The sequence below is a fragment of the Electrona antarctica genome (assembly GCF_951216825.1).
Source record: "Electrona antarctica genome assembly, chromosome: 2".
Taxonomy (NCBI): Eukaryota; Metazoa; Chordata; class Actinopteri; order Myctophiformes; family Myctophidae; genus Electrona; species Electrona antarctica.
Window position 1 is genome coordinate 49,152,334 of NC_136807.1, and position 144,179 is coordinate 49,296,512.

The 144,179-nt window shown below is 42.7% G+C and overlaps 4 protein-coding genes and 2 long non-coding RNA genes across 8 annotated transcripts in view; 1 reads left to right on the forward strand and 5 right to left on the reverse strand.

Annotated features, from left to right (window-relative positions):
• Window positions 1-25,603: 25,603 nt before the first annotated feature.
• On the reverse strand, window positions 25,604-31,488 carry LOC306933889 (uncharacterized protein; the record flags this gene model as incomplete). The annotated part of the gene is made up of 4 exons (XM_079516255.1): window positions 25,604-25,824; window positions 27,122-27,466; window positions 28,245-28,331; window positions 31,437-31,488. 4 exons carry the CDS (start codon window positions 31,486-31,488, stop codon window positions 25,604-25,606), a joined length of 705 nt encoding a protein of 234 aa, XP_079372381.1.
• A 4,764-nt stretch (window positions 31,489-36,252) lies between these two features.
• LOC306939731 lies at window positions 36,253-38,970 on the forward strand. The gene is made up of 2 exons (XR_013791916.1): window positions 36,253-36,421; window positions 38,624-38,970. It is a non-coding gene; the product is annotated as an uncharacterized lncRNA (long non-coding RNA).
• Window positions 38,971-41,391: 2,421 nt separating this feature from the next.
• Window positions 41,392-63,895, reverse strand: wdr6 (WD repeat domain 6). 2 transcript variants are annotated; one of them, XM_079527009.1, is made up of 7 exons: window positions 63,658-63,895; window positions 62,982-63,106; window positions 60,266-60,412; window positions 50,207-53,126; window positions 48,242-48,319; window positions 46,789-46,905; window positions 41,392-43,388 (listed from the first exon to the last, which is right to left on the reverse strand). In XM_079527009.1, exons 2-7 carry the CDS (start codon window positions 63,049-63,051, stop codon window positions 42,149-42,151), a joined length of 4,572 nt encoding a protein of 1,523 aa, XP_079383135.1. In that variant the 5' UTR covers window positions 63,052-63,106; window positions 63,658-63,895; the 3' UTR covers window positions 41,392-42,148. The 2 variants fall into 2 exon arrangements, with proteins under 2 accessions (XP_079383135.1, XP_079383134.1); XM_079527008.1 differs by having other exon boundaries at window positions 63,654-63,895.
• A 5,644-nt stretch (window positions 63,896-69,539) lies between these two features.
• LOC306943036 (type-2 ice-structuring protein-like) lies at window positions 69,540-75,664 on the reverse strand. Of its 2 annotated transcripts, none has more exons than XM_079529242.1 (6): window positions 75,399-75,664; window positions 71,760-71,867; window positions 71,370-71,435; window positions 70,941-71,083; window positions 70,707-70,813; window positions 69,540-70,602 (listed from the first exon to the last, which is right to left on the reverse strand). In XM_079529242.1, the coding sequence occupies exons 1-6, from the start codon at window positions 75,622-75,624 to the stop codon at window positions 70,470-70,472; spliced, it is 783 nt and encodes a 260-aa protein (XP_079385368.1). In that variant the 5' UTR covers window positions 75,625-75,664; the 3' UTR covers window positions 69,540-70,469. The 2 variants fall into 2 exon arrangements, with proteins under 2 accessions (XP_079385368.1, XP_079385367.1); XM_079529241.1 differs by having other exon boundaries at window positions 71,760-71,885.
• A 7,891-nt stretch (window positions 75,665-83,555) lies between these two features.
• Window positions 83,556-84,141, reverse strand: LOC306918421. The gene is made up of 4 exons (XR_013789334.1): window positions 84,026-84,141; window positions 83,921-83,944; window positions 83,798-83,839; window positions 83,556-83,619 (listed from the first exon to the last, which is right to left on the reverse strand). It is a non-coding gene; the product is annotated as an uncharacterized lncRNA (long non-coding RNA).
• Window positions 84,142-106,173: 22,032 nt separating this feature from the next.
• Window positions 106,174-144,179, reverse strand: part of celsr3 (cadherin, EGF LAG seven-pass G-type receptor 3) — a gene marked incomplete at its 5' end in the record, with an annotated part of 178,442 nt that continues 140,436 nt past the window's right edge. Inside the window, 9 exon segments of the mRNA XM_079516266.1 lie at window positions 106,174-107,807; window positions 109,524-110,661; window positions 111,485-111,682; window positions 115,599-115,772; window positions 116,082-116,173; window positions 132,360-132,457; window positions 136,317-136,436; window positions 136,769-136,895; window positions 143,994-144,073. Coding sequence (XP_079372392.1) covers window positions 107,780-107,807; window positions 109,524-110,661; window positions 111,485-111,682; window positions 115,599-115,772; window positions 116,082-116,173; window positions 132,360-132,457; window positions 136,317-136,436; window positions 136,769-136,895; window positions 143,994-144,073 — 2,055 coding nt within the window. The 3' untranslated portion in view covers window positions 106,174-107,779.

Sequence of the window (144,179 nt, forward strand, 5' to 3'; positions counted from 1 at the left end):
AAACATGTAGCTAGGTGTAATGTTAGAGACCACAGAAGTGAACCTTTCAAGCCTGTTTTCTGCAAAACATTACTCTATAAACCATATCTCCAAAACTGGTGGTCCAAACTGAACAGCAATATAATATGTCAATTTGAAGCTATATGATTCCCTGCCTTCACATGACATGAAAAAAACCCAACAATGTCTCTATCTCTATTGATTCAATAAATAAATGGATGGAGATGTTCAACAGATGAGCGATCACATAGCCACACCCAGCCATCCTGGCTCCGCAGCTAACATGATTGACAGTTACAGTTGGAACCACAATGGGCCCTTACGGATCAGTAGCTCTGAGAGTGTACAAATGGAACCCAACCGGTCCATTTGGTTGCATGTGTATACGCTCTCAGAGTTATGGGCCGGGGTCCCTGAAATAAAAAACCTTTGAGAGGCATGAGGCGCTGTAAACTCAATTCACGCACTGAGACCTATATAGTTTCAACCATGAGCATCACAACAAAACAAACAATTTCCATGGTGTTCATGATGATGACAATATGAACCGTATACATACGTAGCTCTCACAGTGAGCATAATTCAATACACTATTGCATGTATGGCGTACACACACCTGTCTGCCATGCCGGGCATGATGGTTCAATGTAACTATATTAACCCTAATAAATTAAATAATGACTACATTATATAAATTCATGTTTTATATATGTGTAACCACATGCATTAATACAATAATGTCAATTAATTAATAGCACTAATAGCACACAATATTTGTAGCTTGCCCTATAGCACCTTTCATGATATGAAATGCAGCTCAAAGCACACGCACGCACGCACACACACACACACACGCGCACACGGGCACGCACACGCACACACACACACACGCACATACACACAGGCCTGAGCTGCAGGCTGCATGCGTATAGTGCGTCATTTTGCCAAATGAATGGAGCTGACCAACATCATAAAGTGATCAGCATTGATCATAATATCACAGAGAGCCAAGGTATCATCTTCTGTAGGCTACTCATCATCACAGCTCAAAGGTTACAACAGGTCACGGAAGGACACACAGATTCATTGAGTTGTTACAATCATCAAAACGGGCCATTGAACTTTGCACACAGCAACACAAGACGTGACTGCTGGTGACCACACATGCATGTCCTTGATTACAAAGTACACAATGTTTAAAACAAACAAACAAACAAACAGAAACACGCACGCACGCACGCACGCACGCACGCACGCACGCACGCACGCACCTACGCACGCACGCACGCACGCTACACACACACATTGTAATGTTGAACAGAGAAAAGAGGAACCGCTGCATGGCTCCGTGACTGAAAACAGGTGCTCATTGGAGAGGGTTCAACAGTATACTGTAGGTATAACACATTCAAAGTGTTGCTTCAGATTTCTGGACTTAAAGCTGTAGGAAATACTTGCCTCACTAATATAGTGGTTGCAAAGGTATTAATTGATTCCATGAGCTGAGTCGGAGTTCTGCTCTGGTTTTGGTGAATATTAAAGGATAATTTCATACTAGAAGGCTTTCTTACCTTTATTTGTAGTTGTTACGTTCCCACCAAAGAGGTCCAGGTGTTATTTTGTGCAAAGCGCATTATTGGCTATTTCCCCTAATGAATATGCCCTCAATGAATTGAATTGAATTGAATTGAATTGAATTGAATTGAATTGAATTGAATTGAATTGAATTGAATTGAATTGAATTGAATTGAATTGAATTGAATTGAATTGGGGTGTTGTGCTAATTCGCTTATTTCCATCGCTCAAAAATCATTTTTTTAAATATATCCTCTCTTCGTAAATAGTATCCCAAGCGGCACACTTTACTACTTATTTTGATGGAAATTAATGCAAATTAGCAAAAAAAACCAACGCCCCGTTGAGGGGAAATAGCCAATAATGTACTTTTGCACAAAATAACACCTGCGGACCTCTTTGGTGGGGACGTAACAACTACAAATAAAGGTAAGAAAGCCTTCTAGCATGGTATTCTCCTATAAGTAGTTCCAGTCAGTGGGTCTGGCGGTCACGCATCAAAAATAAATTAATCCACAAAACTAGCACAACACCCCAATTCAATTCAATTCAATTCAATTCTGTCACATACATGGAACTATGGTTTTGTGCTGCTGCTGGCGTGGTGATAATGGACAAAAAAGTTATTTCCACGTGACAGAGGATTCCAAGTTGAATGAAATGTGCGCTATATGGTAGAAATTGGTCAACAATACAAATGATGCTACTGTAGTTTTGTGGATTCATTTATACTTTACCTTTGCAAACCACTACATTAATGGCATGTATTTCCTATACAGCTTTTCGTCCAAAAATCTGAACTAACCCTTTAAGTTCCTTCCCCTGCACACTGTCATCCAAGTATGAGAAGACAGGTGAACTTAAAGGACCACTTCACCACTTTTCAACCTATCTTCATATAATAGGTCTTCACTAATAATCATGATAAAATGGCACAATTTTTTCCACTCAGGGAGGCAATAGGAGGCAATTCAGAAACCCGTCCACCAGTGACATCATCGTTAGGCAGATTTTTTTTAAACAATATTTCTTTACAAAAATGTTCAGATTTGTATTATCATGAGAACGATGGCTTCCATTTTTGCATTGCAACTTTTCAGGACTAGAAAGCCTGCAGTTTCTATTAGCTTGGATTCCCCATTGATGATGTCACTGGTGGACGGGTTTCAGAACTGCCCACAGCCCTCCTATGAGACACAGACCGAGTAGGAAAAAATGGTGCCATTTTATCATAATTATTAGTGAAGACCTATATTATATGAAGATAGGTTGAAAAGTGGTGAAGTGGTCCTTTAAGAAACATTTCAACTAAGGTTGAGTATTTAAAAGCCTTTATTTGATTCATGGCTTTTAACTTGGCAAAGTTAAAAAAACAAAACAAAAAAAACAAACAAGGCTCAAGAGCCTTCATCAGGGTCCAATGCGTCCCCATAATAAATAAAGGTCAATAAAAAATGTGTTGGTCATTTTTGTCGCGTTACCAAGGAGCGGAGTGCCTTGGAATGTTTTCTCATACTTGGAAGTCAGCCTAGTATACTACTACAAGGGAAGGAACTCATGTCTTTACACACATGTTAATTCTTTAACCCACAAATTAATATTAATTTACAGGGAAACAAATGTAACAGGGTTAGACATGCCATGGGCATGTCAAGGATATACATTATAGAACCTTCTCCTCCGCACAGACAAACTGCCTATAACATCTTAGACAGAGCAATAGTTGTTATAGGCCTTTCTCTTGTAGTCAGACCACTCGTGGTCAGTTTAGCACATTTTGGGCGGGAACCCCTTTTGGTGTCAGCATTATGCTATGCTTTAGCTATTGAAAAATTGCAGATCTACAAGCTCATGGCGCGCCACCGAGTGGCGCGCTACGAGCTTGTAGGTCTGCTATTTTTGAAAAATCGAAGAACGACTGACATAGAAACATAGCTTTTTCAGAAAACTGTCAGGATGTATAGAAGACATTTTTAGAATCTGATCTCAGGTCAAAATGGGCTAGGGAACCTCCGTTGAGACTGAGAGGCCAGCTTATATTTTCAGAACCCAACACAACAGCTGTCGTACGATGGAGTATATATAAATCACCTGTTTGTGTCTCAACCCCACCGCCACCCACAGAAAACTAATCAGCAGCTTGCACCAACCCACCCACCCTCCCCCTCCCTCTGCCCACTATACCTCCCCCTCCACCCGCTCCACCACAAGCCAAATTAGACCAAATGGAGCACTAAAAAGGAGACCATTTTGGTGCGTTTTGAAGCAAAATAATTGGGGGTGCAAACTCTGCAAAGCTCACGACCTATAACTTCAATTATATCACAAATGATACCAGCACAAATTATGAAATTTACGGCACAATTCAGCACAAATGCAGCACTGAAGAATGACACCATTCTTCTTTTTTTTTTCGTCATATGGAAAATCACGGGGTGCCAACTTCACGGACCTCCACAAGCCTCAGACTCATGTGTGTGTGTGTGTGTGTGTGTGCGTGCGTGTGTGACGTGAGCCGTACACACCACTATAGAGAAATGGATGGATTCAATAAATAAGATGTTCAATATGGTATATGTAACAATATCCTACTATAAATGCACCACGTCTCTGTACGTGTGCACGTACAGTACATTACGTGACTGTGTGTGTGCACGTGTGTACATGTGTGTACATCTCTAATCCACGTAACGCGAGGACCGTTTGCCCCACCGACTTCAAATTTGACACACGTTCCACACCCCCACAGGGGGCCACTTCCTCCCTGGGATACACTGTTGTCCAGAAACGCCACAAAAGGCTCTGGTCAGCAGTGTTGATTTCGTCGACTAAAGCCAAGACGAAAAATGTTCGTCGGCTACCTTTTTTCACTGACGAAAACTAAATGGAAACTAAATGAAAACTAAGCAATGATGACTAAAACTGAGACTAAATATACTGACAATTTCGTTGACAAATGAAAACTAGACTAAAATGTTAGGAAGGGACTATAGTGGACAAGAGATCCAGTATAAGTCATTTTACACTTGGTTGCATGCTGAAAATAGCAGATCTATACAAGCTCACAACACGTCGCAGCGTGACGCGTTGTGAGTCTTTACGACGGCATAAAGGCCCGCCAAAATACATTTTAATCGACTAAATCAACTGTAGATTTAGTCGACTAAAATCTTATGATATTTAGTCGACTAAAACTAGACTAACACTAAAACATTCCAGGTGACTAAAATGTGACTGAAACTAAATGAAAACTATTGAAGAGACTATGACTATAAAACTAAAATCTAAATTTGCTACCAAAAACCACACTGCTGGTCGGGCTCTGCCAGTGGACCTAATGAGCCTAAGTCCCCTCAGCTGTAGAACTCCCAGCCTCTGCCTCAGCCAATTGATTGCCATGGCAACCACACACATGTCATTTGGTTACTTAACCAGTCCACTTTTCACAGTCAGTTTGCCTCTACATTTGTTTTAACTTAAGCTGTATGAAATACTTTCCATTAATATAGTGGTTGCAACTGTATTAATTGATTGCCCGAGTCCCGTGGTGGGAGTTCTGCTCTGGTTTTGGTCAATATTAAGTAGTTCCGGTCATTTTGTGGGGGGCACTGCATGGGGCCACGCAGTAAAAGTATATTAATTCATAAAACTAGCATCAATTATATTGTTGACCTATTTCTAAAATATTAGCGCAACTTTCGTTCAACTTTGACCCCTCTTTCACATGGAACTATTTTTTGGGGGGTATATGGACACAAAAAACATAGTTCCGTGTGATAGAGGGGCCAAACATTAACGAAAGTTGCACTAATATTTTAGAAATAGGTCAACAATGCAAATTACGTTAGTTTTGTGGATTAATTTACATTTAATGCGTGGCCCTCTGTGCCCCCCACAAAATTACTGGAACTACTTAATATTTCACCAAAACCAGAGCAGAACTCCCACCATGGGACTCGGGCAATCAATTAATACAGTTGCAACCACTATATTAATGGCAAGTATTTCATACAGCTTAAGTTAAAAAAAATCGGAAGTATCCCGTTAAGCAAATCTGGAAATCAAATCAATAGAGCACCAAAACAAAACTCCGGATCTACCAAAGCTGCGTATACACTATCAACACTACTACTGTATACGGTCCAGAATGCTGGAAATTAACCACAGAAAAAAACATCCATAAATGATGCACTTTCCACACATCATGCCTGTGCAAAATCCTGCGTATATTCTGTCCCAAGACCATCTCAAACAATGACCTCCTCAACATCATCACCCAACAAGACAACATGCACAGTATAATCAATAAACAGGTGGACCTGGATTGGCCATACATGTGCTCAGAATGAAGAAAGAGTATTGGTGTACCATGTGCTCTATGCCTGGCATTGAGTCCCCGGTTCCATTCCCCAGCCTGGAGAACCTTTGCTGCATGTCACTCTGACTCTGTTTCCTGTCTCTCTGCATCAGTGGTTCCACAAACATTTTAGCTCGTGACCCAAAAAAGAAATTAGTTGTTTGCCCGGGACCCGAACTAGTGAAAATAGAAGATCTACAAGCTCACAACTCATCGCTTCTCGCCACGTTGTGAGCTTGTAGATCGGCTATTGTCACTACTTTTGAAAAACATCTTTGAATTTGTTTTTAATTCATGGAAATGTGTGAATTATGGGGGATTATTTTGTGGGAAAGTTGTTTTGGAATAATAATTAAAAAAAAAAAATTAGGAAACAAAACATTATATTTACTCGTGTCTGCGACCCATAAATGGGCCCCGACTGAGTGCTCTCTCTACACTGTGGACTATCAATACAAGCAGAAAAACCTCCAAAATAGGATACGGCACAACATCACGCCATGTCTCACACACACACACACACACACACACACACACACACACACACACACACACACACACACACACACACACACACACACACACACACACACACACACACACACACACACACACACACACACACACACAGTGCATGTAAAGCAAACAGCAGTACTAAATGTGTTTAAGCGTCATGGTTCTCTTATAGCCGTACTAATAGGTCATGGTTCTCATAGCTGTACTAATAGTAATACATCATGGTTTTCAGTGTCATTTCACATCCACATCAAGCAACAAGTGTCATTCTAACAGAGTGTTTACCTGAGCTCCAAAGCAGGAGGAACACTATCACTGTCTCATCCATGTCTGGATTCTCTCACACTGGATTCTCAACTGGAACTTCACCGATCTGCACCGACTGGTCCTGGCTGGGATTCTGGTCAACACTCTCTGAACTTCACCGATCTGCACCGACTGGTCCTGGCTGGGATTCTGGTCAACACTCTCTGAACTTCACCGATCTGCACCGACTGGTCCTGGCTGGGATTCTGGTCAACACTCTCTGAACTTCACCGATCTGCACCGACTGGTCCTGGCTGGGATTCTGGTCAACACTCTCTGAACTTCACCGATCTGCACCGACTGGTCCTGGCTGGGATTCTGGTCAACACTCTCTGAACTTCACCGATCTGCACCGACTGGTCCTGGCTGGGATTCTGGTCAACACTCTCTGAACTTCACCGATCTGCACCGACTGGTCCTGGCTGGGATTCTGGTCAACACTCTCTGAACTTCACCGATCTGCACCGACTGGTCCTGGCTGGGATTCTGGTCAACACTCTCTGAACTTCACCGATCTGCACCGACTGGTCCTGGCTGGGATTCTGGTCAACACTCTCTGAACTTCACCGATCTGCACCGACTGGTCCTGGCTGGGATTCTGGTCAACACTCTCTGAACTTCACCGATCTGCACCGACTGGTCCTGGCTGGGATTCTGGTCAACACTCTCTGTCGTCTGTGTGTTTTATTAGTGACACATGTCAGCTCGTCATATCTCTTCATCAGCATGTGGTGTAAATTCACACCTCTCTTGTTTACTGCTGAAGCTCCTCCTGCCCTACATAGTGAGTGTGAACTCTGCATGCTTCACATACTGTACATTAGAATAGGCCTACATTCATTTAAACAATATACAGAAACACAAACTGCACAATATAACTCAGACATATACAAGAAAGAAAGTCAAGGACAGGCTAATGCATGTCTGAACAGTATAGTGTTAAATGCCCCCTGACGCTGTCAGGAGACCTGTGGCAGGGATTCCACAGTCTGCGACAGGGAGCCAATGCAAGGAGGCTCCCTATAAACTGGGGTAATGTGACACCTTCGGCTGGGCCTGGTTAATAGCCCGGGAGTAGCATTTGGGATAAATTGGAGGCGGTCTAAGGATGCTTTACTGAGGCAGGTGAAAAGTGCATCACAGTTGTCCAGATGAGAGGATACAAAAGCATGAATTATGATTTATAATTTGTTGTGTGAGACAATAGACCTGAGCTTAGGAATGTTCCTGAGTTGGAAAAAGCATGTGCGGGTTCCTGAGGTTGGAGCTGTTCTAGAATCTTTTATGTGCACTTTTCATGCACTTAAGACATACAGTACACGATCAGGTCTCTGGCTCATGATACCACAAAACTAACTTTTGCCTTACTTGAGACTCTAGAGAAACCTGGTATTTTACTTCACTAATTGCTTTCGGCCAGGTCAGTCTCCTACAGGTCAATAAACCACCATCTGGAGTGGCCACCTATACTTACAATAACTGGCATAATTTTAACATTACAAATAACAAATGACAGTTACAAAATGTATCTTGGGAAGTAACCCTTTACATTCTTAATAGGGAACACAGATGTTCCTTCATCCAAAAATACCCTGTTTACAACTAATAGCTTTGGTCAATTTCTGTCCATCTCAAGCCAACCCTGCCACATGCTGTGGTTCACTGTTCTCCTCTCCTGCCTGTAATAAACTCATTACAACAGGGGTGGTAATTATCTCACAAAACAGCTTGACCCACCCCCGGGTTAACTGATAACCAAGGGTTAAGAATAGTTTAACAAACACAGCTGGTTTTAGCTGGCTTAGGGCTCATAAATAAATACTGAAACCAGATATAATCATTAGGGAAGGTGTATGCATGTACTATGTGTAGGCCTACTATGTAAACTCTTAATTTCCATTGTCCAGCCATTCAGTTGCGAAAAAAAGAAAATATAATATTTATTTTTAATAATTTGGAGACCCCCCAAAATAATGTGTCGACCCCCCGAGGGGTCGCGACCCACGGGTTGAGAACCCCTGTAATGTAGTGTATTGTGCGGGGGTCCCCGGAACATCCAGACCCCCAGGAACGCGTCCAGGGTGCCGGGCCGGTTCTGGCGGGCCGCCGGAAAAATAAGTCGCTCTCGCCACTTCAACCTATAGCGTTAAAATCAATTAAAAGCTGTTGTGGACTTCCACATGTGCTCCACACTCTGCATCTGAAGTGACGAATGTCCTCATTTAGCCATGGAGAAGTATTTAAAGTGCGAACAGTGCGCGATGATAGAGGAGAAATTACATCTAAAATGGCTGAACAATGGAGATTAAAAGAGTGAAGTGAACTATATCAATGTCGGATTGTTGGCATTTGTGAGCAGAGGCTGCACCTGCACCAATGAACTGCTATCAAAAGTAGGGGGGAATCTTTCTGCCGAGGGGCCATTTAGCATGAGCTTAAAAGCTAGAGCTGTACCTGCCCGTCGGCCTATACTTGGGAGCGATACAATGTCCGTTGTCATAGCACCCGTTTTAACTATCTGTCTGTGTCCCTTTTGTGCCCATACTGAACAGTATATGGAGATCTCTGTAGTATGCAATACCCATTGTCATAGCACCCATTTTAACTGTCTGTCTGTGTCCCACATAGTCCAGTAATAATGTAATTTGACCTCAATCTAATTGCAAAAAAACCAAACTCAGCTGATTTTGCATCTTCAATATATCCTGAATAATAGAAAAAAAGTTGCCTGGAATTGTCTGAGGGGAAAGGGTTGAAAAGGGCCTGTACAGTATGGCCACCATTGACATCCAATTATAAGGCAATATTTTCTAAATTTCCTTTTGCTTTAAGTAGCATGTGACATGTCAAACTAGGGGGTTTTCATGATGCTGAATCCATTCCAAGCATTAGTTTTGCACAAAAACACTCATTGGGCTAAATGTGGCCATAGCAACTTGCCCAAATGTGCTGACATCATCACATTTGGGCAAGTTGCTATGGCCAAATTTAGCCCAAAAAGCAATACCATAAGATATGCCTCATTATATAGGCAAAATCTGTGAAAAATGTGGGAATTGTTAACACAATTCCAATAATGCCAATTCTCCTGCACCAAAGACGTAACACACCAAAAGGCAGACACAAGCCAGCCAGCTACTGGTGGCCTTGCACAGCACCATATTAATCCGCCAGCAGTCAGGTGTCTGCACGGCTGTACTGAATGAGGGTGATTAGGGGGGCGTCGTGTCACATAACTAGGGATACACAGGGGGGGAAATAAGCTCAATCCACTAATATACAATAACTATCATCAATAAAGGCAGAGAAGCCCAACAGATATCTGAAAAGTTTTGCATTTGTTCACCAGATTATAAGTAGCAACATGGTGACATAATATACGGCATCTACAGTTATTGACATATAGAAAACACAACATTATGTTTGTACAGAGATCGGCAGAGAAGCAGGTGTTCTTAGCAAGGCTCCGGCTTGTGGTCGGCTTGAAGGTTTCGCGAATTCACGCGTGTCATTTCTGGTCAATAAGCATGATGTACATCCTGCTCTGTCTGTGACCACATCCTCTGCTCTAGTGCTGCTGTCGTCTATGTGTTGATTAGTGACATGTCAGCTCTTCATATCTCTAAGTTCATCATCATGTGGTTTGGATGTATTCACACCTTTCTTGTTGACAAGAAGCTAAAGTTCCTTGTGAGTGTTAACTCTGACGGTCTGCAAGCAAGTGCACACACACGCACGCACCGTGCACGTCGCACGCACGCACGCACGCACGCACGCACGCACGCACGCACACACGCACACACGCACACACACACACACACACACACACACTATATGTGAAAATAAATACAAAATAAGTATTAAATGTGTGTGTGTGTGTGTGTGTGTGTGTGTGTGTGTGTGTGTGTGTGTGTGTGTGTGTGTGTGTGTGTGTGTGTGTGTGTGTGTGTGTGTGTGTCTAATTGTCCAATTACATCTAAAATGGCTGAACAATGCAGATTAAAAGAGTGAACTATATCAATGTCGGCATTTGGCTGCACCTGCACCAATAAACTGCTATCAAAAGCAATGGAGAATTTCTGCAGAGAGGCCATTTAGCATGCGTGAGCACTTCATTTGTTCACAAGCCATACAATCAGTCTTAAAAGCTACTGCTGTACCTGCCCATCGGCCTGCTTGGAAACGATACAATGTCCGTTGTCATAGCACCCGTTTTAACTATCTGTCTGTGTCCCTTTTGTGCCCATACTGTATATGGAGATCTCTGTAGTATGCAATACCCATTGTCATAGCACCCATTTTAACTGTCTGTCTGTGTCCCACATGGAGATCTCTGTATTTGTCTGTCTGCCTGTGCCTGAAGAGTGCAAACTGACTGTGAAAAGTGGACTGGTTAAGTAATCAATTGGCAGGTGTGGGGTTGCCATGGCAATCAATTGGCTGAGGCAGAGGCTGGAAATTGCACAGGTGAGGGGAGTTGGGCTCATTAGGTCCACTGGCAGAGCCTTTTGTGGTGGTTCTGGATAACGCTGCATGCCACCGACTCAAGGCCGGGCACTGCACTCCCTGTGGGGGTGTGGAACGCGTGTGTCAAATTTGAAGTCGTACACATGTCGTACACACACACACACACACACACACACACACACACACACACACACACACACACACACACACACACACACACACACACACACACACAACCTCAGCAAAGAAAGAAATGAAGGACAAAAACTGCAGGGGCACTGATATCTTTGTAATAATATAAAGATAATATTTAAAACAAACATACAGGCCTATAGGAAGCAATGCTTTCTAAACTAGAAAACATGAATATTATCACACAATCACCAACATATTTGACCTAATAGTCCATTAAAATATTTCTGAATGAGGGTGATTAGGGGGGCGTTATATTCTTGACATATAGAAAACAACATTGTGCGTGTTCAGCGAATGTTTGTGCAGAGATCTGCGGAGATGGTTGTTGCAGAGAGGCAGGTGCTTTTTGCAAGATTCAGGCTTGTGGTCAGGTTGAAGTTGTCACACCGATGTACAGCCTGCTCTGTGGTATGCAGCTGTATGGCATATTCATCACCTCAAATGTAGTGATCTTTTATAGACAAGCTGCCAGAAATGAGCACCGGATCTCTGTGTTAGTTGTTTGTCACCCCCCCAGCCTGTCAGTCAGCTGCTTTGCCTAGCACTAGCAGTGCCTACCGGCCACGGCTGCTGCTGTGAAGGTGTCTCAGTGACTGATAGGAGTGCACAGCCAGACCATCAGCTCAGAGGAGTAGCTCTGTATATTTGTGTACATTCCACAGGCCACATCTATCAGAAGTAAATTTATCATACTATCATACTATTTGCTATTCTTTTATAAGCACTCAGTTTGACCAGAAAAATGTTAAAAAAAAGAAAAATAATGTTGTGCCTGTTTCTTCAAAGGACCGTAGTGTGTATGTGAGCCGGTGGAAATGTAGATGTGTTTGGTTTATTGTGATATTTGTGCTTTTGCTGTGTTATCCTTTTGCATGTTTGTTTGAAATGTTTTCTTTAAGTTGCTGTAGAGTGAGATTATTGTCGAGTGATTTTACTTTATTGTTTTGCTTATTTATTTGTGTTTTGAGTTGCATGATTTGAGTTGCATGATTTATATAACCTATGTTTCCACTGACTGCCACTAACCCATGAACTAATCAAGGACCTGCAGCTTTAAGGACCTGCACCTGGGTTGGGTGTGGTCAACCAGGAGCCCTATAGAAGAAGAAGAAGAAGAAGAAGAAGAAAGGGAAGAGAAAACAGAGGAAGGAGAAGGCTGTGTTGGGAGAAGGAGGGATGGGGGGCAGCTCCATGGGCTAGGGCCAGGACACCCCAGCTGGGGGCCAGCGGTAGCCATGTTCGTCGACCACAGATGGGTTGTAAGTGCCATGAGAGCCATGCCTTTGACACTGTAAGCGCCACGACCGCGGCCCCTGGCTGGTGTGTGCCCGGCTTGGCCTTGCCCATGGGGGGGCTGTCCGGAGAACATGAGAGAGACCCACAGAATGCAGCAGGGGACGGAAAGAGTGACTGATCGAGGGGACCGAGAGAGATGACACAGACGGACGAGGCTGGAGAGAGGGAGCGAGTGCTGCTTATGTGTCAGCGTAGGTGGCCGGTTCTGATGCCGGCCGCCGCTGTAAGTAACCTTCTGATGCAGTACTCGCTCACATACCTGTCTACCAGAGCCGTTTGCTTAATAGGAGATGTTGGAACCGTTGTACTGGCCTACCTGTGTATGTGATTGCAGGAGCTGTTTGTGAAGAGGACCAGGATATTCCAGGCTACTCTTCCAGAGAACCTCCCCTGCACCAATCCCTACCTCTGAGCTAATGTTGCACATGTTGAAGGACTAGATTGTTAAGAGTTTTTAGCATTTGTCTTGTCTTTAATTGGTGTTTTAGGTACCCATGTAATTAGGCCTAATTTTATAATAAATATTGTAATTTGGTATCTTCCTTATAGCTGGTTTCCGTTTCAGTCCTTCCCTGTGTTTTTAGCTATTTTTATGCTCTTTTACCTGGTTTTAAACTCGAACCTGTGTTGCCTTGTTTTTATATTTTGTATTATTTAATAGAGGACCAGACCTCTCAAAGGTGGCGTAGTTCGGCTACAGAGTTTTTATAGAGTATCACAGTGAATATGCACCCGCACTTTAAAACGGTGCACTTTATTAATAGTTTCTTGTGACTTAATCGGCCACACGTCACATGTACACTACCTAAGGCCTGATGGCAGACTGTTTGTGTCAGGCTGTCATTATGTAACTGTAGACGTCCTATAGACACTGACTGGTTGTTGAAGACCCTGCACGTCCTCTTTGCACCGTAGATGAAAAGCTCTTTTAGCCCTGTTGACTCTCAACCCTTTTCATTGCAAGGACCTCCGGTTTGATATCCCCCATTTACTAAACACCAAAATATCACAGCATTGGAGCACAAAGCTCTAGAAGAACTTAGTAAAAATGATAAAATCATTATTAAGTCTGCTGATAAGGTCCATTGTTGTCCAATATACCAAAGATTATATTGATTTTTGAAAGAACTTATGTGGATGACTGCTCTGGCTGAACCTTTTACCACTGATCACAGTGGTATAGAGGGCTTCAACCCTGTATGAATTCCCTGGTGATGTTTGAGGCGTCTATTTCTTCTGTAGATATGTTTGGGTTGGGCAGGATCATCTGGGATGGAGAATAAGGAGAGAAACATCATAAGATGTTTTAAAATAACATGCAAGCTGCATGTGTTGTATTATCAACTGACAATGTTCAAATTGTAGTCATGACAGCAGCAACTGCAGAGATTGGCCATTGGAACAGTCCTGGCCTGCCTGATGACTTCAGCTGTCTCTGTCTGTCTGTCTGTCTGTCGCACACACACACACACACACACACACACACACCACACACACACACACACACACACACACACACACACAGCTTATCAACAGTTGATTTAGTGGTGGGAGGACGCGTTACTCCACCGAGTAAACTGACAACATTTCTGTACATCTGCTTTCTGTTGAAGTCAGATGAAATAAAAGTGTACAGTTGTCATAACAACATGCACTTACCTATTCTGTGTAACTTTAACACAGGCTGCTTCAGCATGGCTTCCTGGTAGATCTGTTCCTTCTCTATTCTGTGTAACTTTATCACAGGCTGCTTCAGCATGGCTTCCTGGTAGATCTGTTCCTTCTCTATTCTGTGTAACTTTATCACAGGCTGCTTCAGCATGGCTGCCTGGTAGATCTGTTCCTTCTCTATTCTGTGTAACTTTATCACAGGCTGCTTCAGCATGGCTGCCTGGTAGATCTCTGGCTGTCCCTTTTTTTTTTTTTTTTTTTTTATTGATTACTTTATTGAAAAATACATTTCAAAAGGAAAGGAAAGGTCCACATTTGAGGCCTGCGTTTACCGTTTGGGATGTGACTTTACTTGTAGACATTTCGTGCTCTTGACCGAGTGCTCTGCTCCGCTTCCCAGATCAACACCGGACAGAACAGTGCTTACATAACCAGGACCAACCCACTCTCCTCCCACTAGTCTCCAAGTAGAAAGTACTCGTTATGTCTAAAATGTATTAACAAAAACATTTGTAAATAGCAGATCTACAAGTACACAAGCTTGTATAGCAGCTTGTATATCTGCTATTTTCATATAGGCCAAGTTTAAATAGGGCTCAATTGGTTAAATCTATACAAAGTAACTAGTAACTGAAGTTTTCAAATAATTGTAGTGCAGTAAAAGTACAACATTTTTGTCTCTGGAGTAGAAGTAAAAGTACAGAATATAGCTGCAAGCAGCTATAATGCAGCCCATTCAATTAACAAATTAGCATTTTAAATAGGTAGGCCTAAAGAAAGAAAAACAGGAGCGCTTCATGGAAACCGCCCTTGGTTGAGGCAGTGGGTTCTCATGTAACGCCCGGGATTCGAACTCGGGCCTCCTGCGTGAAAGTCCAACAACTCATAAACCAACTAAGTGGCACTCCAAAATAAAAAAAGGTGCACGACTGGCTCAGATGCAATTTCTCATGTTTATTTAAGAACACTGATACGTTTCGGCAGAGCCTTCTTCAGAGCAGACTACAAAGTGATACTGGGGATGTGGGTTCCTCTTTTAAAACCAACATTTTGATCATCCCCACCGGTGTAGAGGGGAGGTCCTTACTTATTATCAATGATCAATTTTAATCAATCAATTGTAATCAATTACAAAGCATCACAGTTAGAAGTTCACAATATAATCAGTACAAACATCACAGATCATGTAAAAGTCAGACATTTTATTTTTTATACATTGCATATTAAATACAAAATAGGCATATACAAATATAAATGTCTAGGGGCACAGAAAACCACATCAGGGACTAAGAACACACAGAAACCTTAAATACATTAGGCAGATTAAACATCAGGAACTCCAAGAACAACAAAAAATATTACAAAAAGGGTTTGTAGGAAAAGTCATCTGTGGTTGCATAGTGCTGAGCTAATACATCCAGAACATTTCTCTCTGAGATAACAACTTGGGAAGTTTACCCCCCTCTGGTGGTGGTAACTTGTTCAACCCCTACAAAGCGCAGAGATGAGGGTGAACCATGACTAGCCTCAAGATATTGTTTAGCCATGGGCCTTATTCAATGTTGCCTGTGCGTATAGCAGTTTTGTGTTCAGATAATCTTGTTGTTTAGGCATCTTTTTGTTTGGCCAATGTAAGCTTTTTACCACAAGGACAGCTTAGCATGTAAACCACATTTGTTAAATTACAGTTTGATGAGTCTCTTTTGTGTATACTTTTGACCTGTCAAAGGATGTGAGAAGAATTTGCAATTTGTGGTATTGTTGCATTGTGCACATCGTCCACATCTTTAGTTGCCCCTGAGGGACAGCCTAGGTGGAACGTCAGGGCCAGATGATGATGAGTGAACCAATTTGTCTCTATATGCTGCATTCACATGGAATCAGGCAAGCGGTAGACCGTCTACCGCTTAAAAATGTAATCTTTTTACCGCTCCGTGCTGCCCAGCAGTTTTTGCCGTTTGCCGTCTACCGTAGACGGCAAAACGTCAACCTGCTGGATGGCACGGAACGGTAAAAAGATTAAATATTTTAACATTGACGCCGTCTGCCGTTACCGCCGCCGGTTCTGGCTGCCATGCCGTCCTGCTCCCGTCCACTAAAATGAAGTCCGGATTGCCGTCTACCGCTTGCCTGATGGGGGCTACACTTACGTCAGGGCTCCACCGGACGCGTTGCGTCTCCGTCGCGTGCGTCAAAAAAAGCACCGGTTCAATTTTAATGCACGCGTCGCGTCTCCGTCAACGCAACGCGGGCAGTGGAGCCACCCTTCATTGATTAAAAAGGGAACATTCCCCGGGACGCTGACGCACCCGGTGGAGCCCTGGTGACTGTGGGGGCTACACTGGAAGGGGTTAATATGCATTAATTAATAATGCATTAATCATAAATCTAATTCATTGTGCATATCCACATTCATAAACACTGTAGAAAGTGATGATGCATTTAGACCAAGTATTTTGCATTAAAAACTATAGAACTATATTTTTGGGTGGATTTCCAGTGTTTCGGGCATCAAGGGGTTAATAACAAAATATACTCAAGGAATATCACTGGGCAACCTCTTGAATTCTTAAGAGGTGACCCCAAACTACAAGAATCAGTTGAGAAAAAAACTGAACAACCCAGTTTTTTCACCCAGTGCCAATAATCTAATGTAATCCTGGGCTTCCTACACTTCCTCAGCGGACTGACCTCATGCCTCCTTCTATGCATGAGGAGTCCAAGCTGCTTCTTTTCACCTGACAGGGGGGAATTTCCCTGGCCGGATGTAGCGTGTGGAAGGAACACGTTATTCCGACGGTAACAAGACAACTCACCCTTTTTCCCCTCCAAGTGAGTTGTCCGGACATCTCACCCCGAACGTCCAGACAACTCACCAGGGGTGAGTTCACTTTCGGGATGAGTTGTCTGACTGAATATGTAGCCTTTGAGCTCTTTTATATACTTTACAGAATATTGCACAATAATACTTTACTGAACATTTCACAAGAATATAACACAAGAGTCAAATGTAGCCTACGGTCAAATGTAATGTAGTTTATTTAAATATAGAAACATTGTAAACAAAGCAGTGCAATGCACAGCCAATGAATTTCCTTCTCAGTTTGGCCAATCCGGTTATCATGCTTTTGACTTTGAAATCTTAACTGCCAGCAGTGCCAGCCAGCCGGATGAAAATCAGTTGACTCAGACTGACTTGAATGAAGCCAAGGTAAGCTAAGCTTCTAGCCTAGATCATGTATTTCTAAATTGTTAGTAGTATACAATATTGTGCTTGTTTTGTTTGTTTGTTTTTCCAAAGTAACTGATTATATAACTTGCATTTATCAATTACATGTCTGAGTTGTCTGATTATTCGTTTTTTTGAAAGAAAAACAAAAGCTCTGTACATGTATTAAGTTTATTTAAGCCCTTCTAGAAATCAACTATGCTTCTTCTCTTCAACAGTTTGTTCTTCACATCATTTTGCATTTATGACGGGTTCCAGAGCACGCACGCACACGCACGCACACACACACACACACACACACACACACACACACACACACACACACACACACACACACACACACACACACACACACACACACACACACACACACACACACACACACACACACACACACACACACACACACACACACACACACACACAACCTGTTGGAGGTCAGTGGGGGAGGTTTTCATGCGAGTTAAGAGACAATGGGATGCCAGGAAATGCTACTTCTAACTCCTCTTCTAACTTCTCAACAGTATCAACTCTCTCCCTGACATAGATGGTGTCATATTATAACAGGTAAGAAAATATATAGACTTTTGTTTCTTTTTTCCCCCCATAAGTGTCCTGTGTATTTAATTCATAAAGGCATTGAGGGGAGGGGAATTTCCGGTGATAAGATTAGACTTTTGAATTGTGTTTGTTTAAACAACTAAATAAATCCTAATGCGTTTCCTGAAATCAAACAAATATGCTTCTATCTTCTGCTCAACAGCATAGGAGCAGGTCGTCATGCATTGCTTCGGCCGACATAAACATTATAACAGGTAAGAAAATATATAGACTTTTGTTTTTTCCCCATTAATGCTCTAGCTGTGTATTCAATTCATCAAGGCATTCCGGTGATAAGCGTAGACTTAGTATTGAGCGGTTTTGAATAGACATTGAATTGTGTTTGTTTGTTTAGATAAACTAAATAAATCCTAATTGTGTTTCCTTTTTTTGTTTTTTTTTCCCTTTTTAGCCTTTAGACTTTCTGAGTCTTTGAAAAGAAGCCATCGTCTGGACCGTCTGGGGGCCACCCTGGACCACCCCCCCCCCCCCCACACACACACACACACACACACACACACACACACATACTCACACAAAATGGTGCATTTATATAGTGCCTTTATCCAAGGCACTTTACAGACATTGTGCATTACATTCACATTACATTCTTGTAGATCAGCTTTTCTTTCTTTTTTTTACCATTTATGTACAACTTATAAAGTTGCTTTTTTGTATTTTTAAAACATTTTAAAGTGCTTGTACAAGCTCAGGTTATATATAAGTTTTCACCCAAGGGCTGTTCATTTATATTGTTTATTTTGTATTCAGTGTTTTCTGCTTTAGTTCTACACTGAATCCCACTGAACCCCCCCCCCCATATACACACACTTCATGTAGAAAATGGGCAGATGTCATGAAATGAAGTTTATTTGTAACGAGTACTGGAAAACGCAAACAAGATTGACAAAAAGGGTTGTTATACAACAGGCTCCAAGTAGTGTCATTCAAGGAGAGCTTGATTATCTGCAAAGCAAAATATCACGCTTAAACAGTCTTTGTGATATCTACAGAGGACTGGATATCCCAGACCAGGGGGAGTTGGAGAGTTAGAAAGGAACTAGTCTACTATAAAAGTAACATTTCAATAAAATGCATTAGAAACTACTTTCAGAACATTATTATATTATTTTAGGGTGTGGAAGAGAGTTAAATATACACTAACTGGAAGAAAGCACAATTGCATTGGATTTCACACAATGACATGCAAATTAATTAACACCTAGCTTGTGTGTCAAATTAGCCCATCACATTTGGCAGCTACTTTTAAACACATCTTACATTTGAGTATTTTTTTTCTTTTGTATACTATTTTCATAGTTTTGAGGGAAGTTGCTGCTATTTGTCCCAACATTTGTTTCAAAAAGCTTTAGACCCTGTATAAAAATAATGAAAATGGCATGTCTACAAGCTCACAATACGCCAATATACAAGATGTGAACTGGTATATTGGCTAATTTCGTGGTATATTTCACTTTACGTTTTTATTCAAAGATTTGGCTTATATATGTAATATACTATGTTTTATTTAAAGCATTATAAACACATCTACTCATTAGGATACCCGAGTTAGATTCCACCAATAATACATTGTTTTCATTTGTCTAATGCTGTTAAATGTGATAAACACAGTTTTGTATAGCTTTTTTTTATTAGGCTATATTCGGTTTTATAAATATGAATTAAAATTAAAATGTTCTTGCATCCAAAGAGCTCAAAAAAATAAGAAAGCTGAAAAAAAAATCATGATCACTGATTAGTGTATACCACAATATAGATCAGTGGATCTCTCTCTCTCTCTCTCTCTCTCTTTCTGCCCCCACACAAAATGCCTTTGTGTGCCCATTAGTTAGAACATTAGCTCTCTGCTGCCATCTCCTGGTGACAGCATGGAACAAAGTGGTTCCACCAAAGACGTGGTGCCAGGGAGGTAAGCAAAGCAAAGTTCTTTGTTTACCCAGGGTGAATGGACTAAGCTCGAGATGCTTGTTTACAGCCAGACCCTGCTCATAGAACATTTCATGGTAGGGGTTCAATGCCTTGCTCAAGGGCACTTCAGCGGTCGTAATTTTAACGTGCCGGTCCGGGGATTCGAACTGGCGACCTTCCGATAACAAGACCGCTCCGCAAACCGTTCGGCCACCGCTGCCCTGATTTTATATCTGTAATAATCACAGAATCCTGATAACTGCTAACCCTAAAATGTACAACCAGGTGGAGACCATCCTGTTTCTGGGATTGAACTAAGGGCCAAACCGGAAACCGCACCAATGCAAAACAGTTTTAAGGTCAACCGCACCAATGCATCTCCCTGCAACTGCCATTGGGGTTAATGGTTGCAAGTATAGTTGCATGTTCCAAGGAGTTACGTGGTGAATCAGTGGTGTGGAGTGGTCTCAATCGACCATCCACGTTCATGAATATTTGAATAAAATGTTGCAAGGTTGATGTAAGATTTAAAGGAGCATTCAGTGATTTGGGTGATTTGGAAAAAACCCTCGTTCTGCCCCGGTGACAAGATGTGCACATGGACGCACTACAGTGGGGGGGACACGCAACAGGCCAACAGCATGCACACCAAGGCCCGCCCCCGCTCGATCCTGATTGGCGGAAGGCCCTCTCTATCCTGATTGGATGAAGGCTGGGCCACCTAGCCAAACAAGAAACCTAAGGATTTTTGACCCCAGGGGTTAACTGGGTACAGGGATATGGTCAGCACACTCTATAGTAGGGAGGATTATCACAACCAAACAAAAAAATAAGTGATCTTTGAATTAAGTGAAATCACTGAATATACCTTTAAGCTGAAATTAACTTTGTTGCATAATGACTGAATGGTTCTCTTATTAATTAATGACATTATTTATGAACCAGATGGTTAGCAGCTGATTTAGTCTAAGATAAAGACCAACGGTGATGAGGTTTTCACCTCCAGTCATTGGAACATTCTGACAAAATTACTTTTAATCTTTTAAATCACTCCTTACTTTGTTTTTAATCTATTTTGTGCTGTGTTGTATTCCGTTATTCTAGTTTGAATTCATAGCTGTGTGTTCATAGCGCACACGCACACACACGCACACCAAAGTGCTTTACATAGATTGTGCATTACATTCACCCATTCATCGATGGCGGAGGAAACCATGCAAGGCACCAACCGGCACATTGGGAGCAATTAGGGGTTCAGTGTCTTGTTCGAGGACACCTCGACACCAACTCTGGGGGAGCCCACAGGGATCGAACTGGGAGCCTCACGGTTCCCATCCGGCCACTCTACCCCTGATCCACTGCCACCGCACGAGCACGCAACACATGTGCAGAGCAACATCCCAGCAAGCAAGCACGGTCAGGACCTTGACGAATTAGTCACGTCTCGATTGTGGGTCAGATCAAGTGAAACCAAGACTGACTGGCCCAGAATATCACCTGATTTCAACCAACTTAAAATGTATCCACTAAGACGGACGTCCCTGGATGAATCAATTTAAGTCATATCATAACTAGTCAGATCTGGCCCAGAATAAGCTATATTATTTAATCTGGTGAAGACGTCCTGGAAATGACATAAAGATCATCCCCATATGGGCTGTGATCTGGCCTAGTCCTGAACGTCACCGGGGTCACTGGAGGACGTCATCATAACGTTATCATGACGTCATTTGGCTTGCTGGGATAGCAACCCTCCCTTTCACTCACATCTACACTGCTGGACAGGGCTTTGTATACCCATGACTGATCCCATTGTTAGATTGAACAATCAGACCACTACACAGCAGCCCCAGTGGCCTAATGGATAAGGCACTGGCCTCCTAAGCCAGGGATTGTGGGTTCGAGTCCCGTCTGGGGTGTCTGTCAGCAGAGTGGCGCAGCGGAAGCGTGCTGGGCCCATAACCCAGAGGTCGATGGATCGAAACCATCCTCTGCTATTTAACAGAATTTTGAAAATGGTGGGATGGGAAGGGATACCACAATAGAGAGCAAGATGCAGTCTGGAGTGAACCAAAGACACTGCATTGGCTGTCGCCCTGTTTTTTCTTCCCAACTATTCCGTTATTATCCATTTGCCAATTTGAAGCTGTTGGTCTATTTAAACATGATGTTTTTTTTAAAGAAGAAAAATGGGAAAGACATCCATATATAATGGCCTCTAAATCTGAGTCCTAGACCACTAATTCGATGTTTTCAACAACATTTAGCAAAAGAAAAACATTTTCCAATGAATTACAACATTTAGATTTAATTAAAATGTATATTTTAGAACACTTAACTCATAAGCAAACAACTCAATTAAAATAAACACAAATAACATGTGAGAGATTGGGTCAACTTCAAAGTCAAACAAGTAAAATACACATGAAATGAATGACGTTTTATTTCTTTGTTGTGTTTTGAGCTTGCAGATCGGCTAATTTGGAAAATGTTTGAAAGTTTCTGAGAACTTGTTGGATGCATAATTACAGTATGTCAAATAATGGGCGATACATACCATAGTTATCGGTCTGGCCCTATCTTTTATGCTCTAGTAAGGACAAGGTTCAACACAAAACATGGTGATAGGATATCACACACCTGCACATGACTATAGAGCGTCGCAGTCCCGCCCCCTACCATGGACCAGGAAATTAATCCCAATGCATTTTTCCCATAGACATTTCAAAAAGTATTTATTTAAAGACGGTTACGCCGCGGACAAAGCCAACTCGAGTCGTGACAACTCATGACAACACAAACAATATTTTGGACCAAACAAATAATTACAAAGAAGAAAAACCACAAAAAAAGTGTTGTAACCTGCCATTTTTCAAAAAATTGTTGTCATGATTTGTCACGACTCGAGTTGGCTTTGTCCGCGGCGTAAACGTCTTTAAATAAATACTTTCTGAAATGTCTATGAGGAAAATGAACGGATAATAATTTCCTGGTCCATGGTAGGGGGCGGGACTGCGACGCTCTATAGGAGGGAGGGAGGGAGGGAGAGAGAGAGACAGTGTTTCCACACCTGGGCAGACAGGCGCGGCGGTTTTCCGCTGTCTGCCGGAGTTTCTTCCGGGTTTTTAGACAGCTGGTGGATGGAAAAGAAGCTCCACCCATGCGGCTGAATGCCGCAACGCAAGATTCCCGGAAACGCTTGCCCCCGCGGCAAATGGAAGCCGCGTTCGAGCTTCATTTTCCATCCACCAGCTGTCTAAAAACCCCCGGCAGACTACGGAAAACGGCCGCGCCTGTCTGCCCAGGTCTGGCAACAGCTAGCCTCGGAAACCCAGACGTTTTTTTTTTCCAAAGAGAAAAAAAAAGTCTGGGTCCGAGTCCACTTCAATTCGGCATAGAGTAGTGCAAACATCTCTCACTCTCTGCTGATTTCTGATCGTCTGCACCTTTGTTAAATTGACGCACACACGCACACATGTACACACACACACACACTCCTCTCTCTCTCTCTGTCGCTCTAAGTAATTAGTCTCATGTCCAGCAGCTGCGCATAGTTTCTCCCGGCGGATCCTGCCGGGAGCTGCCTATGCCATAAAAAGCATAGGTGAGTTCCAGGCTAGGCAACAGCTAGAGAGAGAGAGAGAGAGGGGGGGGGAACCTATTTCACTCACATTCCCCCACACTCACACTAACATAGCATCCGCTTCACACAACATCAAAAGCAAATGTTGTGAGTGCTTGACACAGAATGTCACCTTGTCACCTCATTCGGTAAGGGGACAGGCTGACAAATTGTAAATTAGGCTGTGAATGCACACTTTACATCATGGTTAATTAAACACACCTTCGACAGAGAAGCAATTAATTAACTAAATCACTTACAGTAGTAGCTGCACTCAACTGGGATTGCATGAATGAAAACTCTTGGCCCTGCATGTGATGGCAACATCGCCTGGGAAAAAACTGATGGCACATCTCACCTGGGAAAAAAACGGAATCCATCCGTTTGGGTCAAATATCAACCATAGCAAGATTCCAGATTGGATTTGTGACAATTTAGTCACATGTAAGGATGTCACTTATTTGGGTTGCATTTGGCCAAAGGCTGCGCGCCTAGAGGGCCTCCGCAACTCCACTTCCTGGGCTGAATTATGGGCCCAGTACGTCCCTGACTCCCTGCCCCTGTTGGTGTTTGAAGCAATCCGTTATACTTTAGCTATTGAAAAATAGCCAAAACCATCTCAAACAAAAACCTCCTCAACATCACCCAACAAGACAACATGCACAGTATAGTCAATAAACGCAGATGGACCTGGATTGGCCATGTGCTCAGAATGGACATCAACGCAATACCAAGAGTCGCACTACACTGGACCCCAGAAGGAAAGAGAAAGAAAGGCAGGCCCAAAATGACATGGCGTAGGACGATCGAGAAGGAGCTCCAGCAACAACATCAGAGCTGGGGGACCATAGAGAAGATGGCCAAAGACAGATGCAAGTGGAGGAACTTTGTTGCTGCCCTATGCGCCAGCCGGCGTAATGGGGATAAGTACATTAAAAAATAGCAGATCTACAAGCTCATAGCGCGGCACCGAGTGCCGCAATACGAGCTTGTAGATCTGCTATTTTTGAAAAACCTGTGAAAATGTGGCGCAAATTTGGAATATATATTCTTTCAGCTGCTTCGGGGGGGGGGGGGGGGGGGGGGGGGGGGGGGGGGTCCCTGGAACAACATATTTTCAGATGGGGGTCGGCGGCCAATTACAGATAATTCTGGGGGTCCTTGACATGAAAATGTTTGAGCACCACTGACATAGAAACATTTTTTCAGAAAAAGACATTTCGTAGAATCATCCTCAGGTCGAAACGGGTTAACTGAATTGGCAACTATAGTTAATGTGTGCTTCAAAAAAATCCCCCACGGGCCTTTGGTTAGTACTGTATACCTGTCTTAGCAGGAAGCAAGAGGTTCATTGTTCATTGTGCTGTGTGTTGTTGTTGTGTTTCCATGCCTGGGGTCCAGCTCAGTGCTGAATCTGCCGTAACATCAGCATGAGGTCTCTGACGCGCTCCGCCCTGCAATGAGGCGCCTGACACACCGTCTCCACACCTTAGCGCAAAACGGTTTTAAGCTGCGCACTTCTTAAGCTGCGCGCAGCTTAAATTCTGAATTTTTAGACAGCTGGTGGATGGAAAAGAAGCTCCACCTCCGCGGACTTTTTGGGCGGAGGAGAGCGTTTCCGGGAATCTGGCCGTCGCGCAAGTATTCCGCGGAGGTGGAGCTTAATTTCCATCCACCAGCTGTCTAAAAACTCAAGCTTTAAGCTGCGCGCAGCCGAGAACGTGCGCAGCTCTTTTCATAGTGTGGCAGCACCTATACAGCGGCAGCATGAGGTCTCTGACGCGCTCCGCCCTGCAACGAGGCGTCTGGTACAACGGCAGCTCCATGCCTGGGTTCCAGCTCAGTGCTGAATCTGCCGTAACATCAGCATGAGGTCTCTGACGCGCTCCGCCCTGCAACGAGGCGTCTGGTACAGCGGCAGCTCGAAGAAGGAGAAGGTGAAGCTACGCGAGAAGCTGAGGTTGCTGACGGGGCGGAGTGGCGGCAGGCGGGGGGCGCGGGGCACCCTGCACTGGGGCACCACCCTCCGCCTCGGCCGCACCCCTCTGGCACCTCCTCTAGCTGTAGACAGAGATGAGAGGCATGGAGACAAGAGACACACAGTAGAGAACAATTTAGGCATTTTAGCAGACGCTCGTAACCCATTTAGACCTGAGCTCGATTCTACAAAAATCCTAAAAATCTAAATCCTGACAGTTTTCTGAAAAACCCCATGTTTCTATATGTCAGTGGTTCTCAAACTATTTCAGGTCAAGGAACCCCAAAAATATATGTAATTGGCCGCCGATCCCCATCTCAAAATGTTGTTCCAGGGACCCCCCCCCCCAGAAGCAAAGATTTGAGATAAAAACGTTCGCCGTGAAGGAATATATTCAAACATTTGCGCCACATTTTCACGAAAAATAGCAGACCTATAGATCTGCTATTAGATCTGCTATTAGATCTGCTATTTTTCAATAGCTAAAGTATAACATAACGCTTAAAACACCAAAAAGGGGTTCCCGCCCAAAATGGGTAAATCCAGAGCGATTTACAGTAAGCAAGAACACCACATGGTAATACATAACATACATAGAAATAGTCATCGAGAATCATATAAGCAAGCTAAGAACCTAATATCTGTCTAAAAGTAGATTATCTGTACAGCTAGGTTATGAGTATAACATTATAGAGTGCTACGTCTACATACCAGAACCAGAGGTTAAGAAATGAGGAGGGAGAGAGAGAGAGACACAAAACCAAATCAAACCCATCTGAACTTTGTCGGGCATTACTTTACCCCTGCACCACAGAGACACCCAGGAAAATATATACCGGCGGGTAGACTATATATTTTTTTTCCTAAGGTGGGTAGTATATTAACCCATCAGGCGGAGTCAGGTTAAGTATATATAGGCAAGGCCTGAAGAGGCATTTACACATGTCCTAGTAGTACACATAGTTTATAGGCCAGTCAATCTAAGATTTGACACTCCTTGGAATAAAAACGGTCATAGCCGTCATCACAAATGTGATGAGGTCAGCACATTTGGGCACATTAAGGGCAAGTGGCTATGGCCGTTTTTAGCCCAAGGGAGTGTTTTTCGTGCAAAACTAATGCTTGCAATGGATTCGGAATCATGAATAACCCCTAGTTTGACACGTTAAATGCTACTTAAAGCATAATTAAAATTAGACATTTTTGCCTCATATAGGATGTTAATGGTTAACTTTCAACCCCTGAATTTACCATGAAGCAACATTTATATAATTCACAAAAAAACCTTGAATGATTATTATTGCAATTTATTTTGGGTCACGCCCCTTTTTAGCTTATTATTACAGTCAACCAATCCCATCAGCCACCGACACACTGTACCTGTGTTCTCCTGGGGGGCTGGGACAGATGGAGACGGGTTGGGAGAGCCCAGATTTGAACCCACAACCTCCCCTCTGGCCACAGCCCGTTGAGGAGGGGAGGCAGGGGTGGGATGAGGCGCAGGGGGCGGCGGGATGGAGGTGAAGGAGGACTCGAACAGGGAGTGGCCTCCCCAGGGTGTCATGGAGGCATCAGGGTGGAAGGTGGAGGAGGGAGGAGGAGGAGCCTGGTGGGGGTAAGATGAAGACGGTTGCTGCTGGTGCTCATGCTGTTTCTGGACGCGCTTCCTACGAGTGGCCAGCAAGGGGTGCTGAAGGGCTGGGGAGGACAGAGGCGGCTTCTTGGCTTGGAGGGAGGGAAGGAAGATTGGAAAGAAGCTGTTTACTTTGCTACTCTTATGAAACTGGGCTAAAACCTAACTCTGGTCCATATAGCCCTAAAGCCCTTTGCTATAGAGCTATGGACCAGAGGTAGCTAAAACCTATTAGAGCTTGGAAATTTGGAATCTAGTAAAATGCAACAGAAGAAAATCATTCATTTTATTTAGCCCTGGGTCACAGCAGCGCAATTTAAAAACACATGAATGGAAAAGAAAGAAAGTCAATAAAAGCTAAGAATGAATCATATAAATCAGCTAGTTCTTTCTTCCACATTTGGATGCAATCCATCATAGTCAAAAACATAGAATTAGACCTAATACTGCATTAAAGACTAGTATCACGCTGCATAGTCACTATTACTATTATTACTTTAATCCATTTTGGCCTGACCTCGAAAATTAAAAAAACAAATCTTCTAAATCCTCCAGTTTTCTGAAATAAATATTTTCACGATCTTTCAAAAATAGCAGACCTACAAGCTCATAGCGCGCCACTCGGTGGCGCGCTATGAGCTTGTAGATCTGCTATTTTTCAATAGCTAAATTATAACAATGTTTAAAACACAAAAGGGTTCCGCCCAAAATGGGTTAAATGTCATGGTATGGCAAGTTTAAAAATGAAATGTTTTTTGGGGGGGTTTTTTACTTTCATGTTTTGCCAACGATGGATTTTGTCCATGGAACCAAATATACAAACACTGGCATTAAATATTTTAAAGACATGCCACACTCTAAACAGATTACCTGCTGGCTTTCTCCCAGACGAGCCAATCAGAGGCAGATGTTCCTGGGACATCAGGCCTCTGCAGACCTCTTCATCACCCGCTTCGACTGTTATCAATGGACAAGACCGCAGTTATCAGTTCGGATCAGTACGATTGTTTTCGACGAGTATGGGCATGCTCTGCCGACTGATTAAAAAAAACGACGGATTAAGGTTGGCGGTTGGCGAACATGCGTTAATATTAGGACAGCGCTGCGACATGCTTGCGGTTAAGTTTAGGGGAGGGTATGAGGAGGCTTGTCATTTTCAGTAGGCTCCCAGCATGTCCAGTAGACCTGAATAGACCGATAAGATCGGTTAACGTGTCGTCAACGCCAATCACAGCCAGTAGGCTCCAGACGAGCCGATCGGCTAGATAAGATCGGCGTAATAAGTAACCTACTGGGAATTATCGGTTGATTTTCGGTCGAAACGGCTGTCTTCATCCTTAAAACCATATACAGTATCATTAGAACTGATGTGCATTACACACGTGGTAAAAGTGCCCGCACAACCTCAGAGGGTTGTGGGTTTGAATCCACTGTGGTGCATCCGGGCTGTTTTTCGGGGGAGGGAAGCGGGGCGGAGAGGTGATAGTGTTCACTGCACACAATCCTACGGTCCTGGGGCAGCACCGGCTGTGAGCAGGGGGAGTGTTGGACAGGAGGAGTAGGACGAAGACTCTATGTCCTCCCGGTGGGGGCTCCTCATTGGTAGGTGAATCAGTAGGAAACAACAGCAGACTATAAAACACAAAAATGTGTGTTGGGAGGAATCAATTATATTGGTTAGAAAAATAGAAAACAGAAAAATTAAATAACTTGATGGATTTAGAGAGCACACAATAACAATGTGGCTTCATATGGTCTATGGCCTAAAGATAATCATTTGTATAATTACCACATATACTATATGCTGTGGCACAGAAATGACAATGAAAGTGAGATGATAGTTATATTACGTATACAAAACGTATGTAATGTATGTAACTGTACAGTATGGACAAACAAAAAGCTAAATGACAGTATACCAACTAAAAACGAACATTAGCTGAGACTCAAAAAGTCAGAAAGAACCAGTCTTTCCAATACAACTAATGCCGCTATGGGTAAAGCAATCAGGCTCAGTGGGGCTTTGAATGCTTCAAAAGACACATTTTAGTCCGTCTGATGACTAGACAGGGATTTGTGGATTGGCTGGTTAACACTGCAGCTACTTGCTGCCATGTTATCATGGAAGACAAAATGTATGTCCCTGACAGGATACGATTAGGACAGACTGAATGTCCCTGCAAATATACGAAGATTAGGGCAGAAAATAATGTCTCTGCCATTATGAGAAGATGAGGAGAAAACAAATGTCCCCGCAAGCATAAGATTAGGACAGAATTAATGTCCCCGCAAGTTTAAGAACAACAAATGTCTCTGCAAAGGATAAGATTAGGACAGAATGAATGTCCCCGCAAGTTTAAGAACAACAAATGTCTCTGCAAAGGATAAGATTAGGACAGAATGAATGTCCCCGCAAGTTTAAGAACTACAAATGTCTCTGCAAGGATAAGATTAGGACAGAATGAATGTCCCCGCAAGTTTAAGAACTACAAATGTCTCTGCAAAGGATAAGATTAGGACAGAATGAATGTCCCCGCAAGTTTAAGAACTACAAATGTCTCTGCAAAGGATAAGATTAGGACAGAATGAATGTCCCCGCAAGTTTAAGAACTACAAATGTCTCTTCAAGGATAAGATTAGGACAGAATGAATGTCCCCGCAAGTTTAAGAACTACAAATGTCTCTGCAAAGGATAAGATTAGGACAGAATACATGTCCCCGCAAGTTTAAGAACAACAAATGTCTCTGCAAAGGATAAGATTAGGACAGAATGAATGTCCCCGCAAGTTTAAGAACAACAAATGTCTCTGCAAAGGATAAGATTAGGACAGAATGAATGTCCCCGCAAGTTTAAGAACAACAAATGTCTCTGCAAAGGATAAGATTAGGACAGAATGAATGTCCCCGCAAGTTTAAGAACTACAAATGTCTCTGCAAAGGATAAGATTAGGACAGAATGAATGTCCCCGCAAGTTTAAGAACAACAAATGTCTCTGCAAAGGATAAGATTAGGACAGAATGAATGTCCCCGCAAGTTTAAGAACAACAAATGTCTCTGCAAGGATAAGATTAGGACAGAATTAATGTCCTTGCCAGGCTTAGACCATAAAGGACAAAATGAATGTACCCGCAAGTTTAAGAACTAATGTCCTATTGTCCCTGCAAGGAAATGAACCGTGTGAGGAAAAGAAAACAAGGAAATAATGCATGTACCCTTTAGTATAAGAGGAAAATAATGTCCCTGCAAGTATAAGATGAGGACTGAATTCATGTTCCCAGAAGTTGATGACGACGACAGGCCTCAATGTCTATACAAGTACAGATATACAAGGCTGTGTACCAGTGTTGTTTTCGTCGACTAAAACTAAGACGAAAAATGTTCGTCGACTACCTTTTTTCACCGACAAAAACTAATGGAAACTAAATGAAAACTAAGCTACGATGACTAAAACTAAGACTAAATATACTGACAATTTCGTCGACAAATAAAAACTAGACTAAAATGTTAGGAAGGGACTAGTGGACAAGAGATCCAGTACAAGTCATTTTACACTTGGTTGCATGCTGAAAATAGCCGATCTACAAGCTCACAACGCGTCGCGTTGCGACGCGTTGTGAGCTTGTAGATCGGCTATTTTCAGCAAGTGTAATAACACTCATTACGACGGCATCAAGGCCTGCCAAAATACATTTTAGTCGACTAAATCAACTGTAGATTTAGTCGACTAAAATCTTATGACATTTAGTCGACTAAAACTAGACTAACACTAAGACATTCCAGGTGACTAAAATGTGACTACAACTAAATTAAGTTTCAGTCCAAAGACTATGACTAAACTAAAATTGAAATTTGCTGCCAAAAACAACACTGCTGTGTACGAAGTGTGCATCAAGTTCAAAAGGCTATAGTGAAGCGTAGGCGTACAGTGTGAAACAAAACGTGCGTACCTTGGCTGGTTGTGAAAACAAATCCGTTTTGCTTAAAAAAAAAGAAAAGAAAATCAGCAGCTCATCTTGCTTGTTCTCCTGTGCCCCACAATGCATTTCCCAGCGCGCGCACACCTGTTGCGTTCCTCTCCTTAATGTCTTCCCTCTGTAACGAGGCCTGCCTCATATCAGCTCAGTGGCCTCTCCACAAGCTACTGCCCCTCGACACTCATTTTGTCTTCTCTGAACGACTCTCTCCTCTCACATCCCGTCTCTCTCTCTCTCTCCCCCCTTTCGCGCAATTTCCAACTCATGAAATTGTGAAGAGCTATAGTACGGTCCTCTACATGCATTCTTAATGTCATGCCAGACCCAGATGTACCATAGTTGTTGAACCAGACGCCGGCCTTTAGATATACAGTTGGAGGCCATCGATATTGTCCTTTTCTTTTTGTTGAGGTTTGCGTGATCTGCGCAAAAGGACAGTTAACCCATTTTGGGCGGGAACCCCTTCTGGTGTTTTAAACATTATGTTATAATTTAGCTATTGAAAAATAGCAGATCTACAAGCTCATAGCGCGCCACCGAGTGGCGCGCTACGAGCTTGTAGGTCTGCTATTTTTTGAAAAATCGTGAAAATATTTATTTCAGAAAACTGGAGGATTTAGAAGGATTTTAAAAAATGTTGAGGTCAGGCCTAAATGGGTCAAATGATAAGGGACAATATCGGTGGCACCCAACTGTATATATAATCGCTCCCTCCTCAACCTGCCCCCTTTCTCTCCGTCATATATCACTCCACCCGCTCTCCACTGACACACTGATTTATTTATTCCTTCCTTCGCTTTGGTCATTTCTCATTCTCCTCGGCTCCCCTGCTCTCCCCTGAGCACCTCCGTTTACAGAGTCTTCCTCACCTTCAAAACCGCTCTCAAAGGGCACCTACGGATGGCTGCAATTCGAAACTGGCCCCCGTAAAATCTGAATCCCCCCCCCCCCTTTTCCCCTCACTGTATATGTTTCTTTTCCCTTTTTACCTCCATTATGATGAATTCCTGTTCTGTTCTTTGTCTATATAGAAGTGTCTATTTGTACGTCTCTAAATGTTTTGATGAATTGAACATGGTGGACCCTGTTGTAAACAAGTGTAATGCTTAATTGGGTCGTCCACTCACAGTTAACAGCCTTTGTATTGAGTTTGTGCTTGAAATGTACTGTAATTCTGCAAACTGTTAATACAATTTTCAATCAATCAATCAAAACAGACCTCACTTTCCTCCTTGTCTCTCGCATCAGTGACATAAACTCGTCTCTCTGCCCTCACTCACACCTTCACCCCTCTCTGTGTGAACGGCGGTGAAAATGGGTACCCTCTCTTTCACCCCTCTCTGTGTGAACGGCGGTGAAAATGGGGTACCCTCCCTTTCCCTCCCTCTTCCGTTCTCCTTCTCTCCCGACAGTGAAACACACTTTGTTCACTATATGGTTTTTACAGCTAGTTCTTTCTTCCACATTTGGATGCAATCCATCATAGTCAAAAACATAGAATTAGACATAATACTGCATTAAAGACATACTTTCATATTTTCAGACTAGTATCACGCTGCATATTCACTATTACACCTTTAATCCATTTAGGCCTGACCTCGAAATTAACAAAAAAAATCTTCTAAATCCTCCAGTTTTCTGAAATAAATATTTTCACGATTTTTCAAAAATAGCAGACCTACAAGCTCGTAGCGCGCCACTCGGTGGCGCGCTACGAGCTTGTAGATCTGCTATTTTCCAATAGCTAAATTATAACAATGGGTAACGAGTGCTTTCAACCTCTCCCCTCTATTCTCTCTCCATCTCCTATAACTGAAACTGACCATGTGTGAGGTTTATTTCTTCCTTTTTCTTTCAATAGAGGCAGTCAACATCTCATATGCTCACTAACTCCGTATTCTTGCGACCTACCGGAGTGAGATGAGCATTTTGCCTCGTCTCACTTCTCTCTTCATCCTCTTGCCATCTCTCTCTCTACTCTCAATTTCTTGCTCTCCCTTTTTCTTGTCAGGCCTTCATTTCCGCCCAACCTTTCTTTCAGTACCTGTACAATGGATGCTTTCCTCTCGATATGTTGGCTCTCTATTTTGGCATCTCAAGAATGCGTCGTCTCTCGCTCTGTTTCTACTTTAACCCATTTTGGGTTAGCAGATCTACAAGCAGATCTACAAGCTCATAGCGTGCCACCGAGTGGCGCGCTACGAGCTTGTAGGTCTGCTATTTTTGAAAAATCGAAGAACCACTGACATAAACATAGCTTTTTCAGAAAACTGTCAGGATGTAGAAGACATTTTTAGAATCTGATCTCAGGTCAAAATGGGTTAATGCTTGTGTCCTCATCACCACCTCTATTTCCCCCATTACTCTCTCTCTCTCTCTCTTATCATGCCTTTCCCCCATTGCTGCGCCTGCATCGGAGTTGAGTGACAGGGGGAGCGATGCAAGGCAGGACAAAAGGCAATGTGAGCCCTGGTTAAAATATTCATGCTCACCTGTAGCAGCAGGTGATAGACAGGCATCATAACGAGCTCATGTGAACTGCTCTGACCTCTAGCCTGCATGCACACACATACTTATTTCAGACAGAATGCATTATTATTAGTGACTAATTATACAATCTGCCTGCTGTTTTTGTCTCCACCAGGCCGAAGGCATGGGGAGAGAGTATGTTTTGCACTCCGTCCGTGTGTCCGTCCTTCCGTCCTTCCTTCCTTCCGTCCTTCCGTCCGTCTGTGAACAGCTAATCTCCGGCACCGTTAACCCGGGCGATGCCAAACTTTGCACACACACTCCCTGGATGCCAACGATGAACCTCTGCCCCACATTTTCCAGAACGGCCTGTTATAGCGCCACCATGAGGCAGCTTTTCACATTTTGTACCTAAAACTGCACTGATCTGCGTGAAATGTTGCATGCACACTCCCTAGAGGCCAAGGACAAACCTTTTACCTGCATTTTCCGCATCTGCCTTTTATAGCGCCACCAGGAGGCCGACTTTTGTAAAACACATTTTTTGATATTACTCCTCCAGATTCTGTCCAAAAATCTCACAAATCGTTACACAGTATCTCTATGGTCATGTGCTCAAGTCGGATCTGTCTGATATTTCATATTCCATCCTAATTGGCTATAATTGGCTTTCACAGTTTGCAAGATTGCCCCGTTTTGAACAATAGCCTCAAATCATGAACGCAGCATGCAATTTACGTGAAATCTTTCACACATTTTCTTACTAGGCTGAGGAATATATCCCACCCTTTTCACATTGGCCTGTTATAGCGCCACCAACAGGTTGATTTTTGCAAAACACATTTTTGGAACAAAATGCCTCAAATCGGTACACATGATCTCTGTAGTCATGTGATCAAGACGAGTCTGTTGGATTTCTCAGATTGTACACTGATTGCCTAAGATTGCCTTCCAAAGTTTTCAGGAGTGGCCCGTTTTGTACAAAATGCTGCACATGTCCTGCTCATCCAGAATTCTATCCTCAGAGATGCTATGAGTGATCTGGCTCTGCATTTCCTCAACAAAATGAAGGAAAAAAAATCCTCCTAAACATTTTGCCAAACATCACACACACTCCTATCCTCCTGGTGGAGACCTGTGCCCGGAAGGGCACTTTTTCTAGTTTATATTGTTTTTATTTCCACAATCTGCTGCCAACATACTGTGCCATGGACAGTTTTGAAGAAAGGTAGGCTGAGTAGGAGGTACAAACCTATATCTACAGTATTTGTGCGGGACTGCAAACACAACCAGATGGAAATTCATGGACATCCAGGTGTCACAATGACCATTGAAGCACTGTATTACAAAGGGCAATACCACCTGCGTACTGGAGGTTTAATTTCAAACCTTTATTTTTTTGCCTTGGTTTTTAATTATATTGTTTATAGACCAGGTGTACGGCTGTTTTTGTATAAGGTGACAACAAAAAGACAGTTAGTTCAGGGACAAATCTTTTAATTTCATTTTCACCGTTGACTCCAAGCTTGCACCTTTTTAATACAATGATTAAGGATATAAAGTCCTATCCTTCCTAACTACAAGGACTTTGCTTAAGTACTATAGACGAATAACTATTTAAGTCCAAATTTTATTCTGACCCCTCCACGAAAAGGCCTAGTTGTCCTGACCCCTTATCCATCATTTATTGTCTCCACCAGGCCGAATGCATGGGGAGAGAGTATGTTTTGCACTCCGTCCGTGTGTGTGTGTGTGTGTCCGTCCTTCCGTCCTTCTGTGAACAGCTAATCTCCGGCACCGTTAACCTGGTCGATGCCAAACTTTGCACACACACTCCCTGGATGCCAACGATGAACCTCTGCCCCACATTTTCCAGAACGGCCTGTTATAGCGCCACCATGAGGCAGCTTTTCACATTTTGTACCTAAAACTGCACCGATCTGCGTGAAACGTTCCATGCACACTCCCTAGAGGCCAAGGATAAACCTTTGACCTGCATTTTCCGCATCTGCCTTTTATAGCACCACCAGGAGGCCGACTTTTGTAAAACACATTTTTTGATATTTGCACATAAAAACGACTCCAGGGTGTCTAATGAAGTACTGTCACCTCATACACATGAAAATCTGGACAAATTAGAACTACTAAACTACTAAAAATAGAACTACTCCATTACAAGTAAAAGTACGGAATTTAAAATGTACTTGAGTAAAAGTACAAAAGTATCGGTATCAAAATGTACTTAAAGTACTAAAAGTAAAAGTACTCATATAGGCGGAACCAGGGCGGGATAAGTCAGAAAGAGCCTGCTGGTTAGTCAGTCAGGGACTAATCAGAAGTCTGACACAGGGTGTCCAAACGTTCCCATCCAATGACAGACAGTCATGTGAGGTGAGCAACTCTTCCACTCATTAGTGCTGATCATGAACAGCTGTGTGGGACCAGCAGCAAGCCTCAAAACCTCTGCTGAGGGCCAGTCAGACACTCACTTCTTCCTCAGAACCTCTGCTGAGGGCCAGTCAGACACTCACTTCTTCCTCAGACAGTGGCAGCCATGTTAGGCACTTGTGTTCTTGCTGGTCTTCTTGGTCTTCTTGCCCCAGGTAAAGAGCTTTAAATTGGTTTGTTTCCAATGTGCATTTTAATACTAAATTGTTTTAGAAAGTAAAAGATGAGTGTTATTTTTTTTCCATGTGCTGCTTTCTTTCATTTTAGCAATTTTAGCTATTTTTGTGGTGGAGGCATTCAAACATGGGGCTAAATACATGTTTATTTTTACAAAAGTTTTACAGCGATTTCAGTATTATTTACTATAGTCCTACTAGACCCCAGGAAATTATCTGGCCACATAAGATCATGGGATCTACTAAATGTGACATTCAATAGATCATGTGATCTTTTGTGGCCAGGTGTAATTTTATGGGGTCTAGTAGGACTATAGTAAATATTTAAAAAATAAATTGCAAACATTTTGTAAAAAAAGAATACATATTTAGCCCCATGTTCGATTGCCCCTGCCCCCCTGTCAAAAGGCTAAAATCGCTAAAACAAAATGAAGCAGCAAATTAAAATAAATATACGCTCTTTACTAACAACCTAGCCGCAATTTGCAATGCTAGATTTTTTTTATGATTGGATGAATCTAGAGTTGCAATACCCTCCATTGACTCCCCACTCATCCAATTTGGTTTGTGATCTGCTTGTGTTAAACAACATTAACCTCATCCAACATTGCAGCTGTAGTCCAAGCTTGAATTATCCTCTTTCAATCTGCCGAGCTTGTTTTTCATAAAAATCCACCGTAGAGATGTTATGAGCTACTTTCTGTCAAGACATCCTCTGCAGGTGTTGCAGTTTGGAAGCACTCGTTTTTGTTAACGGGCCGTGCTGCTGCCTTCAAATTTGACCGCAGGGCCGTTCAGTGACATACGACGAGTGCTTCCAAACTCCAGCACTTAGAAAAATAATCACCTGCACAGAATTTCTTGACAGAAAGTAGCTCATAACATGTCTACGGTGGATTTTTATGAAAAACAAGCTCGGCAGATTGAAAGAGGATAATTCAAGCTTGGACTACAGCTGCAATGTTGGTGAGGTTAACGTTGTTTAAGACAAGCAGATCGCAAACCAAATTGGATGAGTGGGGAGTCAATGGAGGGTATTGCAACTCTAGATTCATCCCATTATAAAAAAAATCTAGAGTTGCAAATTGCGGCTACTAACAACCTAAAATAAGAACCTTGGTTGAAAAAACTAAAGTTGTCCTAAGCTTTAATTCTAAGAATGGGCAAAGCAGCCATAATTAAATTGCTTCTCTTCCTTCACATGTCTGGCCAAAGTTGCCAATTATAGAGTCTCTGTTCCATTCTGGTCAGAGTCAGGCCTCATTCACACATATCAAACAAATGTTTGGTCTTTTTTTTGTTTTTTTTAGGCCACCTCAATGCTGGTCAAAACATGGGACTCTCATTGGAAACGCATTGTGGTGGCCTAAAAAAAACAGACCAAACGTTTGATCGGTATTTGATATGTGTGACTGAGGCCTCAGGGTGCTGATATGGTGCATGTTTTCTCACTCCAGGTACCCTGATGGTTCTTTGAGGGGGTTCCAAATGGACCCATATGTTAATTTCGGTTTATTGGTCTATTTGTACATTTTGGGGTCCTTGGTAGTTTTTGCACCTCTGTGCTACACACTAAATTAACAGAGCCTTAAAGCTGCTACGCTATGTATGCACTTTCCTCTTGTACCCCAGATTTGAACCCTGTTGCTTGTGCAGTAGCCGCATTGCAACACTTCGTTTTTTTTGTTTAAATAATGGGATGAGTCTAGAGTTTCAATACCCATTGATCCAAATTGCATTTCCCATCTGCTTGTGTTAAACAACGTTAACCTCACCAACATTGCAGCTGTAGGCAAAGCTTGAATGTTCCAAACTGCAAATCCACCGTAGACATGTTATCAGCTTCTTTCTGTCAAGAAATTATGTGCAGGTGATTCTTTTTCTAAGTGTTGGGTTTTGGAAAAGCTTGTCTAATAAGTAATTGGAAATTAAAACAAACCAGTGTTGTACCCTGCCCTGTGTTTGTCAAGATAAACCAGCTGAGTTGTTGTGTCTGAGGCTTAAAGGTTTTTAAATACTTTTTTGAAATGTCTACGGAAAAATGAATGGGAAATTATCTCCTGGACCGGTGCCCTCGAAGGGGGCAAATATTGGATGGCTCTAACTTAATTTGTCTATTCCCCTGTTTTTTTTTTTTTTAAAGTCATTAGCTGTATTAAAAACTCCATCTTGTGCCAACAGGATTCTACACGATTCCATTCAACAAGACTATGGTTGATGACGTGAGTGCTGTCATCCACCATGACACCTGGAATAAAGACCAGGAGGAGATCGTGAATGCGGCGACGGCTGAGAATTCGGCGGCCTGGAAAGAGGCCTGGATTGAGGCCTGGCTGGAGGTCCCAAATGGGGTCGAGAAGGCGTTCTGGCTGGAGCTCTCGCATGGGGCCTTGATTGAGGCAGAGAAGGCCTTGAGAAGTGAATGAAATCATGATGAGCGGCCGGCAACATCTGACTTCCTCATCACTTTATCATGATGTTCAGCAATAATCATGTCTATTGACTGCAATTAAACGTTTTTAAACTTATCATTGTGTCCTCCTTCTTTCCCCATGTTTAACGTGAGACAATTTACTAAAATGTGGGTTCAAGCTGTAACATTTGAATATTCGAGGTTGAGTAAATCCCATCTTAAAACGTCCAGTTAACCACTTAGACCAGGGGTGGGCAACTTTGACAATGGAGGGCCACTATATTTCCACACTCCCTGCATATCAGTTTAGTTTATTTTGGTCATAGAATGAACATTGACTTCATTCATTTCATTTGATCATCATAACTTTGCATTTAGGATAGGCATAATCCTACACCTAGAGACTTGTAAGGGAAGAAATTATAGATTACTGTTGTAGCAAAAATAGCTGATCTACAAGCTCAATGTGCTATTTTTGAATTGGAATCCTGAATAATCTTTTGCTATTTTTGAATTGGAATCCTGACATTTTTTATTTCATTTCAAATGCATTTAGTTAACTTTATGAACTACTGGTAAATACATTGGACAAAAACAATACTAACATTTTAATACTAGTAAGCTGAAATCATCATATCAATGTTCGGATATTAACCTGAGGGCCACATGTGGCCCCCGGGCCGCCAGTTGCCCTGGACCCTCAATACTTAGTGAAATGGTTAGCACTATATACTTAATGCATTTGTTGTCTCCACCAGGCCGAAGGCATGGGGAGAGAGTATGTTGTGTGCGTCCGTCTGTTACCAGCTAATCTCCGGCACCGTTGGCCCGATCCATGCCAAACTTTGCACACACTCCCTGAATGCCAACGACGAACCTCTGCCCCAAATATTCCTCAACGGCCTGTTATTGCGCCACCATGAGGCCGATTTAGGCAAAACACATTTCTGTAGATTACTCGTACACATTTTATCCATACATCACACAATTCGGTATACACTATCTCCATAGTCATGTGATCAACACGGATCTGCACCATTTCCCATCTTCCTTCCTGATTGGCTTCCAATTCGCTTCCAAAGCTCACATGATTGGTCCGTTTCGAACAAAATGCCACAAATCACAAACGGTGTGCAATTTCCGTGAAATTATACACGCATATTTCCACTAGGCTGAGGACGATTTTCCAAACCAGACTCATGGTGGCGCTATAACAGGGCAATTCCTGTTTTTACCTATAACTGCATCGTTCTGTGTACAACTTTGTATGCGCACTCCCTAGACGCACATTTTCCCTGCATCCCTCCACATCTGCCGGTTATAGCGCCACCATGAGGCCGATTTCTGCAAAACACATTGTTTATATTAGTCGCACAGATTTCATCCAAATCTCAATCGAAAATCGGTATACATGATCTCTGTAGTCATGTGATCAGGACGAGTCTGTTTGATTTCTCAGATTCTACACTGATTGGCTAAGATTGCCTTCCAAAGTCTTCAGGAGTGGCCCGTTTTGTACAAAATGCTGCACATGTCCTGCTCATCCAGAATTCTATCCTCAGAGATGCTATGAGTGATCTGACTCTGCATTTCCTCAACATAATGAAGAAAATTGTTGCAAAAAACAAACAAACATGTTTATATTTACTCCTAAACATTTTGCCAAACATCACACACACTCCTATCCTCCTGGTGGAGACCTGTGCCCAGAAGGGCACTTTTTCTAGTTTCCTTTGATTTTGCCTCTGGAAATACTATGTGCATAACAGGATATTGGCCCATATTGGTCCGCCGTTCTGAATGCCCCCCCCCCTGCCGACAGATTCAGTAGCGCAGCTCGGAATCTGTTCTTGAGAGATGTAGAACATGGTGAATATGAACATGTATGAACAACATTACGGGTGAAGGCACAACTTGACAAAATATGAAAACATTTGACATCATCATGGATTTGTTTTTTTACCTTTTTAACTGTTCCAACTTCCAACAATAAAGAGATGTGTGCGACTTAGATGTACTGGAGAAAATGTCATTTAATTCACTGTGCCAAACAAAAGCTACAGGAAATTTGACCTGAGATTTGACCTGAGATCAGATTCTAAAAATGTCTTCTACATCCTGACAGTTTTCTGAAAAAGCTATGTTTCTATGTCAGTCGTTCTTCGATTTTTCAAAAATAGCAGACCTACAAGCTCGTAGCGCGCCACTCGGTGGCGCGCTATGAGCTTGTAGGTCTGCTATTTTTCAATAGCTAAAGCATAACATAATGCTAACACCAAAAGGGTTTCCCGCCCAAAATGGGTTAAGATGGAATATTTTCCTGTTTCCCTCGTGAATCAGTCAACACAACTTAACCCATTTTGGGTGGGAACCCCTTTTGGTGTTAGCTCATAGCACAGCACCGAGTGCCGTGCTATGAGCGTGTAGGTCTGCTATTTTTGAAAAATCGCGAAAATGTGGCACAAATCTTTGTATATATATTCTTTCAGAGCGAACATTTTGAACTCAAATCTTTGTTTGTTTGTTTTTTTGGGGGGGGGGGGGGGGTCCCTGGAACAACATATTTTCAGATGGGGGTCGGCGGCCAAATACATATAATCTTTGGGTTGAGAACCACTGACATAGAAACATTGTTTTTTCAGAAAACTGTCAGGATTTAGAAGACATGTTTTAGAAGGGGTGCATACTTGTCCTCAGGTCTAAATGGGTTAAATGGCAGCAATATGACAACATTCACCATTTCCATTTGGTTTTTATTGTCTCTCTTACATAATGTTTTGGTGCTCATTGGACCTTCAAGCATTAAACATACATATTGGTTGGGCACTTGTTCAGTGTATATGAAGGCATATCACATTCCTCCACACTACTGTACACTACCCACTGAAACTTCTATCGGGTGAAAAGAAGCGACTGGTGACTTGTGTATCGGAGAAGACATGTGGCTGCTACACCCTCCCCAGACCAATAGAGAGTATGCGCGTGACATCATCATCAAACCAGGAAGTTATGCAGGAATGCCTACTGAGTGGCAAAAAACTACTTTCTGGCCTTGACAGCCCATACATCCAAACAGAAAAGTCCTATCTGATTGCATTAAACAACATTAAACAATGTTAAACTCACTTTGCCTGTTGCTTTGCCACTCGATTTGCCACTCGATGGGCCATTCACTTTAAGCATGCGCATACCCTCTATAGTAGGCGTTGGCAGTGACAGAGAGACTATAAACATGGCCTTAACAAAATGAAGTCGATTGGTTCATCCTTTTTTTTTTCCCCTGGTGATTCGTCTTACGATTTGTCTTTCCAAGTTCTGTTTTCCTCAAAAGTCACTGTAACGCGTTGCTCCGTCAGCCCTCTTTTTCTTTGCTCCTCCTCCGACTCCATCCCTCCCTCGGTCTCTACATCTGAAACTCGTATCAGCTGGAGGCCCTGGCCACAGGCCAGCACCCACCCTGCTCTGGGCGTCGTAACACCGCCAGCCACGTCGCTGCTGCGTTTACCTGCAGCAGCAGCCTCCCTCTCCATTACCGCCCTGGCTTCAGAACCCGTCTCGCTGCCTGGTGTATCGCCCCCCGCCGCCACAGCAACACCTGCCTCGCTCTTTGTCTTACCGTCCATCCTGACCAATGTCTCCCCTCCGTCACCGGCCTCTTCCAACCCGCTCTCAGACCCGTCTGTCTCGCTCTCTCTCCCCGTCTCCGTCTCCGTCCCAACACCACCTCTTTCAGCCCTTCTCCCGTTCTCCTCCACCATCACCCCTCCTTTCCAGACGGCCATTCCAGCGGCGTCGGCCACGTGCGAGTAGAGCGTCCCGCTGTGTACGATTCCAGCACTGCGGACCCTCCAGAGGCAGATTCTCTGGTCTGGGGACGTCGAGACTAAAAGCCCGGGCGAGAGGAGTCTCAAGGCAGTCAGGGGGGCTGCGTGGGCCAGGGGGATGCGGGACTGGGACTGGAGGTGGAGATGTAAGTGACTGGGGGGGTGGAGTGAGTCAGGATAAGGTGGAGGAGGGGTACTGGGTGAGGACTCGGGGTGAGTATGTGGGTGAGAAAGCAGAGGGGACCGAGAGTGGCAGGGTTTGAACTGAGAATGGGTCTGGACTTGTGAGTGGTTTTCATTTTGTAACTGGGGCCTTGTTTGGGACACGGGGAGCCCAGTTTGAGGGGAAAGAGTGTGGTTGTGGAGAGGATAGCCTGGCTCCTCCAAAAGCTGCTCCTCCTCGGCCGGTGAAAGCACTCTGCTCCCCTCTATCGCATCCACAAGGTACTGCGCTCTGACCATCGACACTGTCAGCTGTCCATCATCTCCGCCACTTGCAACAGCTACCCGGCAACCGTCCTCTTGTCGTTCCGCGCTCTCTGCCCAGACGACCAATGAGTTGATGCCGTTGTGGTGGGCGGGGATGCTGAGGCCTGGGATTGGCGGAGCTGGAGTGTCAGTCTTACTACCGACCAGTGTGGAGGCGGCTGTGGTCACATCCCACACTGCAATATTCCCATCTGTAGCAGCACTGAAGAGGAGCACACGTCTGAGAAGAATAGATAAAAACCGAGGGAGGGGGAGAGAGAGAGAGGGAGAGAGAGGGGGGGGGGGGACAAATAGTAAGAGGGAGGGAGTGAGATAAATGCACTACAGACACATAAGACCCACTTTGAACTTTAAGCCTGTTTTTCAGCGATTTCAAATGCGCCATCTTTCTATATCCGGTCCGAAATGCTCACGGAAACGACTGCTACGGCCGGTCTTCACTCGGCAGAACCAGTAGAAACCCTAGAAACATAGTCTACCTATCATAAATAATTTACTAAACGCATATCATGATTATTAAAGAAAGACTTTACACTAAAGTTCGCCCAAATCCTTTGACTTGTTATTGAGTTTCTAACGTATTGTGACCAATAGAAGGTATAACAGCGATATCTGTTGTGTTTAACCCATTTTGGGGCGGGAACCCCTTTTGTTGTTTTAAACATTGTTATAATTTAGCTATTTAAAAATAGCAGATCTACAAGCTCATAGCGTGCCACCGAGTGGCGCGCTACGAGCTTGTAGTTCTGCTATTTTTGAAAAATCGTGAAAATATTTATTTCAGAAAACTGTAGGATTTAGAACCCGGAAGTGAGCTTCAATTTGGGCTATATGCATCCAGCACCTTCCATTTCAGCTTGGGCAGCCACTGCACTTCCGGTCACCAGCAGACTCATTCTAGCAACGGTCCGACATACGGTACAGACCAAGTGTATCTGATGTTTTAGACTCACGTATTTTGGTTGGCCCAAATCATGATTTAAAAACGTGGAAGGGTCAAGTGTTGTTTTTGGCAGCAACATTTGATTTTAGTTTTAGTCATAGTCTTTTGAATAGTTTTCATTTAGTTTTAGTCACATTTTAGTCACCTGGAATGTTTTACTGTTAGTCTAGTTTTAGTCAACTAAAATATCATACGATTTTAGTCGACTAAATCTACAGTTGATTTAGTCGAATGTATTTTAGTGGGCCTTGATGCCGTCGTAATGACTGATTTTACACTTGCTGGAGGAAAAAAACGTGTCGTGCATGCAAACAATATTGTAAAATTGTCCACTAGTCCTTAACATTTTAGTCTATTTTTTATTTGTTGAAGAGTATATTTAGTCTTAGTTTTAGTCATCATAGCTTAGTTTTTATTTAGTTTCCATTTCGTCAGTGGAAAAAGGTAGTCGACGAACATTTTTCGTCATAGATTCAGTCGACGAATACACCACTGGGTTGGATGCATATAGAGCATTCCAGTGCACAGGGTTCGAATACACCACTGGGTTGGATGCATATAGAGCAGGGGTTCTCAACGTTTTTGGCCGGGGACCCCCGGAAATGCTTTGGCAATGTCTCGGGACCCCCGCCCCGCCCCCTCCCGACCCCCAATATAAATACTGCTACAATAACCTTAAACCATTTTGGGCGGGAACCCCTTTTGGTGTTTTAAGCATTGTTATAATTTAGCTATTGAAAAATAGCAGATCTACAAGCTCGTAGCGCGCCACCGAGTGGCGCGCTACGAGCTTGTAGGTCTGCTATTTTTGAAAAATCGTGAAAATATTTTTTTTTGAAAAATAAAATAATTTGGGGACCCCCTAAAATAATTTGGTGACTTCCCGAGGGGTCGCGACCTACGGGTTGAGAACCCCTGATATAGAGCATTCCAGTGCACAGGGTTTGGCCCCTTGGCATATACTGTATAGTAGGGTGTTTCAAGGTCCAAAATCAAATCAGACGGCACATTTTAATACCATTCTTGAGTTTTAACCATTTGACCCCCAGGATTAATTAATCTATCTATGGCGCATTGCCAAGGTTTTATTGCACGCAACCCTTATTTTGAAGAGACAAATATCCGTAACCGGATGTTACAATGACAAAATGCCGTGTGTGGTGTCTTGACCGGGGGTTGTTCTCTCGGTCGGTGGTGGAAAACCCCCGACCGCGAGTATCACAGCGCCTGCTGTCGGCCGTTGAAAAAAAAACCTTGTTTTCACCAGAAACGACATTCATTGCGCCGATTTGGAGATACAGGCCATTGAAAGCATGGCCTGCATGAAGTGGATGCGCGCGCATCTTCAAAATGGCCGCGGCCACTGTCCCACTTTGACCGTTATGCTAACGAGCGGCAGCTAACGATTCGAACCGTTCAAGACATGGATCATTAAAGAATATAAACCCTGGAAAACGTAGGCTACGGTTTTGGCGGGCTGCACGACTAATTCAATCCTACGGTTACTACGGTTCTGGCAGGCTCCGTGAAGCTCAAGTCCCATTAGGTGTTGAGTCAAAACTCAGAAATGGACAAAATCTGGTCAGCATGACATCTCACACCTCAGAAACTACATCTCCCAGAATGCAGCAGCAAGATGGCTGCTCGTTACCTGATTAGGAGCACCTTAAAAGGAATGGAGCGTCAGTCATTCAAACAAACACCAGATGCAAACAGCAAAGACAACTCTTGGGTTCTACCTCCAAAGACGCCAATGGTCGGTGATATTGTTTTATTTATACTTATGTATGCACTGCAGTACTGTTTGATGTGGTTAAAATCTGGCTAATTGTGTTTAGTAGCTTCAACTGCTTCAGTCTGAAGTGGGGAAGGACACATTAACTTGCTTGAGAGTTGGATTTCATTTATGTTTAATAGTATCTCTTTACAAAATAAGTTAGAAATGTTAAAATGATTTAAGAATTTAAAAGACTACTAAAATATGGACAATTCATGTTAAAGGTTTAAAGGTTATTTTCTTTAACTGCTTATTCAATTTAAAATGCTAGATGCTTACTTAACTTGAATCCTTATTCCTTTATCCAAGCTTAAAGGGTAAAGTAATTTGAAATGTTTAATTTGTTTAAAATGTTGACTAAGGTGTTCATTGTTTAAACACTGTTTAAAAGACTTCATTATTTGAAAATACATGTAATGTTTAAAATCAAGTGGTTAAAAAGAGAACCTGGTTTGAAAGGATTATCATTTGTTGTTTGGCAATGTTGTTAATCTTTGTTTCCTTGTGTTCGAAGGTTTTCAACCTAACTGAAATGACCAGCCAATCACCAATGAAGCCAACACTGAGTGTAAAAGTTGGAAAATAAAAAACCATTGGATTGAGTTGGAAATTGGAGTTGCGTCCTTGTATGTCCTTTGGAGTGGAACTGAGTTGAACTTTACATTAGGCCATTTTGGGCGGGAACCCCTTTTGGTGTTTTAAACATCGTTATAATTTAGCTATTGAAAAATAGCAGATCTACAAGCTACGAGCTTGTAGGTCTGCTATTTTTGAAAAATCGTGAAAATATTTATTTCAGAAAACTGGATGATTTATTTTTAATGTCAGGCTTAAATGGGTTAGGCTACACATGGTTGGTAAAAGGCTGATGTGTGATATCTTCAGCCATGTATTAGTCACCTGTTGCCTTCTCCATCCTCCATCCAGCAGGTGGCGAGACTGAGCACACAGCGATGGTGGTAGAAACATTCCCACAACAACTCAAAGTGACCTTTGGCCTCACTGACTGAGAACAATCTGGGTGTAGAGAGCGAGGGGAAGACAGATATAGACATAAGACACATGAACCATATTAAAACTTGTATAACGCATTCAGGACGGAAACCCATTTTTGGTGTTTTAAGGATTATGTTATACTGAAAAAGTGGCGCAATTCTTTATATATATAATATATACTTTCAGAGTGAACGTTTTTTAACTCATAATCTTTGCTTCCGGGGGGTCCCTGGAACAACATATTTTCAGATGGGGGGGGGGGTCGGTAGCCAAATACAGATACCTTTTGGGGTCCTTGACATGAAATAGTTTGAGAACCACTGATATAGAAACATAGGTTTTTCAGAAAGCTGTCATGATAGACATTTTGTAGAATCTGGTCTCAGGTCTAAATGGGAGCATTTTCATTTCTCTAGGGAACATTTGTTTTTTTTTAACATTTGCTCTAGCGATGAGCTCATCAAATGATGATGAAATGTGTCAGGGCACTCTTTCTTCTTTTTCTCCTTCTGAAATGCCCCTGTTAAGTGTTGACTTGATGCCATATGTAGTCCTGAAGAAAGCAAGGATGTTACAGAGACACTGGAGATGGAGTCACTTGGAGGGGGGAGGGAGGGGTGAAAAAAAAAATCCTGGGAACTGCACTTGTGTCCTATGTATGCATAGAAATGCTGTTATTGTACTGCTTTTTCCAAATAAAATAAATATTATAAAAAAATAAAAAAATAAGAAATGTGTCAGGGATGTGCACACAGACATCAAAGGGGGCTTCAGCCCCTGCCTTTTTGCCGTTTTTCCCTTAATTTCCAGACCACGAATGCAGCTATTTACTATGGTGAAAGAAATGCAAACGCCCCTCCTTTCCTTCCATGCCATATCCGGAAAGGCAGCATTCAGGAGAATTGCTTTTCCCCCCCGAAGTCTCCTGAACTTGAACACAGTATTTTGCGTTGAACAAATCTGTTTAGAAATCCATGTCGTTGCACCGCATCTCCACTAGCTAAAGAGTGCTGGGTTGTGCCCCGAAAATAGTAGGTCTACAAGCTCTCGACGCGTCGCAGCGTGACACGTTGTGAGCTTGTAGATCTGCTATTTTCACTATTTTTGTCCAAAAGTGCCCTCTTACGGGATTTCAGCCCCCGCTTCTCTAAAGGCCAAGCTACACCAGGCTTTTCAGTGCGCGTTTACGCGAATACGCACGCACGCGCCAATTTAGGTCCAGTCCTATTTTAAGTGCGCGTACGCGGGGTTCGCGTTTCAGGGTAAACGCGCACAAAACGTGCACGAAAAGCCTGGTGTAGCCCGGCCGTAAGACTCTCTGCACGTCCCTGAAATGTGTAATAGAGTAGGTACCAACCTCACAGCTCCGTCACTGCAGGCCAAAGCCAGGTGAACACAATCCTTCCCCTCCGTCACCACAGCAATGGACATGTACCTGGTGGATAAACAAAACACACAGATGTTAACCCATTTTGACCTGAGATCAGATTCTAAAAATGTCTTCTACATCCTGACAGTTTTCTGAAAAAGCTATGTTTTCTATGTCAGTCGTTCTTCGATTTTTCAAAAATAGCAGACCTACAAGCTCGTAGCGCGCCACTCGGTGGCGCGCTACGAGCTTGTAGATCTGCTATTTTTCAATAGCTAAAGCATAACATAATGCTAACACCAAAAGGGGTTCCCGCCCAGAATGGGTGTTAATACAGACTTCACATCAGCTTCACACTACAAACCGTGGTTTAAATCTTCAGAAATATTAATGTTTGATCAATAATGCCAATTATAGCCAAATAAATGTCCAGTTCTACAGTACCTCAAACTTGCCTCTATTTTTTGCCTATTAATTGTGCCAATATGCCACGCCTGTGGAATATGCCTCACCAATATGCCTCACCCCCTGCTATCAATATGCTGAAATCCCCTCCCCCTTTTCACACAACTGTATCAATATGGAATTCTATGGAATCTCTTCTTTTTTTGGAAACTGCACAAAAAGGAATGTCACCCACTGTTTTACTTGTATAACTGTAGCCTCGGAAACCCAGACTTTTTTTCCAGGGAGAAAAAAAAAGTCTGGGTCCGAGTCCACTTCAATTCGGCATAGAGTAGCGCAAACATCTCTCACTCTCTGCTGATTTCTGATCGTCTGCACCTTTGTTAAATTGACGCACGCACACATGTACACACACACACACTCCTCTCTCTCTCTGTCGCTCTAAGTAATTAGTCTCATGTCACGCAGCTGCGCATAGTTTCTCCCGGCGGATTCCAGTTCCAGGCTAGTATAACTGTGATGTGACAAAAAAAAGGCTGATTCTGAATTGGAGCCAATTATACCTTATCAGTGCTCAACATTTGTAATATACTATATAAAGTGTATTATAATGTTATAAATGAATTGCAGTGTAAATACAGTAACAGACATTTGAACACAATGCAGGCAATGATAATAATAAAAGGTTGTGTTCATTGTCCACTGCACCTAGAGAGAAAACTGATCAAGGTTCAGCTTGGTTCATAGCTTACTTAATTCGTCGCAGCGATCCGGTCGACAAACCCACAACGTGTTGCACATGCAATGTGTTGTGGGCTTGTAGATCGTCGGTGTTTGCAGACCGAGTACATACAGTACTAAAAAAACAAAGAAATAAAACTGACGTGTTTCACCCCTGTATCTAAACCCTGTTTCACGCTCAAGGAAGTCTGTTTACTTCCGAGTCTGGCTTAACCTGACTCCGCCAGATGGGGCAGCAGAGAGTACACTGGGTTCCCCCTTCCTGCTCCCATCTGGGAACTCTCAGGCAGACTTGATGCTCCGGCCACAAAACGGCCTGGCCAATCAGCGGCAGCCAGAGGCGGGATCAAGGCATGCACAGTGCTGCCTTGATCCCGCCTCTAGCTGCCGCTGATTGGCCAGGCCATCAGCAGATGTCTTTGAAGAGGATTTGATACACACACACACACACACACACACACACACACACACACACACACACACAGACACACACACACACACACACACACACACTATAGTGCTGCCACACTATCTAAAGAGCCGCGCACGTTCTCGGCTGTGCGCAGCTCATTATCCGAGTTTTTAGACAGCTGGTGGATGGAAAAGAAGCTCCACCTCTGCGGAAGACTTGCGCGACGGCCAGATTCCCGGAAACGCTCTCCTCCGCGCAAGTCGTCCGCGGAGGTGGAGCTTAATTTCCATCCACCAGCTGTCTAAAAAATCGGAAAATAAGCTGCGCACAGCTTAAGACGTGCACGGCTGTCGACCGTTTTGCGCTTAGGTGTGGAAACAGTGACACACACACACCTGGTTTCTGGGTCCATTTTCACCATCTTGTGCCGATTCCGCCTCCTCTCCCATTGCTCATCCAATCGGTGACTGGCTACCTGGATCACCTGACAGGAAGGAAGCTGCCTCTGTCCATCCCAGCTAATCATCAGCCTGTAACACTGCAGCTGGGCCCGGCCTCCCGCGGAGACCAGCAGAGCAGAAATGGGCCGTTTTGATCCCTCCATTTCTATTCCTCCTCCACCTCCAGTTCCGATATGCCTTTGCCCAGAACATGTTATGGCAGCCACGGTGCGGACACTAGAGATGTGGTCTGTGATCACTGAAAGCACTTGGACCTCACCGGAATTAGGTTCGACAGCCAGGACAGACAAACTGGTGTCCTCTCCTCCAGTCACCAAAATCTCCCAATGTCCGTCGCTACTTTCCTCTGCTCCTGCTGCTGTCAAGACTTTGGCCCGTGTCTGAACCTCATTGCTCATTCCCTCCATTCTTCCCAACCTACACACACAACCAATGGCCCTCCCATGGACCCCCTCCCTCAGGTCCCAGGTCTTTCCTGCCTTGCCAGCCCGGCTCGACATCTCGCTGGGCGGTTGTGATGCCAGGACGGCCCCTTGCTTGATGAAGACCAGGGTACCATGTCCAGGCCATAGTGCTTTATGTGAGGGCCAGAGACCCCATGAGCGATGCCCCCCGCCACAGGGCACCGAGAGCAGCCTCTCCTGTCTCACTGGGTCCCACACCACAAAATGGTCCGCGTGGAACCCAGCAATAACGAACCGGGTTTCTCGTCCCTCGGTCTCTCTCTTCGTTTCTTCTTCGCCTCTTCCCTGGCTGCTGACACGTTCTTTCTGGATTTCTTCCGGATTTTTCAAAGCTGCTTGGACGTTTGTCTCTCGATCCTCCAAACAATTTTCCTCCTCTTCCCGAGAGCGTTCTGGAAGGTCCGTCAATGAGCGTTCCGGTTCTAGAATCAGGACCCTCTCCAGCCATTCCATGCCCTTGCAGGCCCGTTGGACTCTCAGAACCTCCAGTTGAAGGCCTTTAGGGCCACCTCTTTTCTCTTCACCGTCAGCTCCTGCATTTTCCTCCAGTCTTTCTGGTTTATCTGTAGTTTGCAATCTGAAGACCCTCACACAGCCGTCCCTGCCGGCGCTGTATAGAAGCCGCCGGTACTCGCAGACTGAAGTCACGCCCTGCTTTCCATGCACCCCGAAAAGACAGCTTTCTGGCTTCAGTGGCAGGTGGCATTCTTCCGTTCCCCTTTTCACCTCCACCAAGCCTCCATCTTTTTCTTCCATGCCGTCTCCATGTATTTGAACATCGCCTTTTTCATCTGCCTTACTGCTGTCGGTTCTCCCGATCAGCAAGTCTTGACATCGGCCTTCCTCTTCCTTCTCCCTTTGCTCACATGTTCTTCTCTCGAGGAACAGCAGCAGGGACCCTCTCCTGTCACCACACACCCACAGCACCCCTGCTGCTGTTCTGGAGTGGAGTCGGACTGCTGCGGTCAACCAGCGTTTGGCACAGACGGGCAGGAGGAAGGTGGGGAGGGTTGCCACCCTGAGAGCCATGTGAGACTCTTCATCCATATCGACCTCAACGTACCAGCGGTGGACGAGCCCCCCTGCCCCGGAGGCAAGCAAATATCCCCCGCCGTGTCTCCCGCTCTCTTGTGCGCCCCCGACCCAGATGAGGCTATGGATCTTCCCTTGACCTCCGCTGAGAAGCACCCCAGATTGGGGTTGGGAAAGTGGAAAGACCTGTACTCCTCCAATGAGGTTGCCCACGGCACACAGGTGGACTGTGGACGACGAGTCTTTGACCCTGATGGTTAGTGTTTCCATGACACAGTAGGACTGGAACTCAACGGGGCCCTGCCATAGAGGCTCCCACTGTCCGTCACGGTACCGGTAGACTATCCCTTGATCAGTGCAAACCACAATCTGAAATTCAGACAAGCCGCTAGTGCTGCTCTCTCTCCCAGTCACACACAACCCCTTGGGCATGCCCTGGCCGATGAATTTCATGTCCAATTCATTTACCGTCTCCCCCTTCATCACCCCACTTTTCTTCAAATCTTTTTCCTTATCCCCTTCCAGTCTCCATAGCCTCACCCCGCCGTCAGCACCGCCCGTTGCCACCCACGACGCCTCATGCACGTTTCCCCCACTCACGGCCAGGGCTCGGACCCCTCCGGCTCGATGTCCCTTTAATGTCCGGGCCACCTTCCCATCTGCAGCCCAGTCCCAAACCAAGCACGCCCCGTCTTCCCCGGCACTGTACACTTTCCCCGGGGAGAGACGCACAGAGAACACCCTAGCCTGGTGTCCATATAAGACCCTCAAACAGGTAGGGTTCAAATCTCCACATGTCCCACCGGGTCCCCCTAAAACCCCAACGCCCCAGACCCTCACACTGCGGTCATCGGAGGCTGAGGCCAGCCACCCTTTTTCCTGGAGGTAGGACAGGCTGAAGATGACCCCACTGTGGCCCAGCAGACGCCTCTCAACTGGGGCTTTGAGTTGAGCCTCGTTCCGCTCTGTGCCACCTGAGCCAGGCCTCCACAAAACTAGCTGGTTAAAGACAGTTCCCCCGACTAGGACTGAATCCGTCCACGACTTGTCCACTAGAAGTAGGGCAGAATAGAGGAGACACCCCTCTAAGCAGGAGCACTGAACCAAGGCTTTTCCTTTCTCTGCGTCCAGGAGGAAGGCCCCGTTATGGGCTAACGCCACGCCGAGGAGCGGTCGTCCTTCTCCAGAAAGCCAGTGGGCATCCAAGGCCCAGTCTTGCAGTTCCATGAGGGGACCTATGGTCTCGAGGTGCAGGTGGTCCCCACGGTGGAGCTCCGTGCGTAGCCTGACTAGCCTCACAGCCTTGCCTCCATACACTGCAAGATCATAGTGGCTGGACTCTGTGCTAGAGCTCCCTCCTGAGGACAGAGAAGATAGGGTGATGAAAGAAATATTCACACACAGAAATAGATGAAATAGAATAGAAACTCCTGATGTGGGAATTTGCGAGAATTCCAATACGTTCAAAATATGGGGGCAAACAGAATCGGGACCATTTTAAGCTACCATATTATCAATTGGTCTAAATTATTATCAATATTACTTGTGAGCAGAGCGGCGCAAGTGCTGTTTTCGGCTGCGTATGTCGGTGACACCCTCGGTGACACGCTCGCGATCGGCCAATCAGGGATTGTGAATTTTTGGTGACACCCTCGGCCCGTTCTGAAATTCCATATGTAGATCTGACCTCATCAAACCCTGTACACGTAAGACACGCTCCATATATGGCCAGTGCATGTGACCTTGCCCTTTAGGGCCTTTTAGGGCGAGGGTCGCTTCTCTCCCTCAGGCGTCTTACTGATATTTTTAAGGGCACAATGAGTTCTACCTGCTCCATCTGTTCACACCTAACAGTGTGATGTGTGTAAAGCGTTGTTACACATGCATGGCATCGGTTTGTGTTGCGTGACGTCAGACCAGACCTTTGTCAGCCTACAGTATATAAAGTGTTGCACACATCGATAGAGATCCAGAGAGGAGAATATCAAGCTATTTAGATATTGAGACGGAGACGTTTAAGGCGAGACCGGGAGAGAGACGGCAACAGTGAAGAGAACAAAGAGAAACACGAAGAGAGGGATTGGAGGATGTTGTACTGGTCATCGGTCAAAGAGTTCCAAGGACCGCCGTCAGACTTCTTCCTTGCTTGTGCCGCCGGGCCAGTGGGGGACAAGGTGTACTTGTTTGGAGGCTATTTTAACTACGGGACGAACACCAAAGACAGACTGATTGATGTGCATGTCTTCAACACAGTGTCTTTGAAGTTGTCTCTAGTCAAGCTGGAAAACATCTTTGACAATCCCCCCATGCGCTATGGCCACACAGCTATGCTGATGGAGGACATTGTCAATCCCCCCATGCGCTATGGCCACACAGCTGTGCTGATGGAGGACATTGTCTATGTATGGGGAGGGGTATTGAATTTCAATATGAGTTTTATTTACACAAGGGGGTCAGATAATGATCTTTATGCATTTGACATCGACACCCACAGATGGTCCAAGCCCAGGAGTTCTGGGACTGTTCCAGAGGAGAGGTACCACCACTCAGCCTGTGTCTTGGGGAAGGTCATGTATGTCCATGGAGGAAACACCTGGACTGGATGGGCTAATGACACGTACAAGTTGGACACCAGCACAATGGTCTGGTCTTTAATTAACACCAGCTCACCACCTCCTGCTTCATCGCGCCACTCTGCCACAATCATCGGGACAAAGATGTTTGTAATTGGGGGCAGAACGAATGGTTATGGGCCTCTGAGTGTGTTTGACACAAAGACCAGCTGTTGGCTGAGCATGCCTTCTGCACAGCTCCCAGAAGCATGCTGGTCTCACGCAGCCTTCGCCTACAATGGAGAGATGTACATTGTTGTAGGCTCCAAATATAATCTGTGGCACAACGACAATTATCTGTGGAAATTAAATCCTAAGACATTTTCCTGGAAGAAGGTCCAGCCCATGGGGAACGGCCTACAAAAGTCTGTGAGCTTTTGCCTGGTGGCAGATCATATTATCTTCTTTGGAAAACAACACGTACAGATCTTACACTTCCAGAGTCCAACTCTGAAGACGTTGTGCAAGTTAGCAGTTATCCGCCGCGGTCTGGAGCAGTCGGGACTCCCACACAACATCAGGTGGGAACTGGCAGCCATGACAACAACATAATACATTATGTATATGAGCGTTGGCTCACCGCCAGGCGAGCTCACTAAACGTGTTGAAGATGGTGTCTGACCTGTACGTCTTAGAGGTCAGGACTCTCACGCCACGTCAGCAACTGGCAGTCGTGACAACATTAACAGAACAAGAACATAAAACATTGAACCCACTAAAATAAATAGACACATAGAAATCACACTCTGTTTAAAGTGCTCTAAACAAACATTATAAAGTCCATAGATTTGGCTGCCATATGACATCACGTGGGGGTGCTGTTTTTTTTTTTAGGTGCTAGCCCCTCCTACTCCCAGCTTTGTGTGTACCCCATAGCGATGATTTGATTGGCTGAGCAATGTGTGTACCAGTGTACCCCATAGCAATAATTTGATTGGCTGAGCAATGTGTGTACCCCATAGCGATGATTTGATTGGCTGAGCAATGTGTGTACCCTATAGCGATGATTTGATTGGCTGAGCAATGTGTGTACCCTATAGCGATGATTTGATTGGCTGAGCAATGTGTGTACCCTATAGCGATGATTTGATTGGCTGAGCAATGTGTGTACCCTATAGCGATGATTTGATTGGCTGAGCAATGCGTGTACCCCATAGCGATGATTTGATTGGCTGTGCACGGAATGTGTTGTATGATTATGTATGGATAATGATGATGTGTGATTTTTTTTTTGTCATTAAAAGTCCATAGTCTAGGCTGCCATATGACATTTCCTAAAGCCAGGCGTGGGAGGGGCTAATGCATTGAGACGCTCGGTAGACATCCGTACCAGATACCTGCAGCTGGCCATTATAATAACTAGAATTTCGCGGGACTTTGGCCCACTCATCCTAGCGCCACGAGTCGCAAATAGGAAGAAGGCAATAGCAGGAGGGCGATATTGTTTTCTTTTCTTTTTTTACTTGGAAGTAAAAAAAAGTTTAAAAAAAAAAAGGCAACCCATGATGTTTTCATATACCCAGTTGCTTGGAAAGTGCAAATTTGGCAACCTGGCTGAGTGGCCCTATTTGTTAGTTTTGCTTGTTTTTATTTGCGTATAAAAGAAAGCATGGCAAGTGGCAATGTTTCTATATACTATATATTGTAGTTGCTTGGATGTGGCAAATGTGGCAACCTAGTGGGAACACTGTACTGTACTGTAGTCCTCTGCACTGTACTGTACTGTACTGTTCTCCACTGTACTGTACTGTTCTCCACTGTACTGTTCTGTACTGTGCTGTTCTCACTGTACTGTACTGTACTTACCTGTGCTCCTCTGTACTGTACTCTACTCCTCTGTACTGTACTGCACTCCTCTGTACTAGGGCATTCATTAAAACATTGATGCATCGATTTCATTAACACAAGTCGATTCAGATTAGGAGAAGTCAAAAGTTAAAAAATCAATCAATCAATCAATTGTTTCAATCATATTTTTTGCTCTATGTGTGCGTGTACACAGAATTCAAACTCGCCTATTAGTTTGCATTGCATTTAGAACGCGCCCTTAATTAAGAACCTAACTGCAGCTGTGTATGTGGCTCTCAGCGGTGTCCCACTATTGACTGGCTGAATTTGAACTGCGCTGTGTCAGAGAAGTAACAGATAGAAGTGCGCAAACTTTATCCCCAAACGATATCCCCCCCCCCCCCCCCCCCCCCCCACCTCCGTACTAGGAAATAAAACATCCGTGCTGAATGCTGATGCAATGACTGTCCTGTTTCTGGTTTAGCTTTACGCGCGGGAGCGGCGGGACGCATGAATCTCTCCGTCTCCGGTTAGTGCGGGTTGTTGTTTATTTGCATGGCTCAGAAAATAAGTAACAAACTAACATGAGAACGTTATCGAGTTGTTGGAGGAGGAGGAGGAAAAGGTTCACGTCGTGAACGTGGAAGGTGGAAGGCAGATTGTATTCTGATGATGTGCCAAACTGCTGCTGGCTGCTGTAATGTTAATATATAGACCTATGTCTTCTATAGCTGCTGCTGCGCTGTGTGGTAGGAGAAGGCGAACGGATAAACGGCCATGTGCTTGTGTACCCCCTTTCCATTAGGGTAGAAGGATAATAAAAATCACACTGAAATAATGAATGGTGTTTTTATACTAGCGCTTTTCCAAGTGCTCAAAGTACTTTACAATCATTCATACGTTGGGAGGTGAAGTGGCGAACAGTCGACGCCAGCTTCCTCACTTCCCACATTCACACACAGACACTAGGTGCGTTTCCATAAAGCCGTTTCTTTGCGCATTAAGGCTCTTGCGCAAAATCTCCTGGATGGAAACACATCAACATGCGAATAAGTCTCCATTTTTCGCAAAAACACTTTTTCGCTTGGAGGTTGCGGATTTAGGCTTTTTCGAAAAAAGGGAAATGCGCAAATAGTGTATGGAAACACTTGCGGAAAAGGTTTTTAATTAGAAAGCATTGAACTCGCATTATATCGCTTTTGAACAGTTGGAAAATAAAATAAAACAACGATGGGGAGGCAGTGGAGTGAACGGTGCATGGGATGGTGGACAGAGAGGGAGAGGGAGTGTCGGAGTGATGTTGTGGATACATATAAGGTCCCAATTTACTACTACCCGACCCGTCCGATTAATAATTGTGTAGCGTGTTCAAAGATCCCATATGAAGTCTGAATCCTCCCGAGTTGATCGGGGCGCTCCGATCATTTTGATATCTGGATCGCTACTGTATGGATGCAAGACACACACACACACACACACACACATGCACACACACACACACACACACACACACACACACACACACACGTGGACTACGAGTAGTGTAGTAGACTAAACTTTTATACAACCTAGCTGCCTGGGTCCCTACTCCCTGCAGGCTATTCGATTTCGCTCCATGCATATGCTTCATCTATTCTTATTTATTTAATATTTATATTCATTGCATAAGATAAGCAACCTAAACGTGTAGGCTATAGGCTATATAGCCGATGAAACAAGTTATTCACAACTGTTTGCAGCTGCAATCAATCAATTTACAGTATAAACGACCAGTATGCTCCAATCGAGTCCCGTGACATATAGGCTACATGTGCCCCGAATATATTAAGACAAGCATTACACAACAAATCGTTCTTTGTACGTTCTTTGACTGTAGGTGTCGTCAATACTGTGAAAGCAGCAGACGGTCGGTCAGCCGCTGACCAGGGATCAGATTACAGCGCAGTATATGGGGTCCCGTCCATTAAACTGAGATACATACAGCATACATACAGCGCATCAAATCAATGGTGTGAACATCGATTAGGACTACTTTACATGAGCCTCACTTTACTGGCAAAACAGTGCAACCTACTGCACATTTCATGAACTTATTGCATATGCGCATTTTATCAGTTTAATGGAAACACCGACAATTTGCTTTTCTTTTTTCGACTTAATGAACATACGCTTCCTTTTTTCGCAAAGGCTTAATGGAACCGCACCTAGTGTCTTGCCCAAGGACACTTCGACATGTAGACAGGAGGAGGCGGGATTCGAACCACCGATGGTTCACCCATGGACATACCCCAGACCATAAACAAGCATTAAAGTTCCTACAACATGAAGAAAGAAAAATGCACTCCCCTATGTGTTTTCTATCCCCACAAATCCGCAATTTCGATCAATCAGGTTTTTCAACATAAACGCCTGGGCTTTTATGGAAATTTCTCTCGCTCAACTGATTTGTTGGTAGCTGTGGTCAACTTTGATTGATTGATTGATTGAATTATTTATTAACAGTTTGCAGAATTACAGTACATTCAAGCACAACTCAGTACATTACAAAAACTGTTAACTGTGAGTGGACAACATTTAGAGACGTACAAATATACACTTCTATGTAGCCAAAAACAGGAAATCATCATAAAGGAGGTAAAAAAGGGGGAAAAACATACAGTTAGGGGACAAAAGGGTGGGTGGGGGATTCAGATTTTACGGGGGGGGGCAGTTTCGAATTGCAGCCGTCCGTAGGTGCCCTTTGAGAGCGGTTTTGAAGGAGTCAAGGGATTCACATGTCTTAATGACAGTTGGTAGGGCGTTCCACATTTTTGTGGCATAGGAGCCATGCCTGAGGAAGGTCCCTAGTGACCGAAACGTTGCTTCATTAAATAAGACAATACTCTTGTGCCGAGCAGATACAGTGTGCGGGTGTACCTTATTGCTTTCTTTGATGTGGCATAGGAGCGAAATTAATTTAGTCCCTTGTTTGTGCCGAATCTGGGTTGCACATGGTTTGGAAGTATTTAGACAGGTACATGGGTATCTTGGTGGTGTATCGAATCTTGTGGACCAGACCCATTGTAAGATGCTGTACTCTGTCGTCAACCCTAAGCCATTCCAGCCTGTCAAAGTGGGCAGGGGTGAGGTGGGTTCGGGGGGTGAGGCCCAGTAGTAGCCTGACCAGGTGCATGCATAGTCGAAGAAACCTTGTACGAGGGCTCCTGTTAGGGTATTCAAGGTGTTTTTGTTGACCAGTGAGGAGATCCTGTATAGGAATCTTGTTATTGTTATGTTTTCATGTGTATTTGTAATACATATTGCTGTTGTTAGCCCTGATGAAGACAGCTTCTGGTGTTGTTGTATTAACTAAAGGCTGTTCCCTCTTTTAACCTTGGAGTGCCCGGATCTCCCTTTTTTGTTTTATCCCGTCAGATCCATGAGCAACTTTTACTATTTTAACTATTGACTATTTTAATTATTTGACTATTACGTCTCGGTGAGCACATGGTTGCCTCGTTCTCTCTGGTTAACAGAGTAGATCGTAAAAAGAAAATAAATTGAGAAAGGAAGAAGAACGGAGAGAAAGAAAGAGAGACCAAGGAACCGTCTGTCAGTGTTGTTTTCGTCGACTAAAACTAAGACGAAAAATGTTCGTCGACTACCTTTTTTCACTGACGGAAACTACATGGAAACTAAATGAAAACTAAAACTAATACTATATATACACTGACAATTTCGTCAACAAATAAAAACTAGACTAAATGTTAGGAAGGGACTAGTGGACAAGAGATCCAGTTTAAGTCATTTTACAAAATAGCAGATCTACAAGCTCACAACGCGTCGCAGCGCGACGCGTTGTGAGCTTGTAGATCCGCTATTTTCAGCAAGTGAAAAAAAACATCAAGGCCCGCCAAAATACATTTCAGCCGACTAAATCAACTGTAGATTTAGTAAACTAAAATCTTATGACATTTAGTCGACTGAAACTAGACTAACACTAAAACATTCCAGGTGACTAAAATATGACTAAAACTAAGCGAAAACTATTCAAGAGACTATGACTAAAATCAAAATGTGCTGCCAAAAACATCACTGCCGTCTGTCCACCTACGTACCTCTTTCTCCCTGGTGGTTCTCTGTGGTGGAGTTACGTCGTGGTCTGGGTCGGATGCCATGGATACGGTAATGTTGGAGCACACTCAGTGAGGCGCAGGCTTTAGGGCGGGGATGGAGGCCGTACACTGTCAGTATAGGACCCTCACCTGTCAGGAAATCAATTGTCAGACTAAAGAATGAGGGTCAGGTTATGCTGCACTGCAAAAAAAACAATAATCATTCGTGTACATGACCTTGAGACCTGACATGAGATTTGAGTGTTGGCTACCCTCACGTCAAATTTACGACAGGTTGATAAATGTGGACACTGGACAGTTGTCTTGACAATTTTTTGGTCTATGCAAGTTTCATAAATTTGAGGGCCACTGTGTGTCAGTCAGTGTGTATACGGTATATATATTTTTATTACAAAGCTTGGTTGAATGCTTGATTCTGATTGGTCAATCGCCAAATTCAGCGGTCTGTTATTTCTGGATAATGACCGCTCCGCTCTATAGCAGACCGATGCCTAATCAAACCCTCAGGAGCACCTGCTGGTCCCCCGCTGATTTACTGCCGTTTCCAACATGACATGCCATGTAAACACACACACAATGTCATTTACAGCTAAACATTGCTCTCAAAAGTGTTTTTGAAAACATTTGAGCGAGAAATAGACGAAGCAGTATACCGAAAATGGATTATATTTGATCAACTCACTTCCTTGTTTTCCGACTGTGCTGCAGCTGGGAAGACGCCGGCCAGCGTGACACTTATTGGGAATACTTTCATTACCAAGCAAGGAAATACCTCGTTTTGTTGTGTTTTGGGTAAATGTATTAATTTATGTATAAAAGTAGCCGTGTAATAAGCGGGATAATGTATGGCTGAGTAGTCGGTGGTTAATCAGCCCGTCGGTGATTTATCTTTAAACAATGACCACTCAGCCATTATTATCCCTCACATATTATATGCAGTATAAGTGTGTGTGTTGTGTATACAATACACATTACACACACGTCTTTCATTTATAATATATATATATATATATATATATAATATTATTAGTTATCTTCTAATCTGCATATGTATTAGTTAAATCATTGAAAGTCCTTTATCCGTATTTGTCATTTTTCTCATTCCATATATTAGTCTCTCTGGTCCATGTTGTACTCTGGGGCGCCCAGGAAGAATAGCTACTACCTCTTGCATAGGCAGAAGTTAATGGGAATCCAATAAACATTACATCATCATCATTGCATCAGTTGGGCGTTCCATCTCCATTCTCCGTTCGCCACAAGCAACTTAAAGGGGCATTCAGTGATTTGGGTGATTTGGAAAACCACCCAGTCAGCCCCGGTAACAAAATGTGCACATGCACGCACTACAGTGGGCGGAAGTGCAACAGGCCAACAGCATGTGCACCAAGGCCCGCCCCCACTCGATCATGATTGGAGGAAGGCCCCTCTCATCCTGATTGGATGAAGGCTTTGCCACCCGCCACCAAAACTGAAACTAGGGTTTTTTGACCCCAGGGGCTCACTGGGGACAGGGAGGAACTCCTTATATGGTCAGCACACTCTATAGTAGGGAGGATTATCGGGGGGAAAAAATAAAAAATAAGTGATATTTGAATGAAGTGAAATCACTGAATATACCTTTAAACGCTCTAATATTCCACTTGTACGGACACAGCTTGGGTTGCCATCTTAGTCTCTGTCAAGTTTATGTTTCATAAAAAAGCCACCATTGTCATGTCATGAGCAACTTTCTGTCAATAAAATCCCATGCAGGGATTATTGTTCTTGTTTGGAAGCTCTAGTTTTCATTAATAACTCAACGTCATGAGTTATTGAAAACTAGCACACTATTCGGTGGTGTATGCAGGACATGATTGGGCGACAACAAGCGCTTTCAAACTCATACACAGATAGTGGTTTTCAGTGTAAAATGAAACCAAATGGACCCGTTTCATTTTACGCTCTCAAGAGTTACATTATTGTTAAACATTTGCATTACTTAATTTACAAGATGTCTACACAAATAGAGAATCTAGAAGAATTGTTATTTTGTTCAACGTTTGCCTGTTATCTCTCCTAATGGTCAATACAGCATGGAATTGGACAAAATCTTATCCAACGACAACAGAATATTCAACGTTTTGGTTCTGAATCTCATCAAATGGTGGTCCGTGGCTCAAATGCCAAATACATAATGGTCCTTGATATGAAAAAGGTTGAAAGCCCCTGACAGAGATAATCACAACACGGAATTTATTGACAGAAATTATAGTCATAACATGTCGAGGGTTGATTTTTATGAAACTTGACAGAGACAGAGGATAACCCAAGCTTTCGATACAGATGCAATATTAGTAGTATTATATTAGTTACAATATTAGTTTATCGTCGTTTAATATTAATACAACCAGATAGGACTTTTCTGTTTCATGAATGGATTGTCATATCTAGGGAGGGTATTGAAACCTCGAGTGGAATAGTTAGTGAGTGAGTGGCGACACGCTTTGATCTCGCCGCAAAGCGGGTGCCTATATGGGCTATAGTTCCAAACATTGGAACTATCCCTTGAGATAGAATGAGCACTTCCGCAATCCATCGTTACAATGGGAGTCAGTGTCGCCACTCTCTTACTATTGCACTCGGTTGAAACCTAGACGCATGCAGAGAGCTTTTATAGCATAAGTTTCTTATTGCGGCTACATTCCACCATGTGTACCTTTTAGTAGATATTCCTCCTGGAGGAACTCCAGTGCGGTGACAGGCGCGACCAAGGCTGCTGTCTCCATCACTCTGAGCAGCTATATGGCCTCTGGGCAGGGGGCAGCAACAATACTGCACTGCCTGCAAGAATTTAAACACATGAAGAGATGGAAAAGAGACTGACAGAGATTAAACATATCATCATTGTGTTTTTCACAGGGCACTGAGAGCAGCCATGCACTATTAAATATCTCGCAATTAAGACTGATTTAGTTTTTATTCTTGCATGGTGAATTTACTGAATAATAGAGACAACAGACGTTCCGGCTATCCAGCCATCATCAGTGTGATGTGAGACACTGATGGAGGCTGGATAGCCGAAACATCTGTTGACGAAAATAAAAACTAAAGCAGTCTTGGTGTGTGCGACCCATCATCACCTTTATTTCTATGATATGATTTGAACGGGCAACGCACCTTAAAGTCACAAGGAAAGTTATCTATTAAATCTTTCAAACCAGATTCTGCTTCACAGCATAAAACAATTCTTAATGGTTGTAATGTAATGTGTGTTTAAAAAAAAAAAAAATAGAACGGAAAAGAGGTCAGGCCGACAGACAGACAACGGACGGACAGACAGACACACACGTATAGCTATAAAACACACAATTTATTGTCTCATACTCACTCACAACACACTCTTAATGATGAGGAACGACCGGCAGTATTGTTTTACACCACATCCAACTCAACACTGCCGTTATTATGAACAAGTCTGTTATCATAAATTACTTGAAATGCATGAAATTAAATGTTATTGTAAAATAACCATAGAGTTGGTAAATATCTCTCAAAGCCATGCAATGATGCATACATGACAGCCTCCATGTGTTTTTCCTGTTTCTTCCGGTGAAAACTGTAACCAATCACAAGAGGCTATGCTGCACATTGTCCCAAGTAAACTGTCCGCCGATTGGTTCTAAACGATTACGTCCATTAGTTGTCCAGAATGTGCAGCATTTAGCTGACGTTGCAGCTGGCTATCAGGCTGTTGTATTGTTGTAAAGGATTACACGTGACAATAATATAACTCCACACAAATGTATTCATAATTATGGAGTGTAAAAGCCTAACTCTATGGTAAATCCCCGTGTATTTAATACTGTAGTAATGTGTTGGGGGGCGGGGAATGGATGGGGAATGGGGATTGGTTGGTCTATATGGCCATGCCTTTTTGAACCACAAGGTGACACTGTACACTTGGTTTTATAATGAACCTTCCATACTCTGTCGCTCCCTTAGTCGCTCCTTCTTTATAATAAGTGCAGTTAAAGGGATAGTTCAGATATATTTTTTTAACTTAAACTGTATGAAATACAGAAGTGAAAAGAAAAGTGGGGAGGCCAAAACAGACCTGGAGAAGATCAGTGGAGAGTGAGGCAAAGACGACCGGATTATCGTGGGCCCAGCTGAAGAAAACTGCTCAAAACAGAGTCCGATGGGGGAGTGTGATTGCGGCCCTATGCTCCACCTAGGAGCCTACAGGAATAAGTCAAGTAAGTCAAGTATGAAATACTTGCCATTAATATAGTGGTTGCAAGTAACTGTATTAATTGATTGCCAGAGTCCCGTGGTGGGAGTTCTGTTCTGCAGGTTTTGGTGAAATATTAAGTAGTTCTGGACCCGGTCATTGTGGGCCGGGGGAACAGGGGGCCACGCATTAAAAGTAAATGAATCCACAAAACTTTATTGTTGACCTATTTCTAAAATATTCGTTCATTTTTGACCCCTCTATCAAACGGAACTATGTTTTTGAGGAGCGCCAGCCCCTCCTATACACAAATACTTGTCATAATATACCTCAATACATCATATTGTCTCTTTATTGTTAATGACGTTTAATGTTTGTGTTGGCACCGTTTGTTTTACATCAACATCACCTAATCAACATGAGTTAGACTCTAATATATTAGCCCCTCTCACTTCACACGGGTGTGATTTTTGTGTCCATATCACTACGCCCAAAAAAATTGTTCCATGTGATAGAGGGGTCAAAGTTGAACGAAAGTTGCGCTAATATTCTTTTTGTATAATAGGTCAACAATACAAATAATTTTGTGAATTAATTTACTTTTACTGCGTGGCCCCAATACCCCCCACAGAATGACCGGAACTACTTAATATTCACCAAAACCAGAGCAGAACTCCCACGGGACTCAGGCAATCAATTAATACAGTTGCGACCACTATATTAATGGCAAGTATTTCATACAGCTTAAGTAAAAAAAAATCTGAACTATTCCTTTAAAACCCATTCTCTATTGTTAAAACTGGTTAAATTCCGGCAGTTCCCTTTTGATTGTTCACTATTTTAGTATACATATGATATACGTATACTACATAATGATGTACACGTACACAGCATATATGATGCTGCGTACGTGTTTGGTCGTGTAAACTAATTTAAAAATGTTATTTTGTATGTTTTATTTGTCTTTGTTTATCTTGTCTATCCTTGTTACTTGCGCAAGCAGAGCGCGCAAGTATTGTGGTCGTGCTGGTACGAATGCACGTGTGTGCTTGGTAGGTAGTTGCATGGTTTGTGCATGTGTCCTGATCAGTGATCATGGTACGTTCTTCTTACACTCCACCCACTGAAATGTGAAAAAAGTTGTAACAACTGAGAATGGCAAGCTGGACATATATTTATTTACAAACAGAACTAAAAAATGATTTAAAAAATCTCACCCGTGTGAAGTGATATAATAATATATTAAAGTCTCGTGTCGTGTCGCTATATGATTAGGTGATGTAGGCATACATGTAATAAGTAGCCTTGCCGAGCCATGAGGACAAGATGATGTAAATGTTCCCTTCATTGTCAATGGCGTTTTTAAAACAAACATTGAACTAAAAAACATTAACTCTGGAACGCCCTACCCCAGAACCTGAGGGACGCACCCTCAGTGGCTGTCTTTAAAATACTTTTAAAAACCTTTCTTTTTACACAGGCTTTCCCATAGATAGCCTGTTTATTGTTGTCTCCACCAGGCCGAAGGCATGGGGAGAGAGTATGTTTTGCACTCCGTCCGTGTGTGTGTGTGTGTGTGTGTGTGTGTGTGTGTGTGTGTGTGTGTCCGTCCGTCTGTGTACAGCTAATCTCCGGCACCGTTAACCCGGTCGATGCCAAACTTTGCACACACACTCCCTGGATGCCAACGATGAACCTCTGCCCCGCATTTTCCAGAACGACCTGTTATAGCGCCACCAATAATCATTACATGTGGCTCTTATTTTTAAGAGGAGGTTTGTGCTTCTGGGAGAGGTCCCTGGAACTACATATTTTCAGATGGTGGTCTGTGGCCAAATACAGATAATTCTGGGGGTCGTTGACATGAAAAAGGCTGAGCACCACTGACATAGAAACATAGGTCTTTCTGAAAACCGTTAGGATTTAGAAGATATTTTTAGAATCGGGCTCAGGTTTAAATGGGTTAGAGAACACCCATCCTTGGTTCTGGTGACGGATATTGTCGTCCTCATGAGGGGCTGTGTTGTTCCGATAACCTTTGTTTCATTTCATTTTTAAGTTTGAAGTTGCAATGGGTTTGTATAGGAAGCTAAAATAAATATCAAATATCTAAACACTGAATCAAGCGACTTGTCTCGGGTGTTCCCAAAAGCCAGAGTGTAGACGATGAAAATACCCAAAAAAAAAATTGAAAGTGAAATAAATATCCCTTTTGTAAGTGCCGACCAAACTCAGGCTGTTTAAAACCCATTCTGGGCGGGAACCCCTTTTGGTGTTTTAACTAAGCATTATGTTATACTTTAGCTATTGAAAAATAGCAGATCTACAAGCTCATAGCGCGCCACCAAGTGGCGTGCTACGAGTTGGCGTGCTACGAGTTTGTAGGTCTGCTATTTTTGAAAAATCGTAAAAATGCGGCACAGATCTTTGAATATATATTCTTTAAACTTTTTGGTGTTTCTGGGTGTGCAGCTAATCCACAGCCCCGTACAGTTGTTGTCAGAGCCTGCAGGGCATTAACTTTGATTGCAATGGTGATGTTTGCTTTTAGCTGCTTATGTGAAAAGCCCATGCTTTCCTTGTTGTTCATAGAAGTGAGCTATAAAGCTTGTCAAAGCTATGTTTGAAATGCCCTAAACCGTCGACGTGTTCTCCCGCAACGTCTTTTCTGTTTGTCATTTACTAATTAATTATACAAACAAACAATTTGCTTTTATTGGTGTGCAAACAATTTTTGGGGTTGCATTTGAATTATTGTGTGTCTTTCAAACACTTTATCCTTGGATTTAGTAACAAAGGTCTATCTTATCATGGGTTTCAGGGAGCCATTGTTCTGCATATCTACTGTATGCCTCTTGAATCAGGTTTCAAAATGGGTTCTATTATGTATAATTACATGTGGTTACGCTACTCTTATGTTCCCAATGTGACAAGAGCAACTAGGGATGCTCCGAGCAGGTTTTTTGGGACCGATCACCAATTGTTTTTCTCATGATCGGCCCGATACCGATGGGTACCGATACCGATACTGATCTTGTGAAATGTTGCAAATTTTAATATTTCCAAAATTATTATATGTCAAAACCTATGTCAAAACTGTTCGTGTGTGTGTGTGTGTGTGGGGGGAGGAAGGGGAGAATGTTTAGGCCTGTCACAAAAATGCAAAATTATATTATCCCATTTTGGGCGGGAACCCCTTTTGGTGTTTTAAACATTATGTTATAATTTAGCTATTGAAAAATAGCAGATCTACAAGCTCATACGAGCTTGTAGGTCTGCTTTTTTTGAAAAATCATAAAAATGTGGCTGTATTGTGAATGTAAAGTGCATTATAAATACAAATCCATTATTATAATTATTGCGACCCGTAGGTCGCCTTTACTATGAAAACCTGCATCTCCCGTCCTTCAGTTCGTCACCCACGCCTCCATATATGGTCACGCCTCGTGATAACACCGTGACGTGGGATTACTGTGTAAATAGTTACAGCGGCGGATGAGGCGTATCACTGGGGCTACGTTAACATTGCAGAGTCGGGTGACTCCCCCATCAGAGGAGGAGGAGCCAAGCAGTGCTCGAGCACAGGAGAAACGGACCTTTTTCATGTCTAAATGAGGCCAGTTTGTTGTGTTTCCTCCTCCTGACACATAGCAGCAGGTTGTCATTGTTACAGAGACGCCCTGTGGTCTGGGTGTGAGAGACGTGAAGTCCATTCTTACGCCATCCGAGTTCCCCTCTCGCTTGCTGCAGAGAGAAGGGTTGATGTGGCTAGCACTTGCTGCACTTCACTCTCATGTCTCACTGTCATCACGCTAAAACACGTTGGGTTCCTTTAATAGGTTTTTAAATCAGCCAAATGTGCTACAGTATATACTGTCCTGAACTGAATATAACACGGGGAAAACAACAATATGCTGTAAAACATTTCATATGAGATATTTTGTCTAAAGAAAACTGAGGACATACTTATGCACATGATGACAGTATCTGAACCAGAGTCGGCCTTAGAGGCTCTAATGGAGTTCTTGAAAAAGCATATACTGGACACGCATGTCCTCCCAGTTCAGCCTTTTAATACCAGACATAATGTATACATAATAGACACTGCCATGCTTAATTTTATGAGCACTGTTTGAGTTAATTTAGAAAATTGGGGCTGCTGGCTATTTAGAGCAGGGGCTAATGAATTATGGTTTACATAGAAGTCAGTCAATTGGCTTTGTGGGGAGAAACACCATTCCCCCCCCCTGTTCCTGCCTATATATATATATATATATATATACACAATCAACCCACCTAAATATTACAATTTCTCATTTATATCTTTGTGAACCACAGTTGCTCTGTGCCCTGCACTCATAAAAAAAACGTCTTCCCTTTTCTGTCATTTAATATATAATTAATTGTAGTGTTCTTCTGATGTTCTCAACTCAAAAGTCTTCAGAGCATGATCGGAACATGAACAAAAAAGGACCCAACAATATCACATTAAGTCACTCACAAATGCATGTATACCACTTTAAATAACGTACAGAAGTCGAAGGAAACAAGCTTCCTCAGTGTCTCTGAGACATATAGGGGTGTGAAATCTGGTTTTAAAATGGCGAACACATGCACGTCACACTTAGTGTGTGAAGTGTGAACATGCTAGAATCTGTTAGGCTTTTTTTGGCTCATTAACCTATAAGCCAAAAATCAACAGGGTTTTATCTATATCTCTGATAGTAGGCTAATCATCACTTAGTCACTCACTATACTGTAGTTCTTTCACTATACAGTATAGAGTTTTTCTTCAGTAAAAGTCTCCCCGTCCCTCCACCTCTTAAATAAACAGAAAATACATGTTCGGGTGAGTTGCCATTTTTCAACCAATCAGGAGAGCGTAACAGCTTTTGCAGTTCCAATTTTGTCTCATTTCTTTGTGTCACCACTTTCACCAATTCCACATACGTAGTTTAATCAGTACAATTGTTAAATAAAGAGTTGAATAATGCTCTTGTCAAGTAAAGTTTTTATTAAAAGCTTTCATAAAAAACAGGGTTAAAATACAGCTATATAATATTGCACTACTTTCTCTCTACAGCGGCTAGACCAAAACCAGCTTCATCAAAAATAGCAGCTCTAGAAGCTCATCACCTTGTGACGCGTTGTGAACTTGTAGATTTGCTATTTTTGAAGAATGTCTGACTATTTTCTCAGAACGTTCACCTATTATGACTTGAATAATAATAATGAATAATAATGCAAGGTTCATGTGGTTAAAGACTAACAATACGAATATAAGAAGATCAAAAAGACATGATATGAGCAAACAAGCAAAAACAAATGGCATATATAACAAAATAGAATGACATATTGGGTCATTTAGATTTTTTTTTTTAGCATATAATCTTTTAATTTAATGAAGGGGATGCCAGGCTTTTTGGCCAGACCCGTCCGCGGAAGGCAAAAGAAAAAATTGCCACCGGCAGATTGGCGTCTGGCCACTGCAAGGCTTAACAGAAGGAAGACACAGAGGTCTAAAACCCAGTTCGTCACATGTCCGACACATGCAGTTGCAACTTGCAACCAGTTGTAACAAGTTGCAGTGGTCTGACTCTGAATTGACCCATAGCAGGTAGGCACAATTTTGGGATAATATTGTGGTTGCAAGTTGTGACTAGTTCAATTGCGAAGTGGACTGATCTACAAGCTCACAATGCATCGTGTTGTGACGCGATGTGGGCTTGTAGATCTACTATTTTCGCATAATGTTCGTCCCCAGAATAGGGTCACTAGGGTTCAAGTTGTGAAAGCCAAATGAATAACATGCTAAAGCATCATAGTTGGTGGTTTGTGTTAAAGTGGTTATAGGTACAACATGTAGTACTTCAAGATGTTTGTTTTTTTTGTTTTTAAAATGTTCCACTACTAATTACTGCTGTAGCAGAAGAACACTGAACTGCAGTTTCATCAATGAAGTGAACACAAACATCACTTAGTCTCACAGATTGAGGGCCCTGTATCTGAACATACCACATTAAACCATGTTTCAGGGTTAGTCCAGTGATAGTAGGATGCACAGCTCCTGTCTTCATCATTAAGAGGAGGTCCACTGTACCAGTACCTGCACAATAAACAATGTATTTATTTAACCACATCCACTCAGTCACTAGAATAAAGGGACTTTGATAGGCTTTGATTACAATGAAAACATGTCAAATGTCTCACTCTGTTGTCAGTGGTGTTCCATCCACCCACGTCCAGCTGCCCTCAGTCCTGGTCAGACCAATCCATGATGTATAAATCCCCCCAGTCCTCAATCCTCTGATGAATACCTGATTATTTGTACATGTTTGAATCATCATTAATTCTATTCAATACACTTCTTCACTATAATCATTGACGCACATATGGGCGCACGAACGCGCGCGCGCACACACACACACACACACACACACTAACCTGTTCTTCTCTACTGTTAATGACCACCAGATCAGCTCCTTGACGCAGACATTCGTCTCTACTTTGCTGCCATGTTTTCCTTTCAGTAGTTCTGTAGTAACAGCTGCATCCAAACTTCATCCATCCACTGGGACACGACTTGTCTAAAAACATCAAACAGGAGATTTACTGATGGATTTTCAATGTACTGACAATCAATTCTAAACACATAGTTGTAATAATAATAGTAGTCAGAGATGTATAGTGGAGTGAAGGGGAAGAACTATTCATCTACTTTATCAATGGTGTTTTCTACTCCATACATTTACTCAATTACACGTTTCTGGTATTTTTACTTCATATAACAATATTTCAATATTGTGATAGGCCTACTTCTACTCCACTACTTCTCAGAGGCAAATATTGTAGTTAGTTTTGACTAGTTTTTACATTTGTCAGACTTTAGCAGGTTGTTCTCCTGCATCAGGTTGGTCATGCTGTTACTGGCTGAACGATCTGCAAGGACAGAAATGGACGATAAAGACAGTTGTTGCTATACTGTTCATGATGAGGTTAAGCATCTGTGTGGAAATTTTGATTTGAGAAGAAGAAAAAACTCAATGTTGTTGTTATTATTTACGTGCATTAAATTGTCAACACCAGTTTATTCATCATGCTTTTCAGATGCATCCAATAATACACACAAAAAGACACTCAAATTAAAAAGAAAAAGAAAAGTTAATACTGTGGTGGCCTTAATACTTGTCGCATCTACAAAAATGTCAGGCAACAAACTCCCTGAGTGAGTGATGTGGTCGTTTAGTGACATGCAATACTCACAGTGTACAGCCTGGGCTATGTTCCCACCCAGGAGTATAAGACACAGCATCCCCAGCAGACACCCAGCAACCACTATGAGAGGCCTTGTCCCTGTTTTAGAGCGCTGTCCTGAAACAGAAAGTACAGCTAGGTGTGCAGCGAGAGAGAGAGAGAGAGAGGGAGAGAGAGAGAGAGAGAGAGAGAGGGAGAGAGAGGGAGGGAGGGAGAGGGAGAGAGAGAGAGAGAGAGAGAGAGGGAGGGAGAGAGAGAGAGAGAGAGAGAGAGAGATAGAGGGAGAGAGAGAGAGAGAGAGAGAGAGGGAGCGGGAGGGAGGGAGAGAGAGAGAGAGAGAGAGAGGGAGGGAGAGGGAGGGAGGGAGAGAGAGAGAGAATTAGGCCCTCATTTATCAATCGAGTGTAAAATCTGGCCCAAATTCGAGTGTAGGATTCGTAGTACACCCACGTCGGGTCGGCATTTACAAAGTGATCGCAGACAGCTGTTTCTTCCTTAATTTCGTTCGGACGTTTATAAATGTGACGGCTGAAATCTATCTGGCACGCCCTATGAAATCAAGCCTCGCCCTCGTTTTTGCGACATGAACAACTGCAGTACGACCTTGGTAACCATAGTTACATGACGAAAAAAGTCAATAAAAAAGTCACCCCCACTCTCATACACACACCAACACACACAGACGCACGCACGCACACGCAACTTGCAAGTCCAACTGGTTTGTTGTCGCCTATCTTAAATAAATAAAGAACGAACACCTGTATGAATTAAATAAAGCTGTAGCTGTAAAGTACCCTGTCTGTTTCTCCTCTCGCCTCGCTTGCCTTGCTGCCCCCCCCCCCCCCCCCCCCCCCCCCACACACACACACACACACACACACACACACACACACGCACATACGGGCCGTGGCCCAGTCAGTTTAGAGCTGGCCCAACTGAGCCTTGTGCATGCAACTTTCTGGTTAGTAAACCACAGCATGCAAGCCGCCTTTGTTTTAAAATGGTTCCCCAAACCGTTCACAGTTCACACTTCTCTATCGGCCGTGGATGCGCCCCCCCCCCCATGCTAATTTGCCCAGTCAATCATTTGATCCGCGCTACGCGCCTGCCGTGTGTTGTTAGTTGTAGCCTATATTAAATTATTAAAGTATTTATTCATTTAATATAGCCTACAACAATATATTACTGAACGAAAATCTGAACCTGCATGTGAACAATGAATTAAATAACAAATAGGCGCACACACACGCTGCTGTTTTCCTCCTCTCCTGTCCTGTCTGTCTCTATCACTGTGGTCCGTTCATGACACCGCGACCATGCACGTTCATGACAATCTATTTAGATTACCTCGCTAGTCGCAGTAGTCAACTGACAATTATATAAATGTGCAGCCTAAACCAGCCTCATGTGGCACACTGGCACTGGTGGGCTGGCAGCCTGGCTGGGTGGTTTAGCCTATACCTAACTCCGATGCGGTCAGCGGTCCCCAATTTTGCGCTGGCACGCCGGCACGGCACATTTTGGCATTCGAGCGACGCGTCGGGTTTATTAAACGAGGAGGAGATTGCACATAGGCTACTGTAACTCCAGAAAGACATCGGCCTGCTGTAGATTCGGCTACAGTAGGCTACCCATGTTGGGACTCTCCGCAGCTGCAGCGCTGCACTATAGCCTACTCTCCAACGTCCCGTCATGGAAATATCCTCAGCCCAAATCCTCGCATGTATGCGCTCATCATGCAAAACACTGTTTAAATGGCTTACGCATCTAACTTGCAACATTGTTTTTAAATGCGCGATTTTAATTGCTTGCTTGTAAAGTTGGAAATCTCCTACTAATTTCATATGACACAAAGACACATCGTTGATGTATTCCTTAACTTTTTTTTCTTTTTTACATTTAGCCCATATACATACAGTTCTATATAAACATTTTAGGAGTGAATACATATGTTTCGATGCCTGTGACAGCCTCTCAGCTGGTCAAACAATGCTGCTCCGCTGTTCTACGACAGAAAAACAGGTGAGGACAAAGCGTACGACAGCTCCCGACCAGACGTGGTTTTTGTCCTGGCTCAAGTTCAAAATCAAACGTTGGCGCAAATGGTAAATGCCGAAAATTGCGGTAATTTCGGCGTACACCCATATTTTGGCGTACGCACGGTTGATAAATGAGGGCCTATTAGAGTCTGAAAGCTCTGCTACACTATAACTGAACAGCTGTCTAAATCAGGGGTTCTCAACCCGTGGGTCGCGACCCCTTATTGTCTCCACCAGGCCGAAGGCATGGTGGAGACAATAAGTACACACTGTACACTGTACACTGTACACAATAATGTGTACAGTGTAGCCTAATTGCCTAAATATGCAATTGTTTCCCTGATTTGGTTGATGGGTATATCTGTGCCTCTGCGTATTGTGGTAATGTGTTCTTTCTATTGCCGCACCTGCATTGATTGCAAATGTTTAGCCTATAGGCTGTTATAATATTTTGATAATCGGAATTGTAACATGCTTTCCCCCCCCCCCCTAATGGGTGAATTCTGTGCCATAGCCTGCGTGAGGATTCTGTAATCTGTATTCATTTTATTTACATGTTCAAAACGTATTTCTGTTACTATAGGCCAGGCCTAATAAATATGCTGTATCACAGTATTGGCACCTTATCCTGGTTAATTGCCTGTGTCAGTTCGTTCATATAACTTGCGTGTGGAGAGGGAAAGTAAAGGCCACGTTTGCGCGTGAAAATGCGCAAAATGCGCGTGCATGATGCGCGTGCACTAGACCCCCTACTAGACGCTCAGCCCCTGCGAGTGTAAAGTACTTCCCGCGGGCCTGCACACACACACACACACACACACACACACACACACACACACACACACACACACACACACACACACACATTTATATTGCTCCTAAACATTTTGCCAAACATCACACACACACTCCTATCCTCCTAGTGGAGACCTGTGCCCAGAAGGGCACTTTTTCTAGTATTCAGGTCTGTTCTTTATGCAATTCATAATCTATGTATCTTTTATTTATAGGCTACTTTGATTAATATGCAAAGTAACTCAATCAACTATAGCAACAAAAGTGGAGTAAAAAGTACATTTGCCTCTGAGGTACAAGTGGAGTAGAAGTTTAATGTATCAATAGAAATGTACACTCCTGAGTGAGTTTTGCAGTTGGCCAGATTTCCAACACATACAAATATTAGAAAATATATTGTAACGTTTTTGTTTACTTGAATTTTATAGAAACACTGAATCATGTTTAAGGTATTTGTGGAAAGTAAATCTTTTTCAAGACTCATTTGTAGAAAAAGAACATTGAATGTCAAATAGTTTAGTCCCCGATTATAATACGACCACGTTTTTTAGGATATTTTCACTACTTCTGAAAAGTTGTCTTTATTCAAGGATTTCCCCATATATTTAATTATATGTAATTTTGAAAGATCTAATTTTGAATTATTAGGCCTATTTCAGATTTGTATTGTTTTGTTGTCCCGACCCTGCGACACATCTTCCTGAACTGGCTCACAGAAAGGCTACGCATCGCTTTGCTAAATGGAAGAAGTAAGATGATTGTTTAAAAGGTTAAAACGTTTTTTAGGGGGTATTTTTTGTCTCAGTAATCTTACCAGACTGCCGTATCTTCTTCGGTAGGCCTTTGTGCTTCCTGGTCTTGGTCCGTAGATCTTCATAGACTGCATCGTCTTTCTTTTGCAGATCAAGACGCTCATAATGTCCTTCTTCAGACATTTCTACAGTTCTTCTTGTAGTGACGGTGGTTTCATTCTCGTAGTTTGCATCGTCTTGGTCTTCATCTTGGACCTCAATGTTGTCAGAATGCCTCGCTACAGCCATTTGTACCTTATGACTTCATTCTTCCTGCAAGTATTTGACCTCTTCACAACAAACTGAATATATACTGTATCCTCACTACTACCCTAAATGTAGATGGCACTTCTTTCACATGTGACGGATCACTCTTTGTGCACCAATGAAAATAAACCACACAGACATACGTACACACACACACACACACACACACACACACACACACACACACACACACACACACACACACACACACACACACACACACATCACGTGCACGTGCGCACACACACCCATGCACGCACATGCACACACACACACACACACACACACACACACACACACACACACACACACACACACAGTGCCACACACACACACACACACACACACACTCCTTTGCTAGGCGGATATGTGATGACATTCTACCAAGCACAATGAGTAGGCTATACTAACGGAAGCTAGAGGTGACCACAGTCTTTCATGATCTCTCGAAAGTTACTCAATCCTCACGACTGTCCATTATGAAGAACCAACACCAAGTAAAAGTTAATGAAATGATATGATAATTATCAATACGATGTTTTAATCAAACAATGTGAATGCATGCATACGTGCATGCGCATGTGCACTTATTTGTGTGTTGATTCAACTAGTATTAATGTTACCTCAGTCCATTCACTTAAGCAATATTACACGAGAGAGTGCATGTGCTTTACCGTGACATTGGCACGTGACGACAGTGATGCTGTCAGGAACGAGACGTAGTCGAGGTCCCAAGCATCACTGAAGTGCCAATAATCATGGTAAAGCACACCCTTGTGAGGAATATTGCGATATACAATAGTTGCCTACAAAACAAAAAACATCAAAATGAATTCATATTGTGGGGCTGCTGGAACAATTCATTATCAAAATTAAAAAATAATATTTAGACCTGTTTCCCTGTAAATAGAAGAGGTCATTTGACTGAGACATTAACACAGTGTGCGTGTGTACACAGTGTGCGTGTGTGCGTGCACGCGCAGGGGGAGGGGGGAGGAGGAGTAGGGGGGTGGAAGTACATCAGGTCACTTCCCAAAACCTCTCTGCTGACCCTGAGGCTCTAACATTGTAACATCATGTTAGTTCTAGTGAACTTGTGGGTTTCGGGGGTTCCCCAACATATTGAAACTAAAATGAAACGGTCAAAATAGTTTTTAAATACTTTTTCAACACAAATCTTGTATGGGGGTCCCTCCCTATAGTACAAAATATTATCAGATGGGGGTCCACGGCCAAATACATATTAATGTGGGGGTCCTTGACATGAAAAAGAACGAGGTAGGCCTGTGTGTGTGGACACTTTTCTCCCATGGTAGGACTGGCCTTGCTTTCTATTAGAGAGAATTGCTGCCATCTGTTCGTATAACCATGTAGTTACAACTTAGACTGCATTTTCACAGTAGTAATGGTCTTATATTCAGGTCTGTTCTTTATGCAATTCATAATCTATATCTTTTATTTATAGGCTACTTTGATTAATATGCAAAGTAACTCAATCAATCAACTATAGCAACAAAAGTGGAGTAATACATTTGCCTCTGAGGTACAAGTGGGGTAGAGGTTTAATGTATCAATCGAAATGTACTCTCATGAGTGTGAGTTTTGCAGATGGCCAGATTTCCAACACACACAAATATTAGAAAATATACTGTTAACGTTTTTGTTTACTTGAATTTTATAGAAACACTGAATCATGTTTAAGGTATTTGTGGAAAGTAAATCAAGTCAAGTCAGACTCATTTGTAGAAAAAGAACATTGAATGTCAAATATTGACTACTCAACGCAGCGTCCGATTGTGGTGAAACTGTGCATGCATATTCCCACTAGGCTTTGGAAGAAATGCCACTTGACAGTTTTCAAATCAGCCTCATGGTGGCGCTACAACAGGCCAAGCCGCGTCACACACACACACACGTTTATATTGCTCCTAAACATTTTGCCAAACATCACACACACACTCCTATCCTCCTGGTGGAGACCTGTGCCCAGAAGGGCACTTTTTAGGGACCAAGAAGTCACGCAGTGAATTTGGTCACTTATTAGGGACCAAGAAGTCACGCAGTGACTTTGGTCACTCTTTGTTATTGTGTTTATTTTTCTTCTTCTCCTTCTCCTTCCGCCAAAAATAGCTGTTCTGACTGAATGGTGCAGTCGGTTTTCGCGAAACGCTGTAATCTGGTAGAGGGCCATGCCAAACGGTGAATATGCGAAGCCCAAGACGATTGGCCAAATGGTGGCGCTATAGCGCTCAATTTAAAATGCTAACTTTGAACGTGCATAGCTCATGAACCGTTTGACCGTTGGCAATGAAACTTTGATACTCATATGCGTCTCCTCGTGCTGAACAACTTTCGTGTTCTGACTTTTGACCTCTGACCTTTAGATCACCCGCCATTTTGAATTATATGATCAGTACTTTATTTTATTCTCCTTCCGCCAAAAATAGCTGTTCTGACTGAACCGTGCAGTCGGTTTGCGCAAAATTTGTCAACATGATAGAGGACCATGCCAAACAGTGACTATGCGAAGCCCATCATGATTGGCCAAATGGTGGCGCTATAGCACTCAATTGATGCAAAACTTGCAAACTTGCAAACTTTGAACGTGCATATCTCATGAACCGTTTGACCGTTGGCAATGACACTTTGATGCACATATGTGTCTCCTCATGCCGAACAACTTCCTTGTTCTGACTTTTGACCTCTGACCTTTAGATCACCCGCCATTTTGAATTATTTGAAAAACAGTTCAAATGTAACTCCTCCCAGAATCTTTGCTCAAAATGCACGAAAACTTCTACACGTGAACTTTGGACCTATACGGACAAATAATCGTAGCACATTTTTTCTAAGTGAAAAAATGAAGTTTTTATGAACCAATAAATATTGCTGTTTTGTGAAAATTATTCTTCTGCCTCTAATACACGCATATGCTTATGTCACTTTACTATGCGAAGCCCATCACGATTGGCCAAATGGTGGCGCTATAGCACTCAATTGATGCAAAACTTGCAAACTTGCAAACTTTGAACGTGCATATCTCATGAACCGTTTGACCGTTGGCAATGACACTTTGATACACATATGTGTCTCCTCATGCCGAACAACTTTCGTGTTCTGACTTTTGACCTCTGACCTTTAGATCACCCGCCATTTTGAATTATATGAAAAACAGTTCAAATGTAACTCCTCCCAGAATCTTTGCTCAAAATGCACGAAAACTTCTACACGTGAACTTTGGACCTATACGGACAAATAACCGTAGCACATTTTTTCTAAGTGAAAAAATGAAGTTTTTATGAGCCAATGAAAATTGCGCGCGCACGCACACAGACACACACACACACACACCAAAGTTTGAGTACTTATGCTGAACTAACACTGAATGATTTTCCTGTTAACAATGGAGTATCTGATCGTCTCCGTGTAGCTCAGTCAGTCGAGCTCTTGCCCTTGGACCGCAAGGTTGTGTGTTCAAATCCAGCTACTGACAACTCAGCTTGTCAGTCTTATTTGTACATATTGTTGAACGCCCTGTGGGCTATATCAGTGAGATCAATAACTTTAAAGACTGGTGTGATAATGGCCACCTTATGTTTAACACCACAAAAACTAAAGAGATGATCTTCAATCCAAATCCATGGTTATGAACGATTGTCTGCCTAACACACACACGCATGCAGCCACGCACGCACGCACGCACGCACGCACGCACGCACGCACGCACGCACGCACGCACGCACGCACGCACGCACGCAGGCAGGCAGGCAGGGGCAGGCAGGCAGGCAGGCATGCACGCACGCACGCACGCACGCACGCACGCACGCACGCACGCACGCAAGCACGCACGCACGCAAACACACACACACAAGACATGCCTAAAATGAGGACACACCTTCTTGTTACCAAATCACTGAATGGTTTTACTGTTTACAATATAGTCACTGATTGTCTCTGTGTAGGTCAGTCAGTAGAGCTCCCGCCTTCGGTCCACAAGGTTGCGAGTTCAAATCCCGGTACCGACAACTCGGCTCGTCAGTCTCATTTGTGCATGTTGTTCTTGTTGCGCATTGTTCTTCTTCTATCTTGGTCCCGCTTTATCGCTGCTTGCAGCTATATTTGTTTTTGTGTTTATTTTTCTTCTTCTCCTTCTTCTTCTCCTTCCGCCAAAAATAGCTGTTCTGACTGAATGGTGCAGTCGGTTTTCGCGAAACGCGGTAATCTGGTAGAGGGCCATGCCAAACGGTGAATATGCGAAGCCCAAGACGATTGGCCAAATGGTGGCGCTATAGCGCTAAATTGAAAATGCTAACTTTGAACGTGCATAGCTCATGAACCGTTTGACCGTTGGCAATGACACTTTGATACCCATATGCGTCTCCTCATGCTGAACAACTTTCGTGTTCTGACTTTTGACCTCTGACCTTTAGATCACCCGCCATTTTGAATTATATGATCAGTACTTCTTCTCCTTCTCCTTCCGCCAAAAATAGCTGTTCTGACTGAACCGTGCAGTCGGTTTTCGCAAAACTTGTCAACATGATAGAGGACCATGCCAAACGGTGACTATGCGAAGCCCATCATGATTGGCCAAATGGTGGCGCTATAGCACTCAATTGATGCAAAACTTGCAAACTTTGAACGTGCATATCTCATGAACCGTTTGACCGTTGGCAATGACACTTTGATACACATTTGATACACACTTTTCTTGATTTTTGTCATCGTCTTTTCTTCTTTTCTGCCCATTCTTTTTTCTTTTTCTCCCTCTGAAATGTACATTCTGAAGTGATGTTGCCCCATTGGTCCAGGGAACGAGGGGGGAGGGAGGGAAAAGGGGGGGGGAGGGAGGGAAAAGGGGGGGGGGGGAAACCTGGGAAATGCACTTATGTCCTTGTCTATGTCTAAGAGAAATGCTACTGTTCTGCTTTTTCCAAATAACATACATATATACTATATTAAAAAAAAAGAATGGTGGTCACATGCTTTGGTACATGTCTATCACAACAGCAGTTATGATAGACATTAGTTAGTAGCAGTACTTGCTCGCTCTGCTTGCGCACAAGTAGGCCATGTATGGCCTACTTGTGTGCAATGCGCAAGTTGGCACCTCGACAGAGTGCATTTCTAGTTGTCTCTATATTGACATTTCACATACAATTAAAAGCTTACTGCATTGCTTTCAACACTGTTTCTTTCTTAGTTCAACACTTATCAATAGATATGTCTGTTCCTCCTTTTTTACTTCCTTATTTATATTTATCTAGATTCAATAACAATCAACCCCAACGAAACAGAAACCTTCAATCAATCAATCAATCAATCAATCAATCAATCATCCATCATTCAATACATTTTCAAACTCATCATTAGCTTTGTGTGTCCTTTTGGGATTGTTGTAGTAAAGCACTTCAGACATAGCGGGAGTTGTGTGAACATCACAACTGTTGAACTGAACTGACTGATGATTACAGGAAATGCAATGTCATTGTTCCCCAAAACACGTCCCCTTCTCATTGCAAGTTATTTTTTTAATCACTTCCTTTTTTCAGACAAGCAACAAGTTCATATTCTGTACTTTATTTATTAAGAGCTGCCACTTAACTGTCAATCTACGTAGGAACCCATTTTAACACGCATACATAACCTTAGCACACATACAACCTGGAGTGTCCACAAACTGCATTTGTCCTATTACAGGACCTTTTGTCTGTGGTAGTTTTCTGGGCTAAAATTAAATATTCTGATGAATACATACTTTATTTTGAATGTGAACATTTCCATTTACTGTACATTGTATCTCTCAGTTCCTGTGGTACCAAATTGTTAAGGCTATTGGAGTTTAATCAAATTTGGGTTAAATGCAAAGCATGTTAATTGTGAACATGACGAGCTGCTCATAAAAAGTGGGTCCAATATTTTTCTACATTTACTCCCCATGGTGCCATTGAAGACGTTAGAGCATGATGGGTCATGATTTCAATGTTAATCATAAACACCTTTAGATGGTGATGAGTCATGAATGATTGGAATGTTAATCATAGACACCCTGTTAATTCCCTGAGTCTCTATATGTTGCATATTTGAACCCATGGTCTTGTTTCTGATAGTTAAACTTTGAAAATGTGTGGAAGTGCTACCCTCTAATGGTTCATTAAAGCTATGTATCTGTAGCCTACTGTATATCCTTCCTTCTGTTGTCAGAGACTCATGTTGTCAGAGTAGAATTTTGTAATGCATATGCTTTTTAAATAAAGAGAAAACCATCTTAAAATATACACTTTGTATTGTTTTCTGGGTGGGAACCCCTTTTGGTGTTATAAACCTTCTGGACAGGAACCCCTTTTGGGGTTTCTGTACAGTATGTAGGCCTACAGTATTCAAAAGTTTAAAATATTTGATGCTACTATATAAATAAAGTTTTTTTAGAAGATTTAGGCCAGGATTTACAAGGTGTTTTTAGAATCCGCCTCAGTTCAAAATAAGTTAAGACCACAATGTATCTATTTTTCCCACAGCAAATTTAGATATTTAGCTTTAATATTTTTGTTATAGAACTACTGTAAATGAACAACACAACTGCCCTCAGTAATCAATATGACCAAGATCATTTGTTATTTTGACATTCTTTAGAAATATATGTAAACAACTGAGGTACAAACGAAATGTTTATAATTTTTTTGTCTCGAGACAGACTGTTGAGGGTGCTGTTTCTCCTTTATTTGCTGATGGGTTTTCAGATTGGTACAATGTAACCAGTAAAAAGTAACATTTTACATGAACTAGAAAATACAAACATGGATGGACATGATACAAAACACAGCCATATGACAATGTAGGTAAAATTAAATTAAAAGAGTGAGTGTTCAGGCAGACTGAATACTGTAGCCTACTGTAAGCAAGCATGTATGAAGTTTCATGATGTTCTTCCAGGGAACTTCCTCTTTATTTATTTTTGAAGATACATTTTTGTGCTTTTATGAGAGGACAGTAGACTGACAGGAAATGGGGAGTGGCACGCAGGAGAGGTCGTCGCCGACAAAAAGAACAGTATGATATGACATAAGATTTATTTTAATATAGAAAATCCCAAATTATAATTTAGGCAAGATTTCAGCCTGATCTGACAAATAAATTGACTTCCATTATAATTACATCTCAAAATAAGTGCTTGAGATAAAGAATATACAGGAAAAAAAATAATCAAACATAAAGTGATATTTACTCCAATCCAGTACATGTCTTCAGCTTCAGCCATTTTTAGCATCAGTTTTCCTTGTAGGAATATGAATATAAAATTGTCATCTAAATTAGAATGCTGTAAATTCTATATTGAAACACCATTCCTTATTACTGTTAAAACCTCTAAAAGAATGAGGATGTAACATGTAGGACACAGGTATAATGTATCATAATTGATCCCATCTTATACCTGTTCGAATGTACTGTCTATTTTAACGAGGTCTGCTCCCTTATACAGTATGTGCAGTCAATCCTGCTCTGATCCCAAGTGTATTTGTCAGAGGAGAACCGGTAACACTTTCTTCCCCGAGACTCCTGGGGGAAGAAATCTTTCAAGAGATTTAGGGGGAAAGTTGAAAACCTGTAGATTATTCAGTGTATGTTTTTACAAAATACACAGAGATAATTGCACTTTATTGTGCAATCTCTGACCTCTAATCAAAATATCGGAGTTGTTCAGAATTTATTTGATCAAGCGCTCATATCATTGATTCTGTTATATTTTATAAAAGGGTTAGCAGCTTCTAGCAGCAGCTTCTAGCTTCAAGCTGCTGCTGATTGGCCAGGCCGTTTTGTGCCCGGGCATCAAGTCTGCCTGAGAGTTCCCAGATGGGAGCAGGAGGGGGGAACCCAATGTACTCTCTGCTGCCCCATCTGGCGGAGTCAGGTTAGGTTGAATACACTGTGGGCAAGAAAACTTTTCTGCTTGGCAGGATGTTAGTTTCTTAGTACTGTCTTTTAAAGCAAGAAAGAAAATCTTTAACCAACATTGACTGTCGCAACTCTCATATAGTTTAGCTGAAAGGTAATGTTCTTGACGAACATGATAATATAAATAAATTCTGCTGCTGGTGTAATTTCTTAAAATAAATTATTTAAATTAAATTAACTCAACATCATTATGCCCTCTTACCTGTGAGATTCTTTTGTAGTAGGATTTTTTGGTTTTGCATATCTGTATGTGTAAGTTCAAACATTTGTCAGATATTTAAAATGTCACAACATTAATACAGTACAAACTCATATCTGATCTTACCTGTGGGGTCTTTGGTTTGCATATCTGGAAAAAAAAATCAGATATTCTCTTAATTAAAATAAAATAGATGTGATGTGAGGCCAACAGTGTATCCTGTATACTCACACAGAACAGTTACGGCAATCAATGCAGCTAACAGGAGGGCACAGAGAAGTCCCAGTCCCACTTTCACTATATCACAGCTCCATGAGGCAACCTTTGACCCCACTGGCTGAGACGCAGGATTACCTTTTGAACATGTGATGTGATGAAATAGGGACAGTATTAATTATATATGCCATCTATGGCACTGCCAGCACTAAATGATTAATTGTGTTGAGTATTTTATTCTTTTCAGTGTTTTCTCTAACCACATTGCCGTTTCTGTCCTTACTGGACACCATGAAGGTCATACAATTAGACTTTCTTACTTTGTGGTTGTCTTAATACATTTCAAGGACATTTCTTATTTTGTACTTCCTTGTCCAGACATTTACTGTACATGTCAGCATTTCATTGGAATTTGTGGAAATCCACATTGTATTCCCTATATCTTTTATCAGTATCCTCAAAATCAACTATTAATATTTCAGTTCAATTTGGCAGACCGGATGTTCTTAGGGTTTCTTTGACCTCTCAGTTTTGGCCCATAGAAGTATAAGAATACTCACACCTACCAGCGGGGTTTTGGGAAGGATCATTGCCCTGAGCTCTGGGAAATCTGACTTCATATGTGCTCTCATTTGATGTTGAAGCTGACACAGACATGAACAAAAACTGTTAATGAATGCAGCTTTTTTAAATCATCAAGGTCAAGGTAAACTTTATTGTCCACAAGGGAAATTTGTCTTGGGCATTCACCCCTGCTGCAGCCACAAACAAAACATCAGTGACAACAAAACATAAAAATACCTAACACAGGGGAGACACAACATTACACAAGTGCACACAGTAGGCCTATGGTTAATCTAAACTCTCACAGTTTCAGAGCCTCATTCAACATTTTAGTTGACGCTGGTACAAACGATTTTTAACGATTTATAACTGGCCGAAAAGTGTTTTTACCTCTAACTGCACGGATCTGTGGATAACTTTGTATGCCAACTCCCTAGAAGCCAAGGAAAAACCCTTGCCTGGAATTTCACATCTGCTCTTTATAGTGCCACCAGGAGGCCGACATATGTAAAACACATTTTCTAATATTACTCCTTCAGATTTTATCCAAATTTCACGCAAATCGGTACACATGCTCTCCATAGTCATGTGATCAAGACGGGTTTGTTTGATTTCTCATAATCCACCCTCATTGGCTACGATTGGCTACTAAACTTTTCAGGAGTAACCCGCTTTGTACCCGTTTTGTACAAATCGCCACAACTACTCAACGCAGCGTCCGATTGTGGTGAAACTGTGCATGCATATTCCCACTAGGCTTTGGAAGAAATGCCACTTGACCGTTTTCAAATCAGCCTCATGGTGGCGCTACAACAGGCCAAGCCGCGACACACACACACACACACACACACACACACACACACACACACACACACACACACACACACACACACACACACACACACACACACACACACACACACACACACACACATTTATATTGCTCCTAAACATTTTGCCAAACATCACACACACACTCCTATCCTCCTGGTGGAGACCTGTGCCCAGAAGGGCACTTTTTCTAGTTTTATTTTATTTTTTGCAACTGAATGGCTGGATGCAGTCAGTTTGTATTGTGGGGGGGGAGGGGTCAAAGCATTTGCGGGGGTCCCCAGCCAAAAACGTTGAGAACCCCTGGTCTAAATCATCATTATAGTGAAGGATATGCACTTGTTACATTTTGTGCTGTAAGAAATTCTGAATCAAATCTGAATAATATTTTATTGAAGGACAGACAGTTGCTACATGTATTTTTTTTTTATTTTATTTACATTTTAAACATTTCAGAAAAATGTAAAAAGAACCACCGCTCATCGGCTGAAAAAACTTAAGAGAGGTGCTGGAGCCACAAAGGGAACATGAAAAATATAAAAAAAATAAAGGGAAGCTCCGCACACTCAGATCTGTGCACAATCAATGTATTTATTTAGCAAGCTTTCGGTCTACTGACCTTCTTCAGGCGCCTGAAGAAGGTCAGTAGACCGAAAGCTTGGCCATGCAGAGCACAGTGACCACATTAGACAAAATAAGGACGTTTGAAAACTATTATGCAATATACAAACACACTTTTCAGCAAATTACACAAAATGTATATACCTTCACCATCACAACCTGTGTTGGGTCATTAAAATGTTTGACCTAATGTGAGTCCAGAGCACATGAAGTATTAGTAGTAAAAATAAAACTTTTTTCAATCAATTTGAATGATTGATGATGATTAAAGGTCACATGTTATTATAAATGAATACATACAATAAATGCTGTCCTCTATGAATACATCTGAATAGATTAAACAAATAGGGGTGACTTGACACATCAAGCACATAATAGTGTGTCTCGTGAATCAACATTTTTTTTTTTTTAAAGATTTTTTTTGCGGCTTACGCCTTTTATTGGTTTTTTGAAGGGACAGACAGTAGGCTGACAGGAAACGGGAGAGAGATGGGGGAAGACATGCAGTAAAGGCCGTGTCGGGCTCGGGAGTTGAACCCGCGGCACACTGCGACTGGATTACCAGCCGGGTGCCCAGACGGTTACGCCACCGCCTGGGCGTGAATCAACATTTTGATGTAGCCTAGTGATGTGACAACATGTAGCCTACATTTAAAAAAAATAAAAAGACAAACCACATTTTAACATAAGGGGAAGAGATAAAGTGTTGGGTCATAGTCCCTCCCCCTAGCCCCCACACACACACATTCGCAAAAACACGCACGCACTCACAGAAACTCGCACGCACGCACGCACGCACGCACGCACGCACGCACGCACACACACACACACACACACGCACACACATGCATTGCAATGTATAGGCGCCACAGAGAGCCAACCTACATGACGCATGCACGTTGAGTGACAGTGCACGCACTCTAGTTCTGCATCCAGAGCAACCAAACACTCCGCATAATGGGCCTCATGCGCCAACCGTTCTTAAGAAGTTCTTAAGAGGAAATTTGTTCTTAGACCCACTTAGGAAGTTTTTAAGAAGGTTTTGGGATCCCTCAATCTTTTATTAGCTGTGATTTGTTCGTAGGTAAGAACAGAATCTACGCACACTGTGGAGCACTCTTAAGGCCCTCATTTATCAACCGTGCGTACGCCAAAATATGGGTGTACGCCGAAATTACCGCAATTTTCGGCATTTACGATTTGCGCCAACGTTTGAATTTGAACTTGAGCCAAGACAAAAACCACGTCTGGTCGGGAGCTGTCATACGCTTTGTCCTCACCTGTTTTTCTGTCGTAGAACAGCGGAGCAGCATTGTTTGACCAGCTGAGAGGCTGTCACAGGCATCGAAACATATGTATTCACTCCTAAAATGTTTATATAAAACTGTATAGGTATGTATATGGGCTAAATGTAAAAAAGAAAAAAAAAGTAAAGGAATACATCAACGATGTGTCTTTGTGTCATATGAAATTAGTAGGAGATTTCCAACTTTACAAGCAAGCAATTCAAATCGCGCATTTAAAAACAATGTTGCAAGTTACTGTAGATGCGTAAGCCATTTAAACAGTGTTTTGCATGATGAGCGCATACATGCGAGGATTTGGGCTGTCTGTTCTGAAATATTTCCATGACGGGACGTTGGAGAGTATAGTGCAGTGCTGCAGCTGCGGAGAGTCCCAACTTGGGTAGCCTACTGTAGCCTAATCTACAGCAGGCCTACTCTTTCTGGAGTTACAGTATGTGCAATCTCCTCCTCGTTTAATAAACCCGACGCGTCGCTCGAATGCCAAATGTGCCGTGCCAGCGCAAGTGGGAACGCATCGGAGATAGTATAGGCTAAGCCAGCCTGCAGCCTACCACCACCACCACCACCACTGTCCAGTGCCACATAAGGCTACGGTTTTGGCTGCAATATTCATATAATTGACAGTTGACAGCGAGGCAATTTAAATAGACTGAACGTGCAAACTGCATGGTCAATTGGTCACGGTGTCACGGACGGACCACAGTGATAGAGAGACAGACAGGACAGGAGATGCACCTTGCAAAACAGCAGCGTGTGTGCGCGCCTATTTGTTATATAATTCATGGTTCACAGGTTCAGGTTTTCGTTCACTAATATATCTTGTTGTATATTAAATGAATAAAGACTTTAATAATTGAATATAGGCCTACAACTAACAACACAGTGACAGTTGCTTGCAAATTGCGATATGTGCGTGCGTGCGTGCGGGGGGGTGAGGCGGGCAGCAAGGGAAGCGAAGCGAGAGGAGAAACAGACAGGGTAGTCCTACAGCTTTATTTAATTCATGCAGGTTTATTTATTTAAGATACAACAAGTTGCGTGTGCGTGCGTGCGTCTGTGTGTGTGTATGGGAGGGGGGCAGGGGCAGCAAGGCAACTTAGGCAAGCGAGTGAAACTTTTTTTCTTCCTGTAACCATGGTTTCCAGGTCGTATTGCAGTTGTTCATGTCGCAAAAACGAGGGCGAGGCTTGATTTCATAGGGCGTGCCAGATTGATTTCAGCCGTCACATTTATCACTGCTAGGAATGAAATTAGGAAGGATCAGGTGTCTGCGATCACTTTATAAATGCCGACCCGACGTGGGTGTACTACGAATCCTACACTCGAATTTGGGGCAGAATTTACACTCAATTGATAAATGAGGGCCTATAGGGTGCCTTTTTCGTTCTTAAGTGCAATCTGAAAACATAAAGGGAAAACAGCGCCATCTGCATGATCCATGTCCACAGCAAAATATGGAATATTTTACCACTTTAATCCCATTTTATACTTTGAAAATAGCCAATCTACAAGCTCACAAACGCGTCCCATTAGGCTACTGCCCATTTTGAGCTTGTAGATCGGCTATTTTCAAAACATTTTGATAAATCTTCAAAACATTACCCTAGCAGAAAATATTTTCATATGGGGGTCTGCAGAATGCATTTCAATTTGGGGGTCCTTGACATGAAAATGTTTGAGAACCACTGGTTTAGAGTTCACAACCCAACCCAAACAAACGCACCATACCCACCACATACCCCCCCCAGTTGACTATTGTGAGATAAATAATAAAATACATTCATGAATATTGAAAATATTGAAAATGTGAAAATTTCTGTTCACTTCAGTACCTCCACAGTATTATTGATTTTTAATGTTTGGAGTCTGGTGTTCCACCATATTTAGACTTTAGTTTAGGTATTCTTGACTTCCCTCAACTTTTTTTCCATGTGTGAGGTCCTGTGAGCTGCAATCACACACAGGTGTGACTGCAGGCAAGGCCATGGAGTCATGCAAAACTACACCCACCTGGGTGAACACAGGTAGGAAAGTGAATTCCCAATGCCTTATATGGGATTGGTGGGGCGGTTCCCTATGGTAATTAGGATGCTAATTAGGATATGTGGGGCGTCTACCTATGATAATTTGAATGAACTGGCACACCCCTTCAAGTTACGAGGATTTGGATTCATCATCATAAGAACATGCTTACGAACAATTCTGCCTACTTAAGAACGTTTCATGAATCTGACTGGACTTCTCTTAGGAATTCACTTAGGAAGAAATGTAAGAGGAAAATTTAGGAACTTATTGGCGCATGAGGCCCATTGATAATGTGCTTAACTGAGGAGATATCAGCTCTTAAAGTATTAGGTTTTATCAGCCAAATTAAGGCATAGCCTACTGTATTACGGTACATTGTGATGATGCCTCTTCATAGAATTTGATTCTATGGGCCCTTTTTAGGTTAATCTAAAGTGGGCAGAAAGCCTGCCCACTTTTATAGACCCCATCAGTCAACAATATGACACCCATCTTATTTATGTATTGTTTATAATTGGGCCTACCTGTGAGCAGCAATACCATGAGGCAGCTTTTCACATTTTTTACCTAAAACTGCACCGATCTGCGTGAAACGTTGCATGCACACTCCCTAGAGGCCAAGGACAAACCTTTGACCTGCATTTTCCGCATCTGCGTTTAATGTTTGTGTTGGCACCGTTTGTTTTACATCACCATCACCTAATCAACATGAGTTAGACTAGCGCCTCTCACTTCACACGGGTGTGATTTTTGTGTCCATATCACTACGCCCCAAAAAATTGTTCCATGTGATAGAGGGGTCAAAGTTGAACGAAAGTTGCGCTAATATTTTTTTGAGTGGTGCAAACCACTCCAACAATATTGGCTTTGTACCCGTGTACCCGTGTTTGTTCGTACCAAAACAACGAGCATGGTTGCTATGGTTAGCAACCAAAAAAACGAGCATGGTTGCTATAGTTAGTATGTGACGTCACTGGGCCTCATGCGCCAATAAGTTCCTAACTTTTCCTCTTACATTTCTTCCTAAGTGAATTCCTAAGAGAAGTCCAGTCAGATTCATGAAACGTTCTTAAGTAGGCAGAATTGTTCGTAAGCATGTTCTTATGATGATGAATCCAAATCCTCGTAACTTGAAGGGGTGTGCCAGTTCATTCAAATTATCATAGGTAGACGCCCCACATATCCTAATTAGCATCCTAATTACCATAGGGAACCGCCCCACCAATCCCATATAAGGCATTGGGAATTCACTTTCCTACCTGTGTTCACCCAGGTGGGTGTGGTTTTGCATGACTCCATGGCCTTGCCTGCAGTCACACCTGTGTGTGATTGCAGCTCACAGGACCTCACACATAGAAATAAAGTTGAGTGAAGTCAAGAATACCTAAACTAAAGTCTAAATATGGTGGAACACCAGACTCCAAACATTAAAAATCAATAATACTGTGGAGGTACTGAAGTGAACAGAAATTTTCACATTTTCAATATTTCAATATTTTAATATTTTCAATATTCATGAATGTATTTTATTATTTATCTCACAATAGTCAACTGGGGGGGGGGGGGGGGGGGGGGGGGGGGGGGGGTTATGTGGTGGGTATGGTGCGTTTGTTTGGGTTGGGTTGTGAACGCTAAACCAGTGGTTCTCAAACATTTTCATGTCAAGGACCATTCTGCAGACCCCCATATGAAAATATTTTCTGCTAGGGTAATGTTTTGAAGATTTATCAAAATGTTTTGAAAATAGCCGATCTACAAGCTCAAAATGGGCAGTAATGGGACGCGTTTGTGAGCTTGTATATTGGCTATTTTCAAAGTATAAAATGGGATTAAAGTGGTAAAATATTCCATATTTTGCTGTGGACTGCCTGGAACTTCCTCAAGGACCCCTTGAGGTCCTCAGACCAAACTTTGAGCATCATGCAGATGGCGCTGTTTTCCCTTTATGTTTTCAGATTGCACTTAAGAACGAAAAAGGCACCCTAAGAGTGCTCCACAGTGTGCGTAGATTCTGTTCTTACCTACGAACAAATCACAGCTAAGAAAAGATTGAGGGATCCCAAAACCTTCTTAAAAACTTCCTAAGTGGGTCTAAGAACAAATTTCCTCTTAAGAACTTCTTAAGAACGGTTGGCGCATGAGGCCCACTGACCATAGCAATAAATGTGTAGTTGCACCACTCAGTTCACACGGGTGTGATTTTTTATATAATAGGTCAACAATACAAATCATTTTGTGAATTAATTTACTTTTACTGCGTAGTTCCACAGAATGACCGGAACTACTTAATATTCACCAAAACCAGAGCAGAACTCCCACGGGACTCAGGCAATCAATTAATACAGTTGCGACCACTATATTAATGGCAAGTATTTCATACAGCTTAAGTAAAAAAAAATCTGAACTATTCCTTTAAAACCCATGCTCTATTGTTAAAACTGGTTAAATTCCGGCAGTTCCCTTTTGATTGTTCACTATTTTAGTATACATATGATATACGTATACTACATAATGATGTACACGTACACAGCATATATGATGCTGCGTACGTGTTTGGTCGTGTAAACTAATTTAAAAATGTTATTTTGTATGTTTTATTTGTCTTTGTTTATCTTGTCTATCCTTGTTACTTGCACAAGCAGAGCGCGCAAGTATTGTGGTCGTGCTGGTACGAATGCACGTGTGTGCTTGGTAGGTAGTTGCATGGTTTGTGCATGTGTCCTGATCAGTGATCATGGCATGTTATTCTTACACTCCACCCAATGAAATGTGAAAAAAGTTGTAACTACTGAGAATGGCAAGCTGGACATATATTTATTTACAAACGGAACTAAAAAATGATTTAAAAAATCACACCTGTGTGAAGTGATATAATAATATATTAAAGTCTAACTCGTGTCGCTATATGATTAGGTGATGTAGGCCTACATGTAATAAGTAGCCTTGCCGAGCCATGAGGACAAGATGATGTAAATTTTCCCTTCATTGTCAATGGCGTTTTTAAAACAAACATTGAACTAAAAAACATTAACTCTGGAACGCCCTACCCCAGAACCTGAGGGACGCACCCTCAGTGGCTGTCTTTAAAATACTTTTAAAAACCTTTCTTTTTACACAGGCTTTCCCATAGATAGCCTGTTTATTGTTGTCTCCACCAGGCCGAAGGCATGGGGAGAGAGTATGTTTTGCACTCCGTCCGTGTGTGTGTGTGTCTGTCCTTCCGTCCGTCTGTGTACAGCTAATCTCCGGCACCGTTAACGCGGTCGATGCCAAACTTTGCACACACACTCCCTGGATGCCAACGATGAACCTCTGCCCCGCATTTTCCAGAACGGCCTGTTATAGGCAGCTTTTCACATTTTTTACCTAAAACTGCACCGATCTGCGTGAAACGTTGCATGCACACTCCCTAGAGGCCAAGGACAAACATTTGACCTGCATTTTCCGCATCTGCCTTTTATAGCGCCACCAGGAGGCCGACTTTTGTAAAACACATTTTTTTATATTACTCCTCCAGATTCTGTCCAAAAATCTCACAAATCGTTACACAGTATCTCTATGGTCATGTGCTCAAGTCGGATCCGTCCGATATTTCATATTCCATCCTAATTGGCTATAATTGGCTTTCACAGTTTGCAAGATTGCCCCATTTTCAACAAAAGCCTCAAATCATGAACGCAGCATGCAATTTACGTGAAATCTTTCACACATTTTCTTACTAGGCTGAGGAATATATCCCACCCTTTTCACATTGGCCTGTTATAGCGCCACCAACAGGTTGATTTTTGGAACAAAATGCCTCAAGTCATCCAATTGCCATCAAAGGCAAACATGTTTATATTACTCCTAAACATTTTGCCAAACATCTCACACAGTCCTATCCTCCTGGTGGAGACCTGTGCCCAGAAGGGCACTTTTTCTAATTATTTCTGTTTATTTTTTGTACATTGTGTATTTGTCCTGCCACTAAAAGATTAGCACTTTGGTGATTTGTTGTATTTATTTCATAGATACTTTGAGGTGTATCATGGACGTTTTATTTGCTGTTCTATAATGTGACATTTACGATGTAGCATTGAAGTGTATTTTTATTTCTGCCTCTTGGCCAGTTCCCACTTGTAAAAGAGACGCAGTCTCAATGTGTTGTTACTGGTTAAATAAAGGTTAAATAAAAAAAACAAATACAAAGTTTGACAAAGATCGGTGCAGTTATAGGTAAAATCACGAATAGGCCAGTTATAGCGCCACCATGAGGTTGATTTGAGACGTTTGTCTCAAATTGACGTTTGTCAAGTGGCATTTGTTCCTCGGCCTAGTGGGAATGTGCATGCAAAATGTTATCCACAGACGGACACACACACACACACACACACACACACACACACACACACACGGACGGAGTCATCATCATCATGTTTTCATCACAATCATATGTTCTGTGTACATTCTGTATGACTGAAATAAAACCATCTCATGAACCCTGACACCCTGGTCCTCATGCTTTGGCAGGCATGCTGCTGTATAGTTAAATGTGTTGCCAGTGAACGTTCCACCCAATCCACAGAGTTGCAACTGTACGTGGTACATTTGTATTATTTTTTTTAAGTCTCTCTGTCAAAACAAGTTCAAACCACGTCACGTTGTGAACTTGTAGATCTGCTGGCAAACGTTCCCCCCAAAATAGGGATGTGGGGGTTCAAGTTAAGTCAGGGCAAATAAAGTAAATAAAGTGTGGGTGTGTCGTACACAAATCATCGCCACGTCGTTGTTGGACAAGGTTATCCAACCAAGGGCAATGTTTGCCTAATGACTGTGAATGACGGGTGATTAAATATGAATTTCCATAGAATGACCATCAACAGAAATACGTATCTGTGCAGCTGTACAACAAGCAAAACAGTGGAAGGAGAAGCAGGGAAGGGAATGGCTAGAGGAGGTAAAGTGGAGAGTACATCATGTGAAGGACGTCGTGCTATCGGGAAGACACTGACCGTCTGAAGAAGAGACTTCACTTTATCACAACATCCAACTCAGAGATCTGAGACACTCTGCTGGTATCCAAAACGTGAGATCACTTTAACCTCATTGTTCATTAGAATAGTTTTTATTTTATTTATTTTAAGAGGAGCACCGAGAAGAGTTGTCAAAATGTTTAATGTTTAGTTGTGTCATTGTTATATTCAGGCAACTGCACTCAAATGTATTATATCTTTCTCTTCTGAACCAGCTGCAGGACACAGCCTTAAGATGAACGACACCCTGGGAAATGGCACCGACTCCTCCATCCCCTCCAACTACGGTGCCATCTTCATGTCAATAGGAATAGTCAATCTGGCTATCGCCCTCGTCCTGTTTCTCCCCAGCAACATCTACGTCCTGTGGCTGATACTGAGTGGAGCTGGTGGGACGATAGCCTCCGAGTTCTTCTATCTCAACCTGACTGCATCTGTGATCATCTCTACCCTGACCTCTGTCTTTGACTTGGCATATGTCTTCATAGACAACTTTACTTTGTTAAAGGTTTCATTCTTCATCTTTGTTTTGTTTTTCTGGTTCTCTGTTCCATCGTTCCAGTGTTGTATCTGTGTGGAGCGTTACATAGCGGTGGTTCACCCTGTGGTGTTTCTCAGGTACAAAGCTCTCCGGTACAGGGTGGCCTGTTGCTGCGTTGTCTGGCTGATGGTGCTTGCACTCAGCTTGTTTAATTTTTGGTTTCCGAGAGTGGTGCGTTACATCTTTCTGGGCTTTAGCATTGTGTGCATTTCTGTGCTGTCTTTCTGCTGCCTCTCGGTCCTCAGAGCTCTGAAACAGCCTGGACCAGGAGAAGGACAGAGGGACAGTGGCAATGACATGAAGAGAAGGGCTTTTAGGATTATTCTCATCAGCTTGGTAGTAATGGTAGGGACTACTATAATGACCTGTATTCCCGGAATTCTTAATGAACTGTACCGGACTACTAACCTGGTCAGCCCAGTTGCTTTGGTAATCACATATACATTAGCCAGGGTGTCAGGGTTTGTTCATCCTTTGCTCTACATCTACAAAGCTGGGAAACTGCCATGCTTCAATTAAAGGGCTCTAAAAGAAAGACAGATCTCTTAACCAGACCTGTGTGTAATATTACACCCATGACCAAGCTCCGCACCATGGGCGACCGGGCATTCTGCTCCACTGCCCCACGCCTGTGGAATGCCCTCCCCGACCATTAAGAGCAGCACAGTCTATCAATACTTTAAAAAAGGACTAAAACATACCTTTTTAACAAAGCTTTTGCTTAGTCTATTTTTCTCCTCAGTCTCGTTTCCCTTATCTCTACTGTAATTTACTCTACGCATGAATTACTTTTCAATCTACTTTTAACCCTAATAAGGATTAAAAAATGTTGTTGCCGATGTTTTATTTTTATTTTGTTTTGCCGTCGCTAATTGTATGCTATTGTTTCTAAACCCTATAGCAGTTTGTGATTTGGAAATAATTTAAGTGTGTTATTTATTATTTGTATTATTGTTTATTTATGAAAAAGTATGTTTCCCAAGCTAAATGCAATGTTTCCAATTAATGTAAAAATATACAAAAAAAAAGCTGAAATGATGACTCCTCAAGCTGACTCTTATAGCAGGTGATTTGACACCACTTTATCTGACTCTTATAGCAGGTGATTTGACACCACTTTATCTGACTCTTATAGCAGGTGATTTGACACCACTTTATCTGACTCTTATAGCAGGTGATTTGACACCACTTTATCTGACTCTTATAGCAGGTGATTTGACACCACTTTATCTGAAATAATACTATAGTGAATATTCAACCCTCAGACCATCTGTGATGATCCCCCACCCACCCCTTTCCCCCCTCACTGTATATGTGTTTTCCCCCTTTTTACCTCCTTTATGATGATTTCCTGTTTTTGGCTATATTATATAGAAGTGTATATTTGTACGTCTCTAAATGTTATGATGAATTGAAAACGGTGGACCCTCTTGTAAACAAGTGTAATGCTTTATGGTGTCGTCCACTCACAGTTAACAGTTTTTGTATTGAGTTGTGCTTGAAATGTACTGTAATTCTGCAAACTGTTAATAAATCAGTCATTTAATCAGGAGTGTGATCACATGGTTATAGCTCACAGGTGGTTACGTTTTAGACATGGGTTTGACTTTGATGTGTGGTTGAATTACATAACTGTATTTAAGCACTTACTGTACCATTTCCTACATATATGCACTACATTGTCTACAAAATGTGACCTGTTCAATTAACTACTTTAAAAATCACACCCATGTGAAGTGAGGGGCACTAATATATTATAGTCTAACTCATGTAGATTAGGTGATGTAATGGTGATGTAAAACAAACGGTGCAAACACAAACATTAAACGCCATTAAGCGCCCCTCAAAAATGCATCAATTTGTATATGATTGTGATGTTATCTGTAGCATCAGTGCAAATAAAACTATGGTAAGGATATATTATGTTGTGTTGTCTGAAACCTTCAGAGAACTAAAAGTAGACAAATGACTGCCATCAGCAAAAATACAATGTTATTGGCATCAAAATGATAAACCTGAAGTACCAAAGTAAAAGTACACATTACTGGCTGTAAAGTGGTTAATGTATGTGTTGTAATATAATCTATTCTAAATTCACAAAGTAACTAGTAACTAAAGTTCCCAAAAGTATTGAAAATGTTGAAATACTCCTGTAAAATAAAAAATACTGAAAATTGTACTTAAAAGACCCGGATATATTTCTACTATTTCTACTGCAAAAAAAGAGATTTCAACCGTACTACTACTTTGCACTACTGGGACTTAACAGAGGAAATGATGTACAAAAAAGAAAAAAATAAGTTGTATGCAAATTGTATGCACATTTATAATAATTATTAAAATAATAATAATAAATTAATAATTTACATTTGGGGGATATCTTTCACAATAATAAATAAAACATGTTCTAGACATTCTAATGATCACAAAAAATACATTACAGACATTTTAATTACTTTTATCATGTCCAGAGATTTTGAAGTTGTGTGAATTTGTGCCTCTGTGGGGGGTATTTATATGCAAATAGCATGAGTCACCAATGGCATTACAAGACTAAACAATGAACATCAATGATGATGTTTAGGTGAAAAAAGAAGAGGGAAAAAAAGTTTTAATTAAGTAATATAAAAATGTTGACAAAAAGCATCGTTGGGGCTTATAGGGTGCAGTACTTGAGTACATGTACTTAGTTACTTATGCCTACATTGCACAGTTAGACAGGTCTCAAAGCCACTCTTTTAGCACACACACACACACACACACACACACACACACACACACACACACACACACACACACACACACACACACACACACACACACACACACACACACACACACACACACACACACAGCTTGTCACAGTGTACAACATTGTGTAGCACCCAGCCAGCCAAGACCCGCCCACAGACCTGCCAATCAGGCTCAGCCCTACTACTACTCTGAAAAGCCCCGCCTTCCATTTACCCCCCAAACCGGGAGGTATAATGAGGACAGAACATTGACCCAAACCTGGAGGTATAATGAGGACAGAACATTGACCCAAACCGGGAGGTATAATGAGGACAGAACATTGACCCAAACCGGGAGGTATAATGAGGACAGAACATTGACCCAAACCGGGAGGTATAATGAGGACAGAACATTGACCCAAACCGGGAGGTATAATGAGGACAGAACATTGACCCAAACCTGGAGGTATAATGAGGACAGAACATTGACCCAAACCTGGAGGTATAATGAGGACAGAACATTGACCCAAACCTGGAGGTATAATGAGGACAGAACATTGACCCAAACCTGGAGGTATAATGAGGACAGAACATTGACCCAAACCTGGAGGTATAATGAGGACAGAACATTGACCCAAACCTGGAGGTATAATGAGGACAGAACATTGACCCAAACCTGGAGGTATAATGAGGACAGAACATTGCCGTGATCAAAACCATGGAGAGTGACGTAGATTTAGAGAGAATGTTTGTAAAAAAAAAAAAAAAAGTTTTATAGTTTAATAGTGGTTGTGGTGTCAACAATAACAATATGAAGTCTTGCTTCAGTCCAATGATGTTAATGTCAGGAACACAGTTTTGCATTGCAAAGCCATGTTGGTGAATGATGGTATTTAATTCTGGTCCATGGAGCAACACGCAAGTCAAATTTGAATGTCAACACAGAGGCCTCATTTTACTGGACGATGGCAGGAAAACAAGGCGAGGCAAATGGATTTGTATAGCACATTTCAACACGGCCACTCAAAGTATTTTACCTACAACATTAAGCAACAAATGAGACAGAGAAAAAAACAAAAAACTTAACACAAATGAAATCATTATTAACTCAGCACACAAAGTTTGCCTCCAAAAATGTTTAAATGTAATCCGCAACACAGATTTATACAATATGTAGTGGGGGTCCCATGCTTCATCTCTCTCTCAGCAAAGGGGCCCTTGGACTGAAAAACATTGAAAGCGATTGTGACATAAAAATAGTTTTTGTAATTTTTCTTAATTGTCTCCACCAGGCCGAAGGCATGGGCAGAGAGTATGTTTTGCACTCCGTCCGTGTGTGCATGTGCGAGTCCGTGTGTGTGTGTGCGTGCGTGCATGCGTGCGTGCGTGCGTGCGTGCGTGCGTGTGTGTGTGTGTCCATCCATCTGTTACCAGCTAATCTCTGGCACCGTTAACCCGGCCGATGCCAAATTTTGCACGCACACTCCCTGGATGCCAACGATGAACCTCTGCCCCAACTTTTCCAGAACGGCCTGTTGTAGCGCCACCAGGAGGCCGACTTTTAAAAAAACACATTATTTTATATTACTGTCCAAAAATCCCGCAAATCGTTTCAGACTATCTCTATAGTCATGTGTTCAAGATGGATCTGTCCGATATTTCATATTCCTAATTGGCTAACATTGGCTTTCAAAGTTTGCAGGATTGGCCCGTTTTGAACAAAAAGCCTCAAATCATGAACACAGCGTGCAATTTACGTGAAATCTTTCACAGACCTTCCTACTAGGCTGAGGACTATATCCCACTCTTTTCACATTGGCCTGTTATAGCGCCACCAACAAAATGCCTCCAATTGCCATCCAAGGCGTAAGGAGAAATAGTCCTTAGGCCAGAGGCCTTATTATCGGATATCGTTGCCATAAAAAGGGACAAAGCGACAATGTGATTTTTGTATTGCTACATGTCTGTAGTTTATGAAATGATGTGATAGCAATGTCAAAATGGCAGCTGATTACTTGTTGTTGGCCCTTATATCTGATATAAATGGTATATATAGTGAAAGGCATAACTCAACGACTAATGGGCCGATTTGGATGATCGGCCCATTGGATGATCGGCCCACACATCTCAAACCATTGCTTTGAGACAACTGCAGTTAGGAAGCTTGCATACTTGTGCACATTTACAGGCCAAAAACTCAAGGACTACATCTGGTGCAGCTAGGGCTGTGTGCATTGCTAACTCTCCACCATAGTACATTTTTCTATAAGTCTATTCTCCCCTCAGGGCTAGCGGGTGGGTGGGTGGTTGGGTGGGTATGTGTTATTGTCGGTTTTGTTTTGTCATGGATGGTGTTGTTGTTTTTTTGTTTTGTTTTTGTGTACCATGTTCCTTGTATGTCTTGTATTTAAAAAAAATGGGGAAAAAAACCCAATAAAACATTATATATAAAATAAATAAATAAACTCTCCACCATCAACAGTTGTCCATCCACTCTGTATGGGATCTGGTGCAGATGGGTGGGTCTGCAGAGAGCATCTCCATATTCTAGTCTGTATGGGATCTGGTACAGATGAGTGAGTCTGCAGAGAGCATCTCTGTATGGGATCTGGTGCAGATGGGTGGGTCTGCAGAGAGCATCTCCATATTCTAGTCTGGTAATTGGCACGGAGGGCATGGAGAAATAAACATTCTCCAAATGGTGGGAGTTGACTGGAATCAGCCTCCCCTCTCCTGGCACAGAAAAGATGATAGCGCATCTCGTTCACGTCACTGGAGGTATAGGCTATAGGAGGGGCTAGCACCCCTCAAAAACACAAATGAAATAAAAGTCATATTATTTTAGGCTATTATTATTATTATGCTACTAGAGTGGTGCCCGTTGGGCACTGGCCTACTTGGAACGATGCAAGTTGGAATGCATGCCCCACCCAGTTATTAGGCCTAAGTGTCCCTTTTATGCCCATATACAGTATGGAGTTCTTGTAATGATGGAAGTTAGAGATCCATGCCCCACCCGGCTATGCCATACCCGTTGTACCCGTGTCAATATATGGAGATTTCTGTGTCTGTCTCTCTGTGTCCTTTTATTCCTATATATGGAGTTCTGTGTCCCATTGTACCCGTTCCACCCATCTGTCTGTGTCCCTTTTATGCCCATATATGGAGATTTCTGTATCTGTCTCTCTGTGTCCCTTTATTCCTATATATGGAGTTGTGTGTCAGGCGTGCCCAAATATGGAGTGTTGTGATGTCAGAACAGGCCAGCTCCATATATGGACCCTGGGACCCTGTCCAGAGAGCCCGGGCAGAGGCCTTTTGAGGCGGTTCTGGACAACCGTGGGTCCGACCGACTCGACACCGGTCACAGCACTCCCTGTGGTGATGTGGAACGCGTGTGTCGAATTTGAAGTCGGTGGGGCGAGCGTTTCTCGAGTTACGTGGATTATACGGCCATACACAGACAGACAGAGACGTGGTGCATTTATAGATGTTGTAAAAGAGAAATTGAAGGAAAAAAAACTAGGCTATACAGTGTTGAAGAAAAACTAAAGTATAAAGTTGTGCTCAGTGGAGTGCAAATCTACGCCAGGAGGCATGCCCTACTTCCCTCAATCATTATGTCTGTGTGGAGCTTGTGGTGTGATGACAATGTCTTGGCATTGGGCAATGACGGGGTTCTAATGGTTGTTGATTCCTTCTGTCAGTTATGTTTGTTAGGGGCAGACTAAGGGTGCACTCACACGGTTAATGCAATTCTCTGTGCTCGTTGGATGAATGTTGTGTTGTGTCATGGCCGCCCAATGTATTTCCAATGGAGGTCACATGGTTTGACACAACATTGTGTTGTGTGAGGGGGAGGGGCGCAGTCGAAACACCCCTCCCCCTCACACAACACAATGTTGTGTCAAACCATGTGACCTCCATTGGAAATACATTGGGCGGCCATGACACTACACAACATGCATCCAACGAGCACCAGAATTGCATTAAAGGTGTGAGCTCAGCCTAGGGAGACTAATCAGCCTGGGAATGTGACAGTGACAGTGGCCCACATACAGTTGGGTGCCACCGATATTGTCCCTTATCATTTGACCCATTTAGGCCTGACCTCAACATTTTAAAAAATCCATCTAAATCCTCCAGTTTTCTGAAATAAATATTTTCACTTTTTTTTTTAAATAGCAGACCTACAAGCTCATAGCGCGCCACTCGGTGGCGCGCTATGAGCTTGTAGATCTGCTATTTTTCAATAGCTAAATTATAACATAATGTTTAAAACACCAGAAGGGGTTCCCGCCCAAAATGGGTTAACTGTCCTTTTGCGCAGATCACGCAAACCTCAGCAAAAAGAAAAGGACAATATCGATGGCCTCCAACTGTATCTGCCCAAATTGACAAACATAATAAAGTTGTCCGTCGCTCTCGCTCCCCCTCGGGGTGAGTGTAATGCACATTGTAAAGCGCTTTGGATAAAGGTGTTATATAATTAATATAAATGCACCACTAAAGGCCTATTCATGCTCTAGTTTTAGGTGATAATAAGGTGACCACCAAAACGGTGGTTAGTAAAAAAAAAAAAAAACAAAGAGATGCATTAGTCGCTTACCACCGCGGCGTGACTTCATGTTGTAGTATTCGGTGGCCACTTCTTCACCGAAAACTGGACTATGAACAGGCCTTATAAGTGGTGACGAGCTACTTTGGAGATGTTTCTTCACCCCTGGGAATTAATCCATTCAAATGGTGGTTAACAGTCTCCTCTTTCTAGCCTTGATGGCGACCTACAGTACCAGACACGATCTGTGTGCCAGGGACATCCGTGCAGGTCTCTGCAGCGAACCATAGAGTATGCACTGACAGATGTGGAGATTTGTGGACTTATACGGTATTACGTAGATAGTTTGGGAATCCGACCCCCTTCACACTTGGCACATCACTCCCTTGGGAGTTCAAAGTTGATCGGTCGGACGGTTCACTCACTCACTCACTCACTCTACACTCACTCACTGTGAATGTATAATTTAAGGGAGCTGAAATAAAAGCCTAACATTCTGATAAACATTATGATTATTATAAACATGAATTAACCAATTAATCAATGAATGTTGACTAACTAGTTGCAAAATTATCAGGATTTGACATCCCTGTAACTGGGTAGTGTAAGCTGGATGAATAATACATCACCACTGCAGTGTCTGTCTGTCTCTCACACACTCACATATTCACATATACACAATTGACACACACAGCTTTGTAGGAACAAGTCATTTTTTTTAATTCAATGTCCAATGTTTTGCTTGTTTCCGCAGTAACAGAGGAACAGCCGTTTCCGTGCCGGCGTTCCTGTGCCGACAGTGGGACGGAACACAACCCATAAATGAACACATAATCTAACAAAGACATGTCTCTTCTCCCTATAGTATATTCTTGCTCTCTGTACGTCCCTTCTTGTCCATTCCTTTTTTCTCTCACAACTTTTTGTCCCAAATTCAGTCCTTTTCTCTCTGTCCACTTGTGTAGAGCTCATTGGCCTGAACCAATCGATGCCGTTTACCCCAGCTCACTGTGACTTCAGCCTGAGTTATATTTTGTTGTGTGTGTGTGGGTGTCTCATACTGAAAATAGTGATAAAAGTAGAAATCAGGCATTACACTCCTGGCTCTCTCTGTAATTCCACTGGGTCACAGAAGTCATGGTCATCTATAGACACAAATCGTGTATTTATTTTAAACATTATGTGAGATTTGTGCAAATAAAAAGGGGTTAAAATCTACACAGTATATTTTGTGCTCGTATTGTGAAAAGCTTTTATGGTACAGAACATCTACACAAGTGGACAGAGTAAGAAAAGGTTTGATTTGGGTTCACGTTGGTCCCAATTACACCTGGCCAGGGTTCAAAGCCAATTTCTTTCACCACACTTGTTGAAACAAAGCATAAATGAAGCATTTAATCTGCATTTACAACAATGTTCAAACAGAATTTGCTCTCCTCTTTGAACACAATATATTTTGAATCTGCCTTGGAATTTAAAATGCATGTCAATGTGACCATTTTTATACTTTAGTATTGTTTTGTTATTGTCACAGTGGGAGGTAACAGGAAACAGGAAAAGAAAAGAAAAGAAAAAGCAACATTTCAAGAAATAATTCACACACCCACTTAAATAACCCACGCTCTTAAAATGAATGTAAACTAAAAAATCAATAAATAAAACCTCAAATAAATAAATAAATAAATAAATAAAATCTCATGTCTGTACAAGTTAAAGGTACTGCGATAAATTGAATGAACCAGACCAGTAACAAAACTTAACTGGAGCAGTTGAAAGAAAGGAATCCATGTATTAGTTAGTTACAACACTTAACTTTAAAATGCATTTTTCATTTAATTGATCTGCGTTTTAATTCTGGTAAGTAATGTAAATACTCAATATCGCCAAAGTGGGCTCCTTGGATCTCGTGTTCAACATCTTGCATATTTAAAATAAATAATTCTGCAATAACAGCAATACCATCTTGAAGGGCTCCTGCCAATGCAGTCCCCCTGGGTCACCAATGTATTTTTTTGTTGTGTTGTATCATCATTGTATCACATTGCATTCTGTACTATCACAGCCGTACATTCTTAATGGTTAATATATATTTTAATCTAATTCAATGAGGCCATTGTAAAGTAAACTTGCTGTGTTTTTAGGGGTAATAACAGCTTTAAGGAATGGTGGCTTTTTCTTGTCTTTGAGGCAATCATTCATAAATAGATTCACTGGTCACAGCCCGGACATGAAAATGGCAGAACAGTGGTCAAAGGAGATTGGAGGTGTATGAAAAATGTTTTGTATTTCGTCCATTTCTGCCTTTACTCCTCTCCCCTTTCTTCCCTTCTTGCCCGTTAAGTTATAGTTTATGGACAATGTTCCTTGTTTTAGACAAACCTGTATGTAAACGTTTATCTACTTCTGTATATCTTTTAATGGAATAATCTGTTGGTGCTCTCATTCTCTTACGTAAAATGTCCACCATAATGTATTTGTTCTCGTTTGCAAATCCCACATTCCTGCCAAAGGCAACAGAAGTGACCCTCCTTTGCTTCAGAGGGCTGGTGTATTGACCCTGCATGCTGCTAAAGGGGAGCAGCTGGTCATTCACTGACTGGCATCTTAAAACCACTTAGGCCTGATTTACACTGGCAGACAAATCCAGCCTGAATCAGATCTGTACCACATCAAGATTGAAATCCGATTGGTTTAAATGGTCACATGACTCATTTAGACAAATCAGATTCCAATCTAGATGTGGCTCAGATCTGATTCAGGCTGGATTTGGCCTTAGAGGCTCTTATACCAAGTGACACCATTCACCTCTCCAGCTCTCTGGAGGAACTGTGAACTTACAGCAGGTTTACATGCACAAGGCACAGGATGGGATGTTTTAACCACAAACCATACAGTATGTACATTTCGTCGTATGTCATATAGCTAAAGCTCACAGCATGTAGAGCAGCTATTTTCACAGAATGTTCGCCTATTTTAACGGTATATAATATGTTCTCCTATGACATGCCGAGAATAGGGACACTAGCATGTATGTGGTTAACTGTTTGCAGTGCACATTTAATGCGTTCCGCGGGAGGATAAATGCAGAGAAGCCAAATCAGACTATATTGTTACTGTATAAATGTTACTGTATAAATGTACGGTTACAGTAGTTCAAATTTTGATGTAAGTTATAAGACTGATTATTATTATGCTGTGCCATAGTACTGCAATATCTACCAAAAGTATAGTTTGACATTAATTTGAACCACCATTGTTTTCCCATAAAGCACAAATATTGGCATAGAGAAGAAAGAGTATGTCAGGCTTGATGTAATGTGGTATTTGTCGTGCGACACAGTCGAATGACAAAGAAGTTAGGCTTACTTGTACAAACCTCCACTGTATGCACTCTGGGGCTTTATTTCAGTCAAAACCTACAGATGCAGAAAGGTAAAATAGCCAGTACTGTTGGCATCATTGTGGCCTAATTTTCACACCTGGGGCCTAATTTATGAAAATGTTCTTTGAGTGTAGTGTACCATAGACGCATAGCCTAAAACAATCCTTTTTGAGCAGTGTTTCCCAAACTTTTTCATGTCAAGGACCCCCAAATTGACACTAATTAGCCCCACAGACCCCCATTTGGAAAGACATGCCAGGGACCTCCATAAGATTCTTACGGCTCTAGCAGTGATTCTCAAAGCGTTTAATTTCAAGGACCCCCCAGTTTGACATGCATATTAGTCTACCGAGTCTTACCGACACCCATTTAATGGCATTTTTATCTCTGGGACGCCAATTAATATCGTAAAATCAATGTTAATTTAACTCTGAGAGTGTACAAATGGGTCCATTTGGAACCAAACGTTTGGTTCCATTTGTACACTCTCAGAGTTACGGACCCATAAGGGTCCATTTGGTTCCAAACTATAATTTAGCTGGGGACCCCCTGGAACTCCCTCAAGGACCCTGGGGGTCCCCGGACCCCACTTTGGGAACCACTGGTCTAAAACATCCCATAGTGTTGATAATGACGATGATGATGATGATGATGATGATGATGATGATGATGGTACTGAAGATGATTAACTCATGACTTCCTTTCATAAACGAGGCCCGGCAAAGTGCTGAAGAGGTTAAACTCATCTCTCTGGTGTTTTTTAAGTGGCAATTTGAAGCATGAAAGCACCAAAAAAAATACAAAATACCTTGAGTGATTTAAAAGGCCACAACTGTAAACTTGATACTCTTGTAGCAAATCTATTCGATATCTAATAACAACACAGACCTGTGATATGACTACGTCAATATGTTTGGGTTTCAGACTTTCAGAGTTGGGCACAAGGATACACAGATAGATGACAACGGCGGCATTCGACATACAGCGGGACTCCATTTCACAGACACGGCACAATCTCCTGCTGTTACATGTTGACACTCAAGCTCAAGGGATTTTCATAATTGAGCCTTAATTCGGCTCTTCTATGGCAAAACCCTTACCATGGTGTGCTAGCTTAACATTGGCTATCTCTCTCTCACAATCATTTTGATCTTTTCAAATCTCTTTTCGTAGAATCTCTTCCACCCTCCCTTCCTGTATTTACAATCACTTCCCCAGTGGCGTGCACAGACAATTAGAGGGGCAGGTGCTCAAGTGAAAAAAGGGCACCTTGTGCAGCGCGTGGAACCGGCCGGTTGCCTTAATAGTGTGAGATTTATAGATTTTGGGGCCTAAATAATATATTAGAAACTTTTTTTTAATCAAGAATTGATCAATGTCACCATGGTCCACATACTGTAGAGTGTACACTGTAAAAAAAAAAAAAGCGCACATTGCCAAAAGGGCAGGGGGTGCTCTAGCACCCCCTAGTGTCTATCTGTGCACGCCACTGCACCTCCCCACTCCCCTGGATATTTCCCCTTTCTGATCACATCTCAAGATTTCTGTAAATCTCATCCAATCACCAATGCCGGGACTGACCCATGTTTCTAAGTTCTATACACAAAGTCGATGGGTGTGAGGGGGGAAAAAAGGTTTAAGGGAAACTGGGGGAGACCTTTTTTTTTTTGTCTTTTTCTTTTTCTTTTCTTTGTGGAAGGGAAAATCTCTCCCTTAGCAACAAACAAGACTCCACTCGTACAGACCCCGCTCACAAGCTTGCACAGACTCAATCGTCCAAAAAACATCACAAGATATCTTTTTTTGTCCCTTCATCTCCGATGAAAAAGATACAAAATGTATAAAAAAATGTTATTTACAGTATTTTTAAATCTTTTTTTTCTTCCTATTGACTTCCCCCACCGCTAAACCAGGTGGATATTTGTGTTTTCTTATCTGAGGAGTTACCTTTGTTCTGTCTAACAGTTTGTAGGTAGGTTTTGTGGTTGCCTTGGCAACAGTCTGAAGATCCATATACAACCGTCTTGACCATCTCTCCGTCTTTATCCCATGTTTCAGTCCAGCAGTCCTCCGGCGTGTGTGTCCCCCCCAGGCCGCCTTGGTGAATATCAAGAGGGTTCTGTGACCTTTGAACTTGTGCCTATAGCGCCAACCCCTGGTGCAGTCACAGTGTATTATGGGATACGGAGGCAGTCATCAAGACTGTCCTTCACTTCTGTTGGCTCTGGAGGAATGCATGGAGAAAAACAAAAGAGAACAGAGAGAGAGAGATTTAGCCTCTGGAGGCAAGTGACAATTTGTGTATAGGTTTCCGTTGTAGCCAGAAGATATCCAGGCCGGGCACGATGATATATTCTACCCTGCGTTGGTCCTCATTTACAATTCTTTTAGAAACTTGAGATGCAAGAAATGGAGTTGAGAGACAACGGCAACGTGCACATGACGCGTTTAGATTCAAGTTAAAAGTTCGTCAGACAATAGTGATGGGTTTCGAGTCTGGGTTGTATTGGGTAGTATTACTAACCTTATGTCACCGAAGCCCTCTCAATGGTGATTGGTCGATACTATTAAAAAACGGACAACTAAACGGACTACTAACGGAAACCAGAACACTTCAAAACACCACTTATGTTCATCCCAAAAACTGTGAGAGGCGGTGACATTTGCATCAGAGAGAAACGTTCTGGATTGTAACCCTTAAAGCCACAAACTTCCCAGGTCTCAATGATGAAATATAGATTGTTCTCCTTTTCTCTAAAGGGTTTCTTCCTCCTCACACACTTTTCACTTCTTTGGTGTTCCAACCTCTGGGATTCTGTCTTTTTATTTTATTTCTAACAATATCCTAGTCGTATTGTTATTCATGTACTTTTAAACTATGTGGACATTATTATTATGTTATGAGGTAGATATTGAATGTGCTGACATTGATTGTTCTGACACTATTGTTCTGACATTGATTATCTTGACACTGATTGTTCTCCAGGTGTTTTCAATCATGATGCTTTAACTGTGGTCGCTGTATAATGACTTCATGTTGCACTGGTCATAACTATGGGACCCTGACGAAGGCTTGTATAGCCGAAACGCGTTGGTCTGTATTTTAATGATCTTTGCCATGCCGTTACAATAAAGGCTTTTTCACTTGACTGGAGCAGAATGCCTTGGACCTCTTCTTATCTTTTCATGTTTGAACCCTCGCCAACGAGCACCTGTTTTCAACGGCAGCGCTTCTTTCCTCTATTCAACCAATAACGGTGACTCTAGCCTGCAGATTCTGCATTCATATGACTTACCATCGTGTTGTTATACACTGTATGAACATGCAAGATATTCATCCGAAACAGACACAGGCAGGAAGAAAGGACAGCATGTTCAGAAGAGAGAGGTTAATAAAGTGAATGATGGAGAGATTCAAATAACACAGAGAGGAGGGTAAATCAATGCAGCTGTGGGGAGGAGGAACACGGAAGGGCTAACAGAGGAGACAAGAGAGGAATAACAAGTAACAGAAGAGCACCAAGTAAAGTAGAACTGGTAGTGAAGGAGTGACAAACAAGTAGAGGAGAGGAGGGCTAACAGTGGTAATATAGCACCTTTATCCGAGGCGATGCATTGCATTCACACACACATTCACACACCGATGCCGGAGGAAACCATGCAAGGCACCAACCAGCACATCAGGAACAATTAGGGTTTCAGAGTCTTGCACAAGGACACTCCCACACTAACTCTGGGGGAGCCCGGGTTCGAACTGGAAACCTTGTGGTTCCCATCGTCCGGTCACTCTACCCCTGAGCCACTGCCGCCACATAACAGTGGAGCAATAGAACAACAAACGGATGTTTGAGAGAGAGAGAGACGAATAAAGTGGAGGGGATAAGGCAAGGAGAGAAGAGAGGAGAGTTTTCACTGGAGCACAAAGGAGCGTGGGACTTACTCGGAGTCAGGCGAGACCTCAGAGATGCTGTGGGAGGTGTTGGAGCGGGGTGGGGAGGGGGAAGGGCCATGGGCGGAGCCATTAGGGTTGGAGGGAGGAGTCAAGACATTGGAGCTGAATGACGCCAAGATGGACGACAAAATGTCCAGGTGCTCGCTGGACGGCTGCCGACTCAGCGGGTTGCCATTGGAGCCTGCCACCGCGGTGGCGGCAGTCTGACCAGGGGGGTACCTACATGGAGGGGCAGAGTCCAGCCGCGCCCTGACTCGCCCGGGCGCCGCCGGGGGCAGGTCCTGCTGGGGCTCCTCGGAGATGGGGGCAGGCGGGGTGGACGGGGGAGGCTGGTCGGGGTGCGAGGGCTGCCGGGGGGGCAGGGTGCGCAGCCACTCCCGGCAAGGCTGCTGCTGTTGGTGGGCCGAGGAGACCCCGCCGCCCGGCCCCGTCCCCGTCCCTCCGCCGTTGGCCTCCAGCTGCTCCCGCGAACGGCTGCTCATCAGCGCCCCGTCCAGGTGCTCCCTGGACGACGCCTGCCGCCGGGTCAGAGAGTTCAGCTGAGACCTCGAGCCCCCGAGGTAACCCCCGCCGCCCTCCATCATCGCCAGCCCCCCGTTCCCGCTCAGGTCCTCCCGCGACGCGTGCACGCTGCTGGGGTGCTGATAGTCCAGCCTGTCCCTGGAGCTGCTCAGGTTCTCCCTGGACGTAGAGACCCGCTGGTGGTCCATGCCCCCCAGCGAGCCCAGCACTCCTACTCCTCCCCCCTGCCCCTGCCCCAGACTCAGATCCCTTCTCCTGGGCAGGAGATCCAGGTTGTCCCTGGAGCCGCGGGAGTCCAGGCGGTCTCTGGACCCTCCGACCGTCTGCCGGCCCAGGGGGTCCCTGGACAGCTGCCTCCGAGCCAGCGAGTCCAGGTGCTCGCGGGAGGAATACCTCGAGGCGGGCTGAGAGAGTGAGCCGGTGCCAGTGCCGCCGCTCCCGACTCCCGCCGTACCGGAGTACATGCGGCCATAGGAGGCCGCCGGGACGCCGCGGTGGCCCAGGGTGGACGTTCTGTACCAGTTGAGCTCGCTGGGAACTCGGCCCATGGTGCCGGACAGACCCTGGAGCGCGGGAGGACAGCCAATGCGGTTCTTTAGGATACCTGGAGAGGAAAGAGGACGAGAGGTGGAGGGGCAAAATAAAGTTAGGAGGAAGAAAAGATGATATTCAAACATTTTTCAACCGAGTTAACATTTCCAGGTTGTGTTATCTAATATCCTCGTTCAAAATACAAACGTGTGCCTGAGTAAACCATTCACAGGGATTAAACACACACGACTGTACACATTTCCATATAGTCCCCAAAGTGCCACTTCATGCTTTGAGGCAGTGGATGTGTGCACGCGTGCACACTGTATACACTGTGTACTGTATGTCAGCTGTGTCTTTTAGTTATGTACTGTATGCTCTCCTGGGAGTGACACTAATGTTTTCAGGCCATCGCATACTGTATGTGCATGTGTATGTATGATGTGTGTGTGTGTGTGTGTGTGTGTGTGTGTGTGACGTGTGTGTGTGTGCGTGCGTGCGTGCGTGCGTGCGTGCGTGCGTGTGCGCGTGCGTGCGTGCGTGCGTGCGTGCGTGTGTATGCGTGCCTGTGTCTGTTTGAGTTATTTCTGAGAAGTGTCGGTCATGTTTTCCCGGCTGTACAACTGATGTTCGACTGTCTTTGCATTGTCTTACTCGATCTATGTCTCCATTTGTGTGAGTGTGTGAGCAGTCTACACACGTGAGTGTGTGCACATCTCAATAATATATGTATGTATTCTCAAAACTGTCACTCATGCTTTGGGACGATGTGTTTGCAATGTCATACGTACTTTCCGGATCTTATTCCTGCTGTATCTTTTTGTCTGTCTCAGTGCGCGCACGCGTGTGTGCGTGCATGCGTGCGTGCGTGCGTGCGTGCGTGCGTGAGTGCGTACCCTTGCGGTGTCTGTTGGTTTGTGTGAGTCCATTCTCATCCCCGCTGGTCAATGCCGCATCAGGCTGGTTGTTGTTAGCAGCGTCTTTATTGTAGTCGGACCCGCCTAGGGGGCGCTCTGAACCCCACTTCTGCAGAGTGTGCACTTCACACTCCTCCAACGCCGGCCAATAGGAGAGCAGGTCATTGCCATCCAGGTCTGATGCACACGACAGTAAGGAAAGGACACATGTTATTGGTTAACAGGGAGCAATGGTGGCAGCAGAGAGTAAACATATCCCTTTGATGTTTCTTCTTTCGAAATCTTTACATCTGAGAAGCAAAAAATATTTAATGTTTGATATTGTTTAGCCTACCATGCAAGCCCCAGCGATGCTATTCGTCAACATTTTTATTTGTATTAATTACTTAAATAATGTTTTTTTTCCTGTTCCTTTTTCACCTAAACATCATCATTGATGTTCATTGTTTAGTCTTCAATGCCATTGGTCATGATATTTGCATACAGTAAATACCCCCCACAGAGGCAGAAATGCACACAACTTCAAAATCTCTGGACAATTTTTAACAATTTTTAACATTTAACCTTTGACCTTTAACCCTGAAAAAAGTAAAATGCCTGTAATATATATTTTTTGTAATTATTAGAATGTCTAGAACATGTACATTTATTATTGTGAAAGATATCCCCCAAATGTAAATGATTAACTTATTATTATTATTTTAATAATTATTATAAATGTGCATAGAATTTGCATAAATTATTATTATTTTTTATTTTTTACATAATTTCCTCTGCAAAGTCCTAGTACAAAGTAGTAGTAGGCCTAAGGTTGAACTCTCTTTTTTGCAAGTAGAAATATATCCGGGTCTTGCTAACTAAGAACTGAACAACTAAAGAGGTGTGACAAGAGGTTGGTTTAGAAGTCTTGCTCATCATCTAATAATAAGACATGGGTTATTCTATTATCCGGGTGGTGCAGGGATAAAGTTCCTTCCCACCACCAGGAGACCACCAACAAACGCAACCGGTCGTATTTGGCGGTGGGAAGTCGGCCGGGGAGGGTGTTCTGTTTCGTAGCACATATGACTCCTACAATTGTGCCTGTTCAGCAGGGAGTGGAACTGGGAGGGATAGAGTGAGCCTCCACACACGTCCAGCTCAGTGGCCTTGTGGTTAGAGTGTCCGCCCTGAAACTGGGAGGTCGGGGTTCGATCCCCGGCCGGGTCATACCAAAGACTGTAAAAAATGGGACCCAATGCCTCCCTGCTTGACACTCAGCATCAAAGGGAATGGATTGGGGGTCAAATCTACTAATCAAATGATTCCCGAGCGTGGCGCACGCTGCGGCTCACCGCTCCAAGAGATGGGTCAAATGCGGAGAACAAATTTCACTGCGGTAACGTGTGTGACAAATCGTATGACTTTGACTTTGACTTTGATTATACACCCTCCGGGTGAAACTCCTCTCTCAAAAGAAGTGACTTGCGACCCCATATGTTTCGGAAGTGTTCCGTTTCCCCAAGACCAACAAGTAGAGGTTGGCAGTGCCAAGGATTATACATATTGGGGGGAATTGGCAATGACAAAACATTGGAGAGAAGATGAAAAGACAATGAAACTGCTTTAATGAGACTTCGCTCGCAAGGTTTTTGTTCCAGTCTCATCAGGCAAACAACAGGTGTTCATACTGTCTGTAACTGACTCTGATGTCAGACTCAGGGCTGAGTTAAAGTAGCAGGTGTTCATCATTAACTGACAGACATGGATAATGAGCTGAATAAAATAGTATATTAATAAACAGAAGGACATTTAATGTGAGCTCGTTATGACAGGTTGATTGTAGGTGTGGAATATAATTTACAAAAAATTATAAAGTTTGTATTTTCATTTAAAAGAATATGGCACAGAGAAAATGGTTATAGATGTTGCGGCTCTTCAAGGATAAATTGATTTAGACATAAACCAGATTCCCCTGCAAATATTTCTTCAAAGAGCTGGCTTATAAATTAAGCTTTTTGTACTGTATATAACTTCTTGGTCTTTCTTGTTTTTTATTTATCAGCAGAAATGTTTGTCACTCACATACATAAATTCACATGCACAGTACTGTTGGTATTGTGCCACACCATCTCCTACTGCTGGCCACTAAGAAGCTCCACTTCAGTGAGTACCCTGACCTGCTCAAGGCGTGTTGACAAGGGCGGTCAATATCATTTAGTCAATTACATGTTTCCCCCAACTGGATTATCCCAGCTGTTCTGCAAACTCAAACCAGCAACCTGTCAGCCCCAAGCCCCCCACCGCGACCACATCCACTCTATAGAGTTAATTGATTAATTGTCCAAGCCAGCTGGCTGCCCTCACCTCCCTGCCAATTGAAAAGGCTTCGTCTAAGCCGGTTTAAAATTAATACAAGTATCAGCAGCTGTAGACAGTTTGAGCAATGAGGAATTGATTAAACGTATTGATTTATTTTTTTGTCTCTTGTGTGCCTGGCATTTCCAAAGTGCGTTTCGGTTAACAGATGTGTAAAGCATAGCCTACTTGTGGCATTTATAATTCTACATTCTCCCATGTATACGCCCATGCAGTATATTACGTTGGACATCTTTCTCCCCATGCATATTAGAGAGGAGTGTATCGATTAATGAGAGGCGCTGACATTTCCTCACAGTGTGTGTGTGTGTGTGTGTGTGTGTGTGTGTGTGTGTGTGTGTGTGTGTGTGCACACGTCTCCATGTGTGCATGCATGTGTGTTTAATGTGTGTGCCATGGTGGATTCATTGGTTTGAATTTATCACAAGGCATTGTTTGTCTTGTGGTCGGTACAGTTTGTTTTGAAAAGATAATGTGATGTCATGCTAGCGCTAGAGTCATTTATGTTATTCATTGCCTTCCACAGAACATGACAGATGTAAAAAAATAAAATGTGAATGTGAAATATATGCATAGGACTGACTACCATAATTCCACACATACACAACAAACTGACATGAACAATGACGATACAACAAACCTGCATGCTAATGTACAGTAGGATGATGAGACTTGCAGCTACAGTAATGCCAAATTAATGAAGTGATTCATCTCCTTTGGCCACTGTTTTTAAGAGATATATTCCAGTACGTCTCTCTTCCAATCAAGTGGGATTGTATATTCTATCAGACCACCGGCAGTGTAGTCTATGAGGCCGATTCTAAAAATGTCATCTAAACAGTTTTCTGAAAACCGTACAGTATGGTATTGTTACTGTATCAGTGGTGCTCAAACATTTTCATGTCAAGGACACCCGGAATTATATGTATTGGCCGCCGACCCTCCCCTCCTCGCTGCTCGCTGCTGCTTCTCTCCAGGGGTTCTCAACGTTTTTGGCCGGGGACCCCCGGAAATGCTTTGGCAATGTCTCGGGACCCCCGCCCCACCCCCAATATACATTTACTGCTACAATAACCTTAATAATAGAGACAATACACCATAAATAAATACTGAAACCAGATATAATCATTAGGGAAGGTGTATGCATGTACTATGTGTACTATATGTAAACTCTTCATTTCCACTTTCCAGCCATTTAGTTGCAATTTTCTTTTTTTATATATAATTTGGGGACCCCCCCAAAATAATTTGGCGACCCCCCCCCCGAGGGGTCGCGACCCGCGGGTTGAGAACCCCTGCTTTAGTCCTCAAGCAAATTAGGAATTGAGACGTCCTTCGCGATGGATGAACAACTCGATTAATTTTTGGGACCGTGGCCGTGTTTGTATGAGAGCAGTGTTGTTTTTGGCAGCAAATGTCTATTTTAGTTTTAGTCATAGTCTTTGGAATGAAACTTCATTTAGTTTTAGTCACATTTTAGTCACTTGGAATGTGTTAGTGTTAGTCTAGTTTTAGTCGACTAAATATCATAAGATTTTAGTCGACTAAATCTACAGTTGATTTAGTCGACTAAAATGTATTTTGTCGCACCTTGATGCCGTCGGAATGACTGATTTTACACTTGCTGAAAATAGCCGATCTACAAGCTCACAACGCGTCGCAGCGCAACACGTTGTGAGCTTGTAGATCGGCTTGTAGATCGGCTTGTAGATCGGCTCGCAGTGATTGGACCTACCTTTGGTGCCGTTGTGGGCGGGCTCAGTGAGCAGGCGCTCGCCGTGATTGCTGCGTTTGAAGCGCCGCTGGATGCGCCCGCGGAGACGGACGTTGTCCTCGCTCTCCGAGGACGGTATGGACAAACTACGCTCCTCCTCCAAGGACAAGTCAGAGTCAGAGTCGGAGTCTTCACCTGGGTGGGGGTGGGGGGGGGGGGTAAGAGAAGCATTGTGAATAACAGATAGGGAGAGCGATAGCGAGGGATGATGGAGTGAGAGAGAGTTGAGGATTACAAGAATACTGGAAAATGGAAAGGAAAAAGAATAGGACAAGAGGAGATGATGGTAACAGCCATGTGCGTATGTAATTGAAAAGAAAAGGGAAAAAAATGTGTGTGTGTTTGTGTGTGTGTGTGCGTGCGTGCGTGCGTGCGTGCGTGCGTGCGTGCGTGCGTGCGTGCGTGCGTGCGTGCGTGCGTGCGTGCGTGCGTGCGTGCGTGTACCTCCATCTCGGTGGAACATGGCTACGTCCAGGTCTGTGGCTCCGGTGTGTCCGATGTTTTGCTCCAGAGTCTGACGAGCCAACAGGTTCTCCCTGACAGCAGAAAACAGACAACGTGAAGATTCAAATTATTGTAATTCAATTCAATTTGACACTTTAACTTAAAATGAATGTACATACACAAAAGCACGGCACAATTTGCAGTGAGTTAATATTGGCTTTACGAAGGCAGCTAGCACCTTTACAATCACAAATCTGACCACCTTCTAGACATCTTTTGTGTTTGACGCAGAGCTTAACAGTTTAGCTGCATAACCCGTGTTCCACGCTATTTAATCCATGTTTTGATGCTGCTTAATACGCTAAATTAATTTGTTTTATGTGTTTAATCCGCCGTTTTTTAATAATTAAAAATAAATTGCGGCTTTGTCCTGGTGACGAGGCCGTCGCGTTATGATGACGAAATCGGAAATCGACCCGTGCACTGTGCTGCTAGGGCTTCTGGGAAAATGAGTTCAATGCAAGTGAACGGTGGATTGGACTGCACTACAGCAGCGCTGCCTGCCTGTTGTTGTTCCGGGTCGCGATGGTCGCATATTTTTCTCTTCGACAACAACCCGTGGAACTATTTTCAGGCGGATTTCCATGGACTAAAGGCGCAAATACTTCGGCGTATGATCCAAAGGTAATAAAACAATCTAGCCTAAGTAGGATGGATATATTCATTTAAAGCCCCGACAGTTTAAAGGGTGAAGTGGAATGGTGGGTGGGATTTGTACTACAAAATCCCTAAACCAGCTCAGGAATAAATAGAAAAGACAATCCTTATGAACAGGCCAGGTGATGACCTGGCCTGCTGGGTCAGGTTTGACCTGAGATCAGATTCTAAAAATGTCTTCTACACCCTGACAGTTTTCTGAAAAAGCTATGTTTCTATGTCAGTCGTTCTTCGATTTTTCAAAAATAGCAGACCTACAAGCTCATAGCGCGCCACTCGGTGGCGCGCTATGAGCTTGTAGATGTGCTATTTTTCAATAGCTAAAGCATAACATAATGCTAACACCAAAAGGGGTTCTCGCCCAAAATGGGTTAAGGACCTTGCAATAATTTACATTATCTGACATCTGTACAATAGCCAGCGCAACGGGAACGCATGCATTCTCACAGCCAACTGTGGCTGTCCCAGGTGAATGCCTTCCAAAACCAGGGTTACAAAATTGCTGTTTAAGTCATCTGTGATCAAAGGCACAACTGTCCTGCCTCTTGAGTTTTGTCTGACTTCCTCCTTCCTCCTTTTGAGCAATAATTGGCCTAAGTTCAAAATCACTGTGATCCAATATCATGGTGCCATCAGATGGGGATCCGCAGCCAAATACAGATCATTCTGGGGGTCCTTGACGTGAAAAAGGTTGAGCCCTGCTGATATAGAAACAGGTTTTTCAGGAAACTTTTAGGATTTAGAAGCCATTTTTTGTAGAATCGTCCTCAGGTCTGCTGGTCTTGCTGGGTCAAGCAATTGCCAGGATGGCAAGGGAATGTTGTGTGGAAATGTCAAGGTCTTCTTTGATTTGTTTGATTAGTTATTGTGTGAGTGCTTAAATATATAGGCTTCTATATGTCTTGATTCTCAGCGTGCCTTCTAGAATGATCAGCCATCTCCTTGCTGCGTTTATCATGTCTAACACAACCTATATATTTGATATTGTCCGCCTGCTCCAATCTGCTCATATGCTTTATAGAGCTAGAAAGATTCCAATTCCATGCAAAGCTGACGCTCATGAATTGTGTGAAGGACAGAGTCATATTTTTCGATGATGGGAAGTATGTGCTTAAAATGACAAGCAAACTATGCTTCCAGGCCACTGCTTCCGTTTGACAGATTACACACATGTTCCTGCAGAATGCACCCCTAATGAGGCGCAAAATTCTCAGTAAATGTGCCCCTCGGTAGAAAACAAATTTGCACGCACGCACGCACGCACGCACGCACGCACGCACGCACGCACGCACGCACGCACGCACGCACGCACGCACGCACGCACGCAGTATATTCAAGGAGGCATAGTATATTCTGACTAGGAATAAAGGCACCCAGAGAGTCCACTCAGATATCATTAGTCTCGCTCCACATGCACAGCAGTACAGTACAGTACAGTACAGTACAGTACAGTACAGTACAGTACAGTACAGTACAGTACAGTACAGTACAGTACAGTACAGTACAGTACAGTACTCTTCATCTTCATCTTCACACTCCTGACCCATAAAGGACAGGAAGAGCTTTTCATTACCTCCCTTCACCACTCACCATTCATTAACACTCATTATGAGGACCAGTGCGTGCGTGCGTGCGTGCGTGCGTGCGTGCGTGCGTGCGTGCGTGCGTGTGTGTGTGCGTGCGTGCGTGCGTGCGTGCGTGCGTGCGCACGCAGTCACGCACACAGTCACACACTGGTCCTCATAATGAGTGTTAATGAATGGTGAGTGGTGAAGGGAGGTAATGAAAAGCTCTTCCTGTCCTTTATGGGTCAGGAGTGTGAGCACACTGGTGAATGGGGATATGGGGTGTTGTGCTAATTCGCTTATTTCCATCGCTCAAAATTATATATTTTTTGTATATATCCTCTCTTCATAATGTAAATAATATCCCAAGCGGCACACTTTACTACTTATTTCGATGGAAGTAAGCAAATTAGCACAACACCCCATAGCCCCATTCAATTCAATGCAATTCATTGAGGGCTTATGGTAGGGGAAATAGCCAATAAGGAGTTATTGCACAAAAAAACACCTGGACCTCTTTGGTGGGGACGTAACTACTAAGAAAGGTAAAAAAGGTAAAAAAGAGCATTCTAGCATGGAATTCTCCTTTAAACCCTATACTTTGTTGAGCGGTGTCCCCCAGGGGACGTTACGTGGATCCATCCTTTATAGCGTCACGTTGTGAGCTTTTAGTTTGCCTATTTTGTTGCCTATAAGAATGGGGACGCTGTGGATTTGTGTGGCACATACATTTCTTATTGGATTGCGACATCAACAAGTATCAAACATGTCTACAGTCTACATTCCCAAAAGGAAATGCATGTAGGCTATTTAATTCAGTCTAACCAGAAGCAGGGATTAATTATGTCCCTGCACAGTGGTAAAAAGTGAATGAATCAGAGGGGGATATCAAAAGCAAAAGCATGGATTTTATAGTTCAACTAGCGGTAACAAAACATTTTAATAGTTAAAATAGCCAGTCTACAAGCACACAACGTGTCGCTGAAGATCGGCTAGTTGAACTATTCAAAAATGTTCTTCAAAATAGTAAAAAAAGAAAAAAGGCCAAGTAGTTTAGGGATAAGGGGTTTAGCATGGACGAAAATAGAGCCCTTTGTGTATTAACCCATTTTGACCTGACGTCGAAATTAAAAAAATGTCTTCTAAATGCTGACAGTTTTCTGAAATACCCGTGTTTCTTTATCAGTGGTTCTCAATATTTCATTTCAAGGACGCCGAAAATTATATGTATTTGGCCCGCCGACCCCCATCTGAAAATATGTTGTTCCAGGGACCTCCCCCAGAAGCAAAGATTTGAGTTAAAAATTTTCACTCTGTAATAATATATATTCAAAGATTTGAGGCACATTTTCACGATTTTTCAAAAATAGCAGACCTACAAGTTCATGGCGCGGCACTCGGTGCCGCGCTATGAGCTTGTAGATCTGCTATTTTTCAACAGCTAAAGCATAACATGATGCTTTAAAACACCAAAAGGGGTTCCCGCCCAAAATGCGTTAACTGCACCTGCTCCAATTAAATTGTAGAGTGCTGTAATGAAATCTTGCAGCACATGAATAATCGTTTTGAATTCTCAAACTGGTAAACCTAAACTGCTACGATAGCATCTGTGGGTGTCTTATTGGAAATTACATTTAATCTAACCAACAAACACTCCATGTTTACACCACTTCTACAGTGTTACTGTAGGCCAGGGTTCCCCAATAGGTGGCCCGCGGGCCATTTGCGGCCCATGGAGCGCCCCCTTGTGGCTTCTGGAAGAATTTTTTAGGGGGTCCCAGATATAAATGGCATTAAATGGGGGTCAGTAGCCTATGCATGTCAAACTGGGCATCCTTTTCAAATGGGGTCTTGCCCTGAAAATGAATTTTCAGGGCAAGACCTCGACCTCGTGCGTGCAGACTCGGCCCCCAGCCTGGTACCCTAGTCAAAATATGGCCCTTGAGGAAAATTAATTGGGGAACCCTGCTGTAGGCTATGTGTGTATGTATTGTATGTATAGTGCATGCATGTGAGTGTGCGCATTTATCTGTGTGTCTCGTATTGTACGTGGATGTTAGCTGCGTCTGTGTGCGTGTGCGTGTGTGTGTGTGTGTGTGTGTGTGTGTGTGTGTGTGTGTGTGTGTGTGTGTGTGTGTGTGTGTGTGTGTGCTCTGGTTTTTATATCTTTGTGGGGACACAAATCTGTTTACACAGTCACGTCATGGGGACCAGTTACGGTATGGGGACAAAAAACCTAGTCCCCATGAGGGAAACCGTTAAAAAACCAACCCAGGAGATGCTTTATATGTGCCTGTGAGGTTTTTAGCCTTGGCCCATAAGGGACGTTTTTTGATCATCGTGTGTGTGTAAGTGGTGCTCAGTATCTCCCCCTAAGGGTTTTAGCTGCTATTGCACTCATTACATTCTCACACACACTTTTGTGGCCGCACCCACATCATTATGTGGCCCCACCCACCCTGTTCCCCACAAGGAGGGATTATACCATCAAATTGAGTGTTAACAGGTGTAACAGAACAGGAGATTCCAGAACAAGGCAGTGAAGATGGAAGCAAAAGCAAAACACAAGGTAAGCTATTTTTTTCTGAATGAACAATTAATAAAAACAGTGCTCAACCACAGATATTTGAAAGATCACTATAACCAGTATTTGACCATAACATTTTGTGAATTAGCTCTGATTATTAAGATAGCTCAGTTAGCTAAGTTAGCTCATAACATTTTGTGAATTAGCTCTGATTATTAAGCTAGCTCAGTTAGCTAAGTTAGCTCAAATGGCTCACATGGGCTGAAGACAGTTTAGATCAGTTAGAGGGATTGCTTTTCCTGTACTTTCAGGTTAGTAATGACCTTAAAACTACTGTTTTGTAACACAAATAATTTTGTGATGAAGTTAAGATACTTAGCTTCAGTTTAGCTTCAGATATAAGGATGATGTTGTTTGGTGGTAATTTCATGTAATGTAATCCAATGTGGGCTCCTGAAACGTTTTTTTTGCTATTATTTTCTGTGAAAATAGTCAGAATGGGTATACAATTTCGTTTTTGTGTTAGGACTTTCTACTGTATAAAGTATATATGTTGAGTTTGGTCCAGTTTGTAGTGTTGTAGCATTAGCTTCCTTTAGCTGCTGTCTTTCTGTGTAGCACTGTAGCAGTGCAGCCAGTGACTCTGCAATGATGTGATATTAAAGAAAATGGTAATAATAGGCAGAATAATTGAAACATCAGAAGACGTCCCCATGATGCACATTAGCACGGGGTCCCCAATATGCATGTTTTAAGATGTGTGTGTGTGTGTATTTATGCAAGCTTGAAGGCAAAATAATTGAAACTTCAGAAGACGTCCCCGTGATGCACATTTAGCACGGAGTCCCCAAGATGCATGTTTTAAGATGTGTGTGTGTGTTTGTTTGTGTGTGTATTTATATGTCCCCGTGATGCACATTAGCTTAAAGTGTGTTAAATGTCCCCATATATCACAAAACTGAAAGTGTGTTCTAAATACCTACTATCTATCTACTATTTAGTATGACTGTCCGTTCTCTCACACACTCACTCTGTATAATTATGTCAATTTAACAACATAGCCACAGCCAACTGGTGGTGTTTTTTCCTTTACTGGGGCTTATCAGACTTAACATTATGGTAATGTTTCGGGCCGGGCTAAGCCTTGGGTTTGACCAGTTCGGGTCCAGGCTTTAATTGTCAGGCCCGTTGAGAACTCTAACAGCATGCATGTCCCCGTGACGCACATTAGCCTAAAGTAAAGGGCATTAAAAGTCTAAATATTGTAGATCACATAATAGGCAGAATAATTGAAACATCAGAAGACGACCCCATGATGCACATTAGCACGGGTCCCCAATATGCATGTTTTAAGATGTGTGTGTGTGTGTGTGTGTGTATTTATGCAAGCATGAAGGCAAAATATTGAAACTTCAGAAGATGTCCCCATGATACACATTTAGCACGGAGTCCCCAAGATGCATGTTTTAAGATGTGTGTGTGTGTTTGTTTGTGTGTATGTATTTATATGTCCCCGTGATGCACATTAGCTTAAAGTGTGTTAAAGGTCCCCATATATCACAGAACTGAAAGTGTGTTCTAAATACCTACTATGTAACAAAATGGTATATTGGACTACATCAGGATGTTGTAATACTAGTAACATTATCTTACATGAGTTATTTCGAACTCGCTTTTATCCAAAGCAACTTCCAATAAGTGCATTCAACATTGATAGTCAAGTGCACTACTTTCACATGCCTAACTCTTTTAAATATTCAATGAATCTTATTCTAAACAGATGTTGAATGACATGCCTGCAACAGGGGGTGGAGACTCCCCCACAGACACAGATGGCTCCAGCAGTTGCCAAGACATCCACTTCCATTGAAAAGGTAAATGGGGAGAGCACACCTTACAAGGATGTTGTGTAATGTCCTAATGTCTAGTATGACTGTCCGTTCTCTCACACACTCACTCGGTATAATGATGTAAATTTAACAACATAGCCGCAGCCAACTGGTGGTGTTTTTTCCTTTACTGGGGCTTATCAGACTTAACATTATGGTAATGTTTCGGGCCGGGCCAAGTCTTGGGTTGGACCAGTTCGGGTCCAGGCTTTATTGTCAGGCCCGTTGAGAACTCTAACAGCAAGTATGTCCCCGTGACGCACATTAGCCTAAAGTAAAGGGCATTAAAAGTCTAAATATTGTAGATCACATAATAGGCAGAATAATTGAAACATCAGAAGACGACCCCATGATGCACATTAGCACGGGGTCCCCAATATGCATGTTTTAAGATGTGTGTGTGTGTGTGTGTATTTATGCAAGCTTGAAGGCAAAATAATTGAAACTTCAGAAGACGTCCCCGTGATGCACATTTAGCACGGAGTCCCCAAGATGCATGTTTTAAGATGTGTGTGTGTGTGTTGGTTTGTGTGTGTATTTATATGTCCCCGTGATGCACATTAGCTTAAAGTGTGTTAAATGTCCCCATATATCACAAAACTGAAAGTGTGTTCTAAATACCTACAATCTATCTACTATTTAGTATGACTGTCCGTTCTCTCACACACTCACTCGGTATAATTATTTCAATTTAACAACATAGCTGCAGCCAACTGGTGGTGTTTTTTCCTTTACTGGGGCTTATCAGACTTAACATTATAGTAATGTTTCGGGCCGGGCTAAGCCTTGGGTTTGACCAGTTCGGGTCCAGGCTTTAATTGTCAGGCCCGTTGAGAACTCTAACAGCATGTATGTCCCCGTGACGCACATTAGCCTAAAGTAAAGGGCATTAAAAGTCTAAATATTGTAGATCACATAATAGGCAGAATAATTGAAACATCAGAAGACGACCCCATGATGCACATTAGCACGGGGTCCCCAATATGCATGTTTTAAGATGTGTGTGTGTATTTATGCAAGCTTGAAGGCAAAATATTGAAACTTCAGAAGACGTCCCCATGATGCACATTTAGCACGGAGTCCCCAAGATGCATGTTTTAAGATGTGTGTGTGTTTGTGTGTGTGTATTTATATGTCCCCGTGATGCACATTAGCTTAAAGTGTGTTAAATGTCCCCATATATCACAGAACTGAAAGTGTGTTCTAAATACCTACTATGTAACAAAATGGTATATTGGACTACATCAGGATGTTGTAATACTAGTAACATTATCTTACATGAGTTATTTCGAACTCGCTTTTATCCAAAGCAACTTCCAATAAGTGCATTCAACATTGATAGTCAAGTGCACTACTTTCACATGCCTAACTCTTTTAAATATTCAATGAATCTTATTCTAAACAGATGTTGAATGACATGCCTGCAACAGGGGGTGGAGACTCCCCCACAGACACACATGGCTCCAGCAGTTGCCAAGACATCCACTTCCATTGAAAAGGTAAATGGGGAGAGCACACCTTACAAGGATGTTGTGTAATGTCCTAATGTCTAGTATGACTGTCCGTTCTCTCACACACTCACTCGGTATAATGATGTAAATTTAACAACATAGCCGCAGCCAACTGGTGGTGTTTTTTCCTTTACTGGGGCTTATCAGACTTAACATTATGGTAATGTTTCGGGCCGGGCCAAGTCTTGGGTTGGACCAGTTCGGGTCCAGGCTTTATTGTCAGGCCCGTTGAGAACTCTAACAGCAAGTATGTCCCCGTGACGCACATTAGCCTAAAGTAAAGGGCATTAAAAGTCTAAATATTGTAGATCACATAATAGGCAGAATAATTGAAACATCAGAAGACGACCCCATGATGCACATTAGCACGGGGTCCCCAATATGCATGTTTTAAGATGTGTGTGTGTGTGTGTGTATTTATGCAAGCTTGAAGGCAAAATAATTGAAACTTCAGAAGACGTCCCCGTGATGCACATTTAGCACGGAGTCCCCAAGATGCATGTTTTAAGATGTGTGTGTGTGTGTTGGTTTGTGTGTGTATTTATATGTCCCCGTGATGCACATTAGCTTAAAGTGTGTTAAATGTCCCCATATATCACAAAACTGAAAGTGTGTTCTAAATACCTACAATCTATCTACTATTTAGTATGACTGTCCGTTCTCTCACACACTCACTCGGTATAATTATTTCAATTTAACAACATAGCTGCAGCCAACTGGTGGTGTTTTTTCCTTTACTGGGGCTTATCAGACTTAACATTATAGTAATGTTTCGGGCCGGGCTAAGCCTTGGGTTTGACCAGTTCGGGTCCAGGCTTTAATTGTCAGGCCCGTTGAGAACTCTAACAGCATGTATGTCCCCGTGACGCACATTAGCCTAAAGTAAAGGGCATTAAAAGTCTAAATATTGTAGATCACATAATAGGCAGAATAATTGAAACATCAGAAGACGACCCCATGATGCACATTAGCACGGGGTCCCCAATATGCATGTTTTAAGATGTGTGTGTGTATTTATGCAAGCTTGAAGGCAAAATATTGAAACTTCAGAAGACGTCCCCATGATGCACATTTAGCACAGAGTCCCCAAGATGCATGTTTTAAGATGTGTGTGTGTTTGTGTGTGTGTATTTATATGTCCCCGTGATGCACATTAGCTTAAAGTGTGTTAAATGTCCCCATATATCACAGAACTGAAAGTGTGTTCTAAATACCTACTATGTAACAAAATGGTATATTGGACTACATCAGGATGTTGTAATACTAGTAACATTATCTTACATGAGTTATTTCGAACTCGCTTTTATCCAAAGCAACTTCCAATAAGTGCATTCAACATTGATAGTCAAGTGCACTACTTTCACATGCCTAACTCTTTTAAATATTCAATGAATCTTATTCTAAACAGATGTTGAATGACATGCCTGCAACAGGGGGTGGAGACTCCCCCACAGACACACATGGCTCCAGCAGTTGCCAAGACATCCACTTCCATTGAAAAGGTAAATGGGGAGAGCACACCTTACAAGGATGTTGTGTAATGTCCTAATGTCTAGTATGACTGTCCGTTCTCTCACACACTCACTCGGTATAATGATGTAAATTTAACAACATAGCCGCAGCCAACTGGTGGTGTTTTTTTCTTTACTGGGGCTTATCAGACTTAACATTATGGTAATGTTTCGGGCCCGGCCAAGCCTTGGGTTGGACCAGTTCGGGTCCAGGCTTTATTGTCAGGCCCGTTGAGAACTCTAACAGCATGTATGTCCCCGTGACGCACGTTAGCCTAATGTAAAGGGCATTAAAAGTCTAAATATTGTAGATCACATAATAGGCAGAATAATTGAAACATCAGAAGACGACCCCATGATGCACATTAGCACGGGGTACCCAATATGCATGTTTTAAGATGTGTGTGTGTATTTATGCAAGCTTGAAGGCAAAATAATTGAAACTTCAGAAGACGTCCCCATGATGCACATTTAGCACGGAGTCCCCAAGATGCATGTTTTAAGATATGTGTGTGTTTGTTTGTGTGTGTGTATTTATATGTCCCCGTGATGCACATTAGCTTAAAGTGTGTTAAATGTCCCCATATATCACAGAACTGAAAGTGTGTTCTAAATACCTACTATGTAACAAAATGGTATATTGGACTACATCAGGATGTTGTAATACTAGTAACATTATCTTACATGAGTTATTTCGAACTCGCTTTTATCCAAAGCAACTTCCAATAAGTGCATTCAACATTGATAGTCAAGTGCACTACTTTCACATGCCTAACTCTTTTTTAATATTCAATGAATCTTATTCTAAACAGATGTTGAATGGCATGCCTGCAACAGGGGGTGGAGACTCCCCCACAGACACACATGGCTCCAGCAGTTGCCAAGACATCCACTTCCATTGAAAAGGTAAATGGGGAGAGCACACCTTACAAGGATGTTGTGTAATGTCCTAATGTCTAGTATGACTGTCCGTTCTCTCACACACTCACTCGGTATAATGATGTAAATTTAACAACATAGCCGCAGCCAACTGGTGGTGTTTTTTCCTTTACTGGGGCTTATCAGACTTAACATTATGGTAATGTTTCGGGCCGGGCCAAGCCTTGGGTTGGACCAGTTCGGGTCCAGGCTTTATTGTCAGGCCCGTTGAGAACTCTAACAGCATGTATGTCCCCGTGACGCACATTAGCCTAATGTAAAGGGCATTAAAAGTCTAAATATTGTAGATCACATAATAGGCAGAATAATTGAAACATCAGAAGACGACCCCATGATGCACATTAGCACGGGGTACCCAATATGCATGTTTTAAGGTGTGTGTGTATTTATGCAAGCTTGAAGGCAAAATAATTGAAACTTCAGAAGACGTCCCCATGATGCACATTTAGCACGGAGTCCCCAAGATGCATGTTTTAAGATATGTGTGTGTTTGTTTGTGTGTGTGTATTTATATGTCCCCATGATGCACATTAGCTTAAAGTGTGTTAAATGTCCCCATATATCACAGAACTGAAAGTGTGTTCTAAATACCTACTATGTAACAAAATTGTATATTGGACTACATCAGGATGTTGTAATACTAGTAACATTATCTTACATGAGTTATTTCGAACTCGCTTTTATCCAAAGCAACTTCCAATAAGTGCATTCAACATTGATAGTCAAGTGCACTACTTTCACATGCCTAACTCTTTTAAATATTCAATGAATCTTATTCTAAACAGATGTTGAATGGCATGCCTGCAACAGGGGGTGGAGACTCCCCCACAGACACACATGGCTCCAGCAGTTGCCAAGACATCCACTTCCATTGAAAAGGTAAATGGGGAGAGCACACCTTACAAGGATGTTGTGTAATGTCCTAATGTCTAGTATGACTGTCCGTTCTCACACACTCACTCGGTATAATGATGTAAATTTAACAACATAGCCGCAGCCAACTGGTGGTGTTTATTCCTTTATTGGGGCTTATCAGACTTAACATTATGGTAATGTTTCGGGCCGGGCCAAGCCTTGGGTTGGACCAGTTCGGGTCCAGGCTTTATTGTCAGGCCCGTTGAGAACTCTAACAGCATGTATGTCCCCGTGACGCACGTTAGCCTAATGTAAAGGGCATTAAAAGTCTAAATATTGTAGATCACATAATAGGCAGAATAATTGAAACATCAGAAGACGACCCCATGATGCACATTAGCATGGGGTACCCAATATGCATGTTTTAAGATGTGTGTGTGTATTTATGCAAGCTTGAAGGCAAAATAATTGAAACTTCAGAAGACGTCCCCATGATGCACATTTAGCACGGAGTCCCCAAGATGCATGTTTTAAGATATGTGTGTGTTTGTTTGTGTGTGTGTATTTATATGTCCCCGTGATGCACATTAGCTTAAAGTGTGTTAAATGTCCCCATATATCACAGAACTGAAAGTGTGTTCTAAATATCTACTATGTAACAAAATGGTATATTGGACTACATCAGGATGTTGTAATACTAGTAACATTATCTTACATGAGTTATTTCGAACTCGCTTTTATCCAAAGCAACTTCCAATAAGTGCATTCAACATTGATAGTCAAGTGCACTACTTTCACATGCCTAACTCTTTTAAATATTCAATGAATCTTATTCTAAACAGATGTTGAATGGCATGCCTGCAACAGGGGGTGGAGACTCCCCCACAGACACACATGGCTCCAGCAGTTGCCAAGACATCCACTTCCATTGAAAAGGTAAATGGGGAGAGCACACCTTACAAGGATGTTGTGTAATGTCCTAATGTCTAGTATGACTGTCCGTTCTCTCACACACTCACTCGGTATAATGATGTAAATTTAACAACATAGCCGCAGCCAACTGGTGGTGTTTTTTCCTTTACTGGGGCTTATCAGACTTAACATTATGGTAATGTTCCGGGCCGGGCCAAGCCTTGGGTTGGACCAGTTCGGGTCCAGGCTTTATTGTCAGGCCCGTTGAGAACTCTAACAGCATGTATGTCCCCGTGACGCACATTAGCCTAATGTAAAGGGCATTAAAAGTCTAAATATTGTAGATCACATAATAGGCAGAATAATTGAAACATCAGAAGACGACCCCATGATGCACATTAGCACGGGGTACCCAATATGCATGTTTTAAGATGTGTGTTTGTATTTATGCAAGCTTGAAGGCAAAATAATTGAAACTTCAGAAGACGTCCCCATGATGCACATTTAGCACGGAGTCCCCAAGATGCATGTTTTAAGATATGTGTGTGTTTGTTTGTGTGTGTGTATTTATATGTCCCCATGATGCACATTAGCTTAAAGTGTGTTAAATGTCCCCATATATCACAGAACTGAAAGTGTGTTCTAAATACCTACTATGTAACAAAATGGTATATTGGACTACATCAGGATGTTGTAATACTAGTAACATTATCTTACATGAGTTATTTCGAACTCGCTTTTATCCAAAGCAACTTCCAATAAGTGCATTCAACATTGATAGTCAAGTGCACTACTTTCACATGCCTAACTCTTTTAAATATTCAATGAATCTTATTCTAAACAGATGTTGAATGGCATGCCTGCAACAGGGGGTGGAGACTCCCCCACAGACACACATGGCTCCAGCAGTTGCCAAGACATCCACTTCCATTGAAAAGGTAAATGGGGAGAGCACACCTTACAAGGATGTTGTGTAATGTCCTAATGTCTAGTATGACTGTCCGTTCTCTCACACACTCACTCGGTATAATGATGTAAATTTAACAACATAGCCGCAGCCAACTGGTGGTGTTTTTTCCTTTACTGGGGCTTATCAGACTTAACATTATGGTAATGTTTCGGGCCGGGCCAAGCCTTGGGTTGGACCAGTTCGGGTCCAGGCTTTATTGTCAGGCCCGTTGAGAACTCTAACAGCATGTATGTCCCCGTGACGCACATTAGCCTAATGTAAAGGGCATTAAAAGTCTAAATATTGTAGATCACATAATAGGCAGAATAATTGAAACATCAGAAGACGACCCCATGATGCACATTAGCACGGGGTACCCAATATGCATGTTTTAAGATGTGTGTTTGTATTTATGCAAGCTTGAAGGCAAAATAATTGAAACTTCAGAAGACGTCCCCATGATGCACATTTAGCACGGAGTCCCCAAGATGCATGTTTTAAGATATGTGTGTGTTTGTTTGTGTGTGTGTATTTATATGTCCCCATGATGCACATTAGCTTAAAGTGTGTTAAATGTCCCCATATATCACAGAACTGAAAGTGTGTTCTAAATACCTACTATGTAACAAAATTGTATATTGGACTACATCAGGATGTTGTAATACTAGTAACATTATCTTACATCAGTTATTTCGAACTCGCTTTTATCCAAAGCAACTTCCAATAAGTGCATTCAACATTGATAGTCAAGTGCACTACTTTCACATGCCTAACTCTTTTAAATATTCAATGAATCTTATTCTAAACAGATGTTGAATGGCATGCCTGCAACAGGGGGTGGAGACTCCCCCACAGACACACATGGCTCCAGCAGTTGCCAAGACATCCACTTCCATTGAAAAGGTAAATGGGGAGAGCACACCTTACAAGGATGTTGTGTAATGTCCTAATGTCTAGTATGACTGTCCGTTCTCTCACACACTCACTCGGTATAATGATGTAAATTTAACAACATAGCCGCAGCCAACTGGTGGTGTTTTTTCCTTTACTGGGGCTTATCAGACTTAACATTATGGTAATGTTTCGGGCCGGGCCAAGCCTTGGGTTGGACCAGTTCGGGTCCAGGCTTTATTGTCAGGCCCGTTGAGAACTCTTAACAGCATGTATGTCCCCGTGACGCACATTAGCCTAATGTAAAGGGCATTAAAAGTCTAAATATTGTAGATCACATAATAGGCAGAATAATTGAAACATCAGAAGACGTCCCCATGATGCACATTAGCACGGGGTACCCAATATGCATGTTTTAAGATGTGTGTGTGTATTTATGCAAGCTTGAAGGCAAAATAATTGAAACTTCAGAAGACGTCCCCATGATGCACATTTAGCACGGAGTCCCCAAGATGCATGTTTTAAGATGTGTGTTTGTTTGTTTGTGTGTGTGTTTTTATATGGCCCCGTGATGCACATTAGCTTAAAGTGTGTTAAATGTCCCCATATATCACAGAACTGAAAGTGTGTTCTAAATACCTACTATCTATCTACTATTTAGTATGACTGTCTTTTATTGGTTTGGGTTTTATTGGTGTGTATTTGTTAACCCCCTGCACTGCATGTTTTGTATTGATTTTATTGTTGTATTGCACAAGTTTGTTTTCGTGCTAGGCCTGTCCCCTTTCTTTCCCCAAATGTATTTGAGCTAATTATATACTTTTCACTTTATTATCTTATCTGCCTCACTGATGTATTGCCCTAACCTTTTAATATATACTGTGTAGTTATATATAAATAAAGTTGTTACATTTTCCACAAATGCCTCTCGTACATTGTTCCTGTTAAAGGGGAAGTTGGTCAAAGTTTACACTCTAGGGGTTCCTCCTGCCCCCTCAACAAGCGGGAGGTGGCGTAGTCAGGATATTAGTACCAATTTGTTCGCTTGTACAATTAAAATTGTTGTTCTACAATTTATGTGTCATTTATTTATGTCAACATTGTGCATTATCTATGTCAGGGTTGGGCAACTTTGATGATGGAGAGGGCCACTATATTTTCAGTCACTCCAGGGGGTCACAATGCATATACTGTCAAAAATAGCAAAAATAGCAGTCTACAAGCTCAAAATGTGTTGTGCTTTGATGCGTTTTGAGCTTGTAGATTGGCTATTTTTTAATTGGAAAACTGAATTATGTTTTAGCTATTTTTGAATTGGTTATGGTTTTGAATTATTATTATTATTATTATTATTATTTTCCCAAATGGATTCATATGGTATGTTACCTTAATAACTTAATTACAAATTCATTGGACATGAAAGAAGGCAATAACATTTTAATACTAGTATTAAGTCATTAAGGGCGTTTTACTAGTTAGTAATTACACTTGTTGCAAGGTCCCCATTAATCACATTAGAGCGGACCTTGTGTGAATTATTTAAATGATATTCAAATGAGGTCCCCATCAACCATGTTAACCAGATTTTTCACAAGTCCCCATATGGCATGGTCCAGCAATTACTTCATCAATTCTGATATTTAAAGTCGTGTATAAGCTTACAAAGCCATAGTTGTTATACCTGATTTTTTTCATAGCTGTATAACCTTTAGAAAGGGTGGTCCCCACGAGGGATGAAAAAAATGTTGGTCCCCACAAACCACAAAAACCAGTATGTGTGTGTGTGTGTGTGTGTGTGCGTGCGTGCGTGCGTGCGTGCGTGCGTGTGTGTGTGTGTGTGTGTGTGTGTGTGCTTGTGTGTTTGTCTGACATTGTGGAGGTGGTCTAGGGCCCCAGGCTGATGTTGGGCGTGTCTGCATGTCTGTGCCTGTGTGTACTCTTATACTGCGTGCGTGCGTGCGTGCGTGCGTGCGTGCGTGCGTGCGTGCGTGCGTGCATGCGTGTATACGTACCTAGCTGAGCTGACAGAGGAGATTGTGGAAGTTCCCAGGGTGATGCGATGCAGACCACTCTGCTCCAACAGAGACGCATTGTTATAGGGATTCTGACCCTGTACACACACACACACACACACACACACACACACACACACACACACACACACACACACACACACACACACACACACACACACACACACACACACACACACACGCACACACACACACACACACACACAAGAAAGAGAGTATAAATGCAGTGTTAGAGAACACTAACGATATGTGACTAAATTTGACTGAGGGACTGCCATTGGATTTTTTTTAATTTTCGTTTTTTCACGTCATATGAAAGCAGGGAATCATAGCTTCAAATTGACATATTGGTTGTTCAATTTGACCAAGTTTTGGAGATATGGCTTATAGAGTAATGTCTTGCAGAAAACAGCGAGTTGAGAAAACAGGCTTGAAAGGTTCACTTCTGTGGTCTCTAACATTACACCTAGCTACATGTTTAAGCATTTATTTCATATTTACATGTCGATTTCAGCTCTGACACTTATTTCAGACATGCTCTAGTATGTGAAGAGTCTGCCTGTGCTATTAACTCATTTTGAAAAAAAAAAAAAAAGTTTTTTTCTCCTCTGGTGAAAAGCTGTAATTTGCGCGATGGCAGGCTCTCAGTCAAATCTGGTCACATATAATAGTTTTGGGTAGAGAAATCTATCCATACTTTGCAAATTCATATATATATATACACATACATACACACACACATGTATATACTATACATTTTGTATGAGACTGCATATGGCTTTATGGAAGCAAAGTTGGTCCAAAGGAGATGTTGACTCTAACTGGCCTGCTGGGTCAGGTCATCACTCTTAATGGGGATTTCCCTGCGCAGCCACAGTTAAATTATAAATGAGGAATTTCCTGAGTAGGAACTCTTGAGAGACTGAAATGGACCAAAGATGGACTTGTACAGAGTGCAGACCCATTTGTAAGGGTACATTTGGGCCGTTTTTAATACCTCAGAGTTCAATCAATGGGGGAGTTCCCTGTGTAGTCGCAGTTAAATTATCAATGAGGTTTTTTATGTGTAGAAAATCTGAGGGACTAAAAATGGATCCAAATGAATCTGATCCATAATAGAGTCCATTTGTAAATGCCCAGAACGTTCAGCGCATATCCACCACTGCCTGCGCTGCATGCCCGCTGACACACAAGACACAGCCAGGCACTGGGCAGTGGGCAGTAGGCAGTGGGCAGTGGGCAGTAGGCAGTGGGCAGTGGGCAGTAGGCAGTGGGCACTGGACAGTGGGCACTGGGCAGTGGGCACAGCCTTTCCAACTTCAGTCTCTGCTAAACTATTATGTAAGACGGTCACTGTCAGTGTGACTATATCATTTTACATTATTTATTGCTTTTGACAAGATGAGGTACAAACAAGTACAATATAATCCAATTCATGTCAAACGTACATTTTTTTTTACAAATTACATTTTATTAAGGACATGGTTATTAATACAGTCGTTAACAAGAAACATGCATGGCAATGATGAGATGGGGAAAAAACGATTTAATGTACATGTTTCACATTTATTTTCTTATACTGTATTCCACAGTCAAACAGCTGATTGATGCACCACGCATATCATACCCACCTGAATAGCTTACAAGCGAAACAAAAGGGGGGGGGGGGGGGGGGGTACTCCCGCCCGGGCGTCGCTTACTCACTTCCCCCTCTGTCAGTGAAGGGAGGAGGAAGCGACGTGCGGCCGTCGGAGGCACCCCAAACCAACTGCTTACTATAGAGCGTCGCAGTCCCGCTCCCTTTCATGACGACGCCAGGCCCAGGAAATGATTCCCAATGCATTTTTCACATAGACATTTCACAAAGTATTTATTTAAAGACGGTTACGCCGCGGACAAAGCCAACTCGAGTCGTGACAAATCATGACAATACATTTTGGACCAAACAAATAATTACAAAGAAGAAAAACAACAACCTGCCGTTTTTTCTTCTTTCTAATTCTTTTTTTTGGGCCAAAAAATGGTGTTTGTTGTCATGATTTGTCACGACAAGAGTTGGCTTTGTACGACGCTTAAAAGGTCTTTAAATAAATACATTTTGAAAAGTCTATGAGGAAAATGAACGGAGAATCATTTCCTGGGCCCTGGTAGGGGGCGGGACTGCGACGCTCTATAGGGGGAAATCAACTGCTATTAAAACTGTCGGACGACCAAAAACACTAGCGGGGGTTCCTGTGTTGCGTTACATTTTTCGACAGAAGCAACAGCTGTACCTGGTCTCGTACCGGGCCCTGCAAACTGCAGGCCGTGGAGCTTAAACTCCAGTAATAAATTCCATTGTTAATCCGGGCCTGCCTCCCTGTGTTAGATTATCAATGTAGAGACTCAGACACAATTGCAACGGACCCAGAAATACCTGTGAGGACCCATAATATGGGTCGATTTGGTCGATCACCATGTTTTTTTGAGTGGTGTAAACCACTCCTACAACTGGCTTTGTTAGTTTACGTGTCTGTCTGTTTGTCTGTCTGTCTGTTCGTACCAAAAAATGAGCATGGTTGCTATGGTCACCCAGTTCACACGGGTGTGATTTCATTACGTCAGACATTACGTCAGACCACAGCTGATCAGTCTATATAAGACCTTACACCACTCAGTTCACACGGGTGTGATTTTTTGTTCATGCTTACTGTAAAATCGCTCTGGATTAAGAGCGTCTGCTAAAAGTTAAATTAGCAACGATGATTTCCCTGTGTGGAGACTGTGAGATACATGAGAGAGAAATCTCGGGGTGCGTTCGGATAATAGGCACTGAGTGCACTGGTGCCAATACAAGCCAATACGTCAGTGTGCTCCCGGTGCGTATATATACAGGTATCTGAACGCACCCCTAGTCCTCAGTACAGAGTACAGACATGTGCATTAAAGGAGCCAGTCTGCGTTGGTGTGTTAATAATAGTTTAGTGGAGGAGTGTTCCCAAGTGACTCAGTGATGGATGGAGGAAGGAATGGGGGTTAACAGGAGGTGGGCTAAGTGAGCTAGTATAGGAACACACACACACACACACACACACACACACACACACACACACACACACACACACACACACACACACATGCACGCACACGCGCACACGCACACGCACACGCACACGCACAAACACACACAATATATGAAGAAGTGCATTGGAAGGAATGAGACGGAAAGGGCGTGTCAATAAATACCAACATGCTGTACATGTATCACTAATAATACAGAGTACATTTTAACCCATTCTGGGCGGGAACCCCTTTTGGTGTTAGCATTATGTTATGCTTTAGCTATTGAAAAATAGCAGATCTACAAGCTCATAGCGCGCCACCGAGTGGCGCGCTACGAGCTTGTAGGTCTGCTATTTTTGAAAAATCGAAGAACCCACTGACATAGAAACATAGCTTTTTCAGAAAACTGTCAGGATGTAGAAGACAATTTTTTAGAATCTGATCTCAGGTCAAAATGGGTAACTTAAGGCAGGAAGAGTGCCCGAGTCTGAAACGATCTTTGAGCGAACTCTTGTCGTGCACACCATGCACTCAACTCACGGTATCAGTAGTCGGCTGTATTGTATGGGGCATTATGTGGGTCAGGCAGCGCGCCACTATAGCCTGAGGGGAGAACCGCAGAGACGGATGACAGGGAGGGTAGATGGATGGAAGGACGGACGGACGGAGAGATAGAAGGAGGGCAAAGAGATAGAGGGATGAATGGGAGGAGGAGGAGGAGGAGGTCAGGGCATTGACTCCGGTGTGCTTTTTCTACTAATGGACCGGGAGGGAGTTTGATGTATCCGCGCGCCGCACATGCACGTGCGTGTGTGTGTGTGTGTGCGTGTGTGTGTGTGTGGGCTTGTGTGTGTGTGTGTGTGTGTGTGTGTGTGTGTGTGCGTGGACACTCACAGTGCTCTGTGCAGGTCTGGGTTGGTCCTCTCCAGGACTCTTCTTACCCAGACAGACCACTCTCCAGGCCTCCTGGACCTCCGAATTCAACACTGTGAACACCAAGAATGCCGACAGACCCTGGAGTGTGTATGGAGGGGGGGGGGGGGGGGGATAAGACACAGAGATAAGGAATTAACATGCTGATGCTATATACCAGTGGTCCCTAAACCTCTTCATGTCAAGGACCCCCAAATTGACAATAATTAGCCCGCGGACCCCCAATTGAAAATATATGCCAGGGACACCCATAAGAGAAGGTTTTTATGGCTCTAGCAGTGATTCTCCACCCGTTTAGTTTCAAGCAAATGCAGTTTGACATGCATTAGGCTACGGAACCCCCATTTTATATTGTAAAATCAATGTTAATTTAACTCTGCAGACGCACGCACGCATCGTCTACTTTGACCTACCTGTACCAGACAGAGGACATCAAAGATATAGTGGAAGGCCAGGATGCTGTTGTTGACGGCCATCAGACCACACAGCCAGGTGGACGTCGCTACCAGCAGCAACAGGAAGGCACTACGGATTGTAGCACTAGAGAGACAGACAGATAGTGGCAAAGTGAGTTTAAGTAAGTTAGTTAGTTAGTTAGTTAGTTAGTTAGTTAGTTAGTTAGTTAGTTAGTCAGTTAGTTAGTTAGTTAGTTAGTTAGTCAGTTAGTTAGTTAGTTAGTTTCATTTATTGTCCACGTGTGGAAATGTGTCTTCGGTCTCAACAACAGTAACAAAACAAACACTTACACAATTTATTTTTCCATGGCAAAAAAGTGCAGGACAACAGTGGCAAATACATTGAAAAACAACATATCTAGCGAGCCATGGTATCCTTTAGTGCCTTAATGGCATTTGGGATGAAGGATTTCTTTTAAATGTTAGCTTTTTTTGTTTTTGAACATCAGTTAACGTGTTTAATGCAATCATATAGGACTTTTCTGTTTGGATGTCTAGGCCAGAAAGTAGTTTTTTGCTACTCAGTACGCTCATACCCTCTATTAACACCACGAACGCCCGGGGGTATTTAGGACCATTCAAGCAGAGCGGCCAGCGGTTTACAGCAACGGAGCACATCTAGCGACGCACCAGGCGCTATCCCGGATGTGGCTGAAGTAGCTTGATGTAGCCAAAACACTCCCGAGGCGATCGACAACAACGGGAGGTATGATTAATTCTAATGCAACTAGGTCAAGGTCAAGTTGTCATGTCTCAGAGCCAAAATTTGTACTTTTACTCCACTACAATTATTTGAACACTTTAGTTACTAGTTACTTTGGCTTGATTTTATTGTTTGAAAACATACATTAACCACTTCAACCCTATACAACGCGACACATTGTGAGCTTGTAGATCTGCTATTTTCAATAGATTTTGTACACATTTTGAACTTGTGAAATGGCACATTCTGCACAATGAGTACTTTTAGTACATTTTGATGCCGATACTTTCGTACTTTTACTCAAGTACATTTTCAATTCCGTACTTTTACTTGTAACAAAGTAGTTCTAAATTGCAGTATTGGTACTTTTACTTACTTAAAAATTGAGTACTTTTTCCACCACTGGTGGTTACTAACTCCACTGACTGACCGTCTATAATACTGCTCGGAGGAGCTAGTGGACATCGACGGAAGTCAATAAGCATGTCTTTGGTCTTAGTGACATTGTAGTTGTAGAAATGCCTCTTCACGCCAAGAGACAAAGTCATCCACAACTGGGCCATGGCTGACCTCACCGTCACCCACCCAGACTCACAATGACGGAATCATCTGCAAATGTAATGATGTGTTTGTCGGCATGTTGGACTTCTACAGTCATTAGTGTACAGGATGTACAGCAGTGGGGAAAGAACACAACCTTGGGGTGAACCGGTGGATGATGTTAATTCACCAGACAGCTTCCCATTCACTCCTACCCTCTGGGTTCTATTAGTGAGGAAGTTGTTAACTCATTTTTCAACTAGTATGTGTGGATGAATGGTGTTGAAGGCTGATGAGAAGTCAACAAAATCACAAATGATTTACGATCGTCGGGTGCGTGCCGGCGCACCATGGACAGCTCTCAAACCTTTGGAGATACGGCTCTTTGAAAATCGGGTTATAATGGAGGCTCAACGGAGCTGGATTTAAAAAAAATCACACCCGTGTGAACTGAGTGGTGTAAGGTCTTATATAGCCTGATCAGCTGTGGTCTGACGTAATGTCTGACGTAATGAAATCACACCCGGGTGAACTGGGTGACCGTAGCAACCATGCTCATTTTTTGATCACAGACAGACAGACACGTAAACTAACAAAGCCAGTCGTAGGAGTGGTTTACACCACTCAAAAAACATTGCTGTTGGTGAAGGAGGAGGGCTATACTAGCCGGAGCAATGCTATAAGGTAAACAGACCGTATATGGATTAAACATATGTCTACGCTTATAAACGTAGTTTATAAGCGTAGACATGTGGACAGGAGGAGCCGGGATTCGAACCGCCGACCCAGGGGTCATTGGACGACCTGCTCTACCTCCTGAGCCACAGCCGCCCAATAAATAATACAAAATAAATGATGGAACTTGAAATGAAACGCGTAGTAAATCGTCCTACAGTATGCATCGTACATGTACAGTATGTGCATACTCACTGATTGCTGATTGAGTGCAGCCACTGCTTCTACCTTCCTCTGTTGTTTGTTTTACCCCCTGCTTCAAAACATGTGATCACCGATGGCCAGCGACGGCTCCAGAAAATGGTGACTAGGGGGGCTAGCTATTTAGAGCAGGGGCTGATGCATTTTGGTTTACATAGAAGTCGTTCAATTGGGTTTGTGGGGAGGGGCCATTGGTAGCCGTCCCTACCAATGGCCAGATCATGTACATTATACTTGGTCACATCCTTAGTCAATACTCTTACTCCATATTTCCTCCTACACTGTATTTGTCAGAAGTTCATATGAGCTACAGCTTCTCACTACAGACATAGAACTATTCAGGTAATCAGGATAAAACAGCCTTATATTCAGACATCATCTAGATTTCCATTATATTTGTCGCGTTAGGAAAACGTACCATGAGTTTTGAAATTGTTTCATGCGATTGATTATCATCACATCAAGTTTATGGATTAAACATATGTCTACGCTTATAAACGTAGTTGGCAAGAACTGGTCAAAGGGGGGGGGGGGGGGCATTGAAAAGGATTTCTTGTGTTTTACCGCTACGCTTAGGGATGGAGCCCGGAAATCGGGTTCCGTTACAAACCCGGTTCGGCATTTATCGAGACCCGAGTATCAATAAGCTTTTGGCTTGTCGAGCATGTTATCGGGTATAGCCGCAGCAGCTGACGTCATGGGCCGCTCGTTTTATAATAAGGCGCAGGCACGTAAGCGTGGATTAAATGGTTGACGTGTGTGTGACACGTCATGGCATACAAACTCTCACAACTGGGTTGAACTGGCCAATAAAAATAAGGTTCTGTTCAGAATGTATTGTCTCCCAGCTTTCCACAAAATAATAGCAAATGCTCGATAGTGGGCTCGATAAGGACCCCGGCTCGATAAGCCTGCTCGATAAGGTGATCGTTATCAATTAAAAATGAACGAGCTCCATACCTAGCTACGCTACCACCTGCCTTTTAGTTATTTCACGTTGGTATACGACAAAAACAACTAAAAAACCTCCTCTGAGACTGTCGAACATTGACCAATTCTGCCTACTTAAGAACGTTTCATGAATCTGACTGGACTTCTCTTAGGAATTCACTTAGGAAGAAATGTAAGAGGAAAAGTTAGGAACTTATTGGCGCATGAGGCCCATTGCCTGTTGAAAGACTGAAGAGAACTCCAAGCAGAGCAGATGTGGGAGAGAGGGGTATTATTGAAATAAAATGTAATGGAACCATAGGCCTTTACTGTACATGGGTAAATGTAATGTTGAAATACTTGAAAAGCCTAAATGGAGAATGGGTTAATGGGATTATGCTTATACGCCGATTATGACCTTACACTGATTAACATAATCAGACCATGGGTTTATACGACGCTCATTATAGCTGTTTCTTTTTTCCTTAGTCAGGTAGGAGACAGAGAGAGAGAGAAATGTGACCAGATTTGACTGAGAGCCTGCCATCGCGCGAATTACAGCTTTTCACCAGAGGAGAAAAACTTTTTTTTTTTTTTTTTTTCAAAATGAGTTAATAGCACAGGCAGACTCTTCACATACTAGAGCATGTCTGAAATAAGTGTCAGAGCAGAAATCGACATGTAAATATGAAATAAATGCTTAAACATGTAGCTAGGTGTAATGTTAGAGACCACAGAAGTGAACCTTTTCAAGCCTGTTTTCTGTTGTGCCTGTTCTGCAAGACATTACTCTATAAGCCATATCTCCAAAACTGGTGGGCCAAACTGAACAACCAATATGTAAATTTGAAGCTATGATTCCCTACTTTCATATGACGTGAAAAAACAACAGTCCCTCAGTCAAATTTAGTCACAAATACGAAGACAAAGACATATAATACAGAGAGGGAAGGACTCGGGAGGAAGAGAGAGACGTAGGTGTAAAGGAGAAAATGGAAATAAGGGAAGGTACAAAGGGTTTGAAAAGGAAAGGATGAGCGTGGGGTGCAAAAAACAAAAGGAGGAGGTTGGATATGGGGGAGGGAAAAAGAGAGGAGAAAGAAACAAAAGAAACAGAGATTTAACCCGTTTTGACCTGAGATCAGATTCTATAAATGTCTTCTCCATCCTGACAGTTTTCTGAAAAAGCTATGTTTCTATGTCAGTCGTTCTTCGATTTTTCAAAAATAGCAGACCTACAAGCTCGTAGCGCGCCACTCAGTGGCGCGCTACGAGCTTGTAGATCTGCTATTTTTCAATAGCTAAAGCATAACATAATGCTAACACCAAAAGGGGTTCCCGCCCCAAAATGGGTTAAATGGCGGGAGGAGGAGACAAGAGCAGGAGACAGACATGGCGGAGACCATATTAAGACAAACAGAAAATCAGATCTGCAGGCCTGTCATCCATACCCAAGACGCGACGCGATCGATAACTAGACCTGACGTGATCATCGTCTATTACATCAGCATCGATCGACTTAACCAATCAACCACATGCTGCCCTGGCCTGTGCTATTCTGCTTCTTGTTAGGAGATCACCACCAGACACATCCTGTCTCCTTTTTAACTCTTGAGAGCGTCAAATGAAACCAAATGGACCCGTACGGGTCTAATTTGGTTTCATTTTGCTCTCTCAAGAGTTACATTATTGATAAACATCTGCATTATTTCATTTTTCAAGAAGTCTACACACAATTAGAGAATGTAGAAGAATTGCTATTTTGATAAACGTTTGCCAAAAGCATGGAATTGCAGACAAAATCTTATTCAATGACAACCAAATATTCTTTCGTTTTGGGTCTGAGAGGGGCTACATGGTGGTCCGTGGCTTAAAAGCAGAATAATGAATTGCATTTTTATAGCGCTTTTCCAAGTGCTCAAAGCGCTTTACAATGGTTCATTCATTCACACATTGGGAGGTGAAGCGGCGAACAGTCGACGCCAGCGTCCTCACTTCCCACGTTCACACACCAATGGTGGCAAAGCTCACACCGACCGACTCATTGGAGGCAATGTAGAAATGTGTCCAGTGTCTTGCCCAAGGACACTTCGACATGTGGACAGGAGGAGCCGGGATTCGAACCGCCGACCCAGGGGTCATTGGACGACCTGCTCTACCTCCTGAGCCACAGCCGCCCAATAAATAATACAAAATAAATGATGGAACATGAAACGCGTTGTAAACCACTGTCCTACAGTATGCATCGTACATGTACAGTATGTGCATACTCACTGATTGCTGATTGAGTGCAGCCACTGCTTCTACCTTCCTCTGTTGTTTGTTTTACCCAAAGCATGTGATCACCGATGGCCAGCGACGGCTCCAGACAATGGTGACTAGGGGGGCTAGCTATTTAGAGCAGGGGCTAATGCATTTTGGTTTACATAGAAGTCGTTCAATTGGGTTTGTGGGGAGGGGGGCTTAGCCTCCAACAGAGGGAGCCATCCCTACCAATGGCCAGATCATGTACATGATCCTTGGTCACATCCTTAGTCAATACTCTTACTCCATATTTCCTCCTACACTGTATTTGTCAGAAGTTCATATGAGCTACAGCTTCTCACTACAGACATAGAACTATTCAGGGAATCAGGATAAAACACACAGCCTTATATTCAGACATCATCTAGATTGCCATTATATTTGTCGCGTTAGGAAAACGCACCATGAGTTTTGAAATTGTTTCATGCGATTGATTATCATCACATCAAGGGAAAAGGCCCGCTCTACTCAGACAGTTTCATATAGTTTCAGGCGTGTGCTGGGTGCAGATTCAAAATGAACATATAGAAAATGAATAAAATCCGCACATCCAGTGGAGTAAGAGTCTTTGTTTAATGATCAAAGTGCTCCGCAGCAGCAGCAGTCATACCAGACAGACAAACGCGTTTCGGCGCGCAGGCCTTCGTCAGTGTCAAAAATTGTGATCATTAAACAAAGACTCTTACTCGACTGGATGTGCGGATTTTATTCATTTTCTATTGATTATCATCAAACATCATGTTAATATGAACATGGTACTGCTCGAATCAAGTAAAGGCATGGTGAAAAAAACAGCAGACCTGAGATTATGTGATTATTCAGGGATGGTGGCGTTATATAACTAAGCATATTCTAATCTGGAGAGCGCCTTGGAATCGAAATGTTAATAAAATCAATAGTTGCAACATTTTGGTCCCATGGGATGTTTGCCAAGTGCCATCTTTGCCAAGTTTGAACATAATGTTAAGAAGACGTGTTCGTTGTAATGCGGATTATGGATGTATCATCTACTTGTAATTGTTTGTCGGATGTTGTGTACTATTGTTTTGTCTGTTTTTGTCTGCCTTTTATTTTTCAGCTTTTATTGATCCTGTATTTAAGGTTTTTTCTTTGGGGTGAAAATCCAATGTAATTATTCTTGTACGTTATACTTGTGGGGTTTATTAAGAGATAAAATGCCACCACTTATCATTTCTCAACTCCAGTATTTAAATAATGCTTCTGTGAAAAAAACCAATAAACAAAGTCTAAAAAAGAAGACGTGTTCGTTTACATGACTCACATGCTGATTGGCTATATACAGTATATTGTAGGCTATTATTATACCCCAAATGTGTGTTTAAAAAAATAAATAACACTGTGCCCCCCTGCTGGGAGAGCCTAAAATCGCCTATGACCACGTGGTCGCAAAACTCGCCTCCCATCCACATCCCTGTGAGAGAATGTTCTAGAACGCTCATATTTCTCTTCCTGGATCACTTTGGCTACGACCACCATTACATTTTTAATTGACTAACTATTAATGACTAACAGATGGGTGTTTCAGGGCCTTTTTTCGGGGGGGAAGGGGAGGGGGGCACAAGCAGCAAACATCGGATTATAAACGGTCGGGGGATGCGATCGTAGTGAAGATGAACATTCTGTGAGACTGTACTTAAAAAGGCAAGGCAAAGCAAATACCCCCCAAAAAAAGCTTGGCATGGCTTAAACGGGCAAGCAGAAATAAATCTGGGCAGCGAATGAGTTTAAGATCTCTCTACTAGGACTCACATGACAGGGAGTTTCTTGGTTTCCTTCTGAGAGGGGTTGCAGGACATCTTGGCGACGATCAAGAACATTCCTCCATTCATCTGCAGAGAGAAGATCATAGCACCGGGATGAAGGACATGTGCCATGCTGCTCTACCAACGCAGCAGCGTTGGCTCCGCTACATGTAGCTTAACCCATTTTGACCTG

Bases quoted from the DNA above. Each gene is read 5' to 3' on its own strand.
- wdr6 (XM_079527009.1), bottom strand. From the start codon at position 63,051: ATGGAGACAGCAGCCTTGGTCGCGCCTGTCACCGCACTGGAGTTCCTC. The intron at 46,906-48,241 runs GTTGGTACCTAC...CTCTACACCCAG, and splicing joins TGCAGTGACGGAGCTGTGAG to ATTGTTCTCAGTCAGTGAGG. The intron at 43,389-46,788 runs GTGACTAATACA...TATTCTTCTCAG, and splicing joins GAGGATGGAGAAGGCAACAG to ACGTGTGCTCCTCTTCAGTG.
- LOC306943036 (XM_079529241.1), bottom strand. From the start codon at position 75,624: ATGGCTGTAGCGAGGCATTCTGACAACATTGAGGTCCAAGATGAAGAC. The intron at 71,436-71,759 runs GTGAGTATTGCA...CTGTCCTTGCAG, and splicing joins CATAGCCCAGGCTGTACACT to ATCGTTCAGCCAGTAACAGC. The intron at 70,814-70,940 runs GTTAGTGTGTGT...ACAAATAATCAG, and splicing joins TTAACAGTAGAGAAGAACAG to GTATTCATCAGAGGATTGAG.